Raw genomic sequence first — 114,508 nt, 5'->3', positions numbered from 1 at the left:
TGCCCACCTGATGGCAGAGAATCATCACCACCATCCTGTGCAGAGGCTGGCTGGTGCTGCGCGCTCCACCCGTGGGACACCCCCTTGTTCTGACTCCTGTCACTTTCACCCCCACCCCTTGGAGGAGGAGAAGGGACACCCCGGAGCCTGGGCATCTCCCCTGCACCGCTCCTGCTCTCAGGGCCTCTGGGCAGGAGAGTGGCAGGCAGGGCAGGAGGCTGCGGTCCACTCCGGGACCACTCATTCACCACTGCACAGACAGGACACTAAGCCTGGAGATCAGAGACTCACCCAAGGTCACACGGCTCTTCCTGACCCCTGCCCAGGGCCAGGGGGTGCAGCCTTCCTACAGCAGCCTGTACAGCTGTGCTGCACCCCCTCTGGGGAGAACGGGGCCCATGGCTGGCTGCTTCCCTCAGCCCAGGGCGTCCACAGTGTTTGTCAACTGGATGAGGCATCCCACCTGCCTGGGCCTTGCGGCCATTCCCAAAGAGGGACCTCTTTACAGGATGGGAACCTGGGAGTCAGGGGGATTCTTGGAGGAGGTGCCACGGTCTGACATCTGTGCTGGGTTTGAGGCTCCATGCACAGCAAGTGACTCCCAGGTTGGTGCTGCTGGAAAGGCCAGAGATCTCTGTTGAGGAGGATTCTGAGGGTCAGCAGGGGAAAGAGAGCCATGATCTATTAGCAATGTCTGTCTAGGGTGCAGAGAGCCATGATCGATTAGTGATGTCTGCCTAGGGTGCAGGAGTAGAAGGTAGAGATTGATTTGGTCACTTCTGTGCTCATAGACACATGAAAAAGCTGAGACTCTGAGAGAGGGGACACATCCCAATTGCCCAGCAAAGTAGGGTCAGGAAGGAGTCAGAAAGAGAGGCTGTCGACTAGGACCGGCTACATCATTTTCGGGGCTTTTGCAAAATGACAATGGGGGGCCTCTTGTTAAAAATGTAAGAATTTCAGGGCAGCGACAATAGAGCATGGAACCGAGTGTGGGGCTCTTCCCAAGCGTGGGGTCCCATGAAGGGCCGTGACACCCCTGACCCAGGCCAGAGCTGTTTCTAGAGTAGTTTCCTTCTCTTCTGCACCCCCCATCTGCCTGCAGGGGGATATTACCACCCCCATCGCACAGAATGGGAAGCTGCAGCTCGCTGGGGATAAGGGGCCATGCCACAGGACCTGGCTCACACCCTCAGGGGAGGCCGGTTGATAATGAGGATAAACCGAGGAAAGAGGAGCAAGAAATGCTGTTGAAAGGATAGTCTGTGTGACCCCAGAGCAGGAGCGACTGCCTCTGCCTGGGGGTGTCAGGGAAGGCTGCCTGGAGGAGGTGACATCCCAGTGGGGTTTTTCAGGAGGCCCTGATCAGGTGGGCGGGGAGCAGCAGCATGTGGGGTTGCTGAGGGTTTCCAGGCTGAGCTGCCTGGGCTGCCCATGGGGGGCCCATTCCCGCCTCCCCCTGTGTGTCCCAGGGGAGTGCCAGGGTTCACACCCAGAAGTCACTGGCAGAGAAAAGGACGGCATCCACCGCAGGCGGGTGGTTGTGCTGCCGTGGAGCCGGGAGACACTGCGTGGAGCTGGGCTGCCCCAACCACAGCCTGGTTGTTCCCTGCTCACTGGATCAAAGCTGGTTCCAAGGCTCCCTCAGGCCTCCTGGGGAGGTGCCGAGGGTGTCCGGGCCCAGGAAAGGCTCCTGGGCCTGGCTTTGTCCTGTGCGTCCATTCTAGGGGCCATGTCATCATCATCGGTGGCATCACCAGTATTCACTGAGCTGTTCTTTTGGGCTGGTTCCTGTTGTCTCGTGACGGGCACCCCTCTGGTGGTTACCACCGTCAGAGTCACCCAGGCAGACGGTGGCAGAGCTGGGCCTGGGACACATAAGACACGCTTTCCAGCACCCAGAGGGCTGTCGGGTGGTGATGAGGACCCTGAGGCTCAGAGTGGCTCTACAGCTCAGAAGTGGTGGACCTGGGATGTAACCCCAGGCAGTCGCACTGCAGAGCCGGTGTTCTTAACCCTGGCCTGGGGGCCGGGAGCGCTGGGTTCCAGTCCTGGCTCTGCCATTTTGGAGGGCGTGGCCCTGAGCGAGTCCATAACCAGTCGGGTCCCTGGTTTCCTCCTCCTTAAGTGGGGTGGGGCGTGGCCTCAGGGCTCCTCCAGCGCTGTGCTTCTGGGCTCCCGTCCTGGTCTACCTCTGCCCTCTGACCTGTGCGCTGGCGGCCTGTGGGCCTAGCTTCCCTGGTGGGCATGCTCCGTGCTGCCCTGCCCCGGGAGGGCTGCCCCAGGGCTGGGCAGTTGCTGTGGTGGGGAAGGGGCTAATGGTGGCAGCTCCCACGCGCCAGGCCCTGCACTGGTTTTGGGGCTATGACCAAGGGAGCCACAGAATTAAGTGCTAGAAACTTAAGCTGGACCTTGAAGGATGAAGAGGATGCTCAAGAAAGAGTGATGGGAGAAGGGCACACTCAGCTGAGGGAAGAGCAGGTACATGGGCAGGAGGGCTGAGCATGTGGGGCCTGGAAGCCTGCGGCTGCAGCACATCGTGGGGAGTGTGTCTGGAGCCCAGGCCAGGGGCCTCTGAATGCTAGGCCCACCGTGAGCCCTCTTGCTGCTTCCCTGCCCACCTCACCTCCTTAGAGCTCTGAGAGGCACCCCTGAGACACTGCCACCACCCACCTGCTCCAAGCTTCTGTCACCCGTCACCCTGAGCACTGTTGTCCCTCACTTGCTTGTCCCCTCTGGCCACTCGTTCCCCTGCTGCAGGCTGAAGCCAGTGGAACTTTCCCAAAAGCCATTTGTGAGAACCGCAGGCCCCGCCTTGCCCCACTTTACCATTGTTTCTGAACCTCCTCATACATGGGTCAAGGCATCCTGTGACCACAGGGCCTTTGCACAGGCTGTTCCTGCTGCCAGGTGCACCCTTCCCTCCCACTGCCTGGCCCACTTACCCTTCCTCAGGGAAACCTCTGGCTGCTCCCAGACAAGGTGAGGCCTCCCTTCTCTGTTCCCGCTGGCAGGGCCCAGATGCCTCTTTCTGAAGCATGCAGCTCCGTTGTCTTACAGTAGCAGCAAGAGGAGGAACGTCATGGGTGGTTCCTCAGTGCCAGGCCCCTGCTGAGCACTAACAACGCACTGTCTGCTCATAATGGCTCTCTGAAGAAGGGACTGTTAGAACTTCCGTTTGCCAGACAAGTAACACGAGGCTCAGAGAAGTGAAGTCACTTGCCCAACGCCCCGGAGCAGATGAGTGGCAGAGGCGAACTCTCCCTAGGTAATCCACACCCAGAATGGACCCTGGTGGCTGCCTTGGAGGGAAGGGGGCCCAGGATCTGTCCCGTGGCCCCTGCCCACGCCAGGCCTCATTGCCCCCACTGCCGGTCAGCCCAAGGCCCTGGCGCCACCGGGCAGCACGCCAGGGGCCATCCTGACGTTTGTCAACACTGGCTCTGTGAAGGGTTTAATTAACTTCCTGCTTCAACGGGGGGATAATGAGTTTTAAGCACCACGTGATGTCATAAGGAGGTCAAACGGCAGCGAGGATGTCAAAATAAATTAAGTTGGGAATGGCGAGGCTGCCTGTGGGAGGGGCTCAGAGGAGCAGGGGCAGCTCCTGGGACAGCTAGTGCTGCCTGGGCCACCGGGGGCGGGTGGCGTGAGCGGGGGCTGCTGCTCCGGCCGCCCTGCTCATGGTGGGGGTGGCTCTGGCCCTGGAGACCCACCTCAGGTGTCCCGCCCGTGGCCGGGGACCCCGTGTGGTCTCCACTGCCCATGCCTCAGATGACGGCGGGACAGGAGAGAGTCGGCCTGGGCCCCTGTGGGACGCCACCATCTCCTCCCAGTTCGTGGTCCTCTCTAACACAGCGTCTCTAACTGGCTGCCCCCTCTGACATCCGGGGACACAGGTTCTCACCTGGAGACCGTCCTTGGCTGTGTGTGAGAGCCACCCTGTCAAGCAGCTGCCCACGTGCCACCCGTGGACCCCACCGGGCAAGGCGGTCCCGAGCGCAGACAGGAAATACTATCTGGACATTTCCCAATCTCCGAGGCTTGGGGTCACGCGGCACAGCCCCGGAGAGGAAGCGCACACTTCGCCGTCTGCCTCCTTCCTTCCTTCCTCCCTCTCTACACACCCCCCCACCCCCCCCCCCCCCCCCCACCGCTCTGCTCCCTTCCTCCTTCTTCCCACCCACAGATGTCCTGGGCTCCAACTCTGACACCGGAACAACACACACACAGCTCATCACCAAGAGTCCAGCAGGAGGGGAACAGCAGACCCAGATGTGGAGTGGGCCGCCATGGAGCATGTCCCCAGCCAAACGTCAATAAATAGAGCAGGGAGGGGTCAGGCCCTGGGGTGTCCCTGCGTCTTAAACAGGGGCTGGGGGGCCACAGAGAGGAGGTGCCATCTGAGTACAGACCTGAAGTGGAGAGGGTGCCAAAGGGACAGGGAGAGAAGGTCGGGCAGAGCCGGTGAGACGCAGAGGTCCTGGAGCCATGGCACCCAGCCCTCGGAGGGAGGCGCTCAGGTCAGGGCCGGGAGAGTGTTTGGTGATGGTTGTGCCATTTAATGGACAGGAAAACTGAGGCCCAGCCAGGATGGTAGTGAACCCGAGGGGTCCTGCCCCCAGCCCAGAGCTGGCAGAGCGCAGCACCCTCCTTCCGGGCTCGGACACTGACCCGAGGGTCTCTCGGCAGCGCAGGCCGAGGTGCAGTTTGTTCAGGCCCAGCCAAACCTGGGCCTCGTCCTGCCTACTGTCTCTGCCTGGGGCCCCTGGGGAGGAGGCCCATGACCTTGAGCTGCAGCCCACAAGGCCAGGCTGGCCCGTCGGTGAGGGAGACATTGCCCTGTGGGAAAGCGGCTGTGGCCTTGGGTGCCCAGGCCCAGAGTGGTGGGAAGGAGAGTGGGCCAGGGGCTCCACGAGGCCATCCCTGGGGGACACTCTGCACTGCGGCGGGCCCTCGGGCTCAGAGGGCAGGCCTTCTGAGAAATGACCTGCGTGCTGCCCACCCACTGGACGGGTGGAGAAGCAGGGACCAGAGGGACGTGGCCTCAGGGCTGGATTTCAGAGCCCACGCGTGGCACATTCACAGGTGATAGGGGCAGGACGCATGGGCCTCCACGTCCCATCCCCTCATGTGGGGTGCTTCCAGGAACCCCGACATTGGCCACCCCAGAGTGACAAGGACTCCCCACTTCCCCGGCAGCTGTTTGCTCGTCTGAGGCCATCTCTGTGGGGTCCTTTCTATCCAGATTCTTCCCGCAGTGTGAGCATGGCCATCTGCACACTCTCCCTGGAGATGGAGGCTCTGAGGCGTCTTGGCCCCGAAGCTTAGGAGAACCCGCTTTCAGTGCCATGCTCCAGGCAGTTCCCAGGGCAGGTGGGCCTCCCCTTACGGGGCCTGGGGGCCGGGGGCCGGCCCGCTGCTCCCTCCACCTGTGGCTGTCTCTCCGCTCTGTCCACACCGCACGTGCCTCCAGCCCGTCCCTCCACCTGCTCCATCTTCTCTCCCACCCGCCTCCGTCTCCGGGGTGGTGGGGCCGAGGGCTGGTTGGCATTGCACTTTGGAGGCTTGCAGGGGATGCTGCTCAACGACACAGCCACACAGCCGTTTACGTGATCCTGCCGTGAACTCGCCTCTACCTGCCCGCCCCGCTCACCTCGCGGTGGCCCCTGAGGGATCCTGCAGCACGGCCTGGGGGTGCACTGGCTTCCCACATGGGGCAAGCCAGGCCCTCGGGGCCCAGGGCAGAGGACCCTCGGGGGCAGGTGGGGGCCTGGGCTCCGTTTTCTCAGCTGCAGGTGGTGGGAGCTTCCTTGGGCTCTCAGGTCACTCCCGCTGGCACCTTCTCCTGTCCTGTCCGGCCCACTCCTCTGCTCACACAGGGCCCTTGAGACTCCTGCCTGGGACCTCTCGAGGGCTGCCCGACACCAGACATACCCCTGGCCACTCTCCCGCTCTCACAGCCACAGGTGTCTGTACACCTCTGTGTGTCCCCGGCCAGCAGGCCTGTGAGTGCACATGCCCCTGTGTGGGTGTGTGTGAGTGTGTGGAGGAGGGCGCACATGTGTGTAGTCCGCATATGTCTCTGGGCTCATCGGTGAGGTTGGGGGCCCGTGGGTCTGTCGTGTGTGCACTTGGGGCTTGGAGGCCACCTGGGAACCGCCCGCTGCCTGCAGGCCTGGTGGCTGAGCTGCCCTGCCCAGGGCAGCTGAGCCGGGTGGATGCTGCCACCTGCTGGCCAGGCACGCACCGACCACGCCTGGGTCTCCAGGCTGCAGGATGGGCTCAGGATGCAGGGGACTGGGCTCGCTCGGCCAGGCCCTGAATGGACTAGAGCAGCGGTGAGTCCCGAGGGCGTGGGACAGGCTGGCGCGCAGGTGGTCCCAGAGCATCGGATTTGCAGTCTGGGGCGGAGGCCTGGAATTTCCATCATTCCATCCATTACGCGGATGCTGCTGGCCCCGGGCCATGGAGCCATGGTGAGCTAAACGGGGGCATGAAGTCCTGCGGCCCCACTGGCCCCATGAGTCTCCACCCTCAAGTCCCCAGATGGGCTTCCTCAAACGAGGCTCAGACTCCATCTACCCCAACCCTAAATCCCAGCCCCGTGCCCCTCTTTGCGGCACTCAGTGCCCCCTGCCCCAGGCCCCACTGCAGAGACCCTGAGGAGATCAAAGCCCCCCAGGGTAGGGGCTGCCTCTGGCTCCTTTCCCAGTGCACAGTACGCGTGTCGGTGCAGATGGATGGCCAGGCGCCTTGCCGAGTCACTCATAGTGACCCACCCCGGCACGCATCGATGAGAGGGGCTGAGACTGAGGGAGAGGACCTGGGGAGGGCACTCCTGGTGGAGGGGACTGGCCAGGCCAGGGCCTGACAGGACGCCGGTGGACAGGGGCTGGCAGGGGAGTGTGAGGGTCGGGCAGAGGCCCGAGGGCTCGGACAGCAGTACAGCAGTGTCGAAACCCCACGGTTGCCTGTGTGTGATTCCTCTCCTTGTGGGCGGAGCTGGGCGGGGCTCCCCTCCCCCTCCCCAGTGGGTGTTGGCGGGCTGCTCTGAACAGCCCCCTCCTGCCTGGGCCCCAGCGGCCTTCAAGATCAGGACAGGATGTCCGTGACTCTGGACAGCTCCCCCTGCGGGTCTTTAGGACACGGCGGGCCCCAGGGCTCTGAGCCTGTGGTGGGGGAGGGTCTCCTGGTTTGACCCCCTCCTGTGGCCTCTGCCGGTGTTCCTGGGTCCCCGAAACTGAGCCCTGATAATTATCTCCCAACACTTACTCTCCCTGTTCCACTCCCTTGAGCTGTGAAGCCTGGAAACAAAGGAGGCTGTGCCGTGGCCTTATGTGCCAGGTTAACAAGCCTGAGGAGCTGGGGGGCCCCAGTGCTGCTCGGGGCAGCTCTGCAGGGCCAGGTGCCCAGGGACAGCAAGGAAGCAGCAGCTGAAGCCCAGGCTTTCTGAGCCAGGTCCTAGGCTCCTGGGCGGGCAGGGCGGGGCTGGTGGGAGGATGGAGGCCACGGCCGGAGGAGGCGCCCGTGCAAACAGTGGGAATATATTTGAGAGGATGCGTCCGCTGTGATTTGTCCAGTACAACCTCAGAGGCCCCACATTTTATTTATTAGCACAAAGGCATTCTGAAAGGTGATTCGGGCCCGATTTGGTCTCTTTTGAAATATTAAAATAAAACTTCTGACATACACATTGCACCCAAGGTAAAAACGAAAAAACAGAACGGAATGGACCACGAGCCTCGGAGATTCCTAAGAGCAGAAGGCGCCTCTCCACCCTCCAGGGCCCTTTCAAGACACGGTTCTGTGAGAAGGACGTGCGGGCCAACCCCGGGTCATGTCAGTGCATGGGGCACCTCGGCGACCGGGCGGCAGCGCCACACCCCGGCTCTGAGGGCCCCGTCCCGCTGCTCCTACTGTGCCTGCCGGTGGCCAGGAGCCAGTGAAAGACTTCTCGGGCTGCTGGTGCCCGTGGGCCTCTGTGCAGCCCCTTGCGCCTCCCAACCCCGTCTCCCCAGGGAAAACACACCAGGGAAGCCAGTATTCACATTACGTCATGAAATAGCACCAGAAACTTCAGAGTAGAACTGCTGACACTCGCAGCCGACAGCTCCGCGTGGGAGGAAGGCTCTAGAAAGGGCGATCGCAGAGCCTGGGGTGGGGGCCGAGGCGCGTGGGGAGGCAGGACCGGCAGAGCTGCCCGTGAGCAGCTTTCTCCACGTTCCGAATGGGAGCCTGGTCCCCAGGGTTCAAGGTGCACTGGAGACCGGTGTTTCCCTTGGCAGCACGGACAGTGGCTGGCACGACCCTGTGGTCAGAGAAGGGCTGTTGTGCACTGGAGGGCAGGGCGGCTCAGGAATGGTGGAGAGCCCTGTCCCCCTGTTTGATTTCTAAGGTCACTTTGGAGTTCCAGGAACAGCAGCAACAAGACTAAGGGAGGCTGCCACCATCTTATTTGCAGCTGCCTCCACTTACTTCCCTGCTAGATGACATGGGGGGGACCCTGTGCAAACCTTCAAATGGGGATTCTGTGGCTACTGTGCCTCAGCAAGGGGGCACACGGGGCTGGGGCAGGGGGCATGAGCTGGTACCTAGAAAACAGCTTCATGGTCTCAAAGAGGCTGCAGCTGGCCCGCCCCTCATCCTTACCTTCCAGCTAGAAAGGGATTACTGTCCACCCCAGGCCCTACTCAATGCATCCCAGTCTCAGCTGTAACACCAAAGTCTGCGCATTGGTATAGTTAAGTCAAGTGGATTAAGACACGTCCACCAAGCAAACCATCTCGGAGGACTGAAGGTTGGTGGCATAGCACGGAGTCCCCCATTCACTGGGTTCATCCCCAGACCTGCTCCCAGGCACTCACTTGCTCCTATAAATTACTCAGAAGGGTCCTTTTTCAAAGGGATCTTGAAGCTGGTTAGTCTCTGCCCGAAGAGCTGGCTGAGGAGGTCACTCTGGGATTCCGCCGTCCGACAGGCACGGGAGGTGGCGGGTTCAGCACCGTGGACAGCTCTGCCTCTCTTGGGGGGCCTGTGCAGGGGTCTCCCCGAGGGAAAGGCCTTGCCAGGCCCCTCCTTGCTGCGCCTGCTGTCCCCGTGGGTGTGGCCCGGCTCTGCCTTCCGCGGCTCTGAGGGCTGGGGGGGCGTCCTGCTGTTCTGACTGCTGGGCCTGAGCTTGGCTGGGAGCAGGCGGCTGGGAGTTGCTTGCTTTCGGGGGGCCCTAAGGGGTTTGTCAGGGACCGGGGGGGTTCTCCCCAAGCCCCCCCCACTGTCACTCCTGCTCGACCCCAGAGCCCGGCCCTTTCTCTTCTTCTCACCGCCCTCCCCACCCTCCCTGGGGCCCAGGCTCCCTCGGAGCCCCTGGTCACCAGCTTCCCTTGGTCCCTTGGAGAAGCCCCTGTCTGGGGCTCGAGGGAGGGGCTTGTCTGGGGTGGGGCTCTGGCCTGGGCAGCTGGGCTTGGCTGGGGTGGTGGCTGTCTCACTTTGGAGCTGCCCACTGGCTGGCTGGGGCTGGCTGCCGCCTGCTGTCTTGGTGCCGTGCCTCAGGCCTCCACCGCCCTGGGCGCTGGGGCCAGGCTTGGCTTTGAGGGAGGTGGACTTTGGCCTGTCCTCAGTGCTGCAGGCTGGATCTCCAGGTGCCGGGCTGGCCATGGCCTTTTTCAGTTGCACCAGGAACTTGGGTGCTTTGCGGGGGGTGGACAGGGCTGACTTGTCTTTTGAAGAACTCCGGCCACCCCCAGGCCTGGTGGCACTGCCCTTGTGGGAGGGGCTCCCTGTGCCCCCGTCAGGCACCATGTGGCTTGTGGCCACCTGCTTCTCCTTCTGGAGTGGGGAGGGGGCTTCCGGGCGATGGTCAGAAGCACGTTTGCCAGGGACACTGCAGGTCCTGCGTTTCCCAGAGAAGGGGTCCACAGCCCTCTTTTCCTCGGCGTCTTGGCTTCTGACCCCTGGCTGGGGCAGAGACTCCCCTGGTGGGAGAGCCTGCTGGGGAAGAGGCCCAGGACTGCCTGGGGAAGCCTTGTCCTCGGAGTTCTTCACGGCTCGGCCCAGTTTGTGGCCATCTTCGCCATCAGCTGAGGCTGCCGGGAAGGGAGACAGAGATGGGGGCAAGAGCTCCTGGAGGTCAGAGGGTAGATCACTCCCCCCAACTGGGTGGCCCACAGGGTCTCCAGGCCTCTCCGGGGTCCCGGGCTGCCCCTTGCTGGTGCCAGGAGCTGCCTCTGGGCAGGGCTGGAGTAGGGCTGGGGGGGACCCCTCGCTCAGGGTGGGGCTGCTGCTCCGGGACAAAGGCTTGTCCATGCTGGGCCCCGGGGAACTGCCGGGCGCGGCCACCCTGCGCCGTTTGCTGGGCAGTGTGCCCTCACGGGCGGGGGCCTTCTGCCCGGGGGCGCCGGGCCTCCTCACGCGGCGGAATGTGAAGGGCGGCTGCCCCCTCCTCAGGTGTTTGTCCATGTGTCGGTCGAACTGCTCCTTCTTGGCAAAGGTGTAGTTGCAGGAGCTGCAGACGAAGGACCTCTTGCTGATGTGCGTGACGTTGGCACAGAGCTCGCAGGCGTACAGCGGCGTGTGCTGCAGCTCCAGCTCCTCCTGCACCCCGTGCTCCCCGCCCAGGTGCACACGCAGCTCACGATGCTCCGAGTAGACCCGCGGGCACTGGGGGCACAGGTAGACGCGCTGTGGGCTGTGCACCGCCAGGTGGCGCTGCAGCTTGAAGGGCTTGGGGAAGCGCTTCCCGCAGTGGTGGCAGTCGCGGGAGGGGTCCTTGCAGTCCTCGTGCACCGGGATGGCCTGCAGGAGGGGCTCGTTGCTGGAGCAGGGGTCGGGGGACGGGCGAGGGGACGTCTTGGCAGAGCCGCAGGGTGGAGCGGGGTTCACACAGGCTGACGGGTTGCCCTTGCCCAAGGCTCTCTCTGGTGCCGAGGCGCCATCTTGGTTTGAGTTGTTGGCAGTGGCCTTGGGTTTGGCCCTCTCCCTCAGGAACTCTTTCTCAGCTCCCGGCTTGCGCCCCGATGCCTCTGTGGGGCCCCCATTTGTCTTGCCAATCGAGTGCACTCCCCTGTGGGGTTTGGATACCTGCCCCATGATGCTGCTCAGGAAGTGCGTGACTGCGCTGTCCCCCTCCCAGCATCCAGGCAGGGCCCCCAGGGACCTCCGTGCCTGCCCCTCGCGGGCAAACCGCATGGCGTGCTCCCGTAGGTGCTCATTATACATCCAGACGTCAGCCAGCTCCCTCAGGCACATGCCACAGACCCACAGCCCCGCCTTGCCCTGCAGGTGCTTCTCCTGCAGGTGCTCCCGCAGCAGCTCGCGAGAGCCGAACCTGCGCTCCACGCACATGTAGCAGGTGGGGGGCGGCGAGGGACTGTGGGCCAGCTTGTGGAGATCCAGCTCGCCCAGGCCATGGAAGCGTTGGAAGCACACCCTGCACTTGTAGGGTGCCCTCCTGGCCTTGGCGTGCCCATCTCTGCTTGGGGCCCTCTTGGCCCCGGCTGCCTCCTCTGTCCTTTTGCTCCGTGGCCCCTGGGAGTTTGCCGTGGCCTTGAAGTCTAAGAAGCTTGTGCCAGGGAGACCCACAGGGTCTTCACAGGGCCCTAAGAAGCTCAGGTCTTGCATCTCAAGCTTGGTGCTGAGCACCTTGAGATCCACAGTGTTCCCGGGGAGCCCACTGTCATAGCGTTCTCGCTCCAGGTAAGGCGGCTCAGGGCTCACGTCTCCAAGAGAAGAGGCAGTCTCTTCCGAGGGGGCCCGAAGCTCCAGGCCTCGCCAGGCCGCCGGGACCATGTGCAGCTCAGGGATGTTCTCTGCCCGGTGTTCCTCGGCGTGGCAGGAGGGCGCTTCCTCCGCACAGTCCGCCTCCAGCTCGGGCTCCAGGGCCCACAGGCTGGGGCCAGGGGCCCAGGGGTCAATGCCGGGTACCTTGCTGCTGAGGAAGCCCTCCAGGAGGAAGGACTCGGGCAGACCTGTGGCCTCATCGCCCCAGGGGTCCTCGTGAGACAGGCAGAGCGAGCCCGAGTCGCTGAGGTCTGTGGGCAGGTGGGAGGGCGGGGCTGCGCTGCCTGCCCCGTCGCGGCTGGGCTCCAGCAGTGGCGGGGGCTTCAGCTTTTTCCCACGCTTCCCGTAGACATGGGGGTTCTTATTCCGAGTCCAGCGGTCACCCAGAGGGAAGAGCTGGGAGAAAGAGGCCTCGTCATCAAACAGGCTCAGAGGGTCCCCGAGACCCGGGCTGGGGGCTTCGGGAGTGGTGCCCTCATGCTCCTGGACCCCGTCTTCCAGGTTGCGCTGGGGGTCCTGGAGGTGACTGCTGATCGTGCCACTGGCTTCAGAACCACAAGTGTCGGGGGGGCCTGGGGAGCCCGAGGGAGGCCTGTGCCCCTCCCAGACACCGTGCCCTGACCGGCTCTCGGCAGCTCTGCTGTCCCCTGCAGGCTCTCTATAGACACCCGAGGTCCTGGTCTCTCTGGGACCGCAGCATCCCCCTGCCAAGGCTGCCTTCTGCACCCCTGGGCCTTCCCCAGCAAGTGCCCCCTCCCTTCTCCCTGAATGGGCCACCTGATCCCCGGGTGACTTCTGTGTGGGAGTCTCATTTGGGTCCGTGGCCATGAGAGGCGGCTGCGCGACCTGGGTCTCCTGCTCTGCCTCAGGTGAGAGGCAGCGGCTGGGGAGGACTGGGTAATTGGCAATCACAGTTGATGGATTCCAGCTGCTTGTATCTGAAATCGCATCAGGAGAGACTCGAGCACTGCTCTCCTCCCGGAACCTTCTCGCTCTGGGCTTCCTCGCTTTCTTGTTTGACTTCCCTCCTGCCTCGCTGGGCAAGTCTGTGGGCGCTCTGCCCCGCCTCTGGCCTCCTCCCTTCTCTGCTGGTTTGAGATGGTGCTCCTTCTTGTCCAGCTGGTCCCGTTTCCTGGGCTCTGCAGACCTCACATCCGCTCCTTGCTTGACCAGGCCTGGGGAGTGTGGTTCCCGGCTGAGGGGACAGCCTGGGGTTCCCAGAACGCCGAGCCCCTGTCTAAGCTCCTCGGACGTCTCGGGACCCAGGGCGTCCTCAGGAGCTGTGGAGCCCTGGACAGGAGGCGGCCCAAGAATGTGGCTGGGGCTGCTCAGCGAGCGCCTCGGTTTCTCCTTCCCAGGCGCCCTGCGGCTTTTCTTCCCGGGGGGGCGGCATGTCCGGGCTGCGGGCTGGGGGGCGGGCAGGGCTGGCGGGCTTGGCTGGGAGGGAGCCCCCTTGTGCAGCCCGTGTTTCCTGGCTCGGTGGCGGCTCAGGCCTGGCCTGGAGCGGAAGGAGGCCGAGCAGACCTCACAGGCCACAGGCCGCCCGTGGGGGGCTCGGTCCTTCCAGTGGCCGTTCTCAGTGGTCACAGGCTTCTTTTTAAAGCAACGAGGCTTCTGTCTGGGGTCCTGAGGGCTGAGGGGGTCCCCCTGAGGTGTCTGGGGGAGGATATTTCTGAGGCTTGGCGGGGAGTTGGGTCTGGAGTCACTGTCTATGCTGCTCCTCCGGGACACGGCTCTGCCCAGGTGGAGCTCTGCAGGAGGGTGGGTGACCGTCAGGCCTCTGGTGCCAGCTTCAGGTGCCCTTGTAACGCCAGTGTGCCCAGCCTCAGGTGTCTCCAGGACTTCCTGTCCCTGGAGGCTGGCCCCTGCCTCGCCTTCCAGGCCGGCGTGGGGTTCTGGCCCTACGGCCCCCTGTGTGGAAGGGTGAGTGGGCGCAGTGGGGATGCTGCGGCCTTCCCTGTTTCCTGGGGGTTCTGACGAGGGGTCCCTGGGGATCCCGCTGGGGCTGGTGCGGGGCAGGGCTCCCTTGCAGTGAGCGTCTGGCCGCTTGGCCCTGGGGCCTCTCACTGCCCCCATGCCCTCTGTGGTGGGCAGGGCAGCAGCCTTGACGGTCACTCTCAGGGAGACGGCCCTCGCTGGGGGTGGAGGGGCAGCACAGGTAGGAGACAGCCTCAGCTGCTCATTCCTGGAAACCTCTAGGGTTCCTGACATGTGGTCTTCAGGGTTGTCCCCATGATGGGTGGGAGTGAAGACACCGATGAAGCTGGGCCGGCCCGTGGGAGGGTCTCCCAGGGGTCTGTGGTCCCCCAGGAAGGGTTGGTAAGCTGGGCTTTCCTTGAGGCCACAGGGGCTTGTCCTCAAAGATAGGTCAGTGGGGGTTGGGGTGCAGTCGGCCCTTTCCGGAGGTGTCCAGGCAGGAGAAGGTGCCGGCAGATGCTGCGGGCTGCTAGGGTACCCGCAGGATGGAGAGGCTGTGAGCAGCCCCCTCAGAGCCCCCGAATGAGCTGATGGAGGGTCTTCCTGGGGCAGGTGCTTGAGGCCGCAGGGAACGGAGGTGGCTGAGGATGGGAGCGAAGGGGCCCAGCTGGCCAGGTTGCTGGTGGTGGGCACTGGGTTCTCCCCAGCGAGCAGCAACTGCTTCTCAAGGCCTGGGCCAGCCGCCTCCTCTCGGGTCTGGTCCTCAGGCCCACTTTGGGCATGGGCTGCTGCCAAGGCCGGGAGCAAAGATTCCGAATCGGAGGAGGCGGGACTTGGGGTGGCCTGTGCCTCGTTCTGTGGGCCCAAGGCCACCCTGCCTTCCTGCAGTTGTCCCCCTAGCTGGTCTGCACCCATGGCTGGCCTGGCCAGAGCAGTTTCAGGACTGGCATTGACTGTGGCGAGGTCACCCGGCCTCCCACAGCTCCCCCTCTTATCTGGCTGCAGCTGGCTGGCTTGGCCTTGGCCCTTGGGCTTCTCAGCCTGGCTGAGCATGCCCAGACGTCCATCTGCCTCTGGCCCTGGCTGACGTCCAGCCACTGCAGGGATAGCTGTCATCTGTGCACCTCCCAGGGAGCCCCGGGTGGGGCTGCAGGCCATGCTCCCACCTTCCACACTGTCCCCTTCCAGATCTGAGGGCTGGCTGCACTGAGGGCTCTGGGCATCGGCAGGTGGGGGCTCCTGGGAGCCCCAGGCCTCGCCTTCCCTCTCAGCCGCTCTGGCCACTAGGAGCTGGAGTTGCTGCAGTGGGCTCGCAGCTGGGTCCTGGGGCCTCCCGCCAGGACTGGCATCGGGCGTGCAGGCAGGACTCGGGGAGGCCCCCACTGGGACCAGCTCCTTGTTACCCTCAAAGCCGGGGCCCCCTACCATGGGGTGGGGGAGACCCGCTCCTTCTGGCCCACCTGCGCTGCTGACAGATTGTCCCTTGGTGGTCTCGCTGTGACTGGCACCAGTAGGTGGGGTGGCACCTGGAGACAGAATCCTGGCACCCCGAAACACCAAGTCAGGTTGCAGATGGGCAGTGGGGCTGCCAAACGCTCCCAGCTCGGGGGGCTCTCTGCAGGGCCTGTGTGCCTCATGGGCTCCTGGGAGACTCCCTTGTCCCCATGTGCTGGGGAGGGGCAGCAGGAGGGTGTTGCTTCGATGGAGTTTGGTGGCCCTGTTGTTCTTAGGAAGTAAAGGCTCCTGGCTTGGGCTGCACTTTGCTGACTTTCCCACGTCCAACGGGGACTTGAGCAGCTCTCCGGGGCCAGGGACTTCTGGGCAGAACTGGCAGTCCCCTTCTGGCTTGGGGGGCCCCATCTCGGAGACTATGTCTTTCTGCACCGGCTGGAAACTGAGGCGGGCCTCCGTGGGGCTGAAAGGAGCCCCAGAAGCCACATCTTTGTGGGCGCTGCAGGGAAGAGCTGCTTTTCCAGCGTGGAATGCGGGCCACTCCTCCTGGGGGCTCCCCGGAGGCCCCTCTGCAGCGGCCACAGCAGTTTGTGCCCCTTCCGGGTGTGGACTCAACTCCCCAAGACTGGTGAGGCCAGCTGTGGAGAGTGAGTCCTCGCAGGATGGGGTGGCCTGGGGGATGGGCAGAGGGGTGCCCGGGCCCAAGGGCACCCCACCCGCCTGCTCAGCACTGCCCAGCCCTCCTGGGGCCGCGTGCACATCTTGCCTTTTCAGCTGACTTTCTAACTCGGTGACCAATCTCTTGATCTCTAACTCGTCCTCAGACAGGTTGCTCATAAAAGTGACGCCACATTCAGTAACTTTGCCAGGTAGAGGGGGAGAGCTGGTGGCTCTTGTCCCTGGAGGGGGACACTTCTTGCTGAATGCCTTTTCCTCTGAGAGGTCAGGAAAATGGCCCATGTGGCTGGGCAGCATGGAGGACGCGTCCTCCAGCAGGGACCAGCCCTTTTCGGGCAGAAACGATGGGTATGGTGGATCTGACAAGGGTTTCCTCGGGGGAGGGTGGGCACATGCACATGGAGAGTGGGCGTCCCCACTTCCAGACAGGCTGCTGTAGATCGGCGGGTCGAAGCCGTCCACAGGCAGCCCGGAGAAAAGGGGCGGGGACTCCAAGGTCAGTGGCAATCTGGCTTCGCCTGGGTCTGTGTCGACCGTGTAGGGTGGATTCCTGGGAGGTTTTGGCTCAAGGGAACTGGCGTCCACACCATCCTGGCGAAGGTGCACACTGTTGGCTGGCGGAGTGTCCGGAGCCGAGGGCTCGGGGTACAGGTCTTCGTGGAAACAGCTGGCCAGGTCTTTAGGCCCAAGGAACAGCTTGCTGTGGGGGCTGCTATAGGGCTGGGGCCCCTTTTTGGCAACTGGAACCCCCGCGGGGTCTCTGTTAAACACAGCAGGGTCACAACCAAGATCTGGAGTCTTCAAAAACAGGGTGCTGAGTTTGGGGAAGGCAGCATTGGTGGCATTAGCGACAGGCACCGGCAGTTCTCTTGGTGGGCAGGCAGGGGGTTCCTCTCTGTCCTGGGAGATGGGCGGCTCCGGGCCCTGGGGCTCTCCCAGCAGACTGCCCGCCCCTGGAGCTGGCGAGCTGCCCCGGAGCCTCACTGTGTCCTCTCTGCTGGACTGTGGTCGCTCTGGGGCTGGGGGGCTTCCTCCCACACACATGGCTGGAGAAGAGCTTGAAACCTCTCTGAGAAGTTTTGTGGTGTCAGGGGGCAGCTTGTCAGCAATTTCAGGGTTCTTGGTCTCTTGAGAGAAGTCCAGCGATAGACGGTTTTCCTCTGGGGTCTTGGCACTGCCGGGGACCTGCAGGAGACATGTGGAGCCTTTCTCCTGGAGGCCTGCTCTGGCCTCGGGGCTCTCGCTGGGGCCTGGGCAATGCCCACCTGGCTCTTGTGGGGTGGGGGAGCCCCCACCCTTCATGGCTCCCTGCCTCACGACCTTCCTGGGCTTCTGCTGCTCTCCTCCCTCTCTGGGACTTGGGGTCAAGTCTGCTCCCTTCCTCTTCTTGCCTCGGTGCCACCGCCGGCTGCCATGGCGGGGCCGGCCTCTGAAGTGGGGGCCCCGCGGCCGGGAGCTGTCCTCCTCCTCAGACTCGGAGGCGTAGTCGTACTCCCGGGGCCCGCCATCTGTGGCGCCACGCGGGGGCCTCTCGGGCACTAGAGAGCAGGGGCCGCCCTGCGCCGGCCGGCCGTGCCGCTTGTTCTTCTGCTGCACGATCTTGTGGATGAGCTCCTTGCTCCAGGTGCCACCCCGCGTCTTCCTCCTCCTGGAATCCTTCCCGGGGGACAGTCGGAGGCGCCTGGAACTCCTGGTCTCCACGGGGACAGCCTGTCCGTCAGGATCTGCATGGCTCTTGGGGGCCTGGGTTCTGAGGTCCCGGGGGCGGGGCACAATCGGCTCAGCCCTGTCCCCCTTCCTCCTTGGCCTTGGGTGGGTGGCTCTGGTGCCCCTGCCGGGCCTCTTGGTAGTGTTGACGGTGTCCAGCTCTTTCTGGAACAACTTAAACTGCTTCCCTCTCCTCTGCTGGCTGGCCGGGCTGGCCCCGTCTGCCTCCGCAGGTGCTGGACCCAGGGAGCGGGTTTTGGGCCTGCTGTGGGCTGGGTAGCCCCCGTCCCCAGGGCGGGCAGCCTGGGGCTCCAGCAGGGCAGCCACTGCTGGGAGCTGGGGCTGGGCTTTGCTCTCTGGCATTGCCCCCACTCTGATCTTGGAGGGCTGCCCAGCACTGGGACCTCTGGGGCCGGAAGGTTCCTCATCGGTGAAGACGTCGATGAAGCTGCTGTCAATCTCAGGGTTGTCTGACTGGTACTCCAGGCCGTTGAGCGCCTCGGTGATGAGGCTGTCCAGCTTGGCTTCGTCCTCCAGGTCCAGGTCTGCAGCAGGGAGCGGGAAGGGGCCAGCAGCCAGGCCGGGCAAGAAGCTCGTCCTCAGGGGGTCATCTTTGCCATCTGCCCGGACGTCCCCACCCAGCAGAAAGGGGACCATCTTGGTGTGGCTGAGCAGGCCTGGGCTCCCACTGGCTGGTGCTTTGGGAGTGGCCAGCATGGAGGGGGCGGCAGGGGGTGTGGGGAGCCCTGGGGACTGCTGGTGGCCATCCTTGGCCCTCGCCAGAAGCTGGCTGCAGAACTGCCGGTGCTCCAGGAAGGCGGCCAGGCTGCTATAGTTCCGGTCACACTGCTTGCAAGTGAGCAGCACGTCCAGCTGGTCCAGGCTGGCGCTGCTGAGGGGGAAGTGGTGTGCAGAGTAGGGGGGTGGCTCCCGGGGGAAGACCTCCAGCCCCCTGCTGCCCACCTCAGGGCCCGTGCTGGGGAACGGGGCCTCCTCCAGGCATTTGTAGGCGCCGTCGGCCCCCAGCCCCTCTGTGGGCAAGGGGAAAGCCTTGACGGGCTCTGGCTGGTAGTGGATGGGGAGGGCGTGTGAGGGCTCGGGGGACGGGAAGGGGCTGCTGGTCTCCTGGGCGTGAGTGGAGTGCTGGTAGAAGGAAGAGGGCCTGAGCGGGCAGGGGAGCTGGCTCTCCTCGGAGCTGGGGTTGGCCGGGCTGCCGGACAGCGGTGAGAGTGAGGAGCAGGTGCTGCTGCCGGCCGTGGTGGTGGCGGGCGAGGGCAGCGGGGACTCACTGGGAGAGGCTCCCACCACCCTGGGTGGTGGCAGGCTGGGGGTCCCTCGGGGTGAGACCTGCGGCTGGGCTACCCCAAAGAACAGGGGCTGGGTTCCAGGGTCCTTCAGCCCATTGTAGGTGAACAGCCCAGGGGAGCCGCTGCTGTGCCGGCCGGGGCTGTTTCTCAGGACCACCAGCTTTTCCCCCGGCCCGGGCGTCTTGCCGGCAGCACCTAGGGCTCCTTGGCTGCCTCCCTGCCACTCGGGGGCCCCTGGCGGGAAGGGCAGCCGGCTCAGCATTTCCATTCTGTGGGTGCTGGGCCTGATAGCCGGGAGGGCCTGGGGCCAGGGCAGAGGGGAACTCTGGGGGAGCCCGAGCTGCTGGCCTGGGCTGGGCTGGCCTTCAAAGAATGCACTCCTTGTGGCAGCCGGGGGACCCAGGGCATGTGTGGGGTAAGGGGCTGTGGGAGGTTCCCACAGCTGGGGCAGCCTGGTGGGTGGGGGACCTGGGGCAGCCAGCTCTGTGTCTAGAGACCCTGGGCTGGTACCCACTCCGCTGGCTCTGGGGCTTCCATAAGGCTGCCCAGGAAAGTGCCTCTGGGGCAGAGAGTTTGGGGGCCCCCTGGGGCTCCCCAGCCCATCATGGGCTGAAGGCGGTCTCTCGGGGAGGGCTTGGGTCATTCTTTTGGGCACACTGTCTGGGAAGGTGGCTGTGCTCTCCGAGAAGGAGCTGGGGGCCGAGGGAGCAGCACCAGTGGTGGGGAGAGCACCGGCGAGGTCGCTGGTGGCCTCGGGGCCGCTGGGCCGGCCGGGATAGCAGGGTGGGGGTGGGGGCGCAGGCCGGGCAGGCTGGGGGTAGGCCAGGCCTGTGCCCACCGCCTCCTCTGGCCACGCTCCCCGAGGTGGGTGGAAGGCAAACACCAGCGCCCTCTCGGGGTACTCAGGCCCGGCTGTGTCCTCGGGGAAGGGTTTCAGGCTGGCCCCATGCAGCGCAGGAAAGGGGAACTGGAAGGAGACCCCCCCGGGGCTGCCACCTTCAGGAAAAGGCTCCGACTCGGTGGGGGGGACCCCGAAACTAGCACCTGGGAAGCTGTTCTCAGCAGCGGGAGGCCAGGCATTGGGTCCGCTGACCTGGAATTCCAAGTAGGAGGCCGGCCTTTGGGGGCTGGTGCTGCGGCCCCGGGAGGCCCTGCGGGGTGGGGGCCCAGGGGGCGCGCTCGGTGAGGTATAGTTGGTGGAGGTAAAGGTGGAGGGGGTCTCCTGGAAGCACCTTGGGAAGCTGAGCTCACCGGGGGCAGGCAGGGCCTCTGCCTCTGGGGGCCGGGGGGCATCGTGCTGTGGGCCCTCGGGGGTCTCATCTGGGGCGGGTCTGGCCCTCGAGCCCGCGATGCTCAGGCTGTAGAGCTGCTGGGGGCCGCTGTCCGCCCTGCCCACCTGCCGGGTGCGAGCCTGTGTGTGGCTCCTCCCTGGTGGGGCCCGGGGGCTGCCGCCCTTCCCCGGGGTGCTGCTCAGAGACTGGGCTCTCAGGAGCTCCACCTCCCCGGCCTGCCATGGCTGGGTTTCGGGGGCCTCCTCGGCCTGGGCCCCGATGCCTGTGGCCTTGGCAGTCCTGCTGGCTGGGGCGCCGCCCCGGCTGGGGGGCTGGGAGGGGCCCCCTGTGCCGCCGGCCGTCTGGCAGGGCTGCAGGTCTCCCGTCACAGTTGGGGGCGGTGCTCCGCGGGGCTGCTCCCCAGGCATGGCCCCTCCGTCCAGGCGCTAGGAGGAGGCGGCGGTCCCAGGGGGTCTTCGGGGAGTAGGCTGGGCAGCCATCCTCGCCCCTCGGGGGGCCGCGGAGAAGCCTGCTCTCATGGTCCCGAGTGGAGCCTGCAAGGAAAGGACAGAAGTGAGTAGGGAACCATGGGGCTCCGTGGCTCCCCCGGGAGGCTGTGGCAGGATGGGTGCAAAGACCCTCACCCTCAGGGGAAGGGGCTTGGCTCCGAGGGCACCTCGGGAGACAAGAGGGAGTGGTTCCTGCCAGACTGAGCACGGGGTTCCCTGGCGAGTGGGGGAGGGGAGTGCTGCTGGGGGCCCCAGGGTGTGAGAGGACCCCCGGCCGCTTCAGAGCCACCCTGTTGGGCGCTAGCCAGGCCGTGAGCACACGAACTCCTAGACCTGCAGAGGGCCCATGGCAGGGATGGGAACACCTGGCGGCCATCTGCCGGCCTGAGATACCACCCAGGCAGGACCAGGGGAGAGCCTAGAAGGATGGAGGGGGCGCCTTCTCCTGCCGATGGGGGCCTCAGTCGGAAGCTGAGTCGCAGGACACAAGGGAGGGGAGACTGTGCACACGCATCTGGCCTGAGGCTCACACCTGGTCCTTCCGGGCCTTGCAGGCCGCCCTGCACTGGACAGCCTCAAGCTCCCCGCTCTGGGGACCGCCTGGTCAGCACCCTGGGGGGGCCAGCACCTGCATTTCTAGGCTCCCTCCCCATGTTTGGAGACCTGCTCAGGGACTGCCCTCTCTGAGGAGTGACCTTCTGCCTGAGTCGAGGCACAAGTGTCCCTTGGTCACCAGGGTGGGCGTGGTTACAGGGCTGACCAGGAGAGGATGCCACGCTGCCCCTCCACTCCCACCCCAGACCCCATGGATGGTCCCCCATCCCACCAGCTTAGGGGCCACTCCCCTCCTAAGCATAGGCTTTGCTCCCTCCTCTGGGCCCCATTGCCTGGTGCCAGTCCTCCACTCCCCTTTCCATCTGCAGACTGGGAGACCTTGGGGCAAGGGCTTGTGGGTAAAGTTTATTAAATGAATCAGTGACAGCAGTAAGAGCAGCTTGGCTTCTGAGCACTTGCTGCAGGCTGGGGTGCTGAGCACTTTCCATCAGTTGTGTCTCTGTCCTCGCAGTGGCTTGGAGTTAGAGCCGTTACTGTCGCCCCCGAGTCACCGGTGAGGACTCGAGGTGTGGGGAGGTGAGTAACTCGCCCGAGGCTTCACGGCTAGTGAAGGACGCAGGGGTCCCCGGGAGGGGCCTCCTCTCAGCCCCACACCGGCTCAGGGCCAGGCTGTGCCAGCATGTGCCCCTCATGACGCCCCCTGCCTGGGAGAGACGCAGTCCGAGAGCAATGCTGGCCCCTGCCCGGACTTTGAACCTCATAGTGCAGGTCCCGACTCAGCTGCTGACCTGCTATGTGACAGGGACTAGTCCCTTAGCCTCCCTGTGCCTGGAAGTGGGGATCCTGGTGGAGTCCCCCAGTGCACACACCAGAGGAGGCCCCTCATGGGACGTTCACCGTTTGGGCCTTTTCTGATGGGCCCTGTTTGTGCCCCAGCCTGGGGGCCTGAGGTGGGCCCATGGTCGGACTCTCTGCTGTCTCCCCACGGCCTGGGGGCTGGTGCACAGCGGGTGCTCACGGACAAGGCAGGCCAGTTTTCACACCCTTGACACAGGGACGGTCACGGTGTGCCCCCAGGGTTGTCCTCAGGCTCAACCATCTACATGAGCTGGCACAGTGCCTGGCACACGGTGGGCACTCGTGGAATGCCGGTGCCTCGGTTTCCCCATCTGTGGAAGGGGCTGCTGAGCTGCTTCTCCCTGGGCACTGCTTGAAGCCAGACAAGAGTTGGGGTCTGTCACCCCTCCAGGCTGCAGCGACATCTTGGGGCGGGGCCACCTGGGCCATCCTGCGTGGGTCTTTAAGAAGGAGCAGGAGCCTCTGCCCCCCCTGCTTTCGGGGGCGCCCTCAGCCTCTGGGCGTGCTTGTCACTCCAAATGCCAGCAGCCCTGAGTGAGCTCTGAATGCCAGAAGGCTCCCCAAGGCGGGCAGCTTGCATTATTACCCAGATTCTGCCGTCCCCCACGGAAGGACTGTCCTGGCCTGATCGGCTGCCAGCAGGCTTGGCCACGTGGCTCGATCTGGCCGCTGGATGTGAGCAGCAGTGACTCATGCACTTCCGAGCAGAGACTTTCAGAGCCGAGGCTCAGGAATCCATCTTGCCACCTTTGTGAGGGCTGAGCTCGCAGGCTGTGGCCAGGCTGCTTGACCGTCTTGTGGCATCAGAGGAGGCTTCCTGGAGGAGGTGGCATTGGTTCTGGCCACGTGGATGGCCAGGCTTGGGGCACCAGGGCAGAGAGGGCATTCAGAGAAGGGGGAACTGTGAGCACAGGTGGGTACAGGGCTAGCTGGGGAAAGCTGGACAATGAGCTCTGTGCCCGGGGGAATGCCGGGTCTGGGTGAGATCATTAAGGACAGCGAGGCCTTTGAAGCAAGGCCTTGAAGGGACCCCAAAAGAGTGGGCAGCCAGCAGCTTAGGCAAGGGTGGCCGGCCTCATTATGCACTCTGACCTGGGCCAGGGCACCTCCTGATGCTCGCCCTGCCACCAGCTCCAGGGGGCCCCCAGCCAGAGCCCCTCAACCAGCTGTGGGCGGTGATCCAGGGTGCGCCAGCCAGGAGCTGAGTCTGAGCCGGATGGGGGCTGGTGTGCATCCTTCCCTAGGAGCCAGGAGGGGCTCTGGCCTGTGGGACCTCCCTCCTAAACTCCCAGGCTGCCTGGGATGTGGGACCCAGGCCCAGGGCTCCACTCGAGAAAGCAGTGAAACCCACAGGGTCAGAGGTGCAGATGGGTGGAGGGCCTCCTGACCTCACAGGGCCTCCTTCCCCCACCCCCAGCAGGCTGGCCCCTGGGCCTCCCCACAGCTTCCAGAGCTTTCTGGGGGGGGGGGAGGGGGTGGCAGTAAGGCCAGAGGAGCCATCCGACACTGTGGAGGCCCCACAGGTCCAGGCTCCAAGCTGCACCCCCCAGGAGGGAGGGGTGGGCGGGGGCTGGGGCCGGAGAGGCTGATGGCCCTGGCTCTGATCCCTGCCTTGTGCCTCACTGAGCCTCGGTTTCTCCATCTGTGACCTGGGATAACCCTGGGACCTCTTTGAGGGTCATGGTCAGGTGAGGTCAGTGACGGCCTTTTCATAAAGCGCTCAGAGAGCAAGGTGGGGACCAATGTGCTCCTGTGGAGACTGTAACTATGGGGCCCTGTCACCCTCTGAGCTCCAGTGCAGACAGACTGCAGGAAGGGGCTCACGGGCAGGCTGGGCGGGGTCTGGAAACAGGCCTGAGCCGCCAGTTTGAAAGAGCTGCGCTGCAGGCCGCTCAGGAAAAGAAGGTCTGAGCTGACAGCCTGGCGTGACAAGCTGCAGTCCGCACCGCCCCTCTGCCCGGCTCCGGGCTGTGGTAGGAAGCCTGTGTCGGCTCCTGACAGCGGCTCCTGGAGCTGGCCTCTTGGGGAGGCAGCTGGCAGCCCCACTTAGCGCCCAAGCTGGGAGGTGGAAGCAGACGGCTGGGGCGGTGGGGGCATGGGGACAAGGGCATCTCCGGCTGGGGGTGGCCTGCCAGCCTCCGCCAGCTGTCCCCGTCTACGTACCTGGGGAGTCGGCCCTCAGCTGGGTCGCTGCACAGCTTCTTGAGCAGTGAGGATTTCTTGGCTGCAAAGAAAATGGGAAGCGTGTCAAAATCCATGTGGTGCTTGGCTGTGGGCCCAGAGTCCCGGGGAGGAGCGGGTGGGAGGGAGCAGCTCCCGGGCAAGGCCCCCAACACCACGTGGAGCCAGCGGGGCCTCAGGGCGCCAGGAAGCCGCCACGGGGCCGGCAACGGGTGAGCTCGAGGCGGCGGGCAGCTCAGGCAGGTGTGGCCACTGCGTTACATTTCTTTTTGTTAAGTTCTTACGGTTGCGCAGGCTACACCTTCACCTGGCTCCCAAAGGCGAGACGGTGTCCAAAGGGCTGCAGCGAGAAGTCCCATGCCCACCCCACCCCGGCCGAGGACCCGCTTCCTTCCATCTGCTGAGCAAGCACCGGGGCAGCTTCTTGTGTTTCCTTCCAGTTTCTTGATGCAAAACCCAGCAAATATGAATAAATATTCCAATTTCCTCCTTTCTTCAATGAAAGATAGTCTACCATGATCACTGTTCCAGACCGTACTTTGTGCATTTAACAAGGAGTCTTGGAGATGACTCCACAGCACTCCATACAGAGGTTCCTGCCTGTCTGTCTGCCTCTCCACCCACACGCACAGAATATTCCACCTAAGGGTCGAACAGCTACTTATGCATCCAGATCCCTCTGGCAGCCTTTACAACAAACACACGTGTGAGTGAGACCCACAGGGTGAACTCCGAGAAGAGATGGAGCGTCAAAGGGCAAATGTTGTTTGTGGTTTGGAGAGAGACTGTCGATCAACCTCTGTCGTGGTTTTAAAATGTGGCCACAAATTTTTTGATGCCCCTCCCTCCAAAAGGTGGAGCCAATTCCCTCCCTTTGAATGTGCGCTGGACTGGGTGACACACTGCTAACGAAAAGAATAGGGTGGAAATTAGGTCATAAAAGGCACTGTGGCTTCCACCTGGCTCTCTCTGATCGCTCCCTTGGGGGCTGCCAGCCACCATGTGGTGAGGACCCTTGAGAAACCTGTGGAGAGTCCACAGGGGAGGGACTGAGCCTCCCATCCACAGCTTCGTGAGGAGTCACCTCCAGCCCTGGTCGAGCCTTCATACCAGACAGCAGCCCCTGCTGACCTTTCCTCTACAGCCTCAAGAGAGACCTGGAGCCAGAACCACCCAGTGGGATGCACCAGATCCCCGACCCACAGAACCGTGAGATGATGATGCGTATCGTTTAAGCTGCTGTTTGTCACTCGGTGCAGACAGCCCGCCCACAAGGACAACACTGTGGGGCTGTGCCCACTTCCCTTCCTCCTGACGATGGAGAGAATACAAGGCCTTAACAGGAGTCCCGGCATCACAGGGCGGGAAGGGCCCTGACCTGGTGGGCAGGCTGGGGGCTGGAGAGGGCGTAGCATGGCGGTGTCCAGTGCAGAGCTCTCAGCACACCGCCCATTCATTCATTCACTCGCATTTCCAGACATCTGTGCCGACGCTATGCTGGGCCCTGGGCATACACTCACGAGTGACTGCATCACAGCCTCCGCCTCACGGAACTCACTGGGAGTCAACGCAGGACTACAGATGGGGAAACTGAGGCTCAGAGAGGTGGTGTGACTGACAAGTCACGCTGCACACAGACAGGCCCGCAGGGACGTGCTGGAGAAAGTCGCTCTGCTCCTGGCCCCCCTCAGGAGCCCCTTCCCCTCGTGGGGAGCCCTTTTCCCCGTGCCGAGCCTGTGGGCAGAGCTCAGCCACCCACTCCCTCTTTCCTTGGTCCCAGGACAGCGGGCCTGACGTTCCGCCCGCCGCCCCGCCAGGGCTCAAGGACGGGTCTGCGGTGCTCAGACCACGGGGCAGGCGTGGGGCGGCGTGTGCGGGGGCTCAGGTTCCGCCCGGCTCTTGGCAGAGCCCCGGTGCTCACGGGTGTCAGTTTCAGCAGGCCGGGCCCCTTTGAAGTCGGGAGACCCAATCCCCGATCCGGGCCTGCCCCAGGGGTGCGGGGTCTCCTTTCCCTCTGAAACACAACCTGGCCCCTCCTAACCCCCTCTGGCCCGGCGTCTGGGGAACTCAAGACCACGGCTGGGTGCGGGGCAGCAGCTCCTGGTGAGGAGGTCCTACCGCAGGCCCAGCCCCTGCCCTCCCAATGCCCCCTACCCACCCCCGAGCCCCTGGCCTGGTGCAGCACACAGCCTCTATTCCCGACCCTGTTCCCTCACCTCCTCTTTCACCTCTGGCAGCGGCCTGCCTCTCCGTCCTGGAGCCCCACTCCTCTCCCTGCCTCGCCCGCGGGGGGCCCCAGTCCTGGTCAATTCTCCTGAGTCCCACCTCCCCCCAGACTGGATGCCTCCTTCCCCATCCTCCCGATTCCCACTGCTTCCAGGGAGACTGTGCTTGGCGGACTCAGCTGGGTGGGGCTTGAAGCCGGCTGTGGGACGGGGCCAGCCGGAGCCTGTAAAGTGGGGAGGATGGAAGTCCTGACCTCAGAGGGCTGTCGTCTGAGATTAAAGGGACCCGCAGCTAACTCGTCCGCGCAGCCCAGCACACGCAGGCGCTCCCCGGATGCTTGCTCTGAAGGCGCCCCCTGCTCTTCCAGGCTCCCCACCAGGCTCCCTCTTCCAAGAAGCCTTTCTAGCTGCGCGTGCGAGTCCACCTGTGAGGTGTCGGTTTACCTGGCAGCGCCCCATCAGCAGTGATTGATCTCGTGAGCCCTCAGGGGCAGGACTGTCCTCCCACATCCTGGTGGCCTGGGCAGCTCTGCACTCAGGATGACACCATCCAGTCAGAGCTCCGTGCCCCCACCTCCACATTTGACCCTTGGCCTCCTGCCCTCAGTTTCCCCAGCTGTAAATGAGGTGTCCAACCCGAGGCCACCTTAGGCCTGTTCTGGCTCCCTCTTCTGTGACCAATGACGTCCCTGCTCATGGCCCGGGCAGCCTGGAAGCTTCGCTCCTTGCCCTGTGGCCTGTGCGGCCCACCACTCAGTGAGGGGTGGGTTGAATTTTCCCGTTCCGCTGCTTCTGCGCCTTCCGGAAAGGCAGGGACTCGGCCGTCCAGCTTCCGGCCCAGCGGCGCGGTGGGGGAGGGGCACCTGCCCTTCTGTCTCCTCGCCCTGGCCATCAAGGACTGAGTGTTCGTGTCCCCAGATGCCTGTGTTGACGCCCTAGGCACCAGTGTGGTGGTATCTGGAGGTGGGGCCTTCGGGAGGGGCTCAGGGTTAGAGGAGCTCGCGTGGTCGGCTCCGTGCCCATTCCGAACCTGCAGAGAACAAGGCTATAAGCGGTCTCCGCTGGCGCAGGGTGAGCGGAGGGGGCACAGTGGTCAGGCGGGCACAGGAGGCGGGGACACACGGCCGCAGGTCAGGCACCTTCTTCATCCTCCATCCCTCCCCACGGAGCTCTCAGGGAGGGAGACAGCGAGGGAGCCACGACAGTGACTGCAGGCGACAGGCTTGTTTCCTCACCTGGTCTCCACGGCCACCCACAAGCTTCACCCTGTTCTCCCCACTTACAGATGGGAAACTGAGGCACGGACGGGGCAGGTCTGTCACCCAGGTCAGCACCGAGAGAGGGGTGGGCAGGTCCGGGCGGGACGCAGGTTAGGATGGACTGACGGCCGTGGGTGTGATGGGACAGAGCGAGGGAGTGGGTCTGGGTGAGGGTGGTGGGCACTCAGGGCCTCTCTGAGGTTACCCTCAGCCATGCGTGGCTGGGCCTTGGGTGGAGGCCTCTCGGGCAGGCGCCAGGGATGGGGGACTCCTGGCGGGAGGCATGGTGGGCCAGGGTGGTGAGCACGTGGTGCTGGTGAGGGGATGGGCCAGTTTGGGTTTTATTGGTGGGTAATGGGAGGCCAAGGAGGGTCAGGGACTCAGTGGATGTGGGTGGGGCCCACATCCACACCCAACCCCAGGGCCCCGCTCCTCATCCTGGACACCAAACAGGAGGCAAGACATACACACCACTGGGTGGAACAGAGCTGGGAAGGGCAGTGGAGCTCCAGCCTGACCTGGGTGCAGATGGGGAAACTGAGGCACGGAATAGACTCAGGCCAGTCCAAGGTCACACGGCGAGTCTGGGAGGCAGAGCCTGGAAGAGGACCTTGCCTCTCCACACAGAATGTTCTCCCTGAGCCTCTGGGTGGCACCAGGCTGGCCTGGGTCTAGCCTGACCCCCTCTGATTGTTGATTCCCGCGCTGTCTCTGGCTGCCCATCCTGGCAGAGCCGCTTGAGCTGCGCCTCCCTGGGCACTGGCCCTGCCCTCAGCCTCCCTGGGCCTGCCCCATGGCTGGCCTGTGGCTTGGCCCAGCCCCTGGCTGGCTGGCCTGCTCCGACATGGGCTTGGTGGGTAAAGCCAGGCGCCCCACGTGCCAGCTCCGCCGGGCAGGGGCCTCTGGTTCCAGGTCATCTCTGAGCAGCATGGCCGGCCACAGCCCGTGCCGACACTCAGTGCCCCACATCCGTCCCCGCTGGCCAGCAGCCGGCCGTGCCCATCTCGGGGGAGCCTCGCGGCCTGGAGCAGCCTGCCCAGGGTCTCCACCTGCAGTAGGCTCCAAGGGGCTGCGGGGCGGCTTGTTCTGACACCAATTTTACAAATATTCCCCTTTCCTCTTCCTTCAAACACTGCTGCTTTGCTTAAAAACTATCTGTTACCCAAGCTCTCAGATAAACCTTTGCAGGTAAACGTATATCTGAGATACGGCCCGAGGGTCCGTGTAAGAAGCCTGCGAAAATTATCAGCTGCATTTATCTTAATTACTTTGGGGGAAAGTGGAGGCTGGCGTTGGATGGGGCTGGGAAGCGTGTTCGTCCGCCTTATCGGGGTGCATATTTGAGATCCTTTAACGGGAGGGAGATAAGAGGAGCATGTGGGAGAAAATGATGTCTTCGAAAATGACAGGGAGGCAGCCAGAGGGGGGCGGGGATGTGTGCTTAAAGACACGGCTGGGCCCACCGAAACCGCCGAGGGCTTCGGGGCGAGCGCACCGGCCTCTGTCCTCTGTCCCTTTGTCCCTCAAAAACCCATAATTGGGGTGCATGAAAGCGCTCCTGACAGTTGCCTTCCAGGCTTCACGTGTCCACTCTCGGAGGAAAGCCGTGCCCCCATTGACGCCGGGGGGCAGGATGGCACCGTGCCCAAGCTGCCCCCCTAGAATCAGCCCACACCCTCGCCGGATGCCACCCGCCTCATCCTGGATGCGCCGCGGAGGCAGACCTTACTCCCAGTGGGTGGGAGCCCCGGAGCGTTAAGCAGGGACTGGCAGGGCCACCGATGTTTTACAGGATTGTGCTGGCTGTGGCTGCAGAACGGTGTGGGGCAGGGTGGACACAGGAGGAGGCCAAAGCGGCCATCCATGTCTGGCTCTGCCCGAGAAGACCCTCTGAGCCTCAGGCCCTGGACAGCGGCGGTCCTATCTGGTGCATCTTGGTGGCCCATGTGGATGTGGAACACACTTGCTGGCCCAGCTGCCAGCCTGGTCTTAGAAGGGCCAGCAGAAGTCAAAGGCCTGGTCACCACCCCTGCCAGGGGCCGTCCCTGACACCGGTGCGGACCAGCGCTCTCTGGAACCCTGGGCACCGGCGGTCCAGGGCGGGGAGGGGGCTGGCTCTCCGGGGACCTCGATGCCCACACCTGCAGGACAGGAGTGACCACATGGTCCCACTCGGGCTGAGCAGGGAAGGGCCAAGGGGTGAGGCTGGAGAATGAGGAGATGTGGAGCCCTGTGGCTGCCAAGATGCCGGGGACCAGGCAGGAGCCCCAGCGCTGCCCCGGGGCTGCGGGAGCCTTGTGCCTTCGTCTCCGAGTTCCTGGGTCAGACGCTCACATGCCGAGAGGGCCACCCACTGTGCTGCCCGGGTCCCCCTGAGCGCGGACAGGGAGCCCGGGGCCACCCTCACGGAGGGAGGCTGTAGGGACCTCACTCCTGCTCCAGGTCTGCAGGGGCCACCAGGGGTGGGTGCAGGGCAGGGGTCAGATCCCCGCTTAGCACACACACATGCACATGCACACACCCACAGGCTTGCACACTCACACGTGAGCACACCCACACAAGCGCACACACACATGCACATACATACATGCTCATCCATGTGCACATTCACAAATGCGTGCATGTGCACACATTTACACATAAACTCACACCAATGTGCACACATTTACGTACACGTACACACGACTACACACTTATTTACAAACATGTATATTCAGGTGCACATGAACACCCACACCCATGTGAACACATGCCCACAGTGTGCACATTGGCACACGTGCACACATATGCACACATACACACACGCATGTGCACACACACCCCCCCTTGCCACGGCTGTGGAGGGGCTGCTCACTCCTTGCCACTGGACCTTGGTTCTAAACGCAGCCTCGGTGAGGCCCAGGGGCGGGAGCCAGTGGGCGGGGGGACTTCCTGGGAGGCAGGTGGGGGCCTGCGGGCACGTCCTGCCTCCCCGTTTCAGCTGTGGTGCTTGAGCCCGGAGGCGTCCGACAGCAAGGCAAGCACTCAGTTCTAGAACACGCCTCATACCCTGAAGGTCAACACTGTCCCAAGCGCAGCCCCAGCACAGCCCTGCTGCCCCCGACTGTCCCCAGGACAGTCCTTCTCCCCTGCTGAGAGGGACAAGGGACCGTGGGGGGTGGTGAAAACCGTTGGGGCCCTGCTGCCAGGGTCTGGCATGCAGGAATCACATTGGGAGTCAGTGGCCCCAGGGAGCCCCCAGACCAGCTGATGGTCCCCGAGCTGGGGGGCGGCTCGTCCAGGGCAGGCTGGTCAGGGCGTGGAGGGCAGTGGCTGATGGGCATGCATATCGCCCACAGCAGCAGGACTCCAGGCTCTGCAGAACCCACTCTCAAAACCGAAACAGGTGGGGCATTTTCTTCAGATTGGCCCGGCGAGCGGCTCAGCTTTGGAATCCTAGAGCAAGGATCTTTGGGGGCACCGAGCTCAGCACACTCCCTTCACAGATGGGGAACAGCAGCTCAGAGAGGGTGCCGGCTTGCCCAAGGTCACACAGTGACACAGTCTGGGCTCTCGGTGCCCAGGCTTTGAGCGTGAAGCTGCCGTTAGAAGGAGCTGGAGGGGGCCGGTGGGGGCCTGGCTCCTGGCCTCCCAGAGAAGGGAAAGGAGATGCCACCCTGGATGCCGAAAGCAGTTCTGGAAAAGGGCCAACGACGCCCCGGCCTGCCCTTGTTTGGGAGCTGCCAGCTGGATGAGCCCCCATCCCCATCAACCCAGAAGGAGATGGCAGGCGAGAGGGAGAGGCTCAGAGGGACCAGAGGAGGGGGCTGGCAGGGTGGGGCCCTGGGTGCACCTGCCTCCAGCACGGCTGCAGACTTGAGGCCTCCTTGGCTCTGCCCGGAGCTGACGTCCCCTCTCAGACACTTGGCCTTCTGTTCTCCTTAGGGAACCTCCCACCCCGAGGCCCTGCAGGCGGGCAGGAAGCTCAGTGCCCCCCGCCTTGGCTGGCCCAGGCCCCCTGGGCTCCGGGTTATGGGAGACCCCAGGGGTCAGGGTGACACTGGGAAACCCCTGGAGACTAATGGCTGTTCAAGGCTTTGAGTGATTTTGATTTTGTGGGAAAGATTGTTACCATCCCTTCCCCACAAACAACCATCGACCCGCGACCGTTCGTTGTAAAAACTGAAGTTCTTTTCCACAACTTCAACCGTTCAGCATGGAGCCCCGTGTGCACTCTGTGGCAACAGCGCTGGCCCGGCTGAAGTGGCTTTTCAGCGGCTCCCACAGGGGACGGAGTGGTCTCCAACTTTTCAGGGACCAGCACCTGGAGGCAGAGTCTGGGGTCCACTCAGACCCTCTGGGTCCAAAACCCCAGGCTGGGGCCCAGCCTGCACCTTGGGAAACTTGTGCGCTGTCACCCCCCACCCTGTGACCCCAACATGTGACAGAGTGACATGCACTGGTCTGCATGGGGGGAGGGTGAGGGCTGGGGAGCCTGGGCCAGGTTCTGTCTGTTGCTCCAGGCCAGGGGACAAGTGGCCCTGGCTGTCCTCTCCCTTCCAGCCTGGGGAGCCGTCAGACTCCTACAGGTGAGGCAGGTGGCTGAGGCTGTGGGAGTGAACGGACGGGGGCGGCTGTGGAATTCCCACCCAGTACCCAAGACCCGGGGGAGGTGGGGAACCTTCTGGCTTTGGGAGCAGCCGTCTCGCCCGGAGCGAGGCATCCACATGAGAACGGGGACCATGTGGTCCGTGCAGAGGCTGCCTTCCCAAGGGGCGGGGACGGCAGGTTTAATGAGCCGTCTCCGGAGTGACAAGATTAATGAGCTTCCTGGAGGCCGGCAGCTGTGTTAATTACTCTCCCGTCAGGTTCAGAATCTCATCTGCCTCCTTTTTCAATTAAAAGCGATTATAATTTTGCTTCCTAAGGATGAGAGGACAAGGAACTCATGCGAGCGGAGCCAGGGGAAAGGCCTCCACACTCAGGCTTCTGCCCGGTTCGGGGGACAAGCCATCACAGAAGGGGCCTGCCTTAGAAGGGACAACGACTGGGGTACTGGGCCGGCCGGCCCCACTGTCCTCTTGCTGTGTGGTCTCCACCAGTCTCTGGGCAGCTGGAACCCGATGGCCTGGCTGAGCTCTCCACGGGTCCACCAACCTGGCTGACTGATCCCCTCTGAGAAGCGTGCCCGAGGGCGCCCTTCCCCTGGGCGGTGGCCCAGGCTCGTGTGGGGCTGAGCTGGGCGGCAGGTGGACCTCTGGCTGCAGTGGCCTGGCTCCGGACAGCCGCAGACCCCAGGGGCAGGGATGCCGCCCTCCCGTGGGGGGGGTCCTCTGAACTTGGCGGGTCCGAGGGTAGGAGGCCGCTGCGGGAGGGCAGAGGTGACCTGGCTCTGGACCCCACACACTGTGGGCTCGCCGCCCTCTGCCTGTGGCGTTGCTGGCCCTCCCTCCTGCTCTGTCACACAGCCTCATGTGACCTCGTTCCTGTTCCTCGACGGGGCTGGGCTCTGATCCCACAGGGGCTTTGCCCCTGACACTGTCCTCTTACTGGAAGCCGCCACCTGGTTGGTTCACTCTCGCCTGCCCAGGAGTCCAGCTCTCGCAGCCGAGCAGCCTCCGGAGACCCAGGCTCTGCCGTGTGGGGAGAAGGAGCATGTCCTCCTTTGCACTGTCGCCGCCAGGCCGTCTGCTGCGCCAGGCTGCACCCACCTTTTGCCCACACTGATTCCTAGTTCCTGATGCACAGTGGGTGCTCCCGTGTGCGGGCAGCCCCAGGGCAGTCCAGGGTGAAGCCTGTGGGCGATGCGGAGCCATGGGGGCATCTAACCAGAGGGGCCTCTCTGGGCTGGGGAAGCAGGCTGGGTGGGCAGCCTGGACATAGGCAGGGGTTCCAGCCCCAGAGACAAGACCGTTCTGTCCTCTTGGGAACACATGAGATCCAGGCCCTGAGGGGCGTGGGGGTGACAAATTGCAGGGAGCCAGACCGAGGGGGCTGCAGCTCCGCCTGTCCCTCAGGGAGACCTCAATCCCTGACACTGATGGTCCTGGGACACCTCCACCCCTGGCCTCCAGGGGGGTTTCACTGACTCCAGGGAAGCTTGTGCCCCCTGCCCACCCCGACCTCACGCTTGCTCTGCCAAAGCTCAGTGTCACTAAGGCCCCTTCCAGCATCCCACCTTCCTTGTGGCACCTGTCCCCTCCCCTCCTAAACATGAGGCGGGGCGAGGGCAGGACCAGGCTCCCTCCCTGCCGTCTCTAAGCCCGTCCAGGGCCCTGCGCTCGAGTGAGCATGCTGTGTGAACCCAGGAGCCAGCGTTTTCTGTGACGGCTCTGGTCGCAGTTGGCACGGCCACTGTCACCCTTTTCTCAGAGGAGCAAACTAAGGCCAAGGCCCCATAGCCGGGGGGGAAGCACAGGGACAAGCCCGCGGCTGCACAAAGCCAGCCCCCCTCTGCGGGACACCCCTCTGGGCCTCCGCCTCCAGGCCTGAGCCCACCTCCCGGGGCCCCTGCATCACAGCACCCACCAGTGGGTCTGCAGGCAGACCCAACAGGCACTCACAGTGCCTCTCGTCCTGGGATGGGTGGGGCCTGCACTGCCTGGTGTGATGACCTCCTTCCACCAAAAGGCAGTGAACCATGCCCAGAAGTGAAAGGCTGCCAGGGAGCAGGGGGCAGAGCCCAGGGGCAGCAGGCAGAGAGCCACGGCGGGGGGGGGGCGGGGGGGGGGGAGGGCGAGAGAGCCTGGCGGGGAGGGACCAGGGGGGAGAGAGCCTAGGGGAAGGGCGTAGAGAGCCCCGGGTGGGGGCAGAGAGCCCCGGGTGGGGAGAGGGGGGAAGAGAGCCCAGGGGCAGAGGGCAGAGAGCCCAGGGCTGCGGCGGGGGGAGTCGCGGGGTGGGTAGAGAGCCAGAGGGGGGTACTGGGCAGGGGGCAGAGAGCTGCTCAAGGCCACACGGGCCTTTCGTTCGTGCTCTGTACTCAGAAACCGCCCTGGGGCTTCCTGCCCCCTCCCCAAGCCATAGGTGGAGGACGGGAAGGACGAGGCTCATGGAGGACGGGCGGCCCTGCCTCCTGCCTCATCCTGCTCAGGTCCTGTGGGTTGTGCAGACATCACCAGTGCCCCCCATCTCCCTCGCTCGCGCCTCCCGCACCCTTGCTCTCCTGCTCCACTCGGCCCTGGCCTGCCCTCCCGACGCCCAGATTGGACTCTGGATCCCAGCTCTCAGCGGTTCCGTGTCCGGCAGCACCATGAGGGGAGGCTGGGGGCAGCACCAGCTTCTTCACAGAGCAGGAGGGCCACACCGCGGGCCGGCACTCCACTGTCCTTCCCACGCGGTTCACAAGGCCAGCCCCGCGGATGCGCCGCCAGCAAATCCTGCGCAGGCTCTCTGATTTTTCAGGAAAAGCCAGAAATCCAGGTTTTAAAGCGAAATCTCCCCATTTTTAAACTTTGGCAACAAATTCACATAAAACAAAGTAACTACTGTGTGGGCCGAGCCTCGGGGCCGATGCGCCTGTGGTTGGTCCCTGCGACCTCCCGTGGGCGCGTGCATTCTGGGCCACCCGCCGAGGAGGCCCTCGGTTCCCGCACTCACGCCCTTGTGCACCGAATTCCCACCAAGGGCCTCCGCGGGTGCCAGGTGCTGGGACGTGGCCTGGGCGGGCTAACACAGACCCCACCCTGCGGGGCTGGCATCCCAGTGGGCCCAGTTTGGGGCAACTTCAGGACAGGAACACAGGTCTCCTGACCCCAAGGCTGGAGAAGGCCTGCTGTGACCTGGAATGTTCTCAGGATTTCCGGAAGCCCTACTGGAGTAGGTAAAATCCTTCACTGGCAAGGGAACTTATGGGCTCCTTATGCAGCAGGGCTCAGAGAGGTTAAGCCATGTGCCCCAGGTCACACAGCAGGCTGCAGAGAGGACAGCGAGAGGGCCAGCTTGGGGAGGTCATGTCTGAGGCTGGGGGCACAGAAGGCCGTGTGGCCACATGGGGGTTGTGCAGACAGGTGTGGGGAGGCGAGCTGAGTGGTGTGGGCCTGAGGCAGGGAGTCTGGCAGGCTCCTCCCCCCCGGGCACCTCCCTGGCCTGAGGCTGGACTGTCCCCACAGGAGACAGAAGCGAGACAGCAAGGGAGACAAGAGGCCGAAGGTGCGCCTGGCATGGGGGCGGCTCCCAGAGCCTTCCCAACGCGTCTGGTCTCTCCTCCCTGGGGGCAGAGGCTGGCAGCTGCCTGTCAACCGACTGTCCACAATGAGCACCCCGACCTCGCCCCTCTCCTGCCCCACCGCCAGCTGCCCTGCCTGGTGAGGGCTGAGTCCTTCCCCACGGAGGGCAGGTGCTGGCTGGTGGGGGGCTCTTACTAAGTTCCCAGGACACTGGAAGGGGTGGGAGGGGGTCCAAGACCCCGGATGACACTATGGCCCCATCCAGCTGTGTGACAAGAACGGGACCTTCCGTTGGGGGGCTTTATCCACACTCTATAGATAAGGGGCCAAGCTCAGAGAGGCTGGGCCACTTGCCCATAAACACACAGGGCCCCGAAGACCTGGGCCAACCTGTCTGGCCACACCTCTGGTGTCACCCCCTCACAGGCCCAGGCCTCCCCGCTAGAGATTGCGACGCCCCATCTCCAGCTTCCCTGGTGACTCCCTGTACCTCATTCTCCCTGAAGAGCAGCCAGAGGGACCTTTCCAAATGCAAGTGAGGCTGTACCCACCGTCCATGCTCGACGGGGGCCTCCGGGGTGTTGGAAGCAAGTCCCACTCCGGCTCCGTGCCCCTGCACCGTCACGGTCCCGCCTCCTGGGCCTTCTAGAGAGCCCAGCTCGTGCTGCCTAAGGGCCTGGGCACTCGCAGTGCCTCTGCCCGGAACGCTCCTCCTGGGCCGCCCAGGTGTGGCTGCGTCGGGCTTGGGCCCCCGCGGCTGAAACGCCGCCTCCTGGGGTGTCTCAGCGGGAGCTTTGCCCTCAGGCTGCTTCACTGGGGTCCTCTACCATCTGACCTGTCTCTGCCAAGGCAGCCGGGAGACGGGGTGGCATGGGCTGGACGGTGTCCTCCAAAAGCTGTGCCCAAGTCGTAACCCCAGGACCTGGGAAGGGGAGCTCATCTGGAAACGGGGTCTTTGCAGATGTAATCATCTTAAGATGAGGCTGGGGGGGCCCTAAATCTAATGAGTGTCCTTACGAGGGACAGACACACAGGGAGAAGGCCACGTGATGCAGAGACAGAGATGGAGGGACATGGCCACAGCCCAGGGACACCTGGAGCCTCAGGAGGGAGCGTGGCCTCGACCACTGTCCACAGCTCGGCTCCACATGCTCTGCCCGAAATCCCTGGAGCCAGGCCTGCCCCCTCCTCTCGCCCCCGTGTCCAGTCCATCGGCAGTTCTATCGGCTCCACCTCCAATCGCAGCCGGAATCCCGCCTCCGCCCGGCACCTGCCCCTTGGCCGCTCTGCTCCCACCCGAGAGACGCTGAGGTCACCTCTTCCCGATGCTCCTCTCACCTCCCTTCTGTCTCTACCTGGCTGCCAGAGCTGGCCTGGCAGACCACAGCGGGGTCCCTGCCCAGAGCCCTCGCACACCCACCAGCCTCGGCCCTTTCCTTTGCCTGGAGCCTGCTCCCCAGCAGCCACCGGCTTGTCTCTGCTCACACGACGGGGACCTCCGAACACTGGGGCCACCTGGACACCTCGCCCCTGGCTCTCTCTACCCGTTTCTCTGCTTCTTCTGGTTTTGATTTAAATTTCATCATGGAACGCCTCATCCATATAAAAGCACATACTTGTACGTGTACTCATAAAGCACATACACTCGCATAGTGTAAACATGTGTGTGACGCACACACGGCGTGGGAGGGAGACCACCGCCTCAACAAGCCGGGCCCGGCCCATCCCCTCCTCCCCTGCCTCTGAGGCGGCTCCCACGCACGCAGGCAGCCAGTCTCCATCACAGATGTGGTTTTGCCAAGTGAGACCAGACTCCACGGTCTGGTGTCCCCACTGCCGTCACCCACCCTGCCTGCCAGCGTCGCCGAGGGGAGCACAGAGCTGCTGGGTCCACGGTGTCCCCTGAGGCCCTCACAGTGTCCCCGCTTTGCAGATAAGGAAACTGAATGACGGTGAGGTTTGGGATTTCCTTTCCCAGCACGCTGACCTGAGCCCAGGGTACCCTGGGGGAACCTCCATGGGCAGGAGCCCCCAACTCCAGCCTCACGCCGGGGGTCTCTGGCTGCATGACCCATACCGTGGTTCTCGAAGGCCCGGCCCAGCCTGCTAGTCTCCCCAGCAGCCACTGCAGAGGGGCCGCCCAGGAGCAGGGGCCACTAGGCCCCACGGTATAGCCTGGAGAGCGCGGATGTCCACCCCCGAAGGCCTAGACTCTGCTGGCTTCAGAGGATGGCGGAGGCCCGCAGAGAGCCCTCCCTCCTGGCCCTTGGGGTGTTTTTTCTTTCATCAGTTGGAGAAAAAGTAGGGAAGAAAAGAAGAAAGCAGGTATTTTGCCAAGGACTGAAAAAGGCATTGTGCCCACGTTTTTCTCTGATGGTGCTTGGGGTGCTTGGCACGGGGAGTCCCCTCCCTCCAGCCTTTGAGGTGGAGGTAAGAGAGCGGGCCAGCCTTGAGTCAGCGAGCGTCTCTGGGGACAAGGACCGGGGTCGGGGCCGGGCCAGCCCATGAAGCCTGTGTGAGCCGACCACTGGGGAACGAAGTGGGCTTGAAAGAGAGGCAGAGGAACGAGAGCATTCTGGTAGGGCAAATGAAGAGAAAGAGTCTGTGCTGCGTATACAGTTGGTGCTCGATAAGTGTTAGCTGGTTCGACTTACAGGTGGCTGGCACAGCCATTCTAGTTCCCTGAGTCTGCTGACCCTGACTTCTTATTAGGGCCGATCCCTCACACTGACCCCACAGTGATAGCCCCCTCCCCCTTGTTGTTCAATCTTTAATTCCCCTCTTCCCAACTTTGCTTCTTTAAAACTTGTACACTTTCTGCTCCAGAAAAGACTAAAGGGGGCCTAAGGAAAATGATGCCTACACCACAAGGTGGTTAAGAGAGAACTCAAAAGCCAAAAACCTCACAGGAGGTCCAAATTGAGCTCTGAGCCTCCTGGCCACCAAGGTAAAAAGGGAACAATGCAAGTGGGTCAGAACTCTTCTAACCAATCCTTACCTCACAGCGTTGTGGTGAGATTAAAAGAGATACCAGGTGTTGCACGCCTGTGACACGGCACTCAATGGCTGTGCGTTGCCTCCCCTTGTGTTATAGGTGAGGAAACTGAGGCTCAGAGAGGTACACAGCTTTCAAGGCCGTTGTACAGCGAGTGAGTGCAGGAGGCCAGGGGCTGAGACTGGTGCCAGGGCTCCTCCTCGACTTTCCCCATTTTGGGGAGGGGGTGCTGGTTCATGGTGCCCCCCATGTCTGGCCTCGTGGCTGGCTGAGGTCTTGGCATGGCCATGAGCCTGGAGGGGCATTGTGGCCCCAAGTCAGGCTCCTCCCCACCCGGTGGGGCGCCCTGAGGGCCTTGGGCACAGACACTGCCCTATGAGGTCCTGCTGCCCCAGACCGCCAGGGACGTCTCACCCCGCTGGGAGGGAGACCAGAGGGTTGTGAGTGGAGAGAGCGTTGGGCAGGGGTGAGGAGGGGCGGTGACTCTCCAGGAGACTTGGCCCCAGCCCAGGGTGACCCTGACTCAGGGGGACCTTGACCTGGGGGTGACCCTGACCCTGGGGATGATGCTGACCTGGGGATGAACCTGACTCCAGGGTGGTGCTGACCTAGGGGGACCTGACCCCAGAGTGATGTTGATCCCAGGTGACCTTGATCTGGGAGTAATGCTGACCCTCGGGGGGACTCTGACCGGGGGTGTCCCTGACTTTGGGGTGACGCTGACCTGAGGGTGACCCTGACTTTGGGGTGACGCTGACCTGAGGGTGACCCTGACTTTGGGGTGACGCTGACCCAGGGGTGACCCTGACTTTGGGGTGATGCTGACCTTGGGGTGAGCCTGCTTGGGCTGAGCCCGCTGGACACCACACCTGTGTCTCTTGCTGCTCTGGGCGCAGGGACGGAGACCATGCAGCTGGAGGAGATGCTCTCTGTGGGCTCCGCTGAAGCAGATGGAAGAGGAAGGAGAGGGAACATGCTCGTCCACGTGCCTGGCCTGGCCCGACGTGTCCCCGTGGTGCCCCTCTTGCAGTCTCCCTGGGGGAGTGGGAGTGAGCCCCACTCCGCCCACTAGAAAGCCCGACTCTGCCCTTGACCCAGGGACCCCACCCTGCCCGTCGTCCGTAGGGGCGAGGTGGGGTGTGCAGCATGCAGCAGGCTGACCTCAGAGAGGGGGTCCTGGCCCTCTCACGAGCTGGGGCCGCAGGGCAGTCAGCCCCTCTCACGAGGGTGGGACCGAGGAAGCAGAGTGTCGTGGTCGAAGGGCAGGCTCCACTGTTTCCTCGCTGTGTGACCTCAGGCAATGACTTAACCTCTCAGCCTCATTTACCCACCTGTAAATGGGTGTGACATTTGTCCCTACCTCATGGGGTCTGCAGGGTACATCTGACAGTGTACAGAAAGCCCATGATATGCCTCGGAACGCGAGCTACTGTTATTCCATTATTGCTATTTTATAGGAATCCGCTTCTCCCATCGCCCTGAGGAAGCCTGGACAGGCCTAGAAATAAGGTCAGAATTTAGATACGTAAAAAGCAATGCTATGAAAAACTCTCTCTGGGACTCCATTTCCCCATCAGATGCACATGACACCGTCTGCCTCCTGCACCCTGGGCTCTGCCTCAGCCCAGCTGCTCCTCAGAGGCCCTGGGGTCGTGGAGAGGCAGCTGGGGACCGCCTCTCAGTCTGTGGGCCTCCCCTCCCTCGACTGTCAGCAGATGGTGCCTGCCCCACGGTTCCTGCCCAGGCAGGCTCTGCGGAGGCAGGAGCTCATGCATGCATGTGTGTGGGGGCTCTGTGTGAGTGTGCATGCATGTGTATGTAGGCATGTGTGCATTGTGGGTATGTGCACACACGCGTGAGAGACTGGTGCTCATGCACATGCTCAGGCCCGTGCACGGGCATCCACATGCAGGCGCGGCTGTGTATGTGCACACGGTGTTGCTTCTCTCTTATTCCTGATGGGTTCCAAGGCTCAGAGGCCTCAGGGGCTCTGACAACTCAGGGACAGTAACAGCCGGGGGCTACAGGGCCTGGGGCATCACCATCTCCGGGTTTCTTGTAAATCCGGGGTCCATGGGTGGGGCTTGGAAGGCCTGGGAACCTTCTTAAAACCTAAGTAGAATTTTAGGTGCAAGCTTGGAATCCAGCCCTGTGGCCAAATGACTTAACCTCTGTCCGTGCCTCAGTTTCCCCTTGCATACAATGGGGATGATGATGCACCCAGTGCACAGGGTTGATATGAAGATTACATAAGATAATGGATGTGACGTGCCCCGCTCAGCGCCAGGCAGCTGGTGAGACCAGAATAAAAATGATGATTAACCATGGCACAGAATTAATGCACGACCAGCAATACTGTGGAGAGGAACAGCAATGGGAACACGGCATCGCTGGCCACCCCGCGTCCCCCCTCGGCCTCCGTCCTTCCTTGGCATCACACGCAACAGAGGGAGCCGCATGCCCTCCTGCTGTGGAAGGACCACTGCCCCTGGCCTGCTGTCCCCGCTCCCAGCACACACTGCACACCCGGGGTCTTGAGGTGGCCGCGCACGGATGGGCTGGATGGGGACAGAGCTACAGTTGAGCCAACTAATAGATGCGCTGCCTCCAACAGAAAGCGCATCCTGATGCTTTTTTTCCTCCCCAAAATAATGTGTTTACGTTAATTTTTATGTAAGAAAAAGATTGTAGGAAATAAAAGAAAAGCAGCTTGGCTCCCCGAAATGCCCTTGCTAGGACCCAGTAGGTCATGGCCGCTCAGCCTGCAGAGTGAGGGGAGCCAGTGGGCCCTGCGGATGCCACCCCGTGTCACCCTAATGGAGGAATGGAGACACCAGCAGCACTCGTGGTGCGCCCCGTCTCTGTGCAAAGCCACCAGAGGCCACCTCCATGCTGGGGTCCGTGCCCACGGAGGGGTGGAGGGCGTGAGCCTCGTCACGTCTTAGCCAGCTGTTGGAGTCTGAGTCTGGCGTGGGGCAGGAATCGCTTTATAATGAAAAGGGTCCTAGAAGGGACGCCCTGAAGAACGGCGCTCTCCTCTGCGGAGCACCGGGCGGCCGGCAGCCCGGCCTGCAGGGCACCCTCTGATAGCCGGGTAAACTGAGGGCCAGAGCAAGCGACGGCGAGCACCCAGGTGGGCGGCCTCTGCCTGTACCCCTCTGGCCACCCTGAACACAACCGCATTCCCGCCCCAGACCCACACTCAGCCCTGCGCCCATGGCGGGGCAGTGTCCCGGCCGGTCCCACCTCTGGCTGGACACTGGCTGTGGGGGCGGCTCTGGCCGCTTGCTGCCGAGCCCCGTGGAAAGTTGTCCCTGGCTCCTGCCACCTCCAGCGTTTCACAGCTCAGCTGCTTTTAATTAGTTTCTTCAAAGTCCCCAAGAGCAATTCAGCCGCGTTAGCGCTCGCCAGCTGCCAAGACATCCGACGACGTGTGTGTGTGTTGGGGGCAGGGGCAGGGACGCACAGGCCATCCTGACTTGCTGAACTGCAGGGCGTTCTGTGCTTCCGGGGCCCAGAGCTGCGGGGCTGGAGGACGGTTCTGGCTTGGGCCGCGGGGCGGGGCGGGCCGGGCAAGGCTGGGCTGGGCGGGAGATGACCAGGAAGGACACTGTGGCCCCAATGGAGTCGCTGAGAGGGGCTGGCCTTGATGGCCTGGAGACTCCAGACCTTGCCTGCATTTCCTGGGGCCTCCAGGCACCCACAGAGCCCGCAGGCCCCCGTACCCTCTGCCCTGCTGCCACAGTCCCCTCCAGGTCCCAAGGTGCAGATGTGAATGCCCAAAGGGGCTGGGTGACAACACCAGTGAGGAGGCAGAGCTGGAGGTGGGCAATATGGAGTGCTGGGGACTGCGGTCAACCGGGGATTCATGCCCCATTCCAAGGGGGCAGTAACCACTTAGCCCCACCCAGCTGTTTCCTGGTGGCATCACAGGCCCAGAGGGTTTCCAACAGAAGCTTAGGTATTGTGTACTTCTGTGATTTTCAAAACAGCTGTGGCCAAACCAAACACACGTGCTCGTGGATCTGACCCAGAGTCTGCCAGTGTGCAATCCCCCTCCTGCACGTGCCTGTGCCCCAAGGTTCAGGGCTCAAGTCTTCTTGCTTAGCCCTCTACCCCTGGACCATCCTTGCAGCTACAAATGTTTCCTCTGTGTGAACATGTTTCTTGCCTGCCCAGCACCCATCCTCCTGTTCCTGGCAACAGCACCCTGAATTTGCTCTCAGGAACCACCCTCCCCTATAATCCCCTCTGTTCATGTGATTCCAGTGAGGCTGACCCTCCCCTGTTCTGTTAGATTCAATCCTGATGCCACTGTTTGAGCACTTGGATCCAGCTATGCCTGAAGCACACCCTACACAGCCTGGTTACATGAATCACTAGTCTCCTTTTTGCGTAACCTATTTTGAGTTGAGTTCTGTTCCCCTGTGGCTAAAAAGCGTCCCAACCAATACAACCTCACATGGGGGTTCACAGGTGACCCCACCGGGCATCAGCTTTGTCCTGGGTCAGCTGCTGGCTGTCCTGAGGCCCCGATGCACCCTGTGACCTGCTCCTTTCCTTCCTCCTCACATGGCCGCCTGGACTCGCCTCTCCCAGGGTCTGCGTCTCCTTCCTGCAGCTCCCGTCTGCAGCCAACCCGGCCAGCTCGGAAGCAATGAACCGGCCGCCGTGAGCACACGCTCCCGCTGGGCATGTACTTCAGGCCTACGTGAGCCGTGGAGCAGCCACTAGGGACGTCCGAACTGTTCCAAGGCCTCCTGGTCTTCCCATGAGAGCTGGGTACGGACGATGTCCGCGCTGGGGGGACCCACAGCTTCCAGCACTTGGCTGCAGCGGCCGCCCCTTCCCTCCCCGCCCAGAGGGCCGAACGACGAGACTGAAGAGGGATACGCAAGAGGGAAGCCCTCGCTCCATCCGCCCCAGTCTAAATTGAAAAGGCGAGCAACTCCTTCACAGCAGTCGCTCACGAAAACGCTCCCTGAGCGCCCACTGCGGACCCCGTCATCCACACTGCAGGCCGGTGGCTTTCCTTGAAGCCTTCCTAGGCGACACGAGCTGGCATCTGGGATTTGCTCTAAAGATGCAGCAAGAGTAAGCGTGGGGGCAGGGACAGACAAGGGCAGAAGACCTGGAGTTAGTGGCCGCTGCAGCTCTTGACGACGGCATGGGTTTGAGAGGCCTTTCTCGCAACTTTTGGGTTTGTTTAAACAGGGCCACCATCAAAATGTAAGAGCAGTTATCCTACAAAACACCTGCCACGACAAAAATTCCAGCTGTCTTTCTACAGGTCCCAGAATTGCAGGCGAGCTGTGCGGCCTGACCGCACGGCCAGCTCCGCGGAGGGGAGGCTTCCGGAGGGCGGCGTGCCGCGGCCCCGGAGGTGTGGGCCGTGGGCGGTCCCTTCCCGGCCCCGAGCTGACCAGAGTGTATTGTCCACACCAGAGTGGGCATTTCTGAGTATAAAAAGGGAGTAAAATAATTCAAGTTATCTTACAAAAACTGCAAAACAGAAAAGGTCCTCGATGCAGATGATAAGTCAGCAGGTGGAAGCTCAGCTACAAGAAAATGGGGTGAAACCGCGGGCCCCTGCCCTCGCTCTGGGGGCGCCGCTGGGCCACCCACCCCGACCCTCACCCGCCGTCCCCCGGCCTCCGCCTTTGACGGGCAGCTCGGAGGCCCCTTGGTTCCCCCCGGCCCGCCCCCTCCCAGGGTCTGGACCCTGTGAACGTGGAGAGCGTGCTGACCTATCGCCCACATATCTGAACTCTGGTATGTGCGGCTGCATGTCGGCATTTACGGCTTTATCTTCCGAGTGAGCTGGCCTTTTCATGGGGTCTTTCTGTGCCTCGAGGGCTGGGCAGAAGAGAATCAGCAGATCTCAGGGAAAGCTTGACTGGCCGTGTGACCCTGGTTTAGCCCCGGCCGCCCTGCCCAGCTTGTTCCCCACCAGGAAAATAAACTGGGTGAGGGAGACGAATGGGAGATGGGCCGCTTGGGAAAAAAGACCCAAGAATGGGAGCAGCGATGCCCAGAGGCAGACGTGGGGGCCTGGTCCCTGTCTACCCCCAGCTTTTGACAAGAGCTGGCCGCCCCGTGAGGGCTCTGAGAAAGCAGGTAGTGGTGGAGGTCTGGGGGCCCAGGGATGGACCCACGTTGACTGTGGAGGACTCAGAGCTGCAACCAGGGGCCAGGGTATGTCCCTCTTCACAGAGGGGAGGCTGAGGCTCCACTGGGATCAAATGTCCGTCTCCATGGGACCCTTCAAATGGGACACGCCTACATAGTATCCTCTCCCCACCCCAGTGTCCCCAGACTGTCTTCTCCTCGCCTCCTGCCACCCCCATCACACTCTTGTGCATTCAGCATCCTGCCACATTGTAGCGTCTGCTCACGGTGCCCAGAGTACTCAGTCCACTTGATCACCTGGGTTAATTGGCCTCCTGTGCTGGATGGGAAGCTCCCAGAAGACAGGGCCTAGTTTAACAGATTCACCCTCACGTCAGCTGCTTAGGATAATGCCTGATAAATGTAGAAATTCATCCATCTACCCGTCCATCCACCGACCCACCCACCCATCTATCATCCATCCATCCACACACCCATCCACCATCCATCCATCCACCCAAATATCTATCCATCCATCATCCACCCACCCACCCATTATCCATCCATCCACTCACCCACCCATCCATCATCCATCCATCCAGCCACCTGTCCACCCATCCACCCGTCCACCCACCCATCCACCATTCATCCACTATCCACCATCTACCATATACCATCCATCCATCCAACCAACCACCATCCATCCACCTGCCACAAGCCATTGCCCATCATCCATCCATCCACCCATCTACCCACCCATCCACCATCCATCCATCCACCCATCCATCATCCATCCTTCCATCCACCCAACCATCATCCCTCCAAGCACCCGCCCATCCATCATCCATCCATCCACCCATCCATCCATCCATCCACCCACCCATCTACCCACCCATCACCATCCATCCATCCACCCATCCATCCATCCATCATCCATTCATCCATTCACCCATCCATTCATCCACCATTCATCACCCACCCACCATCCATCCATCGACCAATCCACCTATCCATTCATCATCTACCATCCACTCATCCACCATCCATCCACTATCCATCCACCCAACCATCCACCAGCCACAATCCATTGACCATCCATCCATCCACCCATCGCCAGGACTAGAATTTTGGTCTGGGGCCCTGAGTGCCGCCCTCTAGCCCCTGACTCGCTGCAGGGCTGATGGTGCTGCAAAGTTGTGGGGTAAGCAACTGCCCCCACTGCCCCACCACGTGATCCCCCCAAGGAAGAACATGACACGACTTGAGCTGGATGGCACAGGTGCCCACAGCGCTGTCATTGACAGCTGTTACCGACAGCTCTGTCCTGAGGCTAGGAGAAGGGACAAGCCTCCCTTCCCCCAGGCTCATGCCTGGAAGCTCTGGGGTCTGTGGAGGGAGGAACCTTACACAGCCATCTGCGATCTGGGCCCCTCTTTCTGCTTGAGCCAATGGGCCCAATGAGCTGGCAAGAGGCTGGGGTTGGAGAGCCAGGCTTGACTCAGGACACGGCTTGTCCCTGCCCTAGAGTGGACGCCTCTCCACCCCCAGAGGCAAAAACAGGCCTCCTGTCTCTGGGCCCCGTCCCATCCTAGGTCCCATCCCTGGCCGCCTTCCTTGGGCCAGCTGGGCTGGGGTCCTTGAAGACACGCCTGCACACCTCGAGAGCAGGGCCAACTCTGCCCGTTTACCGAGATGCCAAGAGGCACAGATGGAGCTGGTGTGAGAGCCCAGATTGCTCTCAGTCTCTGCTTGGGCCCCTGAACCGCGGCCCCCAGCTGACCGGCAGCCGCGCCAGCTGAGCCCTCCTCTCACCGCTGCTGTTTTCACAGCTGAGAGGCGGGCTGATCCCGAGAGGCTGGGCCCTGGCTCCAAGGAGGCCGCTGGGCTTGGAGATTCCAGAGAGCAGGCACAGCACGGTGCTTCCAAGAACCACTGCGGCCTCCGGCCCATGCTCCTCCTGGCCTGGCCCTGCGCCCTCGCCTGCCGGGGGAAATGCTCCTGGGGGCAGCAGAAATCGCCCTGAAGGCCTGAGTGTAGGCCCCTCTGCCAGCAGGCTGGGCCTCAGTTTCCCCATCTGAGGAACGTTACCGTGGTCCCTGCTGGCTGATTTTGCAGCAGAGGCTTCGAGCTGTGGACCCAGCGGAAGCTGTGGTGCTGGCGGGAGTTTGCCTGGCAGACTTTGCTCAGCTCTCTCACCCGGTGGGGCTGCAAGGATGCTGAGGTTCAAAGGTCACACTGTGGGCTGGGGTAGAACTGGGACTCGGGTGCACGACCCCAGAGGTCAGGCTCTTGCACTGGTGCCCACCCCCTCCCGCCATGAGGGCTGATGGCTCCATGCTCCCCAGTGATGGCCAAGACAGCAGGTGCTGACGGTGCGCAGGTCACGTCGACCCCGTTTCCTTTCACCCCAACACACGACCTCCATCACCCCAGCTGATTCTCACACTAACCCACGAGCGGGCATGATGACGTAATCCCCATCTCCTCACTGAGGAATTGAGGTCCAGAGAGGTGTGGAGACTTGCCTGCAGTCACACAGCTTGGTGGGCCAGGGGCCCACTATGCTCATGTCATCCCGAAGTCAATGGAGGGGCCTGGAGTGTGGCCTCCACCTCCTGGCTGCCCTGCCCTGGGGGCTCCATGTGCTCCTGCTAGCCCATGGGCATGGCCTGGCCCTCCTCAGGTGACCTTGGGGGGCCCTGGGCAGAGGCCTGTGGAGGGGACACCTAGGAGAGAGGGCTCGGGAGCTCTCAGAATGACCCAGCTGGCTTCTGTCCTCACTGCCAACCTCCAGCCACACGAGCAAAGCTGGCTGGGGCCGGCTGCCGCCCACCAACTGCCCACTGAATGCAGCCCCCAGAGTGGCCCAGGCAAGAGCCGCAGGAGCACAGCGGAAAACCCACAGCGTCGTGACACATGGGAGCTCACTGTGGTCTGAAGCCCCTGCTCTGGGGCTGCCTGTCACACAGCTGTGGACAGCTGAGCAGTCAGCGTCTTGCAGCTTCGGCTCTCCTACCTGTGAAACGGGGGTGGAGAAGACCCCTCGTGGTGGTGGGGGGGTTGGAGGAGACAGGGCCGGTCGTGCTTCCAGCACGGGAAGTGCTACAGCGTCGTCACCACCTGCTCCGTCCTGGAGCCATGAAGATGCCTGTCCCCTGCGGGAAGGCCACTTGACCCTGACCTCACCATCTGTCACAGGTCCCATCCTAGGTTCTCCAGGGTCCCACGGATGATCCAGATCCAATACATCCTTGACACTCACGTCTCCCTTCCTCGGGGTGCTGGCACCCACCGTCTACGACTCACCAAGCCTGTACGTCCGTGTCCTGAGCAGAGGGACGCACAGCAAGAAGGGAGGCTGGAGGACACAGCACCCCCTTGCCCCCCACCAGTCACTGTGAGGGGCCCTTCCGACTCCACGGCTGGAGGCAAGCATCAAAGGCCCCATCCAAGGAGGGAGAGGAATCTCTTCCTCCGGCCTTTTCTCTATTTGCTGACAGAAAGAGCTTCCTGAGGCTTCTGTTTTGTTTTCTCTGACCCGGCTGTGTCTGGGGGCTGAGGGAGGCCTTGCCCTACTGGGCTGACAGGAGCAACACCGTGTCCCACGCTCAGCTCCAGAAAGGGATGGAGGCACTGCTGACCTGTGCCCCAGGGTCTGGGAGCCATACTACCCAGGTGTCTGCACCCCAAATGGGAGGCTGGGGAGCGAGGACCAGGTTCCTCTCTCGACTGTCACTCCCAGAGTCCCAGATGCCAGAACGTCTGGGACAGAAGGGGTCTGAGGTCCTCCTAGGTTGGAGGTTTCCAACTTTTATAGTCACTGAAAGCTTGCTTCAAGTGTCCAAATGAAATCCTAGAGGAGACTCAATCAATCAGTCTGTCTATCTACCCACCTATCCACCTGTCCGTCTCACACATACGCGCAGAACACCTGTGTAAACATCTGGACTCATGGCTATGTGTTGGGCAGAGATTACTAACCCAGGAGGACGCACAGCCCTGCTCTTCCAGCCCCCCGAGCCCCTGAAATTCACCAGCCCAATCTCCCTCCTTCTTCACTCTGCTCCCCAACAGCCGGGAGAGGGCCTGGCAGACCCACAAGATAACGGGATGGAGAATGGCTTAGACGGAGAGAGGCCGTGAGCCCCAGGAGGGGCTGGTCCCAAAAGTGGGCATGGGACCCAGACCTGCCCCAGGGCACCACGTGCCCCGGCCAGGGAGACTGGATGAGCAGTGGGCACAGATGCACTGATCCGAGGCTCCCCCAGGACCTGGCCAGGCTGGTGGGGTGGCCTCTTAGCTGCCCTTCAGGAGGGTGTCCTGAGCGAGGCCAACGCAGAGGAGGGCAGAGCCAAGAGACGAAGGGAGGCCAACCTTGGAGGCACTATCTGGGGACCTGGATCCAGCTCTGCCTGAAGCCTGTTATTCCATGGACTTTTCAGTCCCTCAGGCCCATAAATCTCTTCTGTGTTGTAGGAGTTGTGTTTCTGTCCCTTGCACTCAAGAGACCCAAAGCTCAAGAATACGTAAAATACATCTTGATGGCCAAGCTCAAAGTGGGGGTACAGAAGTGGGGGTACGGGAAGAAGGACGAGAGTGGGGTGCAAGACAAGAACCAGAAACGAGCGGACGCATGGTGGTGTCCCTGCGGGTGACCTACCTGACCCTCAGCCCTGCAGTCACTGTGAGCACGTGGTACAGACGGACGACCAGCCTGGGAGGAGGCTCCAGAGTCCACCTGGGACAGCCCGGGGTCGTGACCTTCAGGGAAAAGTGTCTAGAGGGGGCACAGGGCAGTCTGAACTCTTGATTGGTGGGGGCTGCACAGCAGGCCTGATGAACGACCCCCTGGCACTGGGGGTACCGTGCATGGACCACAGCTATCACAGGGCTGCAGGACGACCCAAAGTGGGATGCAGACTTGAGACGTGCACACCGGGCTCCGTCCCATCCCTTTGCTGGGGGCGCAGCCTCGGAGCCTCACATGGGAATTACGATGTTACAGCATTATCCACCTCGAGGGGCTGTGAGATCAACACCAACAACCTGGGCGGAGCCCCAGCACAGTGCCCACTACGTGGTGCCCAGGAATGGCACCTGATCCCAGTGACCCAAGTATGCAATTTATATGCTATTATACACAAAACACATTACATGTTTGATATTATATATGTATATATGCAATAACATCTGTGTATATACAACATACATACAACCACACATGCGTGTATTTTATGTATGTACACCCACTCCCTCCAGAGCTTCCTAACTGGCTGTCTGTGGTCACAGCAGAAACTTTCTCCTTGCCACAACTTCCTGAGGCCCTGCCTACAGAGTTTTCCCCCAGTAGAGGGGTCTCAGGGCTGATTCACTACTGGGGGGACCCCTGAGCCAGCCTAAGGCTGCCCAGACCATGGTGTGGTGGTGAAGCCCAGATCCCAGGGTGGAGAGGCTGATGCAGGCAAAGCCGTCAGAGGGGACAAGGCGTAGCAAAGTCGTTGTCTAGGGAGCAGGCAGGGGGTGGAAGGGAGGGGATGCAGGGCAGGTTGAGAGTTTTGGGTGCCCTGGGATGGGCACGGATGGCTGTGGGACCACGAGGATGGAGACCACACATGTACCACGGTGCTGGGAGGCCCTGAGCCCCGAGCTCCTGCAGACACAGAGTTTCTTGTCCACTCACTCACTGAACATTTGCTCATTTCCTGACCTCTGGGGCTATGAAATGACCAGGCACAGCCAGTTGGAGGAGCTCATGGCCCAGCAGAGGAGACGCCGACACCACCTGAGGGGGCTAGGACCAGGAGCGCGAGCTGCCCCCTGCACCTGCTCCCGCATCCTCACACCCTGCACGCTGCCCTGAGTGCTCATAGTGCTCCACAAGTGACTGCAGTGCTCCATGTGTGGGATCACACCAGCTGTCAAGACTGAGTCCTGAGAACATGCAACATCACACTGATAATGTTTACAAATGCAGACTACGTGTTGAGATGAAAGCATTTTGGTTACATTGGGATAAATAAAATATATCATGAGGACCCGTGGCCTAGTGGTTAAGTTCACAAGCTCTGGCTGGGCAGCCCAGGATTTGGATCCTATGCACTGCTCATCAAGCCATGCTGTGGTGGTGTCTCACATACAAAATAGAGGAAGATTGGCACATATGTTAGCTCAGGGACAATCTTCGTCAGCAAAAAAAGAAAAAATATATCATGAAAGTTTGGTCACCTGTTTCTTTTCCTCCTGTGACCACTGGAAAATCTGAAACGACCCCTGAGGCTCGCATCCCATTTCTCCCAATGGCACTGGTGTGGCCGGTGAGCCCTTTTTCTGAGGCCCCGTTGCTACCCTACACTTCGGGACAATCTTCCTGAAGGCACAAGCCCGAGGCGCTGGGTGCCAGGGGCAGTGAAGCGGCGTCCACTCCACTTTCTGTCAGAATAACACCAGCCACGGGACACCAGGCCTGGCCCATGGTTTGCAAAGCACTTCTGGACCAGATGCTGGCCACCCAGAAGGCATGACTTGATGCCTGGGGACAGGTGGGGAGACTGAAGCTTGAGGTGGTGAAACGTCCTGATGAAGCCCCATAGCCACCTGGCTGACCTCCCCTGACCGCTCCCTGTGCCTGGCATGACCGGGTGTCCTGGGTCCTGCGGGGCTCGGCCCACAGCTGCCCGGGGAAGGTCCAGCTTCGCTCTTAAACTCAACAGGCTTGGGGCACCGCAGCACAGGAGGGCCCAGGGCTGGGCGCACAGACCCTGCACCTTCCGCCCAAGGCAGGCAGGCCCCCGGGGCCCTGGGAGACTCTAATTATTCCCCAGGCAGCAGCCCGGCATAAACACAGCCTAGACATCCAAGAAAAGCAGCCGGGGAGCCTTTCCCGGAGCTAAAAGCAGCCCGGGCGCTGGGCGGCCGGGGAGCGCGCTCAGATAACCATCGGATTCCGCAGGCCCTGAGCTGACCCCGGAGCGGTCACGCTCCCCTCACCGGAGCGCCCGCCGCGGCCAGGCGCGCGCTGCCGGCTGCCTTTCTTCCGCTGGGAGGGCCCTCCGGGGCGGGTGGCAGGAATGCCTGTGGCTGCTCCGCGTTTAGAATGTATTTATAGACGGGGCACGGCTGCCAGCCGAGCGGTACCCTCGAGGTCAGCTTCCTGCCAGGTCCTGTGGCCAGATGTTTACCGAGATTGCAGAGACCGACCCACCCACGCATGCCCGGATTCATTCCACATCCACACCCGAGCCTGCTCTGTGTTGGGGCCTGGCTGGGCTCTGGGAGCTTGGAGAGGAGGTGGCAGTCTTGATTCTCATCAGGTCCCAGGACCCCAGGGACTTGAGACATGGGGCCAAAACACACAGGGTGGATTTAAGAAGTAGCACTGGAGGGGAGGGGATTCATGCTGCCTTGGGAGGGAAGCCTTCTCAGAGGAAAGGCAGGGCAACTCTAGAGGTAGGTTTTGAAGGATGAATAGGAGGTTTACAAACATCCCAAAGACAGAAAATCCATATGCAACAGTGTAGCGGTGAGCAAGAGAGTGGTGCACTTGGGGACAGCTGCAGTCTCATGTGCCCAGAGCAGGGCACGTTGGGAGAAAAAGGTGAGGGCTTAAGAGGGTCTCAGACTTCACTGGGGGTAAAGTCACCAGGGCGCTGGTTAAAATGCAGATCCCAGGACTGTCCCTGCGGTTCTGATTCAGCAGACCTGGGGGTGGGGAGACTGCGGTTTAACTGCCCCCCAGAGTGTCTGATCCTCAGCCACAGACCCTATTTTGGGAAACGGGCTCAGAGAAGGATGAGCAGTCTGGAGAGGCTTCCTGGAGGAGGTGGGCAAGAAGGGTGAGGGGGGCTTGGACGGGGGAGGGCTGCCATGTGAGGGGTGGGCGGCAGGGATTCCATGGCTGGGAGGCCCTCAGAGACAAACGGTGACTGTGGCCATGAGCACACATGGCTGCTGAGCGCCTGCACACAGCCAGTCGGAACTGAGACTCGCCGGACGTCCAGCATCTGAACTATCTCGCTGGTTCTCGCTGGTTCCGTGTTGAAATGGTGTTCTGGACATGCTGCATTCAGTGAAACTAATTTCATTTGTTTCTTTTTATGTTTTCAAATGTAGCTACTAGAACACTGAAAATTCTGTGTGAGCCTTGCATCTGTGGCTCGTATCATTTTATATTATATACATGCACATACTCACAGACACAATGGCATTCTCACACACACACTCACATGTGCACACACATGCACAGCACACTCACGTGCACACATCCACAGGCATGTGTGCACACACATGAATATGCACATAGTCGCATGAGAGCACATGCACACACAGGTGTCTGAGCATGTGCACAAATGCAGGCTTGTTCGCACACACACACACACACACACACGCCTGTTCCGACGGCCACACTCCACCAGATGCTGGGACAAGAGGCGGCTTTGGTCTCTGGCTTTCTCACTCGTGAAGACAGCCCACCGGATCCGGCCATGCGGCTGCAGCTCCGGCCCTTTCAATGGACTCTCGCTGGCTGGCAGGTGGTCAGCGGGTACCACTCACGGCCTGCCTGCCCCCTGGCCGTGCCCAGGCCCGTGGGCTGCTGACAAGAGGGCCGGTCCCTTCTCCTCTCTGTGCCTCAGTCTCCTCGCCTGAGAAACGGCAACAGCAGCCCTGCTTCTTGGGGGACGCACAGCAGTGGCAGCCACTCCGCCACCTGCCCAGTGCCACTGAGGACGGCCCTGCCAGCCCCTCCATCGTTCTACGGCCCAGCCGGACAGTTGACTGGGAGGTGGCATGGTCTTGGGGGCGGGACCCCTCTTGCCCCTGCAGACCCTGTGAAGGGTCATCCTCCCTCAGCTGCTCTCCCTGGGTCCCTCTTGCAGTGAGGACCCTGGCGGGCTGGGACCCAGGCTCTGCCTCCCAGGGCTGTGTGATGACGGCTGCATCTCACACTCTTCTCCCAAAAGGAGGGGCTGCTGGGCCCCCCAGGGCCTGCTCTCCTCTTTCTAGGATCAGCCCCCTGCGACATGAGGCCCTGGAACACCCTCTCCTCCCGCCCCAGCCTGTCTCGTCCAGAGGCCCCTCCTGGGCACCTGCGTGAGTCTCTGCACCTTTCCTACCGTCGTCGCTGTGTAGGCAGCGACCGCCCCCCTCCCTGGCCGCCCAGCCAGACCGTCAGCTCCTGTGCTGGAAGCGAGGTTGGCCGGTCACAGAGGCCCTGATGCCCGGAGCACAGCCTGGCCCAGGCAACCCTCCACGAGTGACTGGGAGATGTGTGCGCGGAACACCGAGGGTGCACACCGCCTGGGAGCTCAGCGCTGTGGCTGCCCCGGGAGGACACTGTCTCCTCGAAATTGGAGCGTGGGTTACAGCTGAGGAGCAGCCCAGCAGCCCCAGGGAGACTGAGCCCCTAGCACCCCCTGCCGAGTGGCCATGTCCAGGCAAGCCGGACTCGGCGGAGCCCCAGGAGCGCCCAGGGTAGTGCCCCGCCTGCTGGAGCCGGAGAAGGTGCGTGGCACTCGTGAGCCCCCATGGGGGGGCAGCCTGACCCGAGACCCCTGCCCTCTGAGGGTTCCCACTGGGTGGGTTTGGGGTGAGTGTCTCCCCCTCTCTGTGGTAAGAAGTGTGGACTCTGCGGGCTGCTAGGAATATCTGTGCTGATCGTGCGTCCTGGCAGAACGGGGGGATTAACTACAGGACGTGTTCCAGGACCCATGGGCTGCTCTGGACAGACCCGAGCGAAATCCACAGATCTCTCGACCTCGGTGAGTGCCGCCCGGCCTCCTGGGATTAGGGTCCATTCGGAGCCAGTGTCCCCAGTGGCATGCTTATTCCCTCTCTGCGGCGTGCGGCCATCCTGGGAAAGGCCGTGGGTCCCTTTGGGGACAGCCGGCAGAAAGATGAACACTGCACATTTGGGACCATGTGGCGGGGTCCCCCTGAGGGGACAGGCCCCACCTTCATTCAAGGGTCACCATGAGGAAGACAGAGGGTCCCGTGCGTGGAGAGTGGGCGCAGGGCCCGGTGCGCTCAGTGCCCAGGAGAAGCCTCAGGGAGGGGCAGGGCGTAAGGATGGAGGCTCCTGCAGGACAGGACCGTCCCTTGAAGACATGGCCTTGGAGGCAGAACTGCCCTCTCTGCCTCGATTTCCCCATCTGTGTGCTCGGAGCTCCAGCGCCTGGGCAGAGGGTGACCCCCGTCCTGGCTGTGTTACCCTGAGCTGCGTCTTCGCCTCCCTGTCCTGCTTTTCTCGTCCACAGAGAGGGGTGAGAGGTCCCCGCCCCTCTGCACCCCAGCAGGAGGGGAGATGGTGCACCCACCCTGGGGAGCCACCTGGCAGCTCCTCAGAAGGTCAGAGCGACTGCGTGACCCACAGCTCCACTCCCAGACACTTCCCCAAGCGGCAAAGACACACAGCCACACCAAAACGCATCCACTCATGCTGCCCGAGGGTGGGGATAACCCAGATGTCCACAAGTGATGGAGAAACAGCATGTGGTCTGTCCACACAACAGAACCCAACCAGCCACAGGAAGGAAGTCCCACGACAGGCCACACGTGGATGGACCTTGAAAACGTTACAAATGAAGAGAGGTGGTGACAGAAAGAAAAACACGGCACAATTTCATTCACGCGACGTGTCCTGAACAGGCGAATCCACGGAGACAGAAAGCAGACTCGTGGCCGCCGGGGCGCCAGGGGGCATGGGGAGGGACGAACAACAGGGCGTATTTCTGGGGTGATGACGCCGTTCCACACCACACAGCAGTGACGGCTGCACAACCCGGTGAATGTGCTAAAAACCACTGACCCGCATCCTTTAAAGGGTGAAGTGTGTGTCACGTGAATGGTGCTGAACCTGAAGGTCATGGTGCGCAGGGCCGACGGCAGACCCGGAATGCCCCCCAGCACTGGAGCCGCAGCCTCTACCGAGGGATCCTTCCCCCAGCACCGGGACCTGGTCCTGGGGTCCTCGCCCCGTCCAGCCACGGTCTTGGCGACCCCACCCGGACTAGCCCTGGCCCTGCTGCGTCCGCCGCCACCCTGCCCCTTGCCAGAGAAGCCCCGTGCTGCAGCGTCCCCAGAGGCAGCGCCCGGCCGGCCACGCGGCCCGGAGGGGCAGGCCCTGTTTACACACGGCCACCTTGGCCCGGCAGCCCTGGAGGAATGTGGAAAATGCAACGGTCACATTCTGCAGGCGGCGGCTGCTCATGAATGTGCATTCTGTTCGGCCGCCGGCTGGACGAAGGCCCTGCAAGCAGTGGAGTCAGGATGGAGGCTGGCAGCAGGCGGCCAGGGGACGGAATGTCCCCCGTCCTGCCGCTGGCTCCCACCCAGCCGGGAGGAGGGGCTGACGAGGGCACGGGGGCTGCTGTGGCTCCAGCTGCGTGCACAGGTCCCCATCTCATCCATGTGTGTCCATAGCCGCACTCCCCTGCCCTCCCCTGTCCCCTCTGTGTCACACACACACAGCCTCCCTCCCTCACTGCTGCCGTCTGGGGGTCCAGGTGGGGTAGCCGAGCCCTGGCCTCCCCTGGCCCTCTGTGTCCCCCGGCCGGGGCCCTCAGGGATCACTGCCTTGTTCGGGGCTCAAAGCCGCGTGAGAGCTGACCAGGGCTGTGAGGGCCCCCAAGATCCTGTCTTGTCACTCACTGGGCTGGCCCACCCTACCCAGGAGGGGCCTGGGACAGCGTGGGCAGCTGTGGCAGGTAAGCGTCCTCCCTCCCACTGTGTTGTTGGACCAGCCCCGCCTTCTCGCCGCCATCCCCCCCCCCCCCCCCCGCCCCTGCTGTAAATGGGGCTTCTATTTGGGACCCTCCCCCGACAGCCAGCCCTGTCTAAACAAGGGTGTGCTTCTCAGAAGCCCCGTCAGTCCCCATCGAGGGCTGGGTGATGAGCAGGACACCCAGAGTTTGACGCTGGGTTGCAGCCCCCAACCCCTGCCGGCTGTCGCTGACCTCACTTTCTGGTTGGTGGCGGCTGACGCGCCCGCAGGCCCTCTGTGCAAGGAGGCAGGGCTGCGGCCCCAGAACATCTGGAGGCAGGAACTTGCAGTGCTAACCACAGCTGGGCCCACGTCCCCCGGCACCTCTGGGGTGGGTCCCGCTGGCCCCCGCCCTGCTTCCCACCCCTCCCCAAAGCTGGTTTGGCGCTTGGGGCTGGGGTGGGGGTGGGGGAGGGATCCACAGGAGCGATGCTGACCCAGAAGAAAGCTGAGGGGACCTGGGTGCCTGACAACACTGATGAGGGAGGAGGGAGTCCCACCCACACCAGAAACCACAGACACCCCGCTCTCTGGCCTCTGGAGGCAGCTGCCAGTGTGCACACATGATGGGGATGCATGGGGAGTCCTCAGGAGCAGGGACCATGGTCCAAGTACAGCCCACATGTCTAAAGTGGGGCCACCACTCATGCTTTGGGTACCTTTGGGTGTGAACACAGCCCCAGGATGTACTGAGCCTGGTGAGCAGCGTATGGGCTGGGTGTCCTTGTGCAGTGAACAACCTGCTCAACTGTACAGGCCCATCTCTCCTTCCACCTAGGGAAATGGTGGGCTTTTTGCTGACTTCATGGTGAGATTTAAGTGCAAGATTGCAATCAGTCCCCAAAGACAGCATCTGCCACCCCAGCCACGGCCACCAAGGCAAATGGTGTGGATAAACTAGCAGGGGAGAGGCCAAAGAACCAAGTCCTGGGCACCTGCAAAACCCTCTCACAGAGCTCACCCCTACCTTCCACTCCCCACCCTCTACCCTCGACCTTCCAACAAGCTCAGTTCAGCCCCTGATATGGAACAAGCCAACTGCAGCAGAGAACGAGGTTGCCATGCTCAGCGCTGCTGTCCCCAGCTCAGTGGGGATGGGGCTCTGAACAGGGGGACAGCCTAGTGGGAACACACACAGATGATGACAGGCAGGACACTGGAAGGGTCAAGGGCAGAGCAGAGGCAGGGGTGTTCTGATGGGGAGGTGGGACCACGTGGCGTGACAGGGCAGTGGCTGATGGGTAGAGAAGGGGGACAGGATGCTGGGGGTCCAGGGCAGGAGGTCATGGGCTTGGGGTGGGAAAGGAGAGCCGGTGTCCTGTGGACGGACCACGAGGACTGTTGTGGGAGAGCAGGCCAGGCGGGCTGTGGCTGGCTGCCGACGCAGCCCTGCAGCTCTGTCTGCAGCCGGCAGGGAAGTGGCCGCCCACCCTCTGCCAGCTCTTCCCTGCTGCCCAGGTCTAGGACAAGGCACCACGCCGGGGGGCCGGCGGGCGGGGCCGGGTGCTCTCCGGGGAGGACAGGAGAAGGGTGCCAGGCCCGGGCCGCAGATGCTCCGTACCCAGCCTGTCCCGCCGACCCTCGTGAGGGCTCCCGTTTCCCTGGGAGCAAAGTCGAGCTCAGGGACGTCGGCGACCTGCCCACACGGCTGCGAGCAGCTGTTTCTGGACCTGTGCTCTGAACCACTAGGCTGCCTGGCCCCGCTCTCAGCCCCTGGTTCTAGATGAGGAAGCGGATGGGTCAAGGAATTCTTGGTAAGAGTCAAAACCAGGAGGAGGGTGGGGGTGGGGCTTGGCCTCAGGGCTCCCGAGGGATCCACGGAGCGAACTGCTGTCAAGAAGCACATGCGTCCTTGGCACCATCAACGGTGGCAAGCCTCCAGAAGAAAGGAGGTGAAAGCAGTCTGCCTCCAGGCCACCCTGGTGTTCAGCAAATGTGAGGACGGGGCAGAGACCCCTGGCCTTCTCCCGGGGAGCGGGGCAGGAAGGCGCCTGACCTGGAACGTCAAGTCAGAAAAGGCGCAGGACCTGAAAAGATTCGGCTGAAAGGGGAGATAATCTCCATTAACATTCTGCAAAAGCAGCCGTGTGTAAGAGGCCACCTGAGGGATTGTGTGTTGCCCTAGGGGGACAGGACCAGAGGCGACAGGAACCACAGGTAGGAGGGTTTTCCATCAACCTGCAGCAGAGCTTTCTATAACTCTCCAGTGTGTTCTGGGGTAGCATCGCGCAATGGGCTGCTGTGACAGAGAGTGAGTTCCCCGTCGCTGGGGGTATTTAAGCAGACTCAGTAACCTGGAGGCAGGATCTGGTGGGGACTGAAGCAGTGATGAGGGGGTTGAAGTTCATGACCTCTAAGCTCTCTTTGACTCTCAAATCCTGAGACTTGCTGGCTTCCACACTGCCTGGAGCTGTGGCCTGCCTGGGGTCCAGGCACACGGGCCGCATGCCCTTCGGCTGTGCTTCCCAGGCCGAGTCACTGGAGGTCTCCCTCCAAACACCTGCCCTTCCTACTTGCCTCAAACACCCCCTCCCTCTTCCCACTCACAGGTGAGGCTCCCGGCCAGCTCTGCCCAGGGGGCTCCAGGACCTGCCAGGCTGGGCACATGGCACACAGGGCACACCCTCCCAGGCCGCCTTCTTAGAGACCTCCCTGGCCGCCCTTCCAAAAACTGTAAGGGACCCGGGTCCCAACCCTCTGTGTCTCCTAGCAAGCCGACATTTTACTCGTTTATCTTATTTCTATCAGGAAGGCAGGGGCTTTGCTGGGTCTGGGGGTGGGGGGAGGTGTCTGGGACAGTGCTGGGCACAGAGAGGGGTCAACACACACTCCTTCAACCAACGGGCAGACACGGACTCGAGTCTATCTTACTGCAGCTCACTAGCTGTGCAGCATTGGCCCAGTTACCTGACCTCTCTGACCCTCAGTTTCTTCATCTGAAGCACAGGGTACCACCTATCTCATGATAGGAGGATTAAGCGCAGTAACACGTGGCACAGTCCCTACATAGTACCAGTGTCTGCTCAAGCACCGGGCCGAAGGAGTTAACGGCCTAAGCTGCCGACAGGGCGCAGGAGGCGACTGGGCAGCACAGCCCCCCACAGCCTGGCTGTGCCCCGGGCCTGTCACTCGAACCGGTTGCCGCCCGGGCCGAGGGTGCAGGGGCAGGGTCTGGGTGCCGCGGGAAGTCCCTGCGAGCCCGGCTGGCCTTCCCTTCCGGCCACCGCCGCGCGGCGCCGCGTCCCCACGGGTCCCTCCAGTCCAACTCCCTCGGCGCGCCGAGCCCGCCAGGGGCGCGGGCCGGGTGGGGGCGCCGCGTGGCCTCCCCGGCAGGAGCGCCGCGCACGGAGCCCCCCGGCCTGCCCGAAAGACCCCACCCCGCCCCGCACGCCACCTCCGCCGCCGCCCGGCCCGCTCGCGAGGTGCCGAGTGCCGGGGACCAGCACGCCCGGGGGCGGCCCGGAGGAGGCGGCGGCCGGGCTCCGGGACCAACTGCTCCGATCGGCAATGAATGAGCAGGCCCGTTACCGCGGGCGCCCCCGGCCCGCACCCCGCGCCCCCACAGCCCCCTCCTTGCGCCCCCCTCCCCGGAGTCCGGCCCTCGCTCCTCGGAACCCCCCGCCCGGCGGCCCTGGGGGGCATGCAGCTCTGGGCAGTTGGGCTGCACTTTGCAAAGTGCCCCGAGGAGCTGGCCCAAACTCTGCAAACGGCGCTGGGCAGGGCTGGGCCGGGCCGGACCGCCGCGGCCCCCGCCGAGCCCCCGGCGCGCCCTGGCGTTTGCGGCGCTGCACGTCCCGGGCCCTGCCGGCGAGGTCGGGGGAGCCGGGCAGGGCGGCGCGGCGCAGCGAGGGCCGGGAGGGTGCGTCCGGCCTCGCCGCGGTGCGTCGCCGGAGGCGCCGGGGAGGGGACCGGGCCGAGGACGCGGCGGGGCGCGGGCAGCCAGGTGACCCCGAGGGACCGAGCCCCTAGTCCCTCCGGAAGCGCCTGAACCGGTGGCCCTGCGCCGGGAGCCGCGGCGCGCGGCGCGTCTACACTCACCTCCGGCTCCGAGGGCCCCGCTCCGCTCGCCGCGCTGGCGGATGCAATCGAGCTCCCGGAACGGCAGCGGCGGCCGGCGCCCGGCCCGCGCGCAGCCCCGGCGCTCTGCGGCGCGGAGGCGCAGTCCTCATCCCTGACCGCAGGCCCGCCCGGGCCGCGCAGACGGGCCGCCCGCCCGCCGGGCACCGAGCCGCCGCCGCCGCGCGCAGCGCTCTGCCCCTCCGGGGCGGGGTGTGGAAGGAGGAGAGCACCCTCCACCCGCTTCCCAGGTCCGCCGCCGGGCCGGCCGAGCCCTCTCCAGGCAAGCCCTCGCTCGGCCCGCGCTCCGCCGCCCCCTCCGCCCCCTCCGCCCAGCCCCGGGTCGCCCCAGGCACCGGGCTGGCTGCAGTTACAAATTTCGCCCCTCGCCCCCGCCCCCAGCTATTTTTAGCACCCCTCTTCCCAGGTGTTTGTTTCCCGGGATCCACCCCGTGGGTGGGGGGCCCTGATGCGACAGGGATATAAGGCGGCAAACCCTGTGCCCGTGTGCCCGGTTGCCAGCCCACCCCAACCAGCTCCGCTGTGCCCTGAGATGCCAACAGCTGGATTTAGCGCGACTCTCAGAAGTGCTGGCATGGGTGTACCTGTGGTTTCCAGTCCATCCTCCATCTCTGTCCCCTCCCGCCTCCACCTCTCCAGCCCCCACTAGACATTTCCCCTTGTGCTTCTGGGGGAGGATGGGGGCCATACGACACCCAGTGCTGGACACCTGCTGGGGGGCCTCCAGCACTCAGAAAGCCCCCTGGGGGGAGGTCTCCTGTCTCCAAAGTGGGAGTTCACATCCCGTAAACCATAGCACCTCTGCTCGGCCCGTCCAGCCTCAGGCCCATCATGGATCTGCCTAGGGAATTCTGGAACACAGGTGGTGGGGAGTTGGGACCATGCAGGTCCTAGAGCTGGGGGTGGGGGGACTTACAGGTCATCTGCTCACAGAGGAGGACATGGAAGCCCAGAGGAGGCAAGGGACCTGCCAAAGGCCACACAGCCCAGTGCGTGTGACGTCAGCTATTCTGGGTCAGGTGGGAGTGAGAGGCTGGTCCCTGGTGTGGACGTGTGGGTCTCCAAGATGAGGAGACACCCTCACCGGAGGCGTTGCAGAGGCAGCCCCTCCCCCACTCTAGACAAACCCCAGGTTGGACTGGGGGCGCTTCTGAGAAGTGCAATCGTGGGCACTCTGCACTCTACAGAAAGGCGGCCTTCCAGAACAGTCCTTTGAACGGCGTTCCCCCTGAGAGCGTGGTAACTTACCCACGTTCAAGTTTCAGCCTCTTAGGAACAGCTTTATTATGTAAAGCAAGGTGTAGATGACCCGGGCCTTTGGCCCCATCCTGCACAGGGGCTTGGAAAGGAGTGAAGGGCCCGCCCCGCCCGCCTGTGGCCTTCTGGGTCCACACCCTCGGGGGAGCTGTGGACTCTCCATGTAGGATTTACAATGAGCGAAAACACTCAGACCAGGGCCTTTTTCCTGGGGCTGCTCATTACAGCAACGGAAGGGGGTTCCGGCGATTGCTGCCAGCCGACTTGAAAACCTGCGCTGAGCGGGCGCCGGGCTAAGGAGCCCCGCCCGGCCCTGCTCGGCTCTCGGCTCACGTTCCCGGGGCATCATTCGTGGCCTCCGGGTCCTGGGATCGCCCTCTCCGTGGAAAGCGAGCCGGGAAGGGGCTCAGAGCCCCTTGAGTTAATTGGTATTTCAATCAAGTTGGTTTCTTAGAGTTTCTCGGGCCGGGGTCCCCTGGCTCAGACAAGGTTCCCAGAAGGTATTTCCTTCCTAATCCTTCCTACCGGGTCTATTCTTGTTTCTAAGAAAGGCCACAGTTTCAGAGCTCACCTGTGTGTGTGTGTGTGTGTGTGTGTGTGTGTGTGCGTGTGCACGCGCATGCGTGCGTCCTGCCCGTGGTACACCTGAGCTCCCCTTGGGTGCGAGCAGTGAGTTCTCTCTCATGAGCGCGTGGAAGCGACAGAAGCCCTCACTTAGTGTTGGCACCCACGACCACAGTCCTAAGAGCTGCCGGACCCCCGCCCACCTGGGCCGGATGGCGTCCCAACGGACAATTCCGACAGCCCTGGGCGGCGGGCCACTGTTCTTCCCATTTCAGGAGGTTAGAACGTGCCCGAGTCCACACGGCCTGCCTCTCCTGCCCCAGGGCCACCGTGCCACAGAGCTGCGAGCTCAGCCCTCCAGGTCCTGAGCTCCTGTCCCTCCCTCCAGGCCCACCTGCTTTGGGAAACCCAGCGCTTCTCACCCAGGGCTGCCTCTGCCTCCCAGGAGACATCGGCAACGTCTGGGTATCTTTTTGGCTATCACAACCAAGCAGCTGCTATGGTGTCTAGCAGGCAGAGACCAGAGATACTGCTAAACCTCCTACAAGGCACAGGACGGCCCCGTGACAAAGAATTATGCGGCCCCAGATGTCAGTAGTGCCGAGCCAGAGAGCCCCAGTGTCGCTCGTCTCCTGGGAGCGGGGGCAGTCCCGGGCTCCGGATCCCAGCACCCCTCTGGCAGTGCCTTCTTCACAGCTCCCAAAGCAGACGTGGAACCGCACCTACTCCTCCGGGAGGAGCTGCTGGACATGAGACCCCGACGGGGTGCTGTGCGGGAGCCGTGGGCTGGCAGGGTCTCGCCCCTGGGTGGCCCAGCTCCTGCCATTGCTCTGAGAAGTAACAGAGCTGGGCGGCGCCTGGCTGGGCTAAACCTCCGCTCTCCATGAAGAGACGGCCCAGCAGGGGGCCTGACTCGACTTGCCCAAAGTCACAGATGTGGAGTCCAGCTCTCCGGCTCCCAGCCAGCCTGCACAGCCCGGGCCGAGGCCCACTGCTGGCCACCCTCAAGGGGCAGAGGCTCGCTGGGCCCCTCTGCGTGTGCCAGGAGAGCTGGTCAGCTCCTGAGTCAGCCCCTCGACTTTTGCCTGATGTCAAAATGAAACCGCGGACCCAAAGCCAGAGCGAGGGGGTGAGAAACCTCGGGCACATTCCAGGGACATGGTGTCACATGGCCGCTCCAGCCTGACACTGACAGGGCCTCTGTATGTGGACAGCACTCCATCCAGACAGCCTCGCACCTTGAAAGCAAAGCCCACCCCTGCCCAGTGTGCGGGTCCTCGCCAGACCCAGTGGGGTCCCCAAGGACAAGACTCTCATCCCTGGGCAACGAGACCTCCGACCTTGGACCAGGCCTGTGGCGGTGATGTGGGGTGTTGTGTGTTTAAACCCTGGAGGTTTCACAGCAAGTCTCGCCTGCGACCTTGTGGGCTTCCTCAGGCTCCTTAGCCCCATTTGCCAGATGGGTAAACTGAGGCTGAGGTGGCAGGGAGCCCCGTCCTAAGGACACGGGAGTTAGTGGTAGAGTCTGTCCCGGGTGCTGGCTGTCTGCTTCTCTGCCTCCCTCTGGCCTCCTGGCCGAGTCTGGGGTGAGGGCATGGCAGCCAGTGGCTGCCTGAGCCCTTGGGGTGGGCCCCCGCTTCTCCCCCGGGGTCCTGGCCGGTTGAGCAGCTGTGTGGCTTTGGGGGCTCCTGTCACATGAAGATGCGCTTCAGCACAGGTGACAGCAAGTATGGAAGTTCAGGGAACCCAAAGCCTCTCCAGGAACATGTGACCTGGCCCATCCAGAGCTGGTTATCTGCACTGGCCCCCAATTTCTAGAAAGTGGGTTCCAGGGAACCCACATTAGGAACACGATTAAGTTGGTGAAATTGACCTATAGTCCAGGAACTCAGGGAGCCTGGCACAGGCAGGCCTGGCCTCCGTTCCAGGTGGCACGCTGCCAGCTGTGTGTCCTTGGGCAGGTCAGCACCCTCTCTGAGTTTCCACCTGCTCTTCTGGGAGTTGGCAGTAGTGATCCCCACCAATCAGGGAGGATTTGAGGGGCCAGGAGGGCAGAGCTGGCCCCCGAGAGGCGACGGGGCAGCCTCAGCTCCTCCGGACAGTGGCTGGGGGTCTCTGAGCAGCAACAGTGGTGTCCAAGGGATGGGGAGCAAGGGGTCTCACGGACGTGAGGGCCCTTGACAACGCTCAGCACCGGCCCTGCAGTGGCCCTCTCTGGCCCTGACCCTCCCCTGTGCCCCTCAGGCAGCCGGGCCGGGGCTGGGGTGTCAGGAAAACACCCCTGGCTCCGGAGCACAGAGGGCAGGGGCCGGTGGAGATGCCCCACCCTCACCTGCACCGCTGCTGGGCCCCCGGTTCCGCCACAGCCCTGTGCAGCCGCCCGTGAGCACATCTGACCCTTGCTGGGGGCTCACAGGGTCTGCTGGGCTGGGTGGGCTCACCAGCGAAGGGGGGAGGAGAGGCAGGGAGGAAGGGAGGGACCTGAGAGTGGCGAGCGGGTGGGGCCCGAGCCGGGGAGCTGCTGTCCAAGGAGACATTCCAGACGGACGGTGGCGCATGACTCAGATGCCCAAAGAGCGATTGTTTCTGCCGCATCTTCCTGTCTCCAAATGGCCCCATCTGGGAGCAAAAAGACAGGAAAGGGGTGCCCAGACTGAGTCCAGCCCAGGCCACAGGACCCACAGCCTGGCAGAGGGTCTGGGGGTGCAGGACTTCCCGAGGCAGACCCTTCCCAGGGCTGACAGCCCACCTCGTGCCCTCCTCCCAGTGCCAGCTCTTCTGCCTCCAGGAAGCCCTCCCTGCTCTGCACCCTGGCTCAGGACTCCTATCTTTCCTGAGCTTCTCCCAGCAGGTCCAGCAGGCGGCTGGTGGCCCAGGTCCAAACCCCGACTCTGCTTTCTGCCAGCCACGTGGGCCTGAAACTCAGTTTCCCCATCTGCTGTGGTAACTCAGACTCTTTTGTGAATGTGCCGGGGCCCATGGGCGGCTGTCCACCTCCTGACACTCAGCCGCAGCATCCCGCCTCAGCCTCTCGGGGGCCTTCAATATGGGAATCCTTCTAATGAAACGAAAACAGGCAGCAGGAACCCAAGCCAGCGGCCTGGCGTGTGAATGGGCCCTTTCAGGGGGCGGCCGCAGAGCGAGGGCCTGGGGTGGAGGTGCCGTGCTCGGCCCCAGGAATGGCAGTGCCCGGGCAGGCCCGGGGCAGTGAAGAGAGGGGCCGCAGCCTTCAGCTCTGACCTCAGGGCCTCGGGCCCAGCCTCCTCCCCCTCCGTGTCCTGGACACCCCCTGACACCACGCCGGGCAGCAGGAAAGGGGCCAGCCGTCCTTGGTCCAAATGCCACTGTCCTTGTTTTTTTCCTATAATTATGTCTCTGAGGGATAACTATGAATTTACATTTTGCTCAGCTCAGTCATTTATTCGGAGGCTGCGAGGAAGGCCCGGCTGTCAAAGGCGCATTGATGTGTGTTTTCGTGTTGCCGGGGTGACCAGCAAGGGCCCGCGGACACAACCGGCCCTTGTGGCCCGGGCGGCCTGTGAGCCGCGGTGCCCGCACCACCTGGCCTGTGTAGACGCCCCCGCTCCGCTCGCCATGAATGACTTCAGTGTGCGGAGGTTTCTTTTTCCATACCTGGCCACCGAAACTTCCAACATTCTTCTAGAGAAAATGTGGCATGCTGCCCTGGCCGCTTTCTCGCCGACCGGCTTATCCGTCCCCGTGCGGCCCACACCTATGCCGGCACTTCTTCCTCATGGCGACATTAGAAAGTCCTGCTTCCCTTTCTGCCACCTGCCGCTACGGCCTGACAACGGCTCCCTCTGGCTTCACGAGAACCAGGCAGCCCGTCGGAAACTCCTGCATCTTTGAAGAGCCGTCGACAGGCCGGCTGTGCGGCGCCGCTTTCCGATGGCCCCGGTGCATCCGGCCCGCAGAGCCAGCGGCCCCGGCTGGGCGCAGAGCCGGCAGGTCTGGGTCTGGAACCAGGTCCCGTTCTGGGTGTCAGCAGATGTTCAGGTGGCCCCAGGCCTGGGCCCTGGCCATCCCTGATGTCCTGACCGACCCTGCCAGGCACTGCCAGCACGCCACCTCTCGTCCTTCCACCGGAAGGACGCCTCCTTCAGGGAGAATGCCGGGATGGGAGTGGACAGCACCGGGTGGGTGGGTAGGCAGCCTGATCTCAACTCTGCATGTGTGTGGATACACACGTATGGATGCACGTGCGTGAGTGTGTATGCACATGTGTACACATGTGTGTATGTGTGTGAGAGGATTCATGTGTGCCAGTGTGTTTATTGATGTGGCTGTGTGTATGTGTGTATATGATGTTAGAGGGAGTGTGTGTGCACATGAGTATGCACATGTGTGCTTATAGTTATGAGAGAAAGCATGCATCTAAGTGTGTATGTGTGAAAGAGTGTGTGTATATGTCCGTGAAGATGTGTGTATACACGTGTGAGTGTATGTCAGTGTGTGCATATGGGTGTGTATGTGAGTGTATGTATATGCATGTGTGAGAAAGCGTGTATGTACATGTACTTGAGTGTGTACATGTATCTACACATGTGTGAGAGTGTATGCGTCTGCGAGAGTGTGTATGTGTGAGAGTGTGTGCATATGTGAGAGTGTGTGTGTGAGAGTGTGTGCATATGTGAGTGTGTGTGTGTGAGAGTGTGTGCATATGTGAGTTGTGTGTGTGAGAGTGTGTGCATATGTGAGAGTGTGTGTGTGAGAGTGTATGCGTCTGCGAGAGTGTGTATGTGTGAGAGTGTGTGCATATGTGAGTGTGTGTGTGTGAGAGTGTGTGCATATGTGAGTGTGTGTGTGTGAGAGTGTATGCGTCTGCGGGAGTGTGTATGTGTGAGAGTGTGTGCATATGTGAGAGTGTGTGTGTGAGAGTGTGTGCATATGTGAGAGTGTGTGTGTGAGAGTGTGTGCATATGTGAGTGTGTGTGTGTGAGAGTGTGTGCATATGTGAGTGTGTGTGTGTGAGAGTGTATGCGTCTGCGGGAGTGTGTATGTGTGAGAGTGTGTGCATATGTGAGTGTGTGTGTGTGAGAGTGTGTGTTCACACCTGTTTCCTCTGGAACTCAGGACCCCTGAGTGGAGGGCAGGGCTCCATCTCGCTCAGGTGCAACCTCAGTGTCCACACGGGGCTGCACACAGAGGCTCGTGTCTGAATAAATGAGCCCACGAGGAGCTGGAAGACACTGGAAGGAGCCCTGTGAGAGGAGAGGAGGGCCAGGCCCATGCGTCACTGATTGCGCTTCTGATGGTGACGGTTCACCAGCTGCGGGCCATGTGGCCCGGTGGCGGGGGAGGGAGGGGACGCTGTGAGAATGTCGCAAGCTCACTTTCCTTAGTCCTCTGGACTCGCCCAAGCTGGGGAGGGGCCCAGAGGCTGCTCTGAGAGGCAGCGTAGCCAAGTTCTGGGTTCAAATCCTGCTCTGCCTCTCACCAGCAGGCCTTGGCAAGCGGCCTTCCCACTTGCCTCAGTTTCCCCGTCCCTGGCCCCTTGTCGGTGACGGCATCCAGCCCTCAGAATCTGGTGGGCCGTGGTCAACAGCATCTTTCCTGGGGGTCTTACTTTCCCCATCGTTCTTTCACAAACGTCCCCAGTGGCTGTGACTCACAGCTCACAGTCAGAACAGCCCCGAGAGGGAAACCACTGCTCCACCTCGCGTCTGCTGCAGCGGCCCGGCCTGTCCTTCCCGGGACTTGTACCCACTGGGTCTCCTGGCCGGGCCCGGCCTCAGGCCTCCTGTCCCCAGGGGGTGCTCAGGGTGTGATGACACAGAGCGCAGGGTCCCGGTCCCACAGCCACTTGTCCCCAGAGCCAGGGAAGATCAGTTTGTCTCCTGCATCACCCCAGACCTTCCTGCTTGTCCACACCTCAGTCACCCAGGGTCCTCGGGCCACTTGGGGGGCACGCTCCTGTGGAGGGCTGCCCGCTCTCCCGGCTGCCTGCCTGAGTGCAGTGGCTGGGATAGTGGGCTTTGTGGGCGTCCTGTGGGCGTGGCACCTCGGATTGGCTGAGAGGTCTTCTCGGAGCTCTCAAATGAACCCTCGGGACCGCAGGCCCCATGCTGACATCTGTGCTGGACACTGGGTGGGAGTGAGGTGGGGCAGCAAGTTTACAGCCGATGGCTGTGCCCCGACCCTAAAGAGGCCTGTCGTCCAGGCTCCTCGTTACCCCTGGTCCTCCAGGGTTCTCAGCCGCAGAACCTGGTGTGCCCGCCACTCCTGGCTCTTGCTCTCGTCTCTCTGCTGCGTCCTGCCCACCGGCCTCTGGCCTCACCTGTGCGCCCTGCTCCTGTGGCCCTGAGCCTGGCCTCTCCTCCTGGCCCGACGCCCGTTGCTGCCTCTACACCACGCCTTCCAGGGAAAGAGCAGGACAGTTTGTCTGTAAGTCCATCCCTGGGCATCCCCTTCTAGGGAGGACCCCGGGGGCTACAGAGACTCTGGAGAGAGAAGCAAACCACGTGCAACCTTGCTCTGGCCTAACCTGGCCATGACGGGCGTCCCTGGCCCTCCCTGTCCCAGGCCATGTTGTCCACCATAGGGGACAGTAGCCACAGTGGCTGTTTACATTCAAATTAAATAAAAGTGGGAACTCAATCCCGCAGCCGCACCCACCCAGTTCAAGCGCTCAGGGGCACGTGTGGTTCGTGGCGCCGTGCCGGACGGTGTGAGAGGACGTGTCTCTATCACCACGGGCAGTGCAGCTGACCTGCTGCTTGGAGAGGCACCGTGCGGTGCAGTTGTAAGAGGCACTAGAAATTTCTGAGTGTTGCACCGTTTCCTCTTCCCCTTTATTTTCTGTAGTTAGCAAGAAAACAGACACACCCCTACAAAACCTCTGCACTTTACCCAATGACCCTGCCCTTGTCTCTTGAGGCCCCGCCCCTTCCAGTGGCCGCGGCAGAGGAAACACTGAACAAGTGAAGGGTCAGCACGTGGGCCGTGCTCCGTCCCAGCACCAGGGCAGATGTCATCAGTCACCGGCTTGCTCGGCCCGGGCCCTTCCATCTCCCCGCGCTTCTCCACCGCACCTCCCAGGCCGCCTTCCGCGGATGGGAGCTGGCGCCTGACCCTGCTCACACCTGGGCCGAGGCTGTCACCCTGCTAAGGACCTCAGAAGAACTGTGCACACTGCCAGGCCTGCCTTGGGAACGCAGAGCACTGACTGTCGCCTGTGTGCACAGTCCTGGCGCCTTTGCCAGGTTTGTGTGAACGCAGCTGGTTCCCGCGCTTTGGGGGCCCTGTGCTGGCTGGGCATTTCACTGCCAGGCGTGTGCTTGGAGCAAATGGACGTTTACATGTCTTGCACCTTCTGGACACACGGGCACCACGCCATGGCCAGACCTGCAGGCCCAGACTGCACGCTTCCGGGGCACTAGTGCAGCCCCTCAGAACGCGGTTGCACCCTTGTCCCAGCACAATCACACGTGGTCATTTTTACTGAAATTCTGAATTTTTTACTGAGATACTGTGCTGGAGTTGCAACGGTGGGCTGGTGTCTGTGATAGCACTGCGTCCTCTCAAAATGTCCACCAGCAGCGCCCGGCCTTGTCAGTTCTCACCCCTGCTGACCAGCTTCTCATGGCTCCCTGTGCCCAGACGATGACATGCACACTCAGGTGGGGACTCAAGGCCTTTCCCCACCCGGCCCCAAGCACACCCCTAGTCTCAGTGCCTGTCTGCCCTCTTCCTCCTCCCTGCCTTTCCCACCCTATTCAGGCCACACTACGCTGCTCCGTGTTACCCTAAATACGTCTCAGTCTCCCACGCCTCACTCACTCTGCGTCTGATGTTTCTTCTTCCTGGAAAGTTCTCTTACCTCCTGCCAACTTTGCCAGCCCAGTAAACTCCTATTTATCCTCCAAGACCCATGGAGGCCACCTCCTCTATGAGGCCTTCCTGTAGACACTGAGATTGTGGTGTGCATACTTCATACTGTGCTACACCTCTCTGTGCATTGGCCGCTTCTGCTGGACATCAGGATGCCAGGTATCCCTCATTTTTGTATACCCCACGCCTCAGGTGGTGCCTGACCCCATGCAGTGCCCCATGCATCCACGATGCTCTAAATCCATTCCTCCCCACACAGCCTTCCCTCAGCCTGAAATGCTCTCCTCTGTGACACTTGAAGCCCCTTCTCTCTTTTAAAACCTGCTCAAGATGCCCCCAACTCCAGGGAGCCCTCTGTGCTTAACGTCAGTGTGACCATGTGACATGACAGTTGAACAGAGCGTCTGGGAATGCCAGCACCAGAAAGTCTCTTGGGGATGGTCTGGCACAGCCTTTGTGTTTTACAGATGAAAAACCAGAGACCCAGAGAGGGAGAGACAGCTTGAGGCACAGCTGGGTGGGCCCAGCTCTCCTGAAGGGGCTTTGTGTTTTGCATTGAGCCCTCTGTGGCCTCCCATTCAGCCCCAGGCAGCCTGACACCGCTGTCCTGCTCTGCCGCTCTCCAGGGGCCCTTGCTTCATTTCACTCCCCCAAACCTCCTTACATGTTCCCGTTGCCACAGTGAGACACTCCCACAATCTGTACACCAGGGAGTTGCTGCGTCCCCAGCAGAGCATGACTGTGGGCAGTGGAGGAGGGCAGCTGTGCCACCTGCCTGTTGTGTGACTTTGGACAAGTTGTGTTTCCTCTCCGAGCTTCAGTTTTCTCCTTTGAAAAATGAGGATAATATATGGAAACTACCGTTAGTGGTTGTCCTGGTGAATCAAGGAATTGATGTATGTAAAGTACTTAAAATGGTGCCTGGCACAGAGCCAATGGACTGCCACCATCATTATGTTGTGATGCTGAGGTGATGGTGATGATGTTGGTGGTGATGATGTTGGTGGTGATGGTGATGGTGATGATGATGATGATGGTGATGGTGATGGTGATGATGATGATGGTGATGATGGTGATGATGGTGATGATGGTGATGATGATGATGGTGATGATGGTGATGGTGATGATGGTGATGGTGAGGATGGTGATGATGGTGATGGTGATGATGGTGATGATGGTGATGGTGATGATGGTGATGGTGGTGATGGTGATGATGGTGATGGTGATGATGGTGACGGTGATGATGGTGACGGTGATGATGGTGACGGTGATGATGGTGACGATGGTGATGGTGATGATGGTGGTGGTGATGATGATGATGGTGATGATGGTGGTGGTGATGGTGATGATGATGATGGTGATGATGGTGATGGTGGTGATGGTGATGATGGTGATGGTGATGATGGTGATGGTGAGGATGGTGATGATGGTGGTGGTGGTGGTGGTGGTGATGGTGGTGGTGATGATGATGATGGTGATGATGGTGATGGTGATGATGGTGATGGTGATGATGGTGATGGTGAGGATGGTGATGATGGTGATGGTGATGATGGTGGTGGTGATGATGGTGGTGGTGATGATGATGATGGTGATGATGGTGATGATGGTGATGGTGATGATGGTGATGATGATGATGGTGATGATGGTGATGATGGTGATGGTGATGATGGTGATGGTGAGGATGGTGATGATGGTGATGGTGATGATGGTGATGGTGATGATGGTGGTGGTGATGATGGTGGTGGTGATGATGGTGGTGGTGATGATGATGATGGTGATGATGGTGATGATGATGATGGTGATGATGGTGATGATGATGATGGTGATGATGGTGATGATGGTGATGGTGATGATGGTGATGGTGAGGATAGTGATGATGGTGATGGTGATGATGGTGATGGTGAGGATGGTGATGATGGTGGTGGTGATGATGATGATGGTGATGATGGTGATGATGGTGATGGTGATGATGGTGATGGTGAGGATAGTGATGATGGTGATGGTGATGATGGTGATGGTGAGGATGGTGATGATGGTGGTGGTGATGATGATGATGGTGATGATGATGATGGTGATGATGGTGATGATGGTGATGGTGATGATGGTGATGGTGAGGATGGTGATGATGGTGATGGTGATGATGGTGATGGTGATGATGGTGGTGGTGATGATGGTGGTGGTGATGATGGTGGTGGTGATGATGATGATGGTGATGATGGTGATGGTGATGATGGTGATGATGGTGATGGTGATGATGGTGGTGGTGATGATGATGATGGTGATGATGGTGGTGGTGATGGTGATGATGATGATGGTGATGATGGTGATGGTGGTGATGGTGATGATGGTGATGGTGATGATGGTGATGGTGAGGATGGTGATGATGGTGATGGTGATGATGGTGATGGTGAGGATGGTGATGATGGTGGTGGTGGTGGTGGTGGTGATGGTGGTGGTGATGATGATGATGGTGATGATGGTGATGGTGATGATGGTGATGATGGTGATGGTGATGATGGTGATGGTGAGGATGGTGATGATGGTGATGGTGATGATGGTGATGGTGAGGATGGTGATGATGGTGATGGTGATGATGGTGATGGTGAGGATGGTGATGATGGTGGTGGTGGTGATGGTGGTGATGGTGGTGGTGATGGTGATGATGGTGATGATGGTGATGGTGATGATGGTGATGGTGGTGATGGTGATGATGGTGGTGGTGATGATGATGATGGTGATGATGGTGGTGGTGATGGTGATGATGATGATGGTGATGATGGTGATGGTGGTGATGGTGATGATGGTGATGATGGGATGATGGTGGTGGTGATGATGATGATGGTGATGATGGTGATGGTGATGATGGTGGTGGTGCTGATGGTGAGGGTGGTGGTGGTGGTGGTGGTGATGGTGAAAGTGATGATGACGTTTCACTACTTCCAAATTCTCTCCTTCACAGAAAGCTCCTGTTTCCTGCCTGCCCTACTTGTGACATAGAACTTGGCAGAGGTGCTGAGCTCTGGGTGGGTGGCGGGCACAGGACTGTGCATGAAGGGAGAGAGCTCACTCACAGGAATGGACTGGGCACCAGGTCTGGAGTGACGTCGGCTACATTGCCTCCCCCCTGGGCTCTGGTTTCCCTATCCGTGAAACAATGGGTTTGCACTGGCTGGTGACTAAAGGGTCCTTCTGGGTGTGAGGTTGCCTGCCATCCAGTTTTGTGTTACTGTATTACCAAGCGCTTTTCCAGGGCTGGGTCCTCCTTCCTCCTTCGCACATTTGTGTTTTCTGCCGCTGTTTCAACAAAGCCTGTCTTGGTTATGCCTTCACCCAGACTTCAGCAATGAGTAGGTGCCTGACATGTGCAGATGGTTGCATGTGTGTGTATGTGTGTGCACACGCACAGCAGACCCCTGACATCTCAGAATACGCACACCGACGCCTCCCAGATGCGCAAAGTAAGCATAGCAAATGCATTGACTTCACGAGAACACACAGTCAGCTCCAGTGTGGACCCTGGGCACCGGCTGGGTTCACTCACTGTCACACAACCCAGGAAGAGCAGGAACCAGGAGTGCCATGTCTCCAAAGCCAAGCCTACTCCGCAGGTGACTGTGAGTGCGTTTCAGCCACGGCACGACTTTCTGCTGCAGAACTAGACGAGCTGAATTTACATCCACCTCCAAGAAGCGTGGCTGGGGAGTTTGGCAAGTCCCCCTGCTTGGAGCGGAGGTTTCCTCCTCTGTCATGTGGGGATGATCAGTCCTGCCTGGCCTCTCTCACGAGGTTGTGGTGGCCATCAAGCCACTGGACATGCCCCACGTCCTCTGCGAACCGCCAGGTCCATGTGAGTGTGAGGCTGATGGCGTCTGCGGGCAGCTGTGCGTGGATCTGGGACAAGTCAGCGCCTCCGAGCCTGGACCTTCCCCCGGGCTGTGTCGGGGAGCATGAGGGCTAGGGTTGACCAGCACTGGCACACGGCAGGAGGTCAGAAATTCCACGCCTTCTCATTATTATTATTATTAATTGTTGTTACACACAGACTAAAGAACTTGCTTCTCTTAAAAAGTATAGAAAGGGACCTGTGATGTCTTCAAATGGACATAAGCGACTTCAGCTCTGCCAGAGCAGATGCTTCTAAAACAGGCCACATGTTGTGGGGCTGGGAGCCCACACCAGCGCTGTTCTCTGGGCACATTGGGGATGAGGGCTGGGGGCTGGTGTGACTGTCCCCCATGAAGATTGTCTTGTCCCCAGCCTGTCTTCCTGTGGCCAGGGCCCCGAGTGAGCTGGCCCCAACTCAAGGGCTGTGTGGGCGGGGGCTGAGCGGGGGGTCTGGTCGTCCGAGAACACAGAGGGTTTCTCTGTCACAGGGCCTCCCAGGGCAGGACATAAGGGGCATTATGCTGAGCTGGCTCCAGCCCCGGCAATGGCTTCTTTTTTTGAAGCAGGGGACTAAATGTTTGACTGCATGCAGAAATGCATGATTGGAGCTGCCGCAGGAGCTGTGAGTTAGAAGCCGAGGGCATAGGGAGGACCCGGCGAGCGCTCAGCTCCTTGGCTGGGCCGGGCTGTGTGCAGGTGGCTGCAGAGACTGGCCTCCAGGGCTGCAGGTCCAGCGGGTCGGCTGTCCAAATGGACCTGGCCCGGGCGGTGGCTGTATGTCGTTGGATTTGGAGGGAAATAGATTCCCACGGGGTCTGTGGTCAGGGGAGGCCCAAGTCTGGGCCCTGAGGCTTCTCAGCTGTGCAAGCCCTGGGCACGCCCCTCCTTCTCCAGGGACAAGGCGTGAGTGGGTACAGGCGGACTTGGGGTGGCGGTCCCAGTGTGTCCCATGGAGCCAACTGCTCTAGACTTGGGTGACCTTGGGTGCATTCTGAACTCCCTGGACCCAGTTTCCTCCTCGGGGTGACCTCTGGGTGACTGTCCCCACCTCTCAAGGAGGGTTGAGGAGCACGGGACAAGGCAGGGGAGGGCTGGGCACGGAGCCTGTGCTCTGCAGACCCTTGGGGACACCCGCCCTCGGCCCAGTGCTGTTCCAGGTGCTGGGACACAGCCGAGACGGACTCCCTGTCCTCATGGCGAACTCCCCAGGGCTCACTCTCTTCCCTCCTGGAGGAAGGTGGAGCCGGGACAGGTGGGCCCTGAGCTCCTCAGCCCGGAGTCACCAGAAGCTGGGGTCTCAGGTCTCCTTTCTGAGTTCTCAGACCCGACGGAGCCTGGCACAGAGATCTCTGTCATCTCTCTGTGGAGACTTCTCTTTCCATTCACCAGGAGACAAGCACAGTACAGTGGGTTAGGTTGTGTCCCCTGAAAGAAATGTTCAAATTCTAACGCCCGTGACCTGGGGACGTGGGCTTGTCTGGAAACAGGGTCTTTGCAGATGCCATCAGGTTAAGATGAGGTTGCGCTGGCCTAGAACGGGCCCTGATCTGATGACTGGCTGCCCTATAAGAGGGGGATTTGGACACTGACTCAGGGAAAAAGGCCATGTGACCGTGGAGGCGGAGGCCGGAGCCCAGGGATGCCTGGGCCCCAGGAGCGGGACGAGGCAGGAAGGACCCTCCCCTGGAGACTCCGGAGGGAGCACAGCCCTGCAACGCCTGGATTTTGGGCTTCTGGCCTCCAGAACTGGGAGAGGATAAATTTCTCTTGTTTTAACTGCCCCAGTTTGTGGTACATTGTTACAGCAGCCCCAGTAAACTGAGGCGCCCGGAGACTGAGAAACGGGCGGGCGACACGGGAAAGAGACATCAGCGGCCAAAGCAGACAAAACACGGCTCCCACAAAGTCATGTAACACGGTGTCGCTCTTCTTTAGCAAATTGTCAGAGATTTGACACGGGTCGATCCCCAAGGCTGGCCAGGGTATGGGACAGGGAGAAGCCACACGTGCTATTTTCTGGGAGATTCCTTCATTTCTCCGAGTTCATCCTGAGGGACGATCAGCTTCAGGGTGAGGAGGTGTCCCTTGCCACACCCTTTTCAATGCCAAAATAGGAAGCGATCTCCATTAAACGCCCCCAACCGAGGAGCGGGTTAGCTGTGGCCAGAGAGCTCTGCGGAAGCCGCCCCATTATTGACGCGGAAACTGCTCCCAGTGCGCCAGTGTGGAGAACCGTTTACAGGAGGCATCGGTGCTAATTTTACAACAAGGGGACAGAGAGGGTGGCAGGCTCCTGAGCACGGGCAGCCCGGGGCCCACAGGAGAGTCAGCAGCGGGCGTCTCGGGGCTGGAGAATCAGGGGTAATTTTGAAATTTCCCTGTTTGGGTTCTGCTATCGTTTCCAAACTTTGTGTAAAGAACAGGTATTATTTTTGAAACAGGAAAACAATGCAATTAAAAGCAGTGGCCCCAGCCCAAGGGCTCAAAGCCACCGTGGCCTGCGCTAGCCGGCGCTCAGGGAGGAGGGGTCCCCGGGACGGGACAGAGCAGACGGCTGTGGTTTCTGAGGGCACGGCGGGAGCAAGTTGTTGTGACTGTGCCGACATCCCTGGAAGCTGGGCCGAGGGTTGGGCGGCGGCTTCGATGGCTGAGCTTCACCGGGCTTCTCTCACTTGTCTCTGCACAGCCTCCTGAGAGACAGGGTGGTGGGACCGTGCCGCCCACAAAATTACCATGAGAATGTCCATGCGCTCAGGGACTGCTCCTGAGCTGTGACATTAGCATCTCCCAGCTCAGAGAGGCCAAGTGACTTGCCCAGGGTCACACAGTGAAGGGCAGTGGGCCAACAGTAAAGCCTCTTGTGTCCGACTTCGGTTCCCATGTTCTCCCACGTGGCTTGCTGCCTCCTACTGTGGAGAAGCGGGAGACAGGCCGCAAAGACCCCCATCCTGCTGGACGGCCCCCATTGGACCCCTGGACCGGCCACTTGCTGATTTGGAACACCACAAAGAACAGACTCTGCTCAGCCTACAGGCCAAGGAGTGAGGAGGATCCCAGGGCAGAAACAGCCAGGTCTTGGTCCAAAGGGGCGGAATGCATGTCATCTGTGTGTCAGGCTGGGACACGGTCCCCTGATGTGTGTGGGCACAGGGTAAAGCCTGGGAGGTGGGCTTGGGTGTAATATGGTGAGGGAGGGACTCTTGGGGTCACCTGATGTGCGGCCACAGCCTGTGTGTGGGACGCGCATCACAGGCTCAGTATTTGCTCCCGGATCCTTGCCACCAGCCTGGAGCCAGCCAGGACTGGGTCCTCTTGGTGGAAGTGCCACCGAGGCTCAGAGGGCTGGGTGACTTGTCTGAGGGCACCAGCAGGAGTTGGCCCTAGATCCAGGAGAGACGGCCTGTGCTGGGCCCCCGGGCTACGCAGGGGCAGGGCTCATTCCCAGGTAGCGGGGGGCACCCCAGCTGAGAGCTCCCTGGGGTCCAGAAGTTCACTCCTCCCTGAAGCCAGGCCACTCCCCACCCTTCCCAGAGGAGGAGAATTGGGGGGGACATGCCACTCAGATCTCCTTTGGGAAGGAGTGCAAGGAGTACATGAGCCACTGCAGAGGCCACACTCTCCTAGGGTCACTGCAGAGGCCACGCTGTCCTGGGCCGCGCTCTCCCGGGGCTGCTCCTAGTAGCGGCCCTAGAAAGCCTGCAGAGAGGAGCGGCCTGTCCAGTCCCCCGGAGAGCCCTCTGCAGACTTCCATGCATGTGGGGGCTCTTGCCCCGTCCTCCCTCCACTCTCTCTGGTTTCATCGAGGCTGTGACGGCTCCAGAGCCGGACCCGGAGCCTCGGCCATCTGTGCAGAAAGTCCCGGGTCCTCCATGCCAAACCCCCTTCCTGGGGCAGAGGCCGAGCGAGCGGACAGGCTTGTTTGTGTTTGATATAAGTGCTGGATTGTTCTCTCTGCCCTTGCTGGCTATTATGCGGAGGCCAGTCCTAAAATAATATTGTATTTCCTCTCTCATAATCGGGAGGGAGGACGCTCATCCGGAACAGGGCTGGGCGGGAGCTTTCGTGTGTGGGCACGGGGACTGACGCGCTGCCCCTGGCGTGGCAGACAAGAACGCAGGATCCGTGTGCGCCATGGTCCTCCACGTCCACCCGCGTTGGGGCCGGCCTGGGAGAGGGCTGCTTCTGTTGTTTAATGGCTATGTCTCTTGGAAAGCCGGTGTCTTCATCGGATTGTTTGGCACTCTGGACGGGGCTGTGAGCCCCGGACCCCAGAGACTGGAGCCAGTGACTGGCTGGCGACCAACTGCGAGTCTGGCTCACGCAGGCGTCCCAGGGAGACGATGGTGCCTGGCGCGTAGTGGGCGGCCAGCACGCACTCTGGGGGACTCAGCACAAAGAGCACTCACACGACAGCGTCTCTCTGTGGCTGCCGGTCGCTTTGCTTTGATTTCTAAGCGGCTGCTCTGCTTCCTCGCGGCGCTGGACGGAGGACACATGCCTCCTTCTGAAGTTCTCAAGGCCCTTCTGTGTCCGTCACTGCCCCACGGGTTCCAGTGCCCTGAGTGTGAGGGGCAGTGTCGTTCTTCATGGGATTCCTGGTGGGGACGAGGCACAGGCGTCAGCGCCTCAGACAGCGTTTGCATCCTAGCTGCACCCCGAGCTCCGGGACCTGGGCTGAACCTCGCCTGCGCCTTGATTTCCTCACCTGTGAAAAGGGCTCCAAATACTGACCTGGAAGCACTGCTGTGAGGATTGAGATGAACTAGCTGAGGGTCCAACGTTGACCTCAATGCGCTGTGTTACTATTATTAAAATGAAGAACGCGGATGTGGCTGGAGCTTAATAAGCTAATTTCTTTAATTTACTCCACAGACATTTGCTAAGCACCCACCATAGGCAGGCCCTATGGTAGGCACCAAGGGGACACTAAGAGGGAGATGACATGGATCTTGTCCTCAAGTGAAATAAGAAGAGGAAGGTGGGGATGGTGGTGATGATGATGGTGAAGATGATGATGGTGAAGAAGATGAGGCTGACGGTAATGGTGATGATGATAATGATGGTGATGCTGCTGCTGCTGCTGATGGTGACGATGATTATGGTGATGGTAGTGATGGTGATGATCACGGTGAGCTCATAATGTTGGTGATGGTGGGGATGATGATGGTGAGGATGATGATGGTGGGGATGATGATGGTGAGGATGATGATGGTGGGGATGATGATGATGGTGATGATGATGGTGAGGATGATGATGGTGATGATGGTGAATTATGCCTTTCCCTCCCCCCAAGATACAGCCACCTTGTAGCTGTGAATGTGACCTTATTCGGAAAAAGGGTCTTTGCAGATACAATCAAGTTAAGGATCTCCAGCTGAGATAACCCTAGGTTATTTGGGTGGGCCCTGAAGCCCAAGACTGGTGTCCTTATAAAGAAAGGCAGAGAGATTTGAGACACAGACACAGACGGAAGACCGTATGAAGACGGAGGCAGACACTGGAGTGATTCATACAAGTCAGGGGCCACCTGGAGCCCCCAGGAGCTGAAAGAGACAAGGAAGGACCCTCCGCTAGAGCCTTTGGTGGATTCATGACCCTGCGACAACTCGATTTCAGACTTTGACCTCCAGAAGGGAAAGACAGTAAATTTGTGTGGTTTTAAGCCACTCAGTCTGTGGTACTTTGTTACAGCAGCCCCAGGGAGCTGAACTAAATCCCCTGGGGAGCTTGGGAAAATCCAGAGTCCCAGGCTGCCCCAGGCCAGTTAGCAACAGAGTCTCTTAGGGTGGGGCTGGGCATCAGCATTTTCTAACACTTGCCGGGACCCAGAACTCAGCCCCTGAGGCCTAGCCAGGGCTGGGGGACCCGGGAGAGGCAGTCCTGGGGAGTTTGGAGCCGTGGGTTCTCGGCTGTGCCTGCCGCCGACTTGCTGGGTGACTTTGGGGCAACTGCCCCTTCATGGGCCTCTGCTTCTCCACTGCGCCCCGGTTCTCCACGGCACTCTCCCAGCAGCAGAGGCGTCCGGAGGGTCCCCTCTTTCAGAGCCTACAGACCACAGGTCACGCTGAGGCAGCTCGCTGAGCCCATCCTAGGCTCATCCAAGGACTCGCGTGGAGAGGGGGCAGTGGGAAAACTCCTGCCAGCCAAGAGCCCAGGGACCCCCAACCAGGGGCTTCAACCAGCCCCCCGCCTCCCACCCTGTCCCATGCTGTTCCCCCCTAGGCCTCCCCCCACTTGTTTGTAATAACGAGTGTCTTCATGATCCTAGAATAGAAGTGAGGATCCGTTCCCACACACGATGTCAGAGGCATGTCCTAGTTCAGGTGCAATGAACAGGGCCCGTGACGGACCCTCGTTGTGGCGTGTGTTCCTGTCTGTAGAATCAGTGACCGGGCAGACGCACCTGAGGGACGAGGGGGGGCTTAGTGTCCGGGACAGTGTTGCCAACGAGGTGTCCCCAGGGAACAACACACTCCTGCTAAACCTCCAAAACGCACAGCGCCACCGTCTCCAGATTTGATCAGCAGTTGCATTCCTGGAAATTAAGAGTGTGTTAAAATCGAGCACGACTGATGGAGCAGAAACAGGAGCCAGGCGGAGGTTCCTGTGGAGACTTCACCTGCTCAAGATGCTCCATGGGCAGGTGGCTCGTGTGACACTTTCTCAGCCTGTGGGCCTGTGCATGGCGGACACAGAAGAGCCTGTCCCCAAAGGCCAGCAGTGCCCTCTGGGTGTTGGGACAACCTCAACACCCCAAGGGAACGGTCCCGCTGCCTCTGAGCCCCTGATGCAGCCTCCCGAGCAGGTGGCTGCCCGTCCAGGGGTCACGGCGCTCCCCCACACCTCCGCCGCTTGCCAGCCCCTCGCCAACGCCTGGAACCCTCCCTTATGATGCCCCTCCTTCAGCGGACACGGAGCTAGAGTCACCTCCCGGTGGGAAACACGCGAGCCACGTGGCTGGGGTTGTGGTCATGCCGCTGGAAGCCGTGAAGACCTCATGAGGGCCATAGTGATGGTGCCCCCAGCGCCTTCCCCAGATGGGGAGCAGCAGCTGGGAGAGGCGGGCCCGGCCGCCTGGATGGTGAAGCCCCAGACCAACCGAAACGCAGGAATGCGAGCGCCGGTTTTGGTGGGGAGGGGTCACAGGTAGACATATTTTCATTGTGAAAGAATGACAGAGCTCCCGCCGCTTGGGGGACCCCCAAGTGGTGCCTCCAGACCTCCCCACCCGCAACGTCCCTTGAGAACTGAACATTGTTGCCAAGGCCACCCTGTGTGTCCTTTTGAATTGTTGCAGCGTGCCAGTCACGGACACAGCAGCTACTCGCCCTCTGCGCAGACGGCCCTTCGTGGTCTCTGGGGGCCGGTTAGCTTTATGCCCCCACGAAAGGAGAGGCCTCTTTCCTTTGAGCACCAAACAGCTGCCCTGACGGTTCCCATTCATGGTACAAAGAGGCCAGGCAAGTCCGGAACAGTTTCAGCAACAAAATTAGTAATGACAGCAATGGATCATGACGAATAGAATAAAATAAACGTCCGTGAGTCCATATGGTATAAATCATCGCTTCAATCCATACATGGGGCGAGGCGACCCCTCTCACAGCACATGCCGAGTAGTAACCGTGGAGGGGCCGACGGGCGTGGGGAAGCGAGCTCGTCAAACGCGTAAGTAGCTATTCCTGGCAAGAATCGCGGATGGAGGCTAAAATTAGTGAGCCAAAGCAGGAGGCGTGATGCGACATTTACAAAGTCACAAAGCAGCTCCCTACAAGACACCTCATAATTACAAAGAGAAAAAAGGAGCTGACTGCCCAGAGAGCGGCACCACCTAACCCTGGTCAAAGCAGCCGCCACGGGGAGTGGGACCCAGAGGCCTCCTGTGCCCCAAGCAGGACACAGCCTCACTTCTGCAGGACTCCTGCAAACGCACGACTACAGTCTCACCGTGGAAAATGTCAAACACACATGAATCGAGGGCCGTTCTCAAAGTAACAGGCCGGCACTCCCTTCTCAAAAGCGTCGGGGTCACCAGGGACTGAGGAGGGGTCGCGGCTCGGAAGAGACCAAGGGACACGGATGGTCTGTGAAGAGACACGAGGGCACAGCCTGGGGTTCTATGATGTGACGAGTTTGGGCTTCTATTTGTCGGCACTCACTAAATGGCATCCTAAGACTATGTGTTTCACTGCAGTTAAAGTTTACCTGGGAGAAAATCAACCACAGTAACCAGATACTGCCCACTGGTTAGTGACATGCACGCCCAAGAGCCTGGGGTGATGTATGCTAAAGTCTGCGACTTATTCTGAAATGCACCCCAAAAATAAGGTGGATTGACAGGTCAATAGATGGGCAGTGAGATGATCGGGCGGGTCTAGCCAACGGCGGGGTCCAAGTGGTGGGGGTACGAGTGATCACCGTAGAATCATTTCAAGCTTTCTCGATGTGTGACCATTTTCATAATCAAATGTTGGGGAAAAAGAAGAAACAATGCAAGCTACAGAGGTAGAGAATATATTTGCAATTCGCTTTTTTTCAACAAAGAGTGGTATCCAGAAAATATTTTTGAATACTTCTAAAATCAACAAGAAAAAGACAATACCATCTTAGATGAGTGACAAAGACTTGAGCAGACACCTCACGAAAGAGGACATCTCAATGGCTCACGATGTTTGGAAGTTCTCAATGTCCCAGTCAAGAGTGAAATGTCGGTGAAATACGATGTGTCCCTTCACACACAAACTGGAAGGACCATGGTGAAAAAATCACCACACAGAGCATAAGCACAGAGATCACAAACGTGGGCCAGGAGACAGAGCCGCTGGAAGGCTCAGGCATGGGCGGACGTGTAACTTGCTACAAAGAGGCTGTACGTGTGTTTGGCGGCGTCTAAGAGGGCTGAGTGTACGCCCATCCGATGACCTAGCAATTCTACTTCTGGGGACAGTCCCTACAGAAATGGGTGGACTGATGTACACCACAGCTATGTTCAAGCTTGTTCATAGTGGTGAAAGTCCCAAATTGGAAAGAACCGGAATCTTACCAATGGCAGAACAGACAATAGAATGGTGCTTTCTCACAACAGGATGTGACACACCCAAGATGTGGGTGAATCTCAGAGACATAATGTTGGTTAAAAAGAAAAGCCAGAGGGTCTGGCCTGGTGGCATAGTGGTGAGGTTCGCACACTCTGCTTTGATGGCCTGGGCTCGTGGGTTCAGATCCCAGGCATGGATCTCCACCCACTCATCAGCCATGCTGCGGCGCAGTCCCACATACAAAATAGAGGAAGATTGGCACAGACGTTAGCTCAGGGCCACTCTTCCCCAACAATAACAACAACAGCAAAGTCAAACACAAGAGTACATTCTGAATGCTCCCATGTACAGAAAATTCAAAATCAGGAGCTGCCCTCTGGCCATGGGGGGCAGACGGTAGGCGCTAGTCGGCACCTCCCGGGAGGGTCCTGGCTGGGAGGATCCGGTGCTGGAAGGTCTGGATCTGGGTGGGTGCTACCTGGGGGGTTGGGTGGGTTCACTCTGCAAATGTTCAGGCTGTGCAGTTTTCTTTATGTAAACGGTTCTATGATATTCCTACAGGAAACACGCGCCCAGCCTGCTGAGGGCTTATTTCATGGTGCTCGGCCGGAGGTGGGTCCCCAGAGGCCGGGTGGGAAGGCCAGGCCTGCCTCGGAGCATGGACCTTCCAGCTGGTGGGGTCTTGGAGGTCGGAGGTCTGAGCCCCCGCGCCCTGGGGAGACCAGGCCGGGCCTGTTTACTTAGCTGGGCGCCTCACAACGCCTGCTCTGTTCTTCCCGGGCTGACGTCACGCTGTGGGGCTGGGGCAGGGCAATGGCTCATGGAGGAGATGGCCCCATGCACAGGACTGAGCCCGCCCTGCCAGGAGCTGGGCCGGCCGGCAGCCAGACCTCAGCCCAGTGCGCACGTGTGGCTCCTCGTTGCCCTCAACCCCGCTCCGGGCTGCAGTTTCCTCCGAGGCCAAATGAATGTTTCGGCAAAGTCTGCTGCGCTGGGCAGCCGATGAGGGATAGAGGAGACTTGGGAGACGGCAGCCTCTCGCTTCCGCCATCTGCTTCTGCAGACTCTGGGTCCTGGCCGCCCTCTCCCTCCTGCCCCCCTTGTCTACACCTCCGGGCCTGAGTCACTCACTTAATAACCGCCATAGTTTGGGAAACATTTAAAGCATGCTGCACACTCTTTCATTGCATGAGCAACAAAAGGATTAATTGGATCATGATCCCCATAAATGTGGATGAGAAATAAAATGACTCTGCACAGCCTCGAAATAGACTTGGCATGCTTTTAAGCCGGGTTGTAGTAAACTCAAACCAAACCCGTCCATTCCTTTCCCGCCTCAGCTACACCTCCGAGCCCGGCGCCACCAAGTGCTCCACGCAAAGCTGGCCGCAGACCCCGGGGCTGAGAGGCTCATGGTCAGCCTTCCACTCCCGGCTGCTGCCACAGAGGCTCAGGGACAGGCAGGGCCCCTGGGCTCAGGGCTCAGGGCTCAGGGCTGGGCGCAGACTTGCCCCTACGCCTCCCCATGTTCCCGGGGGGCCATTTCCCACGCTCGGGGTCTGGGTGCCTGGTAGGGGAGAGAGGAGTGTGCTGGCACCGGCAGCGGTTGTGCTCAGGCTGCAGTGGCAGCGGGACCCGCCTCTGGTGGTTTTGAAAGCCCCTCACAACCTCTGGTCTTCACACCCCACCTGTCTTACAGCCAAAGGCTGCCAGAGGGGACGGCAAGTGGGGAGGAGTGGGACGAGCCAGGCCTCACATCCCGTGCTCCCTCACCACCCTGGGCTGCGTTCTCTGTCCCAGAAGGAGCACAGGGCTGTCCCCTGGTGCCCCTCTCTCGGACCGGGGACATACCACAGCCTTCCCCACCTGCCAACTGCCAGGAGAGGGCAGCCTGGGGAGCTCCCGGCCACCAGGAGCAGCCCCGCCCAAGGCTGCGAGGGCATCTGCAGCGGAGGCTGCAGGGCGCCCATATCTCCTCCCAAGTGTGGCCTGGGTGCCCACCATGTGAGGGGTGCTGAGAACCACAGCTCCAGCCCCATCACACGGCCTAGTGAACTGAGCTTCCAGAAGATTCTTTGGTGCTTGCTCAAGCCTACACAGCTACTAGCAAGAGAGTGGGCAGTCAGCACATATCTGCTGACCCATGGCCTGGGACTTCTTGCTCCATCTCCGCTGAGTCGGATGTGGCTCCTGCACGGAGGAGATTCCTTGACTGCAGACAGGGATACTGCCCAGCTGTCCCAGGACCAGCCCACGGCACGTGGGGCTGGGTCAGGGCTGCGAGGCCATGGAGCAGAGTGGCAGCTCCCTTCTGCCATGTGGCCTTCTGCCTTAACCCGCCACTCCTTGACTTGTCCATCCGCAAGATTCTGATCTGGATTCACTGGCAGCTGGCAGAAAATGATGATGATCATGACAAGACTATTTGTGTGTGTACACAGGTACACACATACATAGGAACACCAGCACACACACACACAGGTACACACGCAAATCCACACGGGTAGATACACACACAGGTACACGCACACACAATCAAGAGCAGCATTTCCCAGGGCAGAGGCTGGTTGCGTGGAATCCTGACACGGCTACACACGGGGGCTGGGCTTATGTCCTCTTCCCCGGAAGTGTGCTGTGGCTCAGAGAGCTTAAGCACACTGCATCACACGGAACTGGGGATCTGACCGCGGAGCCTCTGACCCCCACCAATCCACTCTGACCTCCGACCTCTGACCCACAGCTCCCACACTGACCCCAGTAGACTAGCAGGGTAGGCACAGGTCCTGGGGGCCTTGGAGGCCCCCTGTACTCCAGGGAGAAGCCCCGCTGGGGGAATGCAGCCACGGGCCAAGTGAGCGAGGGAATCGGGCATGTGGATCTCATTTTGGTGAAAACACACAGAGGTAGAAAAATGGAGTGGCGGAGGGCCTGGCAGTCGACTTTGCTGACATTTAAAAGAGATGATGAAGACCAGGGGGCCCGGCTGGCACAGCGCTCTCCATCCTGAGAGGCTCGGGTGACATGGCCTCGCCTGGAAGGATCACCAGAGACCCCGCAAGGCACAGGCTTTTCCTGAGCCCCTCCTTTGCCAGCCCTTGTGGAGGCCCCACCGGCAGGGGGTGACGGTGCCTGCCCGAGGCTGACCCGCCAGGAAGCCATGGTGACGGTGTGTCTGCAGCCCAAGGTCCGGTCCTCGTCCTCCCCGGGGACTTCCTGCAGGCCCTGCAGGTCCTGCCCAACACCTCTTCTGGGTCCCCTCCCGTGAGTCCCACGGCTCCTGCTCCTGGCTCTGCCAAGCAGTCACCATGCTGCAGAGGCCAGGCCCCAGGTCTCCTCTGCACGACTCCTTGCCCCCCAGGGTGGGCCTGTCTGGGCCTCCTCGGGCCTCCCATGGCTTCTGGAAATGCCATCCTCTCGTGGGACAGACTTCCGCCCGTGGACGGCAGCTGGGCTGACCTGAATGCCCTCTCCGTGATTGGAGGCCTGGCCTCAGTTTCCCCACCTGTGAAGTGGGTTTTGCGGCAGAACCACCATGGGCTGGCTGTGGGCCAGGAGGGCTTATGCACGGGGCTGTTGGCAGCTCCCACCGAGGGTACAGGAACCCGAGTCATGGACGGTCTTCTCGTATTCAGCTCAGTCCCACAGGCCGGTACAGAGCCAATGGGAAGATGGACGCCAAGCTGCTTCGTCCACAAGAATGGCTGGACATGGGGAGCGACCGGGGCTGCAGAGATCAGAGCCAGAGGTTACTGCAAGGAACCCATGTTGAGTTTCTGTGTTGTGCAGCAGAGGGAACCAGGTCACAGAGGTTAGGGGTTGCTCAGGGTCACACTGCTGGGGGCGGGGATAAGCAGACTGCCCAGCTCTGGGCAGCTGTGGGCTGTGGCAGTGTAGGTCTGCCCCATGCATTCCATGAAAGAAGCATGATGGTCCCATTTCACAGCTGAGAAACTGAGGCTTATTGGTGCCGAGTGGTCAGCAGCTCCCCAGGTGGGCCCGGGTGGACCTGGCATCTAGTTCTGTCCAGCGGCCTGCACTCATGCCCATCCTCAGCCCCCCTGAGACCTATGGGAAACAGGGCTGCGTGTCCACATTCCCTGCATGTCAGCTGGGGAGACACGAGCCAGAGGAGATAAGCAGGACGGAGCCGAGGACAGGAAAGTCTTTCCAGGCCCCGGGGGCCCTCCACTCAGGACCCCCGGACTTGACTCATCTCCAGCTGTTCCCTGGCAACACCCCGCTTTGATCTCAGCTGCCCATCAAATCTGGGAACATAAGAACTAAGAGGCCCCCTTTGAGGCCGACAGAGGTGGTTCTAGGACACGCAGAAGGAGGTACTGTTTCACTGGCTGTGGGGGAGCTTCGGGAACCTGGTCTCCCTGGGAGGCCGTTCAGGCCGAAAATAGAAATTAAATTCAAGGAGGCTGAGATAAATCAGTGCACGATAATAACAGCCGCTGTTTCCTTTGTGCCAACGGGCCAGGCACGGTGCAAAGCCCTGCACATGCATCCTCTTACTCACTCCTCAAAACATTGCTCTCAAGGAGGTTTCATTATCCACCGGATGAGGGAAAGCCAGGTGTGGATGGCTGGTCAGTGGCAAAACAACGGCTTGATCTGGCTCCTTCTGATTCCAGACACTCAGCTTGGAACCACTGTGTGGGCTGCCGGCACCCCTAGTCCACGCTCGCACCAACCCCTCCATTCCAGACTCTGCATAGTGGGCTCCAGAGCATACCCGGAGAGCTGCCGGGAGGCCGGGCATCAGCAGCCTTCTCTCTCCTTTGCCCCCCAGGGGACCTGTGCATGTAGATTCGGATGTGCAAGTCCTGCAGTCCTTGTACAGAGCTCCGGGTTCCCATGTGTCCCTCCCTTAGGGCTGACTTTCTCCCCATAGAAGAGAACTTTTTGGATTGGGGGGGGGCATCACAGGGAGCTGTCTTGGTTTTTGACTCCTTCATTCAATCCACTCATTCAACAGCTGGATCCATAGTGTCCATTGAGCGCTACTGCGTGCCAGGCGATGCCCTCGAGGTGCTCAGAACGGCTCAGAAGGAAGGAAATAACAAAGAGCAGAGCAGATCAGAAATAAGTGAAGTAGAGACTAGAAAGGCAACAGAAAAGATCAACAAAACTAAGAGTTGGTTTTTTGAAGTGATAAACAAAATTGACAAACCTTTAGCTAGATTAAGAAAAAAAGAAAGAAAACTCAAATAAAATCAGAAATGAAAGAGGAGACATTACAACTGATACCACAGAAATACAAATGATCATAAGAGATGGTTGTGAACAATTATATGTCTACAAATTGGACGAACTAGAAGAAATGAGTAAATTCCTAGAAACATACAACCTACCAAGACTGAATCAGGAAGAAATAGAAAACCTGAACAAACTAATAATGAGTAAGAAGATTAATAAAAAAACCTCCCAACATAGAGAAGCTCAGGACCAGACGGCTTCACTGGTGAATTCTATCAAACATTTAAAGAATTTAATACCATTTCTTCTCAACTATTCCAAAAAATTGAAGAGAAGGGAATATTCCCCAACTCATTTACAAGGCCAGCATCACCCTGATGCCAAAACCAGACAAGGACACCAGGAGAAGAGAACACCACAGGCCCATATCCCTGATGGATACATATAGATGCAAAAATTCTCACCCAAATATGAGCACACCAAATCCAACAGCACATTAAAGGGAGCATACACCATGATCAAGGGGGATTTATCCCTGGGATGCAAGGGTGGTTCAATATACCCAAATCACTCAATGTGATACACCACATTAGCAAATGAAGGATAAAAATCACACAATCATCTCAATAGATGCAGAAAAGGCATTTGACAAAACTAAAATTCCTTTCATGATAAAAATACTCAGCAAATTAGGTATAGAAGAATGTACCTCAACATAATAAAGGCCATATATGACAAACTCACAGATAACATCAGATGCAATGGTGAAAAACTGAAAGCTTTTCCTTCAAGATCAGAAACAAGACAAGGGTGCCCACTCTCCCCACTTCTGTTCAATACAGTGTTAGAGGTCCTAGCCAGAGCAATAAGGCAAGAAAAAGAAATAAAAGTCATTAAAATTGGAAAAGAAGAAGTAAAATTTTCTCTGTGTACATATGACATGATCTTATATGTAGAAAATCCTAAAGGCTCCACCAAAAAACTAGAGAACCAGTAGACAAATTCAGTAAAGTTGCAGGATACAAAGTTAACATACAAATATCAGTTGCATTTATATACACTGACAGCAAAGCATCTGAAAAAGAAATTACAAAAACAGCCCCATTTACAGTAGCATCAAAAAGAAGGAAATGCTTGGGAATAAATTTAACCAAGGAGGGAAAGCTCCGTACACTGAAAACTATAAAACATCAGAGAAAGAAATCGAAGACACAGATAATTGGAAAGACATCCTATGTCCGTGGATTGGAAGAATTAATATTGTTAAGATACCCACACTGCCCAAAGCAATCTACAGACTCAATGCAATTCCTAGCAAAATTCCACTGGCATCTTTTGCGGGAATAGAAAAAGCAATCCTAAACTTTGTATGGAACCATAAAAGACCCCAAATTCAAAGGAACCATGAAAAAGAAGAACAAAGTTGGAGGCATCATTCTTCCTGATTTCGACCTATGTTACAAAGCTATAGTAATCAAAACAGTATAGTACTGACATAAAAACAGACACATAGATCAACGGAACAGAACAGAAGGCCCAGAAATAAACCCATGCATATATGGTCCAGTAATCTTTGACAAGGGCACCAATAACATATAATGGGAAAAAGATAGTCTCTCCAATAAACAGTGTTGGGAAAACTAGACAGCTACAAGCAAAAGAATGAAATTGGACCCCTATCTACACGATATGCAAAAATTAACTCAAAATGGGTGAAAGACTTAAATACAAGACATGAAACCATTAAAATCCTAGAAGAAAACATAGGAGAAAAGTTTCTTGACATCAGCCTTGGCGATGATGTTTTGGATCTGACATCAAAAGCCCAGGCGACAAAAGCAAAAATAAACAAGCGGGACCACATGCAACTAGAAATCTTCTGCACAGCAAAGGAAACCATCAGCAAAATGGAAAGGCGATCCACGGAGCGGGAGGAAACATCTGCAACCGTCCATCTGATAAGAGGTTGACACCCAAAGTATAGAAGGAATTCACAAAACTCAATATCAAAAAAAGAAATAACCTGGTTAACAAATGGGTAAAGGACCTGATCAGACATTTTTCTGAGGAAGACATACAAATAGCCAACAGGTGCATGAAAAAGTGCTCAATATCACTGATTATCAGAGAAACGCAAATCAAAACCATAGTGAGATGTCATCTCCCACCTGTCAGAATGGCTGTTATCAGAAAGACAAGAGGTGACAAGTGTTGGGGAGGATGTGCAGAGAAGGGAATCCTGTGCACCATCAGTGGGAGGGTAAGTTGGAGCAGCCACTGTGGACAGCAATATGTAGCTTCCTCAAAAAGTTCAAAATAGAACCACCGTGTGATCCAGCAATCCTGCTTCCACGTATATATTCAATGGCAATGGAAACAGGATCTTGAAGAGATGTTTGTGCCCCCACGGTCATTGCAGCATTTTTCTCAATAGCTAAGACAGGGAAACAACCTAAGTGTCTGTTGACGGATGAATGGATAAAGAAGATGTAATCTGTACACACACACACACACACAGGAATATTATTCAGCCATAAAAAAGGACATCCTGCCATTTGCTGTTGCCATACCTGGATGAACCTGGAGGGCCTCATGCTAAGTGAAATGAGCCAGATACAGAAGGACAAACGCTGTTTGATCTCACTAAGACTTGTAATCTGAACAGTCAGCTTGTGTCCGCAGTGCCCTGGTGTCGGCAGGGGCCGCAGGTGGAGGAGATGGGCAGAGGCTGGTCAAGCGGTCCAAACTGCCAGTTACAAGATGCGTACGTTCTGGGATCTAACGTCAGCAAGGCGAGCAGAGTTAACAGCACTGCATCACACTCGGAAGTTCTGAGAGAGCAGGTCTTAAATGTTCTCCCTACACAAAGAAAAGGCAGCTGCGAGGTGACAGACGGGTTCATTGGAAGCGTCATTTCACAGTGTATACGTATGTCAAAATGTTCTCTTATAGACCTTAAACACATTCATGACTATTTGTCAATCACGCCTTAACAAAGATGAAAAACTGCTGGGAGCACAGCCCCAGCCGACCGCCCCGTCCCTGATCCCGCGTCCCTCCATTCTGGGAGGGCGGAGCCCGAGCAAGCAGACAAAGCACTCGGGGTGGCGTTGGTTCCGTGGCTGCCGTAAGCAATTCCCACAAACTGTGCGGCTCAACACAGCAGACACGTATCGTCTCCCACTTCCAGCAGCCAACGTCCAATGTCAGGGGGGTGGGAGGGCCTCCCTCCCTCCTTCCTGCCTCAGCCAGCTCCTGGGGGCCCGGGTGTCCCCAGCTGTGGCGGCATTCCTCCGTCTCAGCTCGGTCTTCACACGGCCTCGTCCCTGCACCTCTCTGTCCTCTCCTCTCGTAAGGACACCAGTCCCTGGACTTAGGGCCCGCCCTAACCTAACATGACCTCATTCTGATCCTTAACTGATTACATCTGCAAAAACTCTATTTCCAAATAAGGTCATCTGCACTGGTTCTGGGTAGACGTGAATCTTTGAAGGACGCTATTCAATCCACTACAGGTGACAAGTGCTACAAAGAAAGATGACTCAGGAAAGGGGCTATAGTGACCGGTAGGGGGACTGCTTTAGATGGGGTAGGCAGGGAAGGCCTCTCCGAGAAGGCAGCTTTGCACTGAGGCGTGAGAGCGAGGAGAGTGTGAGCCCTGTGGAGGGCATAGCCTGTGCAAAGGCCCTGAGGCAGAACTTGATGGTTGCTTAGTGCCACGAGAAGGAGGCCAGTAGAGGACTGATGGGGAGGAGGCAGGTGCCAGGTCGAGGGGCTTCCTTGGTCACAGGCATGAGAGGAATATTGGCCTGTACCCTGAGCGAGGAGGGGAGAAGCCGTCCGTGGTTTCTGACCAAAGAAAAACCCCATGGACTTGCCTTTTCAAAGGTCAGGATCCCTGTGGCTTCCCGTGAAGCTACTGGGAGTGTAGCGTCCTGAACAGGAGACCAGGGGCCCCGGAAAGCTCTCTCTGCATGAGATTTGGGGCCTTGAGCACGAACACCGTCAGCCTGACTATTTGCTGGGAGACACGGCAATGCCCGGCCATTCCCATCCTCTCCCAAAGCTGCTGGACTTCCCGCTTCTCAGCAGGCCTCCTTCCCTCTCTGCGGGACTCAGGTGGCCTGGCCGGAAGCCCAGCTCCTTCTTCAGCTCCTCCAGCCCGTCAGACGGCTGCCGGGGATCCCCGAGCCCCCGGGTCCCAAGGCCAGAGAGCAGCGTCCGTCTATCTTCTCCAGGATGGGCTGGCACTCGGCCCGCAGCTGCCCAGGCCCTCAGCCTGATGGGGATGCGCAGTGGACAAGAGCCACTTTATTACTGTGGCACGCGTGACGCATGTGCGACGTTTCCTATCACAACCATTTGGAAAGTGCACAATCCAGTGGTCTTAAGCACATTCACAGTGTTGTGTACTCATTACCTCTATCTGGTTCCAGAACATTTTTATCACCTCAGAAGGACCCTTTGAACCCATTGGCAGTCACCCCTAATCTCGCCTCCCTCCACTCCTGAGGATTTGCCGGTTCTGATCATTTCCTCTGACCGGCAGCAACACCATGGGGCCTTGGTGCCGGCTGCTTCCTTGGCAGAGGGTTTGGCGGCTCCTCATGTCGCAGTGAGTGTCAGAGACTTGCTCCTTCTTATGCCAAGTGACACCCGCTGCACGGGGGCATCACACTGTTTACGTGGCATCCAGCATATGACCCCGTTTGGAAGCCCACCTGTGGACGTCAGCATGGGGCTTGCAACCGAGCATCTCTCACCAACACAGACGAGCAAGATGGCTGAGAGGGGTGGGCTGGGCAGCCCCCGGGCACTGGGCCAGGACCTCAGGGCGGGCCCGCCTCTCAGCTCCCTGGTGGAGGCCCCCCCGACAGACCCCTGTCTCCAGCCAGGTGGCTGCATGGGGTGGGCCCTCCTGGAGGGCTGTGGCCGGCACAAAGCAGCCCTCTGGGCTCCGCGGATGGTGACCCGGCATCAGAGTGCACCTCGGCCTTTCTCAGGGCTGCCAGCACATCACAGCCACCATCTGCAGGCACGGGCCCCGGGGTCTGGCCTTCCCGAGGCCTGTCCTTTGATGGAAGTTTTCTGGACAACAGCCCTAAGACCTGGGGAGGGAGCCAAGGGGCCGAGGAGCCCAGAGCTGTGGGAAATCTGCATTGTCGCCCCCACTTCACGGATGGGGCCACTGAGGCCCAGAGCCGCGTGGGGACGTGCTAACCGGCGCCCGACACTCCATTTGGGAGGGATGGCCACCTGTGTCTGTGGCTCCCCCTTCTCTGTCGCACGAGGCTGTCAGGCCCGCCAGTCGGCCCAAGGGTGTGCTGGCTCCTGGAGAGGCTGTGTGGACCAGCGCTGGTCAGTCTCTCCTCTGAGCGCCCAGCACGAGGGCCTCACTGAACCCCGCCTCCGAGAGGGGTGGGCTGCTGCCTCCCCACTGATGACAAGGAGCCAGGGCCCAGCAAGCTCTCCCACATGCCCAAGGTCACACAGCCATGGTGGGGTTGCATGAGGTTCTGATGGAGCTGTGACAAATTGCCACGTAGGTGGCTAAAAACAGTGCACACTCATTCTCTCATGGCTCCGGAGTCAGAAGTCCAAAACCAGCCTCACTGATGTGGCGAACGCCCGGTATGGGCCGGGCTGGCTCCTCCCCGGGGCTCCCGGGGAATCTGCTCCTTTGCCTTTTCCAGTGTCTGGAGGCACCTGCAGTCCTTGGCTCGTGGCCCCACGTCACTCTCACCTGTTTCTGTCGTCACATCTCCTCTTCTCGCCCTGACCTCTGCCTTTCCCTCACAAGGACCCCGTGAGGACCCTGGGCTCACCCGGATAAGCCAGATCATCTGCTGTCTCAAGGTGCTTCATTTAGTCACCTCTGCAACATCCCTTTGCCATGCGAGGTCATACAGGTTCTAGAATTAGGATGTGGACGCCTTTGGGGCCATTATTCTGCTGCGCACAGAAAACTTGGCCTTGACCTCAGGCTGCTCGGCCTCCAGGTGGCCACCTTACAGAAGGGGAAACTGAGCTTTCCAGTTGCCCAGCAGGTGAATGGCCAGCTGAGGCCAGAGCGGTGGGGAGCTGATTGCCCTCCCTGAGTGCTGCTGGTGGTCGGGGGGGTACCTAGGCCTGCCCTGGGATACGTGAATGGGCGCTGGAGCCCACGTTGGGTCCTGCCCAGGTCCTCAGGTGCAAGGGGAGGGCGATGGGGGATCTGGGGAGGTGGGCGGGGCGGGACAGTGGGAGCTGGCAGGGAGGCCGCCCTCGGCTCGAGAGCCGCAGAGTCCAATTTAGAGGGGCCGTCGCTGGCTCTCTTCTCTGTAAATGTGGAAAGTATTTTTCCTTCAGTAACTGAAGCAGCTCTGTGTTTATACCATCAGCCCCTAAGGTGAGGGCACTGGGAGGGAACAATCTGGAATATGGCGCTTGCTGTGGAGAGGCTGGCTGCTGAGAGGACGCCCCGCTGGCTTCTGTGATTGGGGACCCTCTGAGGAGCAGGACATGGAAGGTGTGTGTGCACGAGTGTGTGTGTGTGTGTAGCATGTGTGCATAGCGTATGCGGCGTGCATGTAGCACATGTAGTGTGTGTGTAGCGCGTGTGTACATGTAGTGTGCATGTAGCATGCATGGTGCGTGTAGCATGTGTGTAGCACATGTAGTGTGCGTGCATTGTGGCACAACAGGGCCCAGAGGGTCTTCCTGCATCTCTTTGGATGTGAGACCCCGGTGCCGTCTCTCCCAGCCTCAGTTGCCTCGTCTGTCCCATGGGACGTGTACCGCTGCCTGGTCCGTGACCTGGAATCGCGATGTTGGCGAGAACCGGGCAAGTGGCCGCCCCGCTTCTTTTTCCAGGTTGCTGGAAGCTTCCCCACCTCCTGGCCGCAGCTGTGCTGGCCTGCGGCGTCTCGGAGCCTTCAGATCTTTCCGAGTGAAGTGATGGAAACTGGGGTCAGAGAGGCGGATGCTCTGCCCGGGCCCGCAGCCGGGAGGCAGGAGAGGAAGGCTCACGCCTGGGCCTCCGCTTGGCCGGCCCGTCCCCGGAGAAGGTCCGAGTGCACATGTGTGTGCACACACACAAGACATACAGCCCCGGGGGGCTGCTGAAAGGGAGGAGTCCCCAGCAGCTTCTCCCCTGGAGACTTGGGCTCCCCGGGCAGGTAGAACAGCTTACACAGGTTCCCCACATCCACCCGGGCCTGGACCCCAAACACCATCAGGGCCCCGGGATCCATCCACCCCGGCCTCGGGTGTGGAGAGGGCTCTGGGCCGGGGTCAGTGTGCCTGCTCCTGGACGCGGCTCAGCGCCATCCCACACCTCCTGGTCCTTGGGGCACAATTTGGCCCTCCCTCACCATCCCAGGGCAAGGCTGCCCCATCCCCACCCCAGTGGGCCCACAGCCTGGCACAGGCAGGAGGCAAATAGCAAGTTGCTCCAGTCTCAGATGGGTGAGGGGTGACAGGATGGTGCAGTGGGTGGGTGGTATCCCAAAGGATATGCCCACGTCCTAACCCCCTACTGTGAACGTGGCCTTATCTGGAAATAGGGACTTTGCAGATGTCATCAGGGTAAGACGAGGTCACACTGGGGTAGGGTGGGCTCTGATTCACTATGGCCGGTGTCTTTGTAAGAAGAGGAGGTTAGGACACAGATACGCAGAGGAGGAGGCGTGTGAAGACGGAGCAGCAGGCACTGGAGGGACGCAGCCATAAGCCAAAGGACGTCTGGGGCCCCAGGAGCTGGAGGAGGCAGGAAGGACCTTCCCCTGGAGTCTTCAGAGGGAGCGCGGCCCTGCCACACCTGGATTTTGGCCTTCTAGCCTCCAGAACTGTGAGGGAATAAATTCCTGTTGACTTAAGCCCCTCAGTCTGTGGTCATTTGTTACGGTGGCCCCAGGACACTCACACAGCTGGGAGGGGCAGGGTGGGCCTGCCAAGAACATGCCGCTCAGCCTTCCTGGGGGCACAGAACTGACCACAGCCACTGCTGCCCTCTGGGGCACCAAATCCACGTCTACGCTCCGCCAGGCCATGCAGCCTGTGGGCTGCCCCCGCTCGCGACCGCACATGGCAGGGGCATGCAGGCAGGTCCGTGGCAGGCATGTCCTGGGCACTAGAGATGGCCCTTGGGGAGGAGGGAATCTAAGCTGAGACTGGAAGTACAAGATGGTGGAAGGAACGGCCCCAGAGGTCAGAGCAGGTGCGGCCTGTCATTTCTTCTTAAAAGTAGGGACTCTGGTCCCAGCCTCGGGGGTTTATCCCGTGGCTTTGAGGTGGCACTGTGTGAAGGGCCCAGGCCAGGTCTGGCAGAGCGGCTCTCGGCGAGCCAATGTGGACTTTCCTAGAGAGCCCAGCCAGGGCTGAAAGGCTCTGATTTGGAGACCAGAGGACAAAGGAGCTGGCCCTCCAACCCACATGGCTCCCATCTCAGCAGAGGCCCCTGAAGTGGACGAGCCTCAGCGGCTGGCTTCTCCCTGCCTGGCTCCTCAGCTGGCCTGTTCCAGCATCCTGGGGGCCGGCTGGACCAGGAGTGGGAAGAGTCATCTGGAGAAATGCACCTGGGACAGAGCCAAGAATTCTCGTCCCCAGAGATGTCAGCCGGGCACCAACGAAGAAAGAACAGAAATGGAATAAAAACTCATTTTTAATGCTTTCGGCTGCTAAGTTCAGCACTTCAGCCAGAAATCTGAGTGGAGTGCTCCCACAGTGGCCTGTTCCAAAACCCCGCCTTGCCGGCTCTGCTTCGTCCAAGGACCCTGGGAAGAGAAGGCGCCATTTCCCTCCGGCCCTTCCAGGCTGTGCTGCCAGGTCGTTGTAGTGCTGTTGGAGCAGGGAGCAGAGCAAGACCGTCCATGATTAAGAAGGACGGGCCAGGGGACCAGGGCAGCAGGAGGCACGGCAGGTCACCCCTGGGCCCGCAGAGGCCGGTACGTGGCATCGCCTTGGCCCAGGGGCGCACGCTGGTCCAGCTGTTCGTACCTGCCAGGATGCTCTCTCACGAAGTCTGCCTCCTCAGGCTCGGGGTGTCTCAGCGCGGGAAGAACCAGAGCCAAGGTTCCGGCGGAGCCTGTGCAGGGTGGCCCTTCTCTGCCGTGCAGCCCTCAGGCTCCCGGTGGTTGGTATAAACCGACTCTGGAGGGGCCCCTGTGGGCCGAGGGGCAGGTGCAGCCTGCCCGGAACCCAACTTGAATCTGAAATAGTCTGGAGCATCCTCAGAGCTGTCGGAGCAACCCCCTTGCTTTACAAGGGGGAGCCTGAGGCCAAGAGGGGGTCTCGTGCCCAAGTCACATGGTCGGTGACCACCGAGGGGCCATAACTCAGGTCTCCTCACTCCTCATCCCCCGTCGCCCCGAACTAGCACCAACTGTATAAGGAAGAAATGGGACCCCGTGATGGTTGGCGACACAAGCTTGCCTGGAAGATTCTGTTTTTCAGCACAGGCTTGCTCTTCCTCCCCAACCTCTGCGGTAGGATCAGACTTCTCAGTCCCTGGACGCTGGGCTTGGCCAATAAAACGTGGGTGGATGAGGCCATGAGCAGAGCGAGCCCTGGTACCCCACCAGACAAGAAAAATGTGGGGAGACCTGACATGAGCCCACAGCCTGGAGCCAAGTTCAACTGAGCACAGACTAGGTCCGACCTATCCCAGCGGACCTGCTGATGAGTGAGCAAGAAACGGTTACTACCCTCTGCCACTGAGATTTTGTGGCGATTTGTCCCACAGTCATAGCTGACTGATACAGCTATGAATCTGGTAAAGACAGAGGGAAGATGGGAAGAGGGCAGCTAAAATCTGCAGAGTGTTTCTACGCCACAGGCTCTTACGAGGATACTCTTACTTTATCTTCTTAATAATGCCATGAGCCAGAAAGCGGTGGGGCAGGGCTCTGAACCCGTGTCTGGGTCCCCATAGTGCACGTGTTGATCCAGTACCCTGCACTATCCATAGGGCAGCCACTAGCTGCCTGTGGCTACTTAAATTTAATGAATTAAATTAGATAAAACTACCAATCAGTTATCCACTCACAGTAGCCACCTGTCAAGTGCTCGAAGGCCACGTGTGGCTGGTGGCTGCCGAATCAGAGCGCAGATACAGAACCTTCCCAGCACCCTGGGGAGTCCTGGGGGATGGTGCCGCGTGGGGATGGATTCAGGCCAGCCAATCTGACCCGCGGGAGCAGGCTCGCTGGCCACCTCAGGCTCAGCCACCAGTTTGCTCTGTGACTTGGGCATCAGTTTCCCCCCACCTCAGTCTTATCACCTGTACAACAGGTGACGAGGAAGATGGATGTTCTCGGGCCTTCTAGAACTTTGCTGCAGGACGCTGGGGCCATGCTGGCTGAACCCAGAGTCAGGGCAACTGTTCTGAGACATGACTGTGCTCAGGGATATAGAGGCCACATGTTCAAAATCTGGGCTGGAAATCCCAGATGCCAGGTGATGGAGACAGGGTGACCTGACGGGGTGCGTCATGGGGCCCTGAGCCAGCCTGAGCTCCCAGGGGTGAGGTGTGGGTTCAAGGTGGGTGGTTGGGAGGAAGCCCACACTCTGGCCCAGCCTCTCCGCCGGGATAGGGGCACATCCTCAAAGGCCAGTCTTGAGGCTGTGGGCAGCCCCTCCGTGGAACCCAGACGCTTTTGGGGGAAACCTCTGGCTGCATCCTAGATCCATCATGGCCTCATGGAGAGCTGTCCCCATTGTCCTCACAGTCTGTGATCACAGAGGCCCGGAGAGGGTTTGGGCACTGCCTGAGGGCACATAGCTGTGAGCAGCAGAGCCCATGCACAGCCAGCTGTCCGGGTCCCCAATCCCAACGTGCCCCTCCTTGCAGTGGTCCCACCCCGTGCCTGGGGGACTTCCTTCCACAGAGGGCCTCCCTCGGCCTGTGGACCTGGCTCTTAAATAAGCATTTAATTTGAGAGTGGTTTGAGATTTACTGAAACTTTGCAAGGATAATGTGGAGAGTCCTCGATTGTCCACATCATACAATAGCACGGTGCGTTTGTCACAACCAGGCACCAACGCCGACACGCTCTCGTGAACGGACGTCCACACTGTGCTCACATCCCTCAGTTTCCCTAATGTCCTTCTGTCCTGGGATCCCATCCAGGGCCCCACGTGCGTGTGGTCGCTGGATCTCCTTGGGCTCCTCTGGGCAGGATGGTCACTCGGATGCACCTTGTCTTTGGTGGCCGTGGCGGTGTGAGGAGTGCCGGTCAGGAGCTTGCAGACTGTCCTCGGCTGGGATCTGACTGATGTTTTTCTCGTGGTCAGACCAGGGCTGTGGGCTTTGGGATGAGGACCCCAGAAGGAAAGGCCTGTCTCACCCGTCATATCCAGGGTGCGACCTCTCACTGCTGATGTTGACCTTGATCCCTGGCTGAGGTCACGTTGGTCAGGTTATCAAGCATCCAGTCGCTGTTTCCCCCCTCCATCCTCTGCTTTTTGGAAGAACGTCATTGCGCAGCCCGCTCGGGGGTGGGGGTCATGCTGCACCTTCTCCAGGGGGGTGTCTGTAGACATTATTTGGGAGAGATTTGCCCCTTCTTCCCCATTTATTTGTTTTTTCAATAATTTATTGATGTTACTATGGAGTCATGGATATTTATTTCACACTTTGGGTTATAACCCCAATCTGGCCTGCTTTGGAGCTATTTCAGGTTTGGTACCAGATCAACCGCCACAACAAAGTGAACGTCACAGTAAAGCGAGTCACACACATTTTTGGTTTCCCAGTGCATATAAAAGTTGTGTCGACACTATACTATAGTCTATTAAGTGTGCGATATAGCATTGAGTCTAAAAAACCAAAGTACACGCCTTAATTTAAAAATGCTAACCATCACCTAAGACTTCAGCGAGCTGTAATCTTCTTGCTGGTGAAGGGTCTTGTAAAAAACGCCGTGTCTGTGACGCGCAGGGAAATGAGCTGTGCCTGTGCTATGCTCTCCATTTGGTTGTTCAGATTGTTCCAGCTTTGGCCACTTGGAGTTGTTTCAGTGGGCTCATTGTGTGTGCATGTACATGTGCGTGTGTGTGTGTGTGTGTGCCTGTCTGTGTGCGTGTGTGTATGTTCACAGCGTTTCCCTGCTCTCTGGCACTGAAAGGTGGTCCAGGCTCTCCGCAAACCCTCTGTCCCATCCCCACAGTTAGTCGGCCATTTCTCTAGAGCCCTGCTTTCCTTTCATGGGGGAAGATTCTTAGAAACCACAATCTGGGTGCTGGGTGTGCTCATTGCTATGGGGGTGTCTCTGCTCCTGGGCCGTCTCAACAGCCAGCCAGCAAATGTGCAGGTACACTAACCGTGTCCACACATGTCTGTACTTACTCCGTGTCTATATTAAGCTGAACAGATTGCATACAGATGGCTCCCACTCCAGCTGATGACCACATGGACCATTCCAGCCTGCCCTGTTGCCTCTCTGCACCCTCCCCCTCCAACAGCGAGACCCTGGCTCCCACGAGCCACCATCCATGTGCAGATTTGTTCAAGCCGGTAACATGTAAAGTGGTGTCAGGATTGTTGCCCATGCCCCCAAGAAACAATGTCACCAACCAGAGCACGCAGCCTTCACACACTCCCTGTCCAGTCAAAATGCCACTCTTCAAAGTCTCAGAGGTCAGTGTCTCGTCCCTTCCCCTCATGTGGCCCATTGGTAACAGGGGAACTGAGTGTTCCCCCTGTTCTCCCTCCCTTCCTCCCTCCCTTCCTCCTCCCTCCCCTCCTCCCTCCCCTCCTCCTCCTCATCACTCAGATGGGAAGTAGAGTTGCTGGTTTTCAAACTCAGGACCCTGGCCCCAAAGGCCCCTCCCAGTCACTCACCCTACCAGCTCTGGGTCCAAGCAGCTCGGGAGGAGCTGGTCCCACTGGGCCCCTCCTCTGAACTCACCCAGCCAGGGAGCATCTGCCCTGGCCCCCGGGAGCTCCATGTGGAGGCCCCAGCAGGGGATGTAACAGAAAACTGACAGTTCTAGGCCCGTCTCCTGCGCTCTGACTTCTCACCCATCGTCCTGGCTGGTTTGCTGGGGGCTGGACCCACCACTGGACAGTGAGGAGGCCAGAGAGCCAGCTGCTGGGCTTGTTCAGAGGCTGGGGGACTAGGGCCCGGCCCTGTCTGCCCCCCACCGCCCCTCCAGGTGAGTGGGGACGGCTCCTGCCAGGGTCTCCTCCCCGCACACAAGGGTCATCTGTAAACGTGGGTGGACAGAGCTGGGCAGACCCGACGGCCTCTGTGGATGGTGCATTGTCACACGGGGCGTCGGATGCTCGGCACTTTCATCTCACATCAGAAGAAACGCTTGTTCAGGGAGGGGCTGGAAGTACTGTGTGAGTGAGGGATGCCGGGTGGGAGCACCCCTCCTGTGGTCCCTCTGTGGCCCGGCTCCTCCCTCTCTCCCCTCCTCCTCCGCCCCGTGCTGGGTCTTCACCCTCACCTGCCTCTCAAATACTGTTCGCTCCCAGGACCCCCTCAAACTGGGACTCCCTCAGGGCAGCTTGTGTGTTGCCAGGGCCACGTCCCCCATAGCCCGAGGCCCCATCTTTATGTCCTTCCCAGCCCCTCACCCCCTCCCATCTTGCATCTCCAGCTGCGTATCCCCAGGCATCTCCAAGTCCACGCATGTGTCAGCTGAGTCCCCCTCCATAGTGCCCAGCCCCGCTCCTCTCCTCGTTTCCCTGAACTGCCAGTAACCCCTGGGGTCGCCCTTGCCCCCTGCCACCATCATGCCCTTGGTCCCAAGTCACCTGCTCAGCCCCCGCCAGCAGCCCTCCATCCCCAGATGCTCATCCTCGCACCCCCATGCTCCCCACCCCGCCCCCATGTGGCTGTGCGGCCTCAGCCAGGGGAGGGCAAAACCTTACCCCGCGGCTCTTCCGGGGGTGATGGCCCCGCCGCTGTCCTGGCCCCATCTATCCGCTCTGACTATGCAGGGTCTGCCGCCAGTGGGAGCTAAGAACACTCTGGAATACGTGGGTGTCTTCCCTCTTGGCCTCCGGGCACGTGAGTTGGTGTGAAAGGATGCCCGGAGCCCGGAGGGCAGCCTGATTTGAGGGACCCTGGTGGGTGGCCTGGGACAGAGCCCCCAAAGAGAACAGACCCAGGAAGCAGCCCCCTCTGCGCCCTGTGCCCCCTCAGTCTGCGAGGAAGAAATGACACTTGCTGTAACATTAACGCATCTGCCTCAGGCCCGGTCCCAGCTCTGCCCTTGATGGTGGCAGCAGGAAGGCCTGAGGGAGGAACGCGCTTTTCTGACAACGCAGTTCTTGGGCGCGTCCCCCTGGGGGTTCCCCTGCCGAAGGGTGGAGGTCTGGACCACTGCCCAGGAGGGTGCGAGGTGCCCACGTGCTGCCAGTCCCTCTGCTGTACTGGAGGACCCGGCAAGACAGTGGGGACGGCCCTGAGTCCTGGGCGGTGTGAGAGACCCTCCCGCCAGGGAGCCCGAGCTCAGCCCCCGCTCTGCCAGGGACCGACCACAGGGTATGGGTGAGTTACCATCCCTCCCTGGGCCTCATGGGGCCCACGACGGTCAGCAGATGCCGGGGATGTTCTGCAGACAGGCCCTACAAATAGGGGTCTCACTGCGGTCAGCCAGAAGTCTGCATCCTGCCTGGAGTGAGCTCGGCGGTGGAATGAAGGAGGAGCAGTGGCCTGGGGCCTTATCTGCCATTTCTTGTCCGCTCGCCCCTTCCTCCAGGAAGCCTTCCTGGGCCCTCCCTGGTTGTCTGGGCTGCCTGCAGTCTCCCACCGCTGCGCACAGGCACCAAGCTGGCTCGAGGGCCTGCATAGACGGTCCATCCCCAGTGCCCGGCACAGGGCCTGCCACTCGTCTGCTCAGTGAACCAGCGACCTTCCATGGGTTGTTGGGCAGCCGTCACATCCATACCATGCGCAGAGCGCGGCTGACCGCACCTTCAGACACAGACACACGGCTCCCTCCCTTGGGCCCTGTAAACTGCACATTGGGGCTCGGGTGGCTGTCTTCCCGTGAGTCTGCTCCCTCTTGGGGGCGGAGAGTCTCAGGGCCTTTGTCACCACCCGTGGTCAAGTTTGAGGCAGGAAAGGGCTCACTTGAACCATCGGTGACTTAGCCTGTCGTGACCAGGCCCTGGGTCAAAGGTGGCCCAGGAGCTGGGGGGAAGGGGAAGCCAAGGCCTCGCAGGGGTCAGACAGGTCCCTGGATGGTGATGCCCTAGGGCAGAGCTTTGCGGGGAATTCCCACTAGCAGGCAGTGTCCACGCCCCGGCCATCCTGGCGGGGGAGGCAGAAGCCCCAGCGAGGGCCATGAGCAGGATTCAGTCTGCTGTCTTATCTTCCCGTCAGAGGCCGGCAGGGCATGGGGGCACTTTCCCTGGCTGTTGGGAGGAGGGATGGGGAAAGGAGTGTGAGCCGCTCACATGCACCTCAGGCAGTGCGCCCCCGCCCCTGGGGTGAAGACCACCAAAGACAGCAGTGTGGCCTGTGGGCTGGGAATGGCTTTTACGTTTTTAAAGGATTGTAAAAGAAGGAGGAGATGTGACAAAGACCACATGTGGCCCGCAAAGCCTACAAGATTTACTCTTTGGTATTTTACAGGAAAAGTTTGGGAGCCCTGGGAGGGAGGCAGGGACTGAGCCCTCGGGCCTCGCAGAGGGGCCTCGGGTGGTGGCCAGGAGCCCTGCAGCTGTACTCCCCGCCTGGACAGCCCTGCCCCAGGCCCTGGTCGCAGCTTCTGTTCTGAGGGCTCCTCCCTGCACAGCCTCTCCCCCTACACTCAGGCCATGGAGCTGGTGTTCCTCCCTGGGGCCGCAGTTTCTTCATGTGCTTGGTTACTGGGCCGGACTTGCCCCCTCTAAGGGCCTTTATGACCCCAAATGACCTCATTCCCCAATCCCCCAAAGCTCAGGGACCTCCCCGAACTTCATTAACCCGTGGGACCCAGCTTTGGCACCAGGCCTGTGACACCTGGCCTGTGACATCTGGACCCTTTGCCACATCAACCCCATCACTGTTTTGGTGAACTGAGCAGTCTGCTCCGGTCATCACCCAGGCAAAGGCAGAGACGGGGCCCCGCACCCACCTCTGGTGCCACAGATCTCAAGGGTGGGTGGAGACAGGTGCAGGTCCTCTGCTCTTCCTCCCGCCTGACTCGCCTTCCCTGCGTCCGTCCATGAGCTCGGCCGACGGGCTGTGGTGGAAGTGCAGCGCTGGCAGGGAGTGTGGAGCAGCAGCCCTCCGAAGGCCCCTCGGATGCTTGCTACCGGAGACTGAGCTGCGTGGACGGAGGCTGACCACCCTGAGACCTCTGTGCAGGGGCCCTGGCTGGATGGTCCTGCCACAGTCCCAGCTAGCCCAGACTCCAAGCTGTCCCTGCCAAGGTGCCCACCATGGGAGGGACGCCACCTTGGGCCTTCTAGATCAGCCCATCCACCTTCTGACCACCGAGAGTGACCTGCGTCCATTCCATGTGGCACTGAAGCCTCGCTCCATGTGTCGTGCTGTGCTTCTGACCCATGGGATGGGGAAGTGCAATGACGCGGGGTGGGGGAGGCACTAAGTTTCGGAGTGTTTGTTACACAGCTGCAGGGAACTCTACCTGCGCCTGCCCACCGCCAGCTCTCCTTCCTTGCCTGTGGAGGCAGGGGACATGACATGTGGAGCGGACAAGGTAGGCTCACCCTGACCCCAGCACTGACGTGAGACTGGAACCACGTGGCGGGGAGTGCTAATGCTGTTGCTGCTTCAGCAGTGGCTCCGAAGCGCTGATTTCCAGCAGGTGGAAAGATGTTTGGCAGCATCGCTCGAGGGCCGCGAAGATTTCCCCTGCTGAGACAGCCCCCTGCCCCCTGCTCGGGGAGCACGCTGTCATAATCCAGTCCCATGGCTCTGCCAGGAGCTCAGGCCTTTCCAGCCTCCCTGTGAGGATGGAGCTGTGTCCTCCCTGGCCCCTGGAGGGGGCACCCCAGGGGGCTGTGTCATTGTCCTCTGTGAGAGGGGCTGAAGCGCCACACGTGGGGCGCTGGCTGGGTTTGCTGGGCCTGGAGGGGATGTGGGGCGGGGTTGCCGCATGAGCGGCAGGCCTGGGAAAGCGCTTTGTAAAGTGAGCTGGCGACGTCAGGCATCATCGTTAACAGAGGCGGCGGAGCCCGGAGTGATGACTTTGCCAGGACGGACCTGAGCGCAGCCCCAGGCTGGCCAGAGAGGCCTGAGAGTCCGGGGGCGGACAGGGAGGCTGCTGGACAACCAACTTCTGCTTCCCCGACAGGACGTGCCCCGCACACCTGTGGCACAGAGGCCAGCAGCAGCAGGACTGCGTCCCTGCACCGGGCCTCCGGGCCACCCGGGACGAGAAGGGAGGCTCGGGGCCTGGTAGGGCCAGAGGTGCTCAGCCTGAGGGCCAGAGTCCTGGGTTCCAGGCTCGTCTGGGCCAGTCTTGCTTGATTTACTGAGTGACCTTCTGGCCTCGACTCTGGGTGGGACATCCTCCCGACGCCTTGTGCACCCGTAGTGTCCCCTAGAATTCATGTCCACCTGGAACCTGTGAGTATGTCGTTATTTGCAAATAGGGTCTGTGCAGATGTGACCAAGTTAAGATGAGGTCGTGCTGGAGCAGGGTGGGCCCCGAGCCAAGGCAACTGGTGTCCTTCTAAGAGGAGGGGAGGCTGTGAGAGACGAAGCCAGAGGCTGGCCAGGAGCCAGGGCTCCCCAAATACTGCCGGCCTCCAGGAGCTGGAGGAGACACAAGGAAGGACCCTCCCCTAGAGCCCCCAGAGGAGGTGTGGCCCGGTGACCCCGGACTCAGATCTGTAGCCTCCACAACCGGGAGAGCATAAATGCAGGTGAAACAACTAGACTACAAAACAAAGAGGAACGGGCAGGGCTGGGGGTTTGCAGACCCCACCGCAAGGGAGCCACAGGGCTGCTTCTTGGGCGTCTAAGGTCATATGGTGACACGTGACGGGTGAGCAAGAGGCTGGGTCCTGTTTTCCAGGACTGTTCCCCCCCGCCCCTCCAGTTTATCTGCTGAAGGTTCTCACCCGCCACAGCCCCTGTGTGAAGGCTCCAGGGCCCGATGGCTGTTGTCTACCGACTGCCCCATCCCTGCTCAGAAACCCAGATGCTCCATCATCACGGTCAGGACGGAAATCCTGGCGGCCGGCTGGAGAGGGAGACTCATAAAACGGAGCTGACGGGACCAAGAAACACACCGAATCCCCCGGAATGGCATCCAAGGGGGCGAGGCGGGACGGATGGCCTGACCCAGGGGACTCAACCCTGAGGCAGCAGCCAGGCCTGGGGCCCTGAGCAGACGGAAGCAGGACGAGTTTAGATCCCGGGAGCCGTTGATGGGCCTGCAGCCTCCGCCATGTGTCAGGGACCATTGGAGGGACACCCGAAGGGCAGTGGAGCCTTGAAACCTGGTGACGTGTCCACATTAGAGAAGGTGGGCTGCCATTGAGGGCTTTGGGGGCCTCCGGGCTTGTTGTCTCCCGGCAAATTGAGTTGGTTTTCGTGGTCTTAGGACTCATTTGGGACTTGTGCACTCCCAGCTCGCTCTGCCTGCAGGAGAATCCCCAGAACCAGTCGCTTCCCCCAGCTGAGCGAGCCTAGCCTCCGTGAGCATCCTGGGGCTGCCGCAACGAAGCTCCACAAACTAAGCAACTCAGAAATTTATCTTCCTGGGGTTCTGGAGACCTGAAGTCCAAAATCCAGGCCTCGTAGGGCCGCGCTCCCCCCAGAGGCTCCAGGGGAGGGTCCTTCCTGCCTCTTCCAGCTCTGGGGGCTCCTGGCATCCCTTGGCTTGTGGCCGTGTCTCTCCATCTCTGCCTCCGTCGTCACGTGGCCTCTCCTCTGTGTATCTCACATCTCCCTCTGCTCCTCTCTCAGGACACCTGTCACTGGAATGAGGGCCCACACAATCCAGGATGATCTTATCTCAAGGTCTGTACCTTAGCTATATCTGCAAAGACCCTTCTTCCAAATAACGTCACAATCTGAGGTTCCAGGGGCCACAAATCAACCCACTACCCGCTCCTGAACAGGTCTACCCTTCCCGGCTCTGGGAGCTGTGCCCACGCTAGATTTTCACACTGCCTTGCTAGTGACTTGGTGAAGAGGTGTCCCCACCAGCAGGCTGTCACTCCCTTTGGCACTTTTATTTACTACAATACCCTCAGAATTATCTCAAAGCCTGCCTCCAAGGGGTCCGAGGTGAGATGTGATGAACTGAGCTGACTCCTTCCTTCCCTTCTCCCCAGGGAGCAGGTTGTATACAGGTGATATTTTCAAACTCCACTAGCCCAATTTAGACACTGACTTACGTCCGGGTCTCGTCTCCCCCAGGCTGCATGGTTCCAGCCTCTGACACTTCTGTCCTCAGGAGCATCCCCAGAGACGCTGGCAGGGCGGGGGTCGCGCCTCCCCCATAACTAGGTTGAGTTTCCATTGATATAAACCACTTGGAAATATATTGCCACACTCGTGGGTATTCAAAGGCTTTGACGCAGGAACCCAAGCCACAGAAATGAAAACCAAGGAGAGCAACCAAAGTGCATAGACATGAACGCATGAGGCTGTCCACTGCAGTGTTCTTTACAAGGGCCAGTCTCAGAACAACTGAAGGTGCACAGCTGGGCAAGGCTGAGGCGAGTCCTGGCAAGGCTCTTCAGGGATGTGTCACGCAGCCAGCAAAATCTTATCCACAAGACTTTTCACGTCCTGGCAGGAGAGCTGACAATGGATGCCGTGTGAAACGCACGTGCAGCACGATCGCACCCACGCAGTGTGCAGGTAATCAATGGGCACCGTGGCAGGCAACCGAAGTTTGGTCCAGCATTGGGAAAGATAGCTGCAAAGTCTCAGAGTCTCTAGTTTGTTAGGGAAAGGGAGCGATGTTTGTACCACAGAGTGAAACTTCATAAGCGTCCTGCCTCCCTCCCCCTACACACACTCACACACTGAAACCACCTCCATGGTCACCGGCCGCTCCAACATCACACACTCTCCCACACTCTGTGTGGGTCGACTCTCAGCCTCTTTGTTCGTTTTGATCCTCCTCATCATCTTTAGCAACAGACAAACCTCCCTGGCCTGTGTCTGCTGGAGGAATAGAAGCTCCTTTCTTTTGGAAGGCGGGACCCCGTGTGAAACTACGTTTCCCTGACATCTCTCTCTGTGTCTGTCCCCATCTCCATCTCCATCAGGTGGGAAGGAAACGTCCCCAACTTTTAACCATCCCTGTGAGTCATCCATGGACCCCTCTTGCATGACCAGCGAGTCCAGAGCCCCTTCTCAGCCGGCCCTGCCTGCAGGACCCCGGGACCTGGTCTCTGACCTGGGTTGGCCCTGAGTGGACTGTGGACTCCAGGACGCCCGTGTTGCCCACGAAGCACAGAGTGCGGCTGGGGGTGTGATGTTGGCCCAGCTGGAGTCCTTCCACAGAGGCTCACAGCCAAGTCACCAACAGGCAGCGGCCTGGGCCGTGACGACAGCTTGCACTGGGGAGGCTTCACTTGCTGGGAGCACAGCGCAGTGGCTCTGAGGGGGTGGGAAGGGCTGCAGGCTGGGAGGCAGGACCCCTGGGTCTCATGTTCCCCGAGTGAAGGGACAACCCAGGGGCCTTGGTCTTCTCAACTGCGGGATGGGGTAATAATAGCCTCCTCAGAGGTCACTGATGTCAATCCTCTGTGGAAAGACCTTTGCAAACCATGAAGTGATGGTCCTGGGCAGCTGATACTGGAGGGGATTTCGCCATGCTCCCTGACACCCCTCCCTCCAATGAGCCCCTTCTCGACTCATGCGTTTGGGCTTCAGTGAGAAGGCCTTGCTTCACTCGCTTCAGCGGTGCTTTCCCACTGCCCCCCATGACAGCACGCGCCTGGTGGCTGCACACAAAGGGTTTGCTCTATCAACGGCCCCCAGCCCAGCCTCGGATTCAGAACCAGATCTGCTCACGGCTGGTGCCAGCTCCGAGGCTGGTGCCCCAGCGTGGAGGTGCCCATACAGCCAAGAGCGCCGGTAGGGGGATGGGCACAGAGCATGCGCTGAGGGCCGCATTGAGGGTTCCCACGGGTGTTTCCAGGCCCCAGGCGCTTCCGCCAGCTCCTCACACAGACGGCATCATCCTCCTGCAATAAGCCACAGCATTCTTGGACACCGCACTGAAACCCGACCCACTTAATACCTAATGGGACGGCGCACTTGGAATGCTGTTTCCTATGAGTCATTTTCCATCCTCCATCCGTCAAAAAATGCAATTTTGTTTATTTCTGAAAGATTCTCTCAGTGGCTTTACTGATGACAACTAGAAACACACAGGAAGGGGTGGCAAGAGTCCTCTGTCCACTGTGCCTGTTCTCAGGACCGCAAGGAGAGCCGTCTGCTGAAGGAGACTCTGGAGCTCCAAAGGCCCAGGCCAAGGGGGAGGGCCCACCACCCAAGGGCCAGGGAGAGACCCAGCTCTTCTCTCAGTGCAGCACCTAGGGTATGCTGCCTCAGTCTTCCATGAACAAAGAAGGGACAGTCCCCAAAGCCTGTGTCCTAAGGTACCAGGAGACACGGCTGTCTCCACAGAGGAGAATATGAATGATGATGATAGTGATGGTGATGGTGATGACGATGAGGATGATGGTGATAACGACGATGATGGTGATGGTTATGTTGTTGATGGTGATAATGATGATGATGATGGTGATGATGGTGGTGATGATGATGATGATGGTGGTGATGATGACGACGGTAATTATGGTGATGATGGCGGTGATGGTGATGATGATGAGGATGATGATGATAATGATGGTGATATGACAACGGTGGTAATGGTGATGCTGGTGATGGTGATGATGATGATGGTGGTGGTGATTATGGTGATGGTGATATGATGATGGTGATGATGGTAATTGGGATGATGATAAATGATGATGGTGATGTGATGGTAGGGACGATGGTGATGATGATGGTGATGATGATGGTGATGGTGGTGATGGTGGTGATAATTGTGATGAGGATGCTGCTGCTGCTGCTGGTGGCAATGGTGCTGTTGCTGCAGCTGCCCAATGTGTAATAAGCACTTACTGGGCGCCAGGTGTTTCCTCAGACACACTCTCTTGCTCAGTCTGTGTTTGCAGTGTAAGGAATGCTGCTCACTTTTCGTGGATGAGGCTCAGGGAAGTGAAAGGGTGGGCCTGAGGTCATAGGGCAGCGAACAGGTGGCGTGAGAGTGTGGCCGGTCGGCTGCCTCTCAGTGGGCTGCCTTCGTGCAGGCAGCTTTGGGAGTGGAGGTCGGGGGGGGTCAGGAGAAGGACGGGGCCCTCTCCTGGGGGCACAAGTCCCTCCTCCCCCATCCCAGCTGGGCATGGGGTGCTAGCTGTGCCTCCATCTCTGGGAGCAGCAAGCCAGGTGGGAGGATCTTCCCCGCCCCACTCCCCATCACGGGGAAGTCCGTGGGAACCATGGAAATGCAGACTGAAGCGAGGAGACATCATTTTGGCTTGATTTTTGCTCAAACATGGGAACCACTGGTGACATGCAGTGGCAGTGAGAGAGTGGGGACGCAGCCCTCTGGGCTCTGCGGTGGTCCCCTGGTGAGCCCAGCTTTTCGGGAGGCTTGGAGTAGCATGAGCATTCTACACAGTGCCGCTGCGGCCCAGCAGTCCTCGTCTGCAGGATCCCTACTGATCCTACGGAAACGCCAGCAAGAGCATTCACACTTCTGTGCACAAAGGCTGCTCGCAGCTGACAGCTTGTGAAGGCAAGAAACGGAAGTGACCCAAACGCTGGTCATCAAGGGATTCGATGAACAAATTATCAGGTGGCCCCACAGTGAAAAGCTCCTGATATTGTGTCATGGGCTGGCCCACTACAGGCTGCCGTGGGAAGCGTCCTCTGGTGGAGTGAGTGAGGCAGGCTTTCAGATCCCATTAATAAAGACGCTATAACTCCGTCCAGCCATCATGGCATAGAAAGTTCCAGAAGGTGACACACCAGTGCTCACAGTGCCTCTCTCACAGAAGGAGGGGCTGGGTCTCCCTTGGATGCCAGTCCGTTTGGGCAGGAGCTGTCACATCTGTGTCTTCATGTTCTTAGCCCCGAGCACCGCGTCTGGCAGGGGCGAGTGTGGGTGAATGTGCGGAATGGACGAGCTGAGCTTAGCAGGAGCAAAGCGAATCGCTGAGCACACGAAAGCAGGCACAGAGCTTCTAGCCTCAGGTCTTGATCCACTTGCTGGCCTCCAGCCTCAGTTTACCCCTCCATAACACAGGGTGTGAAAAGCCCCTGCTTTGTGGGTTTGCTGTGAGGGACAGAGCCAGAGGGTGGGTATGCAGGGCGGAGCCTTGGGCTCTGTAGATGGTGCGGCCGTCCCCCTTTCTCCCTGGTTTTGCCAACTCTTCTTAATTAGGGGGTGAGGGAAGAAATTATGGTTGAAAAAAGACAGAGAACATCCACAGTGAAAACAAAGGCCCAAGGACCTTCCCCCAGGCCGGGCCTCGTCCCGCACCCTCCCTGAAGCCAGAGAGAGATTCCTAAGCAGAAACGTCAGCCCCTCCCCACCTCCCGCCCCGCTTCCCCCAGCAGAGGAATGGGGCAGCGAGGCAATTCAGAGAGAACCAGAGAGGCTCCAGGTAGGGACACTGCATCCCGCACCAGGGGACGGCAAGTGGGACCTTGGTCACGGTCTTGAAGGACGTGATGGCCGAGGCCAGCCTGGGTGTTGGGGGAGGGAGCAGCCGGCCTCCTGGTGGGCTCCATCCTTGGGCAGGTGGTGGACGAGTCTGGAACTTGGGGTCTGGGTGATTGCCTGCTCCAGTTTGCCCACGATGAGGGGGTTCCTGGGATGTGGGATTTTTGGTGTTAAACCCGGGAAGGTGGGTCACCTGGAGCCAGGGTCCACGTGTGTGTTCCCTTCGGGCATCTCACACCCTCTGGAGGCTGTCTGTTGGCTGAAGGGTCGGGATCAGACCACAGATGGCTCGTCCCACCTCTGTGGTTGGCCTGGCTGCCTGGGATCCTGAGCCAGGAGGACCCTCGGCCTCCAGCTCAGGCCCAGCTGCTCCTGAGGGTCTGTGCAGCCCCTGGTCCCCTGGAGGAAGCAGTGACCCCACTGGACAAGCTATGGCCCCATGAGAGATGGATATGGAGCCCCCAAACCAGGCAGGTCAGCATGAGCCAGGGAGTCACTGGGTGGGGGGCGGTGACGCAGGTGCCACTCCCAGGGCGGGAAGAGCTGGGGGGTGCGACCTCAGATGTGGAGCCAGGGTACTCACACCCACGAAGGTGGCCGCTAAGATACCTTCTGGTTCTAGAGTTATTTCCACACTCTTCTCAGGAAAACCCGGAAGCAGCATTGTTGACTGGACAGTGTAGGTTTGTAGGAGGCACGAGGAGGCCTCAGGGGACATCATCTCAGTGTCTCAGAAGGTCCGGCGAGCTCTCAGCTCTTGTGTGCTCCTCACTCAGTCTGCCAGCACAGGGTCTGGGGTTGCCAGCCAGCACTCCCAGCCCCGCCCACAGCTGTGCCTGCTGCATTTCTCCTGTCGCCCGCCTCGCGTTGACCTTGCATAGTAGTTCCCAGGTCCTGGCTGCCACGGGGGTCCGGTGATGTGGCCCATTAGTCTGCATCTGGCCCATCTCCTAGGGCTTGGAATTGCCTGATCAGTTTATAAGTGGACCAGCTACAGAACTTTGAAAGGAAAATGGCCCCCATAATCCAAAATAACAGCCCCTCCCGGGACGTGGTCACAGCCAGTCTTCTTCTCGGAGGTGTCATCTCTTTGTGGAGACGGATCGGGGTTTTCCTCCAGCTCACGAACACGGGCGGGGCCGGGGGAGGGGTGGGCCCGCCCCGCCCCACCCCGCCCCGCCCCGCCCAGAGCAGCTGACAGAGTCGGTCTGGAGGGCTGCCTGGGGGAGGCTCTCCTGGGCCAGAGGAAGGGAAGCAGGGCTGGCATGGGAGGACAGGGCGGAATGTGGACCCCCACCTCAACCACCCGGGCACCTGCTTCGAGGGAACTGCTGTGTGGATGGTGTTTATGGGGGGGAGAGGCTTGAGCTCAGGCTGGTGCCCCTCACTCAGCTGCTCCGAGCAGCCCGGCCCACGCCTCTGGTCAGCCTGTAAAGGGCTGGGCCCGGGGCAGGAGCTGAATGCATGCTGGCTGAAGGGAAGAAAGAAAGGAAAGAAAACAAGAGATCCCAGGTGTGGTCCACGAGGAATGGGGCCCTCGGAGGCAAACCGTGGCCCCCAAATCTCTGGGGCCAGAGTCCCCTTCACAGCCCCTACAGAGCCGTCCCTGCAACAGGCACCTGGGGTCTCATCCCCTTGGCCCCGGTCAAGGGTGCCAAGCCTGGTTGCGGGGGTGACGTCCAAACGACCCTTCGAGTGGGCTCTGACTCTTTGGAGACCTGGGCCCAGCTGGCCTCCCAGGGCATGGAGAGGACACAGGGACAGACCAAGCTCAGCCCCTGGCCCACCCGGAACTTGGAGCTGCAGCCCACCCCTGACAGCGCCCCACGCCCCACGTGCCAGATCCGCTTCTGACGGCCAGGCCTTCCACATGGGAAAGTGAAAGCTGATCTGGATTGGAAATCCCTAAATTCTTTGAATTCCCTCCTTCCAGCAGAACTCCTAGTTCTTTTGCCAAAACAAAGAGTGGAAGGGAGGGCATGACCTCCGTTGTCACCTTGCCTGGCAGCCTTCGCACCCACCACCTCGCTCACCTCGGGGCGTGGGCCGTGCCTGTCGGTTCCCACTGTGACGGGAGCCAGAGCTCGGGCACAGTCCTCCGCTGGACTGGACGCTTTCTTTTGTAGTTTAAAGATTACCAAAGTCACACTCGCTCAGCGTGAGACAGTCACACGTACGGAAAAGGATGTTTCTCTCCTACCCAACGGAAGCGTTGTCAACAGTCCAGGGCTTCTTATTATTACTTTAGTTTGTATAATTTTCGAAACCTCAAATACATGCTGATTACGA

General features: G+C 60.3%; 1 protein-coding gene and 1 long non-coding RNA gene across 2 annotated transcripts; one reads left to right on the top strand and one right to left on the bottom strand.

The window, feature by feature from the left end:
* Nucleotides 1–7,590: 7,590 nt before the first annotated feature.
* ZNF469 (zinc finger protein 469) lies at nt 7,591–60,968 on the bottom strand. Its single transcript, XM_023637473.2, has 3 exons — nt 60,735–60,968; nt 24,193–24,253; nt 7,591–20,661 (listed from the first exon to the last, which is right to left on the bottom strand). The coding sequence occupies exon 3, from the start codon at nt 20,533–20,535 to the stop codon at nt 8,881–8,883; it is 11,655 nt and encodes a 3,884-aa protein (XP_023493241.1). The 5' UTR covers nt 20,536–20,661; nt 24,193–24,253; nt 60,735–60,968; the 3' UTR covers nt 7,591–8,880.
* Nucleotides 60,969–78,392: 17,424 nt separating this feature from the next.
* LOC138923413 (uncharacterized) lies at nt 78,393–84,627 on the top strand. The gene is made up of 2 exons (XR_011436975.1): nt 78,393–79,471; nt 79,502–84,627. It is a non-coding gene; the product is annotated as an uncharacterized lncRNA (long non-coding RNA).
* Nucleotides 84,628–114,508: the final 29,881 nt, after the last annotated feature.

This window comes from Equus caballus, chromosome 3, assembly GCF_041296265.1.
Source record: "Equus caballus isolate H_3958 breed thoroughbred chromosome 3, TB-T2T, whole genome shotgun sequence".
Taxonomy (NCBI): domain Eukaryota; kingdom Metazoa; phylum Chordata; class Mammalia; order Perissodactyla; family Equidae; genus Equus; species Equus caballus.
Note: the sequence above shows the minus strand (reverse complement) of the source record. Positions and strands in the feature narration are given on the sequence as shown.

Bases quoted from the DNA above. Each gene is read 5' to 3' on its own strand.
- ZNF469 (XM_023637473.2), bottom strand. From the start codon at position 20,535: ATGCCTGGGGAGCAGCCCCGCGGAGCACCGCCCCCAACTGTGACGGGA.